The sequence below is a fragment of the Malania oleifera genome, chromosome 9 (genome assembly GCF_029873635.1).
Source record: "Malania oleifera isolate guangnan ecotype guangnan chromosome 9, ASM2987363v1, whole genome shotgun sequence".
Lineage (NCBI taxonomy): Eukaryota > Viridiplantae > Streptophyta > Magnoliopsida > Santalales > Ximeniaceae > Malania > Malania oleifera.
In genome coordinates this window covers 38,163,689-38,307,867 of record NC_080425.1, presented here as the reverse complement: position 1 = coordinate 38,307,867, position 144,179 = coordinate 38,163,689, and the positions used below count along the sequence as shown (strand labels likewise).

Here is a 144,179-nt window from a genome sequence, read left to right as displayed (position 1 = left end):
TACAAGAGTTTACACAATAGTAATAACACAAACGAATCACTAGTCAGCCCACATAGAGTGTCAAATCAGTACATAGGCTATGTTATGTGAAACTATGCACAAATAACTCACTACTTTGTTAGTGAGCATAATAAAATCATATTATTGATAAGCCTATGCATGTAACATCTAGGTAATATAAAAGTATGTAAAGGATATAATAGATGTTAACATGGTATAAAATACACAGTGTTCACTAAACGTGGCCCTAGCCCCATCCTACTCCTCATTGGTCGATCCACTCTCATCATTGTCTGAGTTGCCGCTTCCTAAGTCCCCTCATGCGTCAGATGGACTACCGGCCTCAGACTGGTGGGCCTCGTTAGAAAGCATACTCATAGCAGCCTCCTCCACAGTCGAAACATTACCAGACACAGTTGGTGAAGCTGATGAAGCTAGAGTAGGAGATGGCACCCGAGCAGGAGCTTGTAGGGCTGGTGTAGGTGCCACTAGAAAGGTATACGAAGTAGATGGCGGAGAAACGATCTTAATTCTACCATACTTCCAGACGATGGGAAGTGGTTGGATTTAAAGAGGCACTAAGAGTCGTGGTATATCGATCGAGAGAATTAGATCAGTAGTCAGAGTTGGAACTGGAAAAGTAGGAGCTGGAGGAAGTGGAGGTGCAGTTTCAGGCGTTGTGCTATCAGTATCCTTAGTAAATGGTACAAAGGATTGAGCCTCGCCCTTAGTGGTGGCTGGTGGTAAGGTTTCAGCATGAAAGGCCTCCTCCTCCCTTTCGCCAGAAGACTCAACCTTAATCATAATCACCAGGCTGGCCGGTGAAGTGGCCTAAGGAGTAAGAGATTGATGGTTTGGAAAGCGCCCTACTGGTGAGGTGGTAGGATATGGGAGATGTAGCAAAGAGATAGAGGGTACAAGAGAGGGAGTTAGGGCTACAGTCGGCTCTGAAGCAACAGCGAATCCTATAAGGATAACCGACTTGACGGCCTACGGGAAGTTGACGCGAAGAATCTCAAAGATAGCTCAAAAACCCTGGCGCATCTCTCCTCGCGTCCCCGCCATTTCATAATGAAGGAGCTCAACATTATGGTGCAAACAGCTCAGGTGATCCCCCGCTTAAGGCATAGAGGGGGTGCTAGTGGAGATGGTGCTACTGCGGGAGGAGTTGCCTTAGAGGTTGCGTTTGTCTCCCTCCTCTTCTTCTTCAGAGCACGGCAAGGAGGGAGTATAGGTAGTTGTGCAGCCTCGTCCTTGGGGTCATACCAGAAATTTGGCACAATGAGTTTGGTCCCTAGTGCACCCTCGAAAGGTGCCCACCGAACCGAGCTATGGCTACCAACTGCAAGTTTTGGCGCCATGTCCTCTTAGTAGTGACTTCGCCGATGGGAATATGTGCCTCCGAGTTGCCCAAATTAATCTTCAGCCTTATCAATATGGCTATGATTAGTTGTGCATATGTAATGAGGGGTTTCCTCGACTCCCTAGATGGTTAGCCATGGATGGGCTTTGGTGCTGGTCTCGCCACCTTTGGGTGCTTTACATTCCGCACATAGAATGTGATCATCTCATCCATAATAAACTTAGAGATATAATGTAAAGGGCCTAGAGGTGAATGCCACGCTGCTCTGAATGTTGCCCAGACGCGCAGATGTTGCACTGTAAAATCAAATCCTAAAGGAGTAGGTAGTCTGGCACTTGGCTTCGAGTTGTGCACATGTCACACACCATATTATCACCATCATAATACTGACCATAATATGGACATTGGATGAATCCAGGTCCACCCATGGTACAGTATCAGCCTCAGGATGGGACCATGCCCTATCAATCAAATTGGGAGTGAGCTCAAACACCATTCCCTGAACCTTAGTATACCAAATTCCTTTTTTCTGGTCATTTTGCATATTCTTGTAAAAGTCCTGAACCAGCTCAAAATGGTAGGAAGTTGTTGGTAGGGTCCTGTAGTGGTCAAATTTCATCATTTCAAGAATGTCAAAGCAGCATTTCTTTCTTTCGCGTTGACGCTGGGTGACGCCGATGCAGATGGAGACGTAGGTACCCTTACTGCTTTCTCATTTATAGCTATTGTTTTATTTGATACAAGTGTCACCCACTCTTTTCTTTTTTGCGGTATATGCTAAATTAACGGGGTATGAGGCACAGCTATTAGATATTGGGTTAGCTGTAGCCACACCAGCTGGGTCAGTGGTGAGATGTAAAAGGGTGCTCAAAGATTTTCCAATAACTATTCAGGGAAAGATTGCCAGCTGATTTGGTGATATTAGACATGTAGGGGTTTGACATCATTCTGGGTATGGATTGGTTAGCAGGTAAGCATGCAAGTTTTGACTGTCATTTAAAGGAAGTGATTTTCAGACCTCCAAGGGAGCCAGAATACAAATTTCTTGATTCGCGGGTACGTTCTTTGCCACAGCTTGTGTCGGCTATACAGGTGAGAAAATTGATTCAAGAAGGTTGTCAGGGATTTGTTGCGTATATTAAAGAATTGCCAAAGGAAGAAGTGAAACAAGTTGGTGTCCCTGTGGTTAGAGAATTCTCAGATGTATTCCCAGAGGAATTACCTAGTTTTCCACCGGACCGTGAAGTTGAGTTTACAGTGGATCTTCTACTGGGGTCAGTGCCAGTATCTAAAGCTCCTTATCAGATGGCCCCAGCTGAGTTAAAGGAACTGAAGGATCAATTGCAAAAATTACTGGATAAAGGATTCATCAGGCCTAGTGTGTCGTCGTGGGGAGCACCAGTCTTATTTGTGAAAAAGAAAGATGGGACCATGAGGATCTGCATAGATTAAGAAGGGACCAATCTTATATGTAAGAGAAGCTCGTCAACGAGGATAGGTTTCATCAACGAGAAGATACCAAGAGAGGATTTTGGGGAATCTAAAACTTGTCGACGAGGGTGCAGGTTTGTCGACGAATCCAGTCCTATAAATAGCTGAAACTCAGATTTTTAACCTAAATTTCAGTGCAGAACCCTTCTCTCTCTCTCTCTCTCTCTCTCTCTCTCTCTCTCTCTCTCTCTCTCTCTCTCTCTCCCTCTCTCTATCTCCTACGACCCCCTCCCCTTCTCTCTTCGATCCTGGCCCCATTTCTCACCGAATTGAAGATCTGAGGCCACCACGATGCTCTTGACGAAGTTCTCCACAAGTTTGTCGGAGTAGATCATAGGGAAAGTTGATTTGAAATTCATCCCAAATCCAGGGTAAGGTATTTTGTTCAAATTATGCATTCCTTGTAGTTATGAGAAATGTTGTAGGTAAGAAAATACTAATGTTTTGTTCTTGGGGATTTTATTTTCAGGATATTGAGCTAGGAACCCTGCGGGTATGGAGCCAAAATTTAATAGGGGCTTTTCAGATTTAAGGTAAGGGAAATATGTTATGTTAGCAATTTTTAATATGTATACAAATTATTATGAATGAGTGTTTCAAGCATGTGTAACAAATTATTTTCCAGAGAATTGTGAATATTATTTTTATAGCATAAATTACTAAAATTGAGCATGAGACTATATTTATTCAAATGTGTGGTGTGAGTTTGTTACAGTACCCTATTTATAGATTTTACAGTGTTACAGATATACAGATATTCAGACATTTCAGAATATTAGAAATGAATGAGACTTACAATATTTTCAGAGAAAAACATGATTTCTAGACCATAACACTCAAACAGATTATACAGTGATAGCATCAAGATGCTATAGCAGATATACAGAACCGCTGTTATATACAAAACATGCAAATGTTATATAAAAAGCATACAGATATTATATACAGTGCATACATATATTATATACAGAACATACAGATACTATATAAATAGATATTTTATACAGATATTACAGATAGTACTGACAGAAAGCACAGATGATACAGATAGATAATATATAAATCTCAGTCAGATATCTCTGATAATATAGCTCAGAAATATAGTGTTATGGTTGTTTTTGAAATCATGTTAAAAGCAGTAAGATGAGTATATATATTTATTTATGTATATAGTATTACACGATATCAGATCCCTATGGAAATTACAGACAGATATAATTACAGCAGAGCGCGGTACCATTGCTAGTTTCAAACATGTGCAACCATATGACTCAGATAGTATGTGGATTCCATCTAACCATGCTAGGAGAGATTGCAGTCTCCCCAGCACGCTAGGTTAAGGTAGCCGGTTAGATGATGACGGAGGTTTGATACAGCCCGGAGAGATTGCAGTGGGCTAGGATCTTCATAGATCATTACAGATTGGCGGATGTACAGATATAGATTGACTTGCCTGGTAGGCCAACTAGAGTAAGTCTAGCTTACGGGCTGCACAACCCTATCATGAGGGGATATATCATTATATACAGATTTCAGGGTATAGTAGAAGTTCATATGTACAGATATATCACACAGCAGCAATTTATATTATTATACTAGCAGTACTTTCAGATAGCAAACTCAGATATACAGTCATATTTTAAAGATTACATGATAGATAGATATATTATGTACAGTTTATCAGTTTTCTCATATTACAGTATTATTTCAATATTTTAACTATTTAACTCAACCGCCACACACTAGTAATAGCATATTTCCACTTACTGAGCGTTGTCTCATCCCAACGACTTATTATTTTTTTGGAGATCCAGCTAGGCGAGCAGATCAAGCTCACAGGTAGAGATTGACTTGAGCTGCCCTTGTAGGAAGGGTAGGTATTTTTTGAGATAACCGTGTCCTGGGATAGTTATCATATTGTAGTGACGTCATTGGGTATTTTGTATTGTAAATATATTTCAGAGCAATATAGTTTTCTGGTATGTTGTATTATATATAGAAGTTTCCAGTCTTGTTTACAGCTACCTAGTGTTGTATGATGTACAGAGTATTCCTCATTGCTCCTTTGGGCCTGGGATGTTATTAGTAGTATTTCAGACATATGTTATTATGATTTACAAATAAGAAAAAAAAATGTTGAATAAATAGCAGGTCGTCATAGTTTGGTATCTGAGCTTGGGTTGTTAGGTTTTGTAGACTCTAGAATGTAGTGAATACAATACCAGAAAATAGGGAAAGAATTTGAGGTTGTGTTCAGTGGTCTGAATACAGGATTTTCGTGATGGGTTCTATGTTTTTCCTGGGATGGCAATTTCAGGAAAACCATAGTAAACTATCAACGAGTCGTGTGTTTGGGTCGCAGGATTGGATTTGGGGGTAGGAACAAGGGGAATAGTTAACAGTGAATTTGAGGTTTTAGCTGGATGGAGTAAAGTAGATTTGTATAGGATTTTAAAATAGTGTTTTGTGTATTTTCAGGGATGGATCCGAGTAGCAGTGGTACAGATGCTGGAGGTGACAGACCAGGACCCTCCAGTATGAGAGGTGGAGATAGAGATGCCATACTGCGCAGCGTCACCCAGCAGGTGATAGCTGAGATGGCCAGGAGTGCGGGAGAGCGTGGCTGCACAATCGAGCAGTTTACACGGATGAAGCCTCCTTCTTTTGGAGGACCTGACCCGATTGTAGCTGAAAACTGGGTTCAAGATGTTGAGGAAATTCTAACAGTACTGGCCTGTACAAACTAGCAGAAAGTGGCATTTGCGTCATTTAAGTTGACAAGAGAGGCAAAGCGCTGGTGGAGGTCAGCGCGATTGATTGAGGAGCAGAGGTCAGATCTAGTGCTAGTATCTTCGATTCGGTTCAAGGAGGTATTCTTCAAGCGATATTTCCCCACTATCGTTCGGAGCGCGAAGGCAACCGAATTCCTGCATTTGGCTCAGAGGCAGATGACAGTATCCCAGTATGCTGCCAAATTTATTGAGTTATCACATTTTGCCCCACATTTAGCACCAGATGAAGAAAAGAAAGCCAAAAAGTTCGAAGAAGGCCTGAGACAGAATTTGTTTGAGCAAGTCATTGGCTTCCGAGCTCAAACGTTTGCTGAGGTGGTGGATAAAGCTGCTAACATTGAGAGTGGTATGCAGAGAGGTGTTGCAGCTCAAGGTCAGAGGAAGAGGTCTGCACCTTAGGATTTACAGGCGAGCTCTAGCCGAGGGCCATAGAGAGGAGATCGCTATGGAGGTGGTCAGGGACGGATGATGGGTTGTGGTGGTTTCCGGGGTGGACGGGCTGCCCCTACCTGTCCTAGATGTGGCCGCAGACATCCAGGTGAATGTAGGATGGGTGAGGATGTCTGCTGCAGATGCGGGAGACACGGGCACCAATCGTGGTTGTGTCAAGGATTGCCAGCTCAGGCACTAGCTCTCAAATCATATCGGGGTGGTTATCAGATGCCCTGTAGAGGACAATAGAGGAATACGGCACCAGCGAGAGTGTACGCATTGATGCCGGGTGACTTTGATGCAGCTGGAGACGTAATTACAGGTACCCTTACTACTTTCTCATTTATAGCTATTGTTTTATTTGATACAGGTTTCACCCATTCTTTTGTTTCTGCGGTATATGCTAAATTAACGGGGTATGAGGCATAGCTATTAGATATTGGCTTAGCTGTAGCCATGCCGACTGGGTCAGTGGTGAGATGTAAAAGGGTACTCAGAGATTTTCCAATAACTATTTAGGGAAACGTATTGCCAGCTGATTTGGTGATATTAGACATGTAGGGTTTTGACATCATTCTGGGTATGGATTGGTTAGCAGATAATCATGCTAGTATTAACTGTCATTTAAAGGAAGTGATTTTTAGACCTCCAGGCGAGCCAGAAAACAAATTTCTTGATTCGCGGGTACATTCTTTGCCACAGCTTGTGTCGGCTATACAGGTGAGAAAATTGATTCAAGAAGGTTGTCAGGGATTTGTTGCGTATATTAAAGAATTGCCAAAGGAAGAACTGAAACAAGTTGATATCCCTGTGGTTAGGGAATTCTTAGATGTATTCCCAAAGGAATTACCTAGTTTGCCACCGGACCGTGAAGTTGAGTTTACAGTGGATCTTCTATCGGATGGCCCTAGCTGAGTTAAATGAACTGAAGGATCAATTGCCAGAATTACTGGATAAAGGATTCATCAGGCCCAGTGTGTCGCGTGGGGAGCACCAATCTTATTTGTGAAAAAGAAAGATGGGACCATAAGGATGTGCATAGATTACAAGGTGAAATTACGATAGCTTCCCAAGAGGGGGGTGAATTGGGAATCTAAAAACTTTCTTTTTAATTCCTTTTAAGAATACTTAACTTCTTTTATTGTTTAACCAATTCTTGTACTTGTTTGTTTAATTTGTCAAACACACAATAACTTGGTTTCTTTTATACAATTAACAACACAAGCACTTAAACAACTAAATCACCAAACAACCTTTCAATCAACCAAACCATCCAAACTAATTAAACACAATTTGAAAGCAAACAACCAAACCAAAATTAAGATATACAATAGTAAGAAATTAGGACAGTTGTTTGTTTATATATGCCCTATAAATATGAATCAAGCCCTGTAGTTGAATCATATGCTTGTTAAAATAAATTTGCTTCTTTTATTGATTTATAACCACACATCCACTCTTCCCAAAATTCAGAATCCAAGTAAACTATTAGTTAATTTTCTTTGGGTGTTTTGTACTCCCGTATGGTTTTCGCAAAGTATGGTTTAACCAAAGTACTCTCTTTCAGTTTCCGCAACCCAAATCAAAATTAAACTTTAAGTTTGTTCGATTTCTAAATATACGTAGTGTATATGATTTCAAATTTAAACCATCCACGCAATATAAATATGCTGAAAATAAAGAGTAAGGGAAAGAGACACAAGATTTTACGAGGTCGGCTTCAACACAGCCTACGTCCTTGCCTTTGGAAAAACCACCAAAGGATTCACTAAACATGTTCCTTTACCAGGCGGAATAATACCTTTACACACTCCTTTAGAAGGCTAGAGCAGCACCTCTCTAAGTGATAATCCCTCGCCTAGCCAACGATCCAGAAAACCTGGAATCGTCACAATCTACAAGAATATAATTAAATTCTGCGTACAAAAAATACTCTCAAAATTTAAAGCAGGTTGTACAAATTGAGATGTAAATTGTACTTCAAAAAAATAAAGCAAATTAGAATATATGAAGCTATAAAATTTTTAGAAGTCACCAATGGTTCATTTAAAAAAGAAATGGAATTGCCAATCGAAACCGAGCTTTCAACCAAAATTGTAGAATTCCTCTCCAACAAAAGATGTGAGCAAAGAAGAACTTCAGGAGAATTTCAGCACAAGATGAATTTCAAATTTTATCTGATTTCTCTCTTTTCTTGTGTTTTCTCGATCATGTTTTTTTCATTACTCAAAGAGGTATTTATAGGCTTTTTCAAAGAATAATGTCCTCCTTAAATTAGGTAGCATTAAATTATTGAAATAATTTTGAAATTCAAAATTTTTTAGAAAACAATTTTCTCATTTAATTAGGTAGCAATAAATTATTGAATTAATTTTGAAATTTAAAATTTTTCAAAAGAATAATTTCCTCATTTAATTAAATGATTGAATTAATTTTGAAATTCAAAATTTTTCCAAGGAACAATTTACTCATTTAATTAGGTAGCATTAAATTATTGAATTAACTTTGCAATTCAAAATTTTTCCAAAGAACAATTTCCTCATTTAATTAAATTATTGAACTAATTTCAAAATTCAAAATTTTCCAAAAAACAATTTCCTCATTTAATTAAATTATTAAACTAATTTTGAAATTCAAAATTTTTCCAAAGAACAATTTCCTTATTTAATTAAATTGTTGAATTAAACTCTTCTTTGCTTAATTAATCTTGGAATATTAACTTGTTTAACCTTGGAAAATGTGTTCCAAGACTTAAACTAAAGTCTCTAAGTCTCTTTACCTAATGAGCTTCAAAATGAAAAAATAAAAAATAAAAAAACATATTTTAAGCTCTTTTAACAAGGTGTTTCTTAGTTTCTTTTGACTTATGAGAGCTTCACATATCTAACTAGTATTTGGCTTTGAAGTACTTACAACAGTTCTTTTAATTATGGTTTTCTTAAATTATTCAGCATCCTTCAGCCTTTTGAGGTTCACTTTTGACTCTGGGTTTGCTTGCCCTTAAACTTCTTCATTTGTCATTCATTGCCTTTAACATTCTGAGAAACCTTCACTAGATTAACATTGAACTTCAACCTATCAACCTTGAGAGTTCTTTTACCTAAAACACATCACTTAATATCATATGTTAAAGCATCCTTCATTTTGTTATCATCAAAATAGGATTGAAAAACCTAGTTAGGTTAACAATCTCCTCCTTTTTGATGATGACAAATGAGGAGCAAAAAATATGAATAAGCATAAAAAATCTCCCTCTTACAACTAGCATTATTTTACTCCCCCTTACAATAAGCATTATTTTAACAATTTGTAGTTTCAAGATCACACATGCTCATTGCCCAATTTTTCATTCTTATCGTACTCAACATGCTCAAATATGATTTTTCACTATCATGCTATCATGCTCAAATACTATCATGTTCAACATGCTCAACATTCAATATCATGCTCTTAATCAAGCCAAAATTTTTGCCTCCAAATACTACTCCCCCTTTTGACATCAATCAAAAAGAGTAAACATTTAAAAGAACATATGAGCACACACTTCTCAATCATGCCAAAATTCAATATCATATTTCATATTAGGCATTCTTATTCATATGTGTTGTGACATCTTGAAATTTTCAGTCATGCATATGGTGCTCAACATTCATATTAGTGAAAAAAACTCAAAAAAAATTTGTCATGCATAATGCTTCATTCAAATACCAAGATCATGACAATATTACCAATGCTCATAATCATGTTGTATTGCTTAAAGATCAAGTGATATATTCATGGATACCAATATACATCTTAGTTATTCATATTGAAATTTTATCATGCACTTCTCGTAGATTCTAATTTTTCATTCTTTCATATGATCATAAGCATACATGGTCAAGATATTTAAAAAATAACTTTATGCTTAGTTTTCAAAATACCAATTTCAAGATGCCAATTTTTCAAACATCCACATGTAGCATGCTGCATATCACATATCATGAGTCTATTTTACAAGCAACAAGGAAAGCAATTCAAACTCAGTGTTGAATTATACAACACATCAAAGTAATGCCAAAACAAATTTTGATCACTTAAAAGAGACAAACCCTAGGTGATCCTAGAGATTGTAGATATTTCTTTAAGTCTAGTTCCTTTTAGCTTACTTCTCTACTATGTAGTAGACCAAGTTCTCTTCTTATGGTTATAAATCTATATTCTGAGAGTGGTTTAGTAAAGATATCAGCCCATTGGTCATTTGTATTGATGAATTCCATATTTATGTCTTCTTTTTTAACATGATCTCTTAGGAAATGGTGTCTTATATCAATGTGCTTTGTTCTTGAGTGTGAAATAGGATTTTTAGATATGTTAATTACACTCGTGTTATCACACTTAATTGGTACAGTTGTGTAGTTTAAATTGAAATCTCTTAATTGTTGTTTCATATAAAGAGTTTGTGCACAACAACTACCAGCTGCTACATATTCAGTCTCAGCAGTTGACAAAGCCACAGAATTTTGTTTCTTAGAAAACCAAGAAACTAAAGATCTTCCTAAGAAATGGCATGTGCCACTTGTACTTTTTCTATCTATCGTACAACCAGCATAGTCCACATCTGAATAACTGATCATTTCAAAATCAGTGTCTTTAGGATACCATAGTCCTAAGTCCATTGTACCTATTAAGTATCTTAGGATTCTTCTAACGACAATTTGGTGTCATTCCTTAGGTGCTGATTGAAAACATGTACACATACACATACTAAACATTATATCGGGTCTACTGGCTGTTAGATGTAATAAACTTCCAATCATGCCTCTATAGTGCTTTGTGTCTATGGATTTTTCCTTTTCATCTTTGTCTAGGCTGATGGAGGTACTCATAGGTGTTCCTATGGGTTTACTATTATCCATACCAAATTTTTGTATCATCTCTTTTATATATTTTGTTTGACTTATAAAAGTCCTATTTTTTGCTTGTTTAATTTGCAGTCCAAGAAAATAGTTTAATTCCCCCATCAAGCTCATTTCAAATTCTTCTTGCATACATTTTGCAAATTCTTTACATAAATGTTCATTTGTAGCACCAAATATTATATCATCTACGTAGATTTGAACTAAAAGTATTATTTTCCTCATTTTTAATGAACAAAGTGCTATCAATTTTTCCTCTTAAAAATCTCTTCTCAATTAGAAATCCACTTAGTCTTTCATACCAAGCCCTAAGGGCCTGTTTAAGTTCATACAAAGCCTTAGTTAGTCTAAATACATGGTTAGGATTTTCAATATTCTCAAAACCAGGGGGTTGTTCAACATATACCTCTTCATTGATATATCCATTCAAGAATGCACTTTCGACATCCATTTGGTATAACTTAAACTCTTAGTAGGAAGCATAGGCTAACAACATTCTAATAGCTTCCATTCTAGTTACAGGGGCAAAGGTTTCATCATAGTCTATTCCTTCTTCTTGACTGTACCCCTTTGCTACAAGTCTAGCTTTGTTTCTAGTGATTATACCATTTTCATCCTTTTTATTTCTAAATACCCATTTAGTTCCTATGATCGAATGATTTTCCGGTTTGGGTACTAATTTCCATACTTGACTTCTTTCAAATTGGTTTAATTCTTCTTGCATTGCATCTATCCAGGATTCATCCTTAAGGGCTTCTTCAATATTTTTAGGTTCATTTTGGGATAGGAATGCATAATGATTGCAAAGGTTCTTTAGTGAAGATCTAGTAGTCACACCTCTAGATGGTTCACCTATAATTTGTTCTTGAGGGTGATCTTTCTTATATTTCCATTCTTTTGGAAATTCCATATTTTCTATGAGTTCATCTTTTGACTTTTCTTTGATTATTTCATTTTCCTCCTTGATTTCTACCTCATCCTCCTTTTTGAATACATCATCTTTTTCTTTATTTTAACCTCTCTTGAAAGAGGGCTAGATTCATCAAAGTCTACATGAATTGATTCAACTATGGTTAGAGTTCTTTTGTTGTAGACTCTATAGGCTTTGCTATTTGTGGAGTATCCTAGGAAAATGCCTTCATCCGATTTAGCATCAAATTTTCCTAAGTTGTCTTTGTTATTTAGGATGAAACACTTACATCCAAAAGCATGAAAGTACTTTATGTTAGGCCTTCTTCCTTTCCACAATTCATAGGGTGTTTTGTTTAGGTTTGATCTAATGGAGACCCTATTAATTATATAGCTAGTTGTATTTACAGCTTCAGTCCAAAAATATTTGGGTAGGTCATTTTCATTAAGCATGGTCCTTGTCATTTCTTGGAGGGTTCTATTTTTCCTTTCCACAATTCCATTTTGTTGTGGGATTCTAGGTGCCGAAAAGTTGTGATTTATACCATATTCATTACAAAAATTTTCAACATTTTGATTCTTAAATTCTCTTCCTTGGTCACTTCTAATATTTGAGACATAATACCCTTTCTCATTTTGAAGCTTCTTACATAAAGTGATGAATGAGTTGCAAGCTTCTTCTTTGTTAGCTAGGAACAACACCTATGTGTATCTTAAGTAGTCATCAACAATTACAAAGGCGTATTGTTTTCCTCCTAAACTTTGGGTTCTAATAGGACCAAACAAGTCTAAGTGTATGAGTTCTAGGGGTCTACTAGTTGATATATGTTTATTCTTTTTGAAACTTTTCTTAGTTTGTTTTCCTAATTGACAAGCATCACACACTTTATCTTTGACAAATTTTGTTTTAGGCAAACTTGTAACTAAATTCTTTTTGGAGAGTTTGGATATAAGATCATGCTAGCATGTCCTAACCTCCTATGCCAAAGCCAACTATTTTCACTCATGGCTGCTAGGCAAATTATGTCTTGAGAGATTAAACTATCAAAATTTATGCAATAAACATTGTTCATTCTAAGAGCAGTGAATAACATTTTTTGATTCTTGGAATCTCGTATTATGCATTTGTCTCTCTTAAACATTATTTCACATCCTTTGTCGCTAAGTTGACTAATACTTAGTAAATTATGCTTTAGACCATTTACTAACAAAACATCATCTATAGAAAATGAAGATTCTTTACCTATTTAAGCTATTCTGATGATCTTGCCTTTTGCATTGTCACCGAAGGTTACAAATCCTCCATCCTTTGGAGTGAGAGAGGTAAACTTAGATTTATCTCCCGTGATATGCCTTGAACATCCGCTATCCAAGTACCATTTATCCTTAGACGGAGTGGTCCTAAAGCAAACCTACAAGAAATTATTCAAGTTGTTACTTTTGGAACCCAAACTTTCTTAATTTTCTTTAAATTTTGTCTATTTTTAGTATTTATCTTCCACTCATCTTTTACTTTAGTATACTTTTTCTTAAGTGGACAATTAAACATTATGTGTCCTTTCTTTTTGCACATATGGCAAGTGGTGTGCTCATGAATATTTGTCGATGAAGTACTTGCAAAATATTTAGATTGATTTACAAAATATCCCATATACAAGTTTTTCTTTCTTTTGTTTGAGGCTCCATTATATCCAATTCCTTCTTTGTTGTTTGCCATCCTTTGTTGTCCTACCATCTTTTCAAAATTATCCTTTCCTCTGGTAAAGTTATAGATGACCTTTTCTTTCTCTAGAATTTGGTTTTTGAGATCATTCATTTCTTGCATTTTCTTGCTATCTTCATTCTCTTGAGACTTAACTAGTTTTTGAGATAAATTATCTATTTTCTTCTCAAGTTCTTCAATTTTTAAGTCTTTTTTTCTTTTTCAACATGTTTTGCAGATTCAAGTTGATTTTTAAGTGCCTCGTTTTTTTGTTTCAAACTAATGTTCCTTTTTGAGACTTTAATAAACTTGTTATGTAGAAAGAGTAATTCATTTTGAAGTTCTTTGTAAGAGGACATACTTTCACACGAATTACTACAAGATTCATTACACGAATCTTCAGAGAGGGAATAATAAGAGTTTACCTCTTCCTTATGTGCCATGAAGCACATGTTTGCTATTTCTCGATCACTTTGCTCACTTTCCAATTGACTCGAACTAGTGTCATCCCAAGTTGCCTTCATTGCAGTCTTCTTCTTCTTCTTCTTCTTCTTCTTCTTGTCCTTCTTGAGTTGTGGGCATTTCGGTTTGATATGTCCGACCTTTTTACGATGATAGCAAGTGGGAGGATCATTTTTATTTTTGTATTCCTTTTTATTGCTTTCTCCTTTTTCAGCTTTTGATCTATTAAATTTTCTAGTGAATTTTTTGTTTCTTGTTAAGAATTTTCCAAGCCTTTTAGTTATTAGAGCTAAGTCATTGTCTTCTAATTCACTAGATTCATTATCTTCCTCACTTGAAAATTCTTTCAAAGCTTTTAGAGTTATAGACTTCTTATTTTTGTTTTCTATGCTTCTTTCTTTCAACATCATTTCATAGGTTAGAAGAGATCCTATAAGTTCATCTAAAGAAGTTGTTTTAAGATTTCTTCCTTCTGTAATGGCTGTGGCTTTTGGTTCCCAAATAGATAGGAGGGCTCTTAGAATTTTACGGATCATCTCATGGGTGGAATAAGTTTTTCCTAAGGCACTAAGTGAATTTATGATATGAGTGAACCTAGTGTACATGCTTGTTATACTATCATCGGAATTCATTCTAAAGGCTTCATATTCACTGGTTAACATATCGATTCTACTTTCCCTAACATCTACTATGCCTTCATAGGTTACTTCTAATTTATCCCAAATCTCTTTGGCAGTTTTACATGTCATTACTCTATTGAACACATTTGCATCAAATGTACAGTATAAAGCGTTTATTGCACTTGAGTTAATTTGCAACATTTTATAATCTGAGTCATTTAGTTCTTTATCTTATTTAGGTACTTCTTTTCCATCAACTAGCTTAGTGGGGATTAAATTTCCATTTGTTACATCATTCCATGCCTTCTAGTCCATAGTTTGAAGGTAGATTCTCATTCGTTGCTTCCAGAAGGTATAATTTAATCCACAAAAAATAGGTGGCCTAGTTGAGGATTGACCCTCACCAAAGGAAGCTACTCCTATTTGTGCCATTTAGATCTTTATATAGCTACTTATTAGGTTTTGCTATAACTGGGCTCTAATACGAATTAAAATTAGGATAGCTTCCCAAGAGGGGGGTGAATTGGGAATCTAAAAACTTTCTTTTTAATTCCTTTTAAGAATACTTAACTTTTTTTATTGTTTAACCAATTCTTTTACTTGTTTGTTTAATTTTTCAAACACACAATAACTTGATTTCTTTTATACAATCAACAACACAAGCACTTAAACAACTAAATCACCAAACAACCTTTCAATCAACCACACTATCCAAACTAATTAAACACAATTTGAAAGCAAACGACCAAACCAAAATTAAGATATACAATAGTAAAAAATTAGGACGGTTGTTTGTTTATGTATGCCTTATAAATATGAATCAAGCCTTGTAGTTGAATCATATGCTTAATAAAATAAATTTGCTTCTTTTATATGATTTACAACTACACATCCACACTCTTCCCAAAATTCAGAATTCAAGTAAACTATTAGTTAATTTTCTTTGGGTCTTTTAACCAAGTAACGTACTCTTGTATGGTTTCCGCAAAGTATGGTTTAACAAAGTATGGTTTAACCAACGAACTCCCTTTCGGTTTCCACAACCCAAATCAAAATTAAACTTTAAGTTTGTTCGATTTCTAAATATACGTAGTGTATATGATTTCAAATTTAAACCATCCACGCAATATAAATATGCTGAAAATAAAGAGTAAGGGAAAGAGAGAGTGAGACACAGGATTTTATGAGGTTCGACTTCAACACAACCTACGTCCTCATCTTTGGAAAAACCACCAAAGGATTCACTAAACCTGTTCCTTTACCGGGCGGAACAATACATTTACACACTCTTTCAGAAGGCTAAAGCAGCACCTCTCTAAGCGATAATCCCTCGCCTAGCCAACAATCCAAAAAACCTGGAATCGTCATAATCTACAAGAATATAATATAAATTCTGCGTACAAAAAATACTCTCAAAATTTAGAGCACGTTGTACAAATTAAGATGTAAATTGTACTTCAAAAAAAACAAAGCAAATTAGAATATATGAAACTCTAAAGTTTTTAGAAGTCACCAATGGTTCGTTTAAAAGAGAAATGGATTTGCAAACTGGAACTGAACTTTGAACCAAAATTGTAGAATTCCTCTCCAGCAAAAGATGTGAGCAAAGAAGAATTTCAGGAGAATTTTAGCACAAGATGAATTTCAAATTTTATCTGATTTCTTACTTTTCTTGTGTTTTCTATATCATGTTTTTTTCATTACCCAAAGAGGTATTTATAGGCTTTTTCAAAGAATAATGTCCTCATTAAATTAGGTAGTATTAAATTATTGAAATAATTTTGAAATTCAAAATTTTTCAAAAAATAATTTTCTCATTTAATTAGGTAGCAATAAATTATTGAATTAATTTTGAAATTTAAAATTTTTCAAAAGAACAATTTCCTCATTTAATTAAATGATTGAATTAATTTTGAAATTCAAAATTTTTCCAAGGAACAATTTCCTCATTTAATTAGGTAGCATTAAATTATTGAATTAACTTTGCAATTCAAAATTTTTTCAAAGAACAATTTCCTCATTTAATTAAATTATTGAACTAATTTTGAAATTCAAAATTCCCAAAGAACAATTTCCTCATTTAATTAAATTATTGAACTAATTTTGAAATTCAAAATTTTTCCAAAGAACAATTTTCTCATTTACTTAAATTGTTGAATTAAACTCTTCTTTGCTTAATTAATCTTGGAATATTAACTTGTTTAACCTTGGAAAATGTGTTCCAAGACTTAAACTAAAGTCTCTAAGTATCTTTGCCTAATGAGTTTCAAAATGAAAAATAAAAATAAAAAAACATATTTTAAGCTCTTTTAACAAGGTGTTTCTTAGTTTCTTTTGACTTATGAGAGCTTCACATATCTAACTAGCATTTGTCTTTGAAGTACTTACAACAGTTCTTCTAATTATGGTCTTCTTAAATTCTTCAGCATCCTTCAGCCTTTTGAGGTTCACTTTTGACTCTGGGTTTTCTTGCCCTTAAACTTCTTCATTTGTCATTCATTGCCTTAACATTTTGAGGAGCTTTCACTAGATTAACATTGAACTTCAACCTATCAACCTTGAGAGTTCTTTTACCTAAAACACATCACTTAATATCATATGTTAAAGCATCCTTCATTTTGTTATCATCAAAACATGATTGAAAAGCCTAGTTAGGTCAACACAAGGAGATAAATAAACTGACAGTTAAGAATAAATATCCTCTTCCTAGGATCGACGATTTATTTTATCAGCTCTAGGGGACCCAGGTTTATTCTCAAATCGACCTGCGGTCGGGTTACCATCAGGAAAAAGTAAAGGCAGAGGATGTCTCGAAAACGGCGTTTCGTATGAGATATGGGCACTACGAGTTTTTGGTGATCCCATTTGAGTTGACTAATGCACCAGCAGTATTCATGGATTTGATGAATCGAGTGTTCCATCAGTATTTAGGCCAATTCATAGCTATATTTATTGATGATATACTGGTCTATTTGAGGAGTTTTGAGGAGCACGAGCATCATTTGAGGCTGGTATTGTAGACATTGAGAGAGAGAAGGTTATATGCGAAGTTCAAGAAATGTGAATTATGGTTGAAACAAGTTTCGTTTCTCGGCCGCGTGATCTCTGAAGTTGGTGTATCCGTCGATCCAAGTAAGATAGAGGCAATGGTAAATTGGATAAGACCAAGAAATGTTCAAGAAGTTCAGAGTTTTCTGGGATTAGTAGGCTATTACCGACACTTTGAAGAGGGATTTTCCAGTTTATCAGGTCCGTTGACCTGACTTACGAGGAAAAATGTAAGGTTTGAATGGACTGATGACTATAAGCGGAGCTTCTAGGAGTTGAAGTAGAGGTTGGTTACTACCCCAGTGTTGGCTATCCCATCAGGGGAGGACGGATTTGTGATATATAGTGATGCGTCCCTGAAAGGGCTTGGGTGTGTATTGATGCAGCATAGCAGGGTCATTGTATATGCTTCCAGACAACTTAAAGAATATGAGAAGAACTATCCTATGCATGATTTGGAGTTAGCTGCAGTGGTGTATGCTCTTAAAATCTGGAGGCATTATCTGTATGGTGGGAAATGCGAAATCTTCACAGATCACAAAAGTTTGAAATATTTCTTCACCCAGAGAGAATTGAACATGAGGCAAAGATGGTGGTTAGAACTTATCAAAGATTATGAATATACTATTAGTTACCACCCAGGAAAAGCAAATGTAGCGGCAGATGCTCTGAGCAGGAAGTCAGTAGAACATATACTAACAGCCATAGAGATTCAACACCCGATCCTGATGGATTTGGAGAGACTCAATATAGAGTTGGTAGAGGATAGTCCTCAGGTATTTGTTGCCAGCCTAGTTATACAGCCTACCCTATACGAGAAAATTAAAGCAGCTCAAGGTGATGATGTAGAGTTGGCAAAGGTTATGGCTAAAGTGCGGGATGGTCAGGGAGAAGAGTTCAGCATATCAGATGACAGAGCCCTACGATTTCATACCGGGCTTTGTGTTCCTATAGATACCAAGATCAGAAGAATTATATTGAAGGAATATCACAGATCACTATACACAGTCCATCCTGCCAGTACTAAAATGTATAGAGATCTACGAGAGTATTTTTGGTGGAGTGGAATAAAGAGAGAGTTAGCAGAGTTTGTTCAGCAGTGCTTCACGTGCCAGTAGGTTAAGGCTGAGCACCAGAGACCAACAGGACAATTGCAGCCGTTGTTTATTCCAGAGTGGAAGTAGGACCACGTTTCTATTGATTTTGTTACGAGGTTACCACCAGTGCGGTAGGGATTGAATGCAATTTGGGTAGTTATTGATTGTTGGACGAAGACTGCCCATTTTATCCCTATTAGAGTCGGCTATTCCATGGATAGACTGCAGAAATATATGTTCAGGAGATAGTTCGCGTCCATGGTGTACCAGTATCCATAGTTTCTGATCGGGATCCTTGGTTTACTTCGCGATTCTGGAAAAGTTTTCAGGAGGCTATAGGTACACAGTTAGCATTTAATACAGCTTTCCATCCCCTGACAGATGGTCAAACTGAGAGGACAATTCAGACCTTAGAAGATATGCTTCATGCGTGCGTGCTAGATTTTGGGAGTAGCTGGACTCAGTTTTTACCACTAGTTGAATTTGCCTATAGTAACAACTACCAATCTAGTATCATCATGGCTCCATACGAGGCACTGTTTGACAGGAGTTGTCGTCTCCTCTTTTCTAGGATGAGGTAGGCGAGAGGCGAGTTTTGGGTCCAGAGATTGTTCAACAAGCTTGTGACAAGGTCCAACTAATTAAAGAAAGAATCAGTACCGCATAGAGTCGGCAGAAAAGTTATACAGACACTCGCCACCAGGATCTAGAGTTTGAAATGGGAGATCGCGTATTCTTGAAAGTAGCTCCTATGAGAGAGATTATAGGATTTGGAAAGAAGGGAAAATTGGGTCCTAGGTATATTGGCTCTTTTGAGATACTAGAAAGAATAGGGGCAGTTGCCTACAGGCTAGCTTTGCCGCCAGCGTTATCCAGAATACACGACGTGTTTCATATTGCTATGCTAAGGAAATACGTCCCAGGCCCTTCCCACATTATTAGTTATGCATAGATAGAGATCAAGGATTCATTAGCTTATGAAGAAACACCGGTACAGATATTAGACAAAAAGACACAAGAATTATGCACAAAAGAAATTCAATTAGTGAAAGCTTTGTGGAAGAATCACACTATAGAGGAAGCTTCTTAGGAACTTAAGGAGTAGATCAAACAGAGATACCCATAGTTGTTCCAAGAGGTATAGAGGTAATGAGGTAAAGTATAATAGTTAGATAAGCTTCTTTTACATGTACATGTAGTTAGTAGATAGTTTTAGTTTTATATATGTAATCTCCCAGAACATAGTGTGTAACCACGGTATTCCTCCGCCATAAGTGAGGGTAAGTAATAAAATAAGTAGGCTATTTTCTTTTATGGGATGATTGAAGGTATTATAGATAGTAAATTCCGTGGACGAAATTTTATAAGGAGGGGAGAATGTAATAACCCGAATAATTTTCAGCATCTCGTCGACGAATATAAGAGGAGCTTGTCAATGAGGACAGGTTTCGTCGACGAGAAGATTCCGAGAGAGGATTTTGGGGAATCTGAAACTCGTCGATGAGGGTGTAGGTTCGTCAATAAAATTTCTGAAGGACTCATCAACGAAGTGATGTGTCTCGTTGATGAATCCAGTCCTATAAATAGCTGAAACTCGAATTTTTAACCAAAATTTCAGCACAGAAGTCTTCTCTCTCTCTCTCTCTCTCTCTCTCTCTCTCTCTCTCTCTCTCTCTCTCTCTCTCTCTCTCTCTCTCTCTCTCTCTCTCTCTCTCTCTCTCTCTCTCCTACGACCCCCTCCCCTTCTCTCTTCGATCCTAGCCCCATTTCTCGTCGGATTGAAGATCTAAAGCCACCACGACGCTTCTGGCGAAGTTCTCCGCAAGTCTGCTAGAGCAGATCATGGGGAAAGTTGATTTGAAATTCATCCCAAATTCAGGGTAAGGTATTTTGTTCAGATTATGCCTTCCTTGTAGTTATGAGAAATGTTGTAGGTAAGAAAATATTGATATTTTGTTATGGGGGATGTTGTTTTCAGGATGTTGAGTTAGGAATCCTGCAGGTATAGAGTTAGAATTTTATAGGGGATTTTCATATTTAAAGTAAGGGAAATATGTTATGCTAGTAATTTTTAATATGTATACAGAATATTATGAATGAGTGTTTCCAACATATATATCAGATTAGTTTCCAGAGAGTTACAGAAATTAAGCATAAGACTATGTTTATTCAAATGTATGGCATGAGTTTATTACAGTATCCTATATATAGATTTTATAGTGTTACAGATATACAAATATTCAGATATTTTGGAATATTAGAAATGAATGAGACTTACAGTATTTTCGGAGAAAAACATGATTTCTAGACAATAACACTCAGACAGATTATACAGTGATAGCGTCATGATGCTACAACAAATATATAAAGTATACTGATATTATATACAAAACATACAGATGTTATATACAGAGCACACAGATATTATATACAGAGCATACAGATATTATATACAGAATATACAGATATTATATATATAGATATTTTATACAGATATTACAGATAGTACTGGCAAAAAGCACAGATGATACAGATAGATAATATATAAATCTCAGTCAGATAGCTCAGATATTATAGCTCAGAAATATAGTGTTATGGTTGTTTTTGAAATCATGTTAAAAGCAGCAAGATGAGTACATATATTTATTTATGTATACAGTATTACACGATATCAGATCCCTGTGGAAATTATAGACAAATATAATTACAACAGAGCACGGTACCATTGCTAGTTTCAGACACGTGCAACCACATGACTCAGATAATATGTGGATTTCGTCTAACCGTGCTAGGAGAGATTGCAGTCTCCCTAGCACGCTGGGTTGAGGTAGCCGGTTAGACGATGACAGAGGTTTGATACAGCCCAGAGAGATTGCAGTGGGCTAGGATCTTCATAGATCATTACAGATTTGCGAATGTACCGATATAGATTGACTTGCCTGGTAGGCCGACCAGAGTAAGTCCAGCCTACAGGCGGCACAACCCTATCATGAGAGGATATACCATTATATACAGATCTTAGGGTATAGCAGAAGTTCCTATGTACAGAAGCAACAATTTATATTATTATACTAGCAGTACTTTCAGATAGCAAACTTAGATACACTGTCATATTTTAAAGATTACATGATAAATAGATATATTCTGTACATTTTATCAGTTTTCTCATATTACAGTATTATTTCAGTATTTTAACTATTTAACTCAGCAGCCACACACTAGTAATAGCATATTTCTACTTACTGAGTGTTGTCTCATCCTAGTAACTTATTATTTTTCAGGAAATCCAGTTACGCGAGTAGATCAAGCTCGCGGGTAGAGATTGACTTGAGCTGCCCTTGTAGGAAGGGTAGGTATTTTTTGAGATAACCGTGTTCTAGGATAGTTATCAGATTATAGTGACGTTACTGGATATTTTGTATTGTAAATATATTTCAGAGCAGTATAGTTTTCTGGTATGTTGTATTATATATAGCAGTTTCCAGTCTTGTTTACCGCTGCCTAGTGTTGTATGATGTACAGAGTATTCGCCAGTGCTCCTTTGGGCCTGGGATGTTATTAGTAGTATTTCAAACAGATGTTATTATAATTTACAGATAAGAAAAAAAAATGTTGAATAAATAGCACGTCGTCACAACTTATTATTTTTATCTTTAATATTTCAAGAAATGTGAGTTAAGACTATAAATAAGAAATGCCTATAATATGTAAATAAGCAAATATAACACTAAAATTGACATTCAATTTTTATTTTTTCAAGCACTAAAAAATACTAGAAAAGGTTTCACCATTCAAATTTAAGTATTAATTAAAATTAAAGCTTTAGTTCCAACCTAACCTCCTAATTCTAATTTGATTTTACAATAGTATTAGTGTATTATGAAGAAAAATTAGCAATTAATTCATTTTGCATACTTTGTTGCATGTGCAACTTTGGTGGTACCTAATTAGGTAAATTCAATATTGATTTGATTAAAAAAAATAAAGGCTAATCCCATTAAATTGTTCTTAGTGACTTTGGAAAAAATTCGAAAATGTATACCATTATAGAAAAGGTTCCATCATTCGACAAAAAATTATTGTCAAACATTACATTTTCCTAGAAAAATGTGGATTGCAACCTTATATAGGAAACGGGTTTTGCTTCTGTCTAAATACTCTACTCAACCATGCTTCTGTAATCATAAACATTTTACTATCAGAAGTTTAGGAAATAACCTCACAATTGTGATTTCCAAAAGTCGGATCTCATTTATCGTAATTGAACCAAGTACGCCCTTAATTTTATCTACACAAAACTACAAATCAAGACAAACATTTGAACATATTGTGTAGCAATGTTCATTTCATATATATGGGTTGGAGTTGGACTAAAATGGTGGTTTGATTTCTTTAATTGGTATGTTACGGTGGCTACAAGTATGCGCCTAGAAGTGGTTGTGGAAAGTGTCCACCATGATTTTACACTTATATTCATTACAAGAGTTTCTTAAATTTATTTTGCAATAATTAGTGAACATAAATTGTATTTTTGTGCAGTTAATAAAGAATAAGGACTTTCATATGTATGTTAGCAAATTGATAATTACCGTTTTCTTATTAAAATACTGCTAACAATTAGGAAATTGTGATTTAATCTATGATATAAATATTAATTAAAATCCTTTATTTCGAAAGACTTTTCCCCCAGCTAAGTCTTCCATAAATGTTTCTCTACGGTAGTCTTTAAATTAAAATTTGTAATTATATATTAATTTTCTTTCATATTTTATTTCTTTGATAATAATTTATTTTTTAACATCAATTCCAATAAAAAGTAATTTAGGTTTATACTCACGTATTTGTTCAATCATAATTTAGATTTGTATTTTTTTTTTCAATTCAATAAAATTGTGAATCAATTTATCCACATACACTCGACTAGTAAATACAAATTATATCAATCTATATCTACCTTCTATCAATTAAATGTATTCGAACTTTCATGTTGACTATTGTGACAAAGTCTAAATTGATAGCCTACAAATTTGACACTACGTGGCACCAAGTGACACACTTAGTTAAGCCAACATCACACACACAATCGTTTGTTAAATCCTAAAAGTATATTGTTAGCCCCATGATTTCATTAATCTATTTCAATGATAACAAACTATTGTAAACTAATAGATTTGGACTTGAGTTGGTTTTCTACAAGATTAAAGCTATTGAAGTTAAAGAATTGAAAGAAGAATTGAAGAGCTAAATTTTCAAATATTTGTATTGTTATTCTCTCAATTGTTATTCTCTCAATTGTAAAACTATAAGGAAAAATAAGGCACAACATAATTGGACCAAAATTGGAGATTTGGACCAGTCTAAGTAGAAGCTAGAGGCGGTCGACCAACCCTTGAAGGCAGTTGATTGGCCTAGAAAGTTTTGCTTGCAACGATCTTTTCCTTCTCTCTAACGACTAGTAAGCAGTCGATCAATCTAACTAGAAAAAAGGTTCCAATGGGCAGAAAATGACTAGTTTTTCACCAAACTCTATATGTATTCCCTCTAAAGCCTAAAGAACATTAGAGAACATACACACACTAAATATCCAAGTTCTCTAGACTTAAAAATCTTTCTTGTTCTCTTTGTCCTCTAAATTTCTTATTCTTAAGAGAAGCTCTAGAAAAATCATAAGCCTTAATTTTGATTCTTCTTTGAGATATAATTTCTACACTTCAACTTGTAATTAAATTTTCCTTGTGAGGAATTTGTTTTTTGTAAGCTTCATTGTATTTGGTTTCCTTGTCTCCAAAAAATAAGTGGTTGTATTTGGTTGTCTTGTCTTCGAAAATTAGAGGGTGTAATTGGTTCCTTGATCTCCATTAAAATAAGGGGAATAGTGAAACCTCAAAGTGGTTGACCTTAAGAGAGTGAACGTAGGTCAAGCTGTCAAACCACTATAAAAAGAGTTTGCATTTCTTTATCCCTTCACTCTTTAAATTGCTTTAATATTGTGTGAATAACTTGGTTTGGTTAAATTGCCTTAAATTTAAAATCAAGCTCTTAAATTTTATTTAAACACCCCCCCCCCCTCTTGGATTGTCTTTAGGCCAACAATTGGTATTAGAGTACGGGTGCTTCTTTTCGATTTTGACTTAATCATATTTGAGTGATCCATGGCAACCGCCAACGTTCGCATTAAGTATTCCCCACCATTCATCCTCCATTATTTAATGGACAAGATTTTGCATACTGGAAAAAAAAAAAAAAGGATAAATATTTTTCTAAATTCCTTCGACTTTGAAATTTGGGATATTATCTAAGATGGATACACTTCCCCAACCATTGTGGAGAATGGTGAGACCAAAACAAAACCTAGAAATTTTTGGAATGAAAATAAAAAATGCTTGCACCAAACAAATTCCAAAGCTATGAACATTTTGTGTTGTACACTAGATCGTGGAGAATTTAGTAGCATCATTGGATGTACCTCCATTGATCAACTTTATCACACACTTCATGTGACCTATAAGGAAATCTCTAGGGTAAAATTGTCTATAATAAATATGCTTGTCATAAAATATGAAATATTTGAAATGCATCAAAATTAGAAAATTACTAGTATGTTTATAAGGTTTACTAATATTATTAATGTTTTAAAATCTCTTGGCAAGAGTTATACTAATTTTGAACTTGTACAAAGAATACTTAAGTGCTTGCCAAAAGAGTGAGAGGCCAAAAAGAATGTAACTGTGGAGTCAAAGGACCTACAAGAACTTCCACTTGAGGAGTTTCTTAGGTCTCTATTTGTGCATGAAATGGAAGAAAAGAGGATGATGGATACAAGAGAAGAAGACATTAGCACTCGCCTTGACAAAAGAAAATGAGGAAGAAGAGGATAGTGAAAAAAAAGTGTACTCATCACCAAAAAGTTCAAAATATTTCCTTAAATAAAGAAGGATGAAAATAGTAAAGAAGCAAGCAAACAAGAAAAAGTCACTTGCAATAAATGCAAGAAGTTAGGGCACTTTCGAACCAAATGCCTATATCTCAAGAAGGACAAAAGGAGGTTCAAAAAGAAGGCTTCCAATTCCATTTGGGAAGATAGTGACCTCGACTCAAAATCCAACAAAGATATGAAAAATATTTGCCTCATGACCATTGAGGACAAAGATGAGGTAAGCTCTTTCTCCTTTGTTAGCCTTAGTGGCTACATAATCATAATTGATATATTTCAATGAAATCAACCATTTAGTAGTTCCAAGTTAACCTATCTTTGCATATCAAGTTAGTACAGGTACAAGTGGTAAAGACATGAAGGTACCGGATCAAATGCAAAGATCAAGTGGACAATCAAGTAGGAAAGATCAAAGTGGACAATCACTTGAAAGAACTCAAGTACATCCAATAAAGCAAATGCAAAGTCATAATGTGATAGGGAGTGTTTAAGGTAGGAAATGTTGTAGCTCTTCTAGTATTGTTTCACGCATGTTTATTGAGTAAGAGTTAGGAAAATTGCATGTGTGTACTAGTTCGTAAGAGTACATAGGATATCACTAAGTTATAAGTTCAGTACTTATGAGCTTTCAAAGACAAAACAAAGAATTTTATAAAAATACCCTTTACTTAAATGTATTTTAATATGGGACAAGTTTTAAATGACCTTTGTGTTGTAATCTTTTATAGACTTGGCTTCGCTTGGGTTAAAACCTCAGCTATGCACCTAAAAATCAAGTTAATGAAGAAACAAGGCAAATCGTCAATGGTTTGGCCTAGGTGCTTCGATGGTTTCAAGTAGAGAGTTAATTGGATTTTGTCCTAGAGGAAACCATCCATGGTTTAAGGAGAAACCGTCAATGGTTTGGGGAATCTGTCAAAGATTTGTGTCGGAATTCTACACCCAACGGCTATAATCGACTAATTTTCAAAGTATTTAATTATTTTATAAGCCCAATGACCATAAAATGGCTAGTAGTTCAATTTTCTTATAAATATAAGGTCAAAGACTTGTTTAGACATTGATCTTAGTGATTAACATCTTTTGAATATCATTTACAAGCACTTTGCATTTAGTTCATCATCTCAAGTGCTCCATATCTCTCTTTTTTTTCTTTTTTTCTTTTTTGGGTTACGCCGAGTGTCCTCAGCCGGCATCTACCAGATTACCCCAGGATGCATCACAGCTGTTGACCCTATGGGTCATACCCTGTTTTGATTATGACAAATACTCAAGTATTTAATGACTGTCGAGTTGATGTGCAGGTTTATCTTGGTAGTATCCTATGATGGCACTCGGAGACCCAGAGGAAAACGAAGACCCTGAAGACCCTAGATATATTTCATTTATTGTAATTTATATTCGGGTCTATAATATTTAAGTAGGAAAGGTTTGTAATAGTAAATAGGGCTTTGATTGTAATAATTGCATGCATCACCCACATGATAATACGTAAGCTCAAACAAATCGCAACCTAAAAGTGACCTTAGGGTTTACCCTTCGGTCGACCAACACCAGACTTTTTTGGTGTCTTAATTTTGGACATAAATGACCCTAGGACACATACATTTGCACATATGTTTGTTAGGCACTTGAATAGGGTTTGTTTATTTCAAGACGAGACCGAAATGCACACTTGGTGCACTTTCGGTCGACCAGCCAACTCAGTTCATTTTGGCCTGGTCGACCGAACCAGACCTGGGTCAACTATTGACCAAGGTCCTGGTCAACCGAACCAACTCAGTTCAAAACCCCCCGATTGACCGAAACCCCCTATGGTCAACATATTGACCATCTGGTCGACCGAACCAGTTTTGTTCTCCAACTACCTGGTCAACCGAGGGTCCTCGAGAGAAATCCCAGTGATCTGGTCGACCGAACTAGCCAGTTCAAAATGGCCTGGTTGACCGAACCTCGAAAAATTAAAAAATCACCCTCTCCTGGTCGACCGAGCCTTTAGTTCAAAATCCTTCTGGTTGACCGAACCCTATGTGACCTGGTCGACCGAAACATTTCTAGTCAACTGGACCTCTCGGGTTGCCCTAATTTTTACCACAGTTAAATATTTTTCAAATAGGGTTAAAATATTTAAAAGGTCATTAAACTTTCCTAATTATTCCCAATAGGTCCCTAACGATTATATTTCAAGGGGTGTCTATAAATACCCTCTCATTTGGGAAAATTAGTATGAGATTAAAAATATTGATTAAGAGAAATTCTCTAAAAATCCCAAAACCTATAATACTCATATCCATTCCCCGTTCACTCATGCTTACCTTCTTCGATCTCTTAAATCTTTTGTAAGTTGATTAAGTGTTTATATTTAATAGGTTTGCTCTCCCATTCATATTTGATTTATTTATTTTCATTGAGTGCTAAACCTAAGTATTCTTAGGAGACTTTGTTAATAAGTTTATCCTAAGAAGACTTTCATTTGATCTTCTAAGATTGCACCTTCATTGCAACATCTTGAGAAGATTGTATTTGTTCTTGGTTGCAAAATATTTTCAAAATGCTTTCAAATATCTAGTGTGTTTTATCTTGATAAATCTTTGAAGAGATATTTGTTTGTGTGAGAAAAATATTTGTTACAATATGTATCTTTAATTGGATACAAAGATTAAACTTTTTTTGCAAACCAAACTTATACATAGCTAGAGCTTCATATATATAAATAAATACATATATATTGTTTGGTTAATATCTTTGTTTGAGCACTTAGATTGAATACATCTTGTGATACAAAGATTGTAGTGTTCACACTCTCACGCACTCATTACACTGATAGTAAATTTATAAATTTCAGAGTTGAAGTATTGACCACATTGAGCTTACATATTAAATTATATTGTGGTGTATGTAATTGCGCGTAACTGGGTACACATCTGCTTTACACGAAAGCACTATCACTGTACCATTTCAATATATTTCAAATACTGTTGTATTTCTAGGCACGGGCCTGAAGAGGGAGACTAGTCCTTGAATAGTCCCGGATTGGCTTAGACCCGGTTAGGAAAGTTAGGTACATCATCATGTTAAGGCGTGTAGGTTGAGGTCAGCCCCGCTAATTGACCTAGTTAAGGTTGAGGTCAGCCCTGTGTTAATTTGACCTGGTTGTAATTGGTGTCGCTCCACCCTTAAGTGAGCTTTTAGTAGAATCCTCGGGCTTGCAAGCTAGAGGCAGAGACGTAGGCACAGTTGGCCAAACCTCGATAACATATCATGTGTTTATTTACATTTCCGAACTTTATATTTACCGCACGCATATGTTATTGTGTGAATGATGCGCTTGAAATAAATTTCTGCATATCTTATATATCCGCACATTTGGAATTATATAGACCGACCCTAGGTTGTTTTAAACAGGCATTTTATTTAACCTAGATGATAAAATTGAAAATTCCAATTCACCCCCCCCCCCCTCTTGGGAATACACCAAAGCTAACAACAAAAGAGACTAATCCCACGCCCTACAGTTCCCACCCCATGGCACTACAGGGAGGTAAATCGAGATTTTGCTCAGCAAGGCAGGAATCGAACCCGGGACGCCTACCTGGGTCACAGGCACGTCCAGGTCCACCCTTGCCACCTGAGCCAGTTCTCAAGGGTTGCTCCATATCTCTCTTACTCTCTAATCCTATGGTGATTCATTACTTAAGAGATTCGTGTGAGGTTTTCATTGTATCAAATATTAGCTCATTCAAAGAGCTTTGTTTGTAAATCGTTTTCATCTTGTAAAGGTTCTTTGTGAACCAAGGGTTAAGGGATTTGTTCTCTTGTAAAATCTCTATGTGAGCAATAGGGATTGGTTCCTATGGGAAGGCTTTGTGTGAGCAAAGGGGATTTTTTTCCCATATGAAGGCTCTGGGTGAGCATTAAGGAATTGGTTCCCTTTGGAAAGGCATTGTGTGAGCGTAAAGGGATTTGTTCCCTTGTGGTGTATGTTGGCTTTACCGTAATCCCAAGAAGGGTGATGAATTGGTATTTTCAAATTTTATCCCCTAGGTCAATCCCCTAACAACAGTATTACACAAGCCTAGGGGGTCAATCTAGTGCAGATAAGTAAATGAATATAAATATACAACATAAATTAAACTGCTCAAATAATTTAGCTAAGCATGCACAACAAAGCAGTAAATATAGATGACACCAAGAAATGTTATCGAGGTTCAGAAAACTTCCTATGTCCCTGCCTTGGCTAACAAGTACAAGTATTACCACTATAAGCTCACTTAACGGGTGGAGTGGCACCAAACAACCAGGTCAATTAGCACAGGGTTGACCTCAACATTTACATACAATCCTTACCGGGTTGGATTACTGCCCCCTCAGGCCACACCTGGAGTATAACAGTATTTTCACAATACAAATAGGGTACAGTGATTATACTTCTCAATCAAGTAGATATGTACCAAATGTAATCAATCAACCACACATCAACAGTATAGGTAATGTAAGTTCTGTGATGTGATTTTTGTGCAAGCAACACTCAACAAGATATAATCACACGTATGCTCAAGAGTGTATAAACAAGTTATTTCTTTGAAACAAGATATATCAAATATCAATGCTAGATTAGGTTTCAAAGATGTCAATCAAATATTCAAACCAACTCAAAAAATATTTTCCTCAATAAATAGGCACAAGAGTTGTTTGAAAAATTATATCTTGTAAAATCCTTTGCACACAAAAATTGATAGCTAGAGGAATCTTGCAATGACAATGCAAAGATCCTCAAGCTACTAGGTTTTTCCCAACACTAGATTTATCAAATAAAATATGTGGGATAAACCTTGCTTAACTCCCCAAAAAAAATCAATCAATCAAACAAGAGTAATGGGAGTATTAAGCAATCAATACTAAGCAATAACACAAACAAAAACTCTCGCAAAGCTAAGATTGATCAAAGGAATGAAGGTATGAGAGTATTTGGAAGTACTATAAGCAAAATAGGATTTTGAGTTTAAGAGGATTTTGCACTAATGATTTTCTTAATTTCTTACTAATCCACACAAATAAGGCTCTATATATAGAAGTTGGGAAAATTATGACCGTTTAGGACATGTAGGGTATTATTAGAATTATTTAAAAGCAATTTAGAAATTTTAACCATGTTTAAGCCTTTTAACCTTGGTAAAAAAAAAAAAAGCAACCTAAGAGTTTTCGGGTGGCTGAACCTTGGTTCCGTCGCCCGAATAGACTCAGTTAAAAAAACAACTTTTAAACGTTCGGGTGCCCGAGTCTGGGTTCGGTTGGCTGAATTGAGGCGATTCCATTCTGTCCACATTTTAGTCGCCTGGACTATACTTCGATTGACCTAACTCAAGTGTTCGATCGCCCGACCTCTCTCATTTTTTTCTTATTAAGTCCAATTTATTTCAAGTCAATCCCCTGATAGTGCAAGTGATTATGGAGACTATTTTGTGCACTTGTGTAGAGACCTAAGGTCTCTCTAAGGTCTATGAGCTTACAATTAGCCTATATGCATAATATGTAGAGATTTATTACAGACATTTTTCCCTAATTACTATTACAAACCCAAATTGAATAATAATGAATTACAACATAAAATGATCTTTAGGGTCTTCATGCTCTACTTCATGTGCCATCAAAGTATCTGTGAATATAAACCTACACATAAACTAGATGGTCATCAAATACTTGAGTATTTGTCATTATCAAAATCGGGTGTGACCTATGAGGTCAACATTCTCCCCCTTTTTGATGATGACAAATATACCATGCAAAAAGTGGGTATAGCCTTGAAAGGCTCCCCCTGACAATATGCATAATGAAAAAAATCTCTCAATGCAAATAATTTTTCAAGTACTAAGTACTACCCAATTTTTGTCTCTCATCTCTATCTCCCCCTTTTGGCAATAGCAAAAAGGGCTATAAAATAAATAGTCATAGGCATTGGGTATGATATATTTATACACAGGATAAGTTTGGGAAATTTTAAAAATTTTGGAAGCATGCCATTTGAAAATAGGATATTTTTCCAAAAATGCCTGTATTAAATAACTTATTTTGAGTTTTAAGATTAACAATTTATCCACAACTACTTAACCCAAATAGTTCCAGTATGATCAAGACATAAAACATAAATACAATCATCAACATGCAATAGATATGAGAATTATGCATTACAAAACACAAGTAAATTCTTAAAGTCTAAACCAATGAAAGATACCAATAGTTATATCAATTGTTAGACTTAAAATTTGTTAGAAAGCTCCCCCTAAGTTGATGCACTCTATCAAATGTCTAGGAAGCATCTCTACTATGCATAAGACCTAGTTCACGTATAATTTGTATGAACCTATCCTCTGGAAGTGGTTTAGTGAAAATGTCAGCCCATTGTTCATTTGTGCACACAAACTCAAGTGCCACATCACCTTTCTGCACATGATCATGAAGGAAATGATGTTTAATCTCAATGTGTTTAGTTCGTGAATGTGAGATAGGATTCTTTGAAATATTGATTGCACTAGTATTATTACATTTAATCGGTATTGTATCATAGTGCAACCCGAAGTCCATAAGTTATTGTTTCATATAAAGAGTTTGAGCACAACAACTTCCAGCTGCAATATAATATGCTTTGACCATGGATAAGGCAACTGAGTTTTGTTTCTTGGAGAACCAAGAAATGAGAGATTGTCCTAAATAATAACAAGTGTCACTAGTACTCTTCCTATCAACCTTACTACCGGCAAAGTCAGAATCAGTATAACTAACAATCACAAAGGTTGTATGCTTAGGATACCAAAATCCTAATTCTATGGTTCCAACTAGATACCTAAGGATTCATTTAACTGCTAATAAATGAGATTCCTTAGGAGCGGCCTGAAATCTAGCACACATGCACACACTAAATATAATATCAGGTCTACTGGCTGTAAGATATAGAAGACTCCCAATCATGCCACAATACAATTTCACATCAATAGGGATTCGTTGATCATCTTTATCAAGTTTGACGAAAGAACTCATAGGAGTACAAAGAATTTTACTATCTTCCATATTAAATTTATTTAGCAATTCCCTGACATATTTAGATTGGCATATGAAAGTTCCATATTTAGTTTGTTTAATTTGCAGCCCTAAAAAGAAACTAAGTTTACTCATCATGCTCATTTCGAATTCACTTCACATGCATTTGGCAAACTCATTACACAGCTCATCATTAGTGGCTCCAAAAAAGATATCATCAACATAAATTTGAACAATAAGCAAATCATCATTTTTGGATTTGATGAAAAGTGTAGTGTCAATTTTGCCACGGGAAAACTTATTTTTTAGTAGAAAACCACTAAGCCTCTCATACCAAGCTCTAGGAGCTTGCTTCAATCCATATAAGGCTTTGGACAACCGGTATACATGATCTGGATATTTATGATTTTCAAAACCGAGTGATTGTTCTATATACACTTCTTCATTAATATAGTCATTAATAAATGCACTTTTAACATCTATTTGATATAATTTAAAGTTTTTAAAAATGGCATAAGCAAGTAGCATACGAATGGCTTTCATCTTAGCAACAGGAGCATATGTTTCATCAAAATCTATTCCCTCTTCCTGATTATAACCCTGGGCAACTAGTCTAGCGTTATTCCTAGTTACTATCCCATTTTCATCTTTCTTATTTCTATATACCCATTTGGTTCCTATAATTGTATGATCATTAGGCCTTATAACTAAGGTCCACACTTTACTTCTTTCAAATTGATTAAGTTCTTCTTGCATGGACATTACCCAAGACTCATCCTCTATTGCTTCTTTAATATTTTTAGATTCTTCTTGGGACAAGAAAGCAGAATGACTCGCTAGGTTTTTCAAGGAAGATCTTGTGGCTACACCACGGGAAGATTCACCTATGATTTGATCTATAGGATGGTTTCTAATGAATTTCCAATCCCTAGACAACTCCTAAACTTTATTCTCATTGTTATTATCTTTATATGGTTTATCATTAATTTATGAATTCTCACTTGCATTGTTTTCAATAGATAACTTGTCTAAGCATTTTCTAATTTCAATGTCATCTTCATCATTTTTATTAGAAAACGGATTAGATTCATCAAATACAACACGAATAGATGCAATGACAGTTAAGGTTCTTTTATTGAAAACTTTATATACTTTACTATTAAGAGAATAACCTAGGAAAATGTCTTCATCAGATTTAGAATCAAATTTTCCTAGATGCTCATTATCCCTAAGCACAAAACATTTACAACCAAAAACATGAAAATAGGAAATATTAGGTCTATGGTTGTTCCACAATTCATAAGGAGTTTTATTTAGTGAAGGTCTAATCAACACCCTATTCATGACATAACATGCAGTATTTATGGCGTCAACCCAAAAATATTTAGGTAGCTTATGCTCATTCAACATAGTCCTACCCATTTCTTATAAAGACCTATTTTTTCTTTCTACCACACCATTTTTTTTAGGGATCCTAGGTGTAGAAAAGTTGTGTGATATACCCTCTAGGCCACAATAATCTTCTATGCCTTCATTTTTAAATTCAATGTCTCTATCACTTCTTATGTGAGTTATCTTATAGCCTTTTTCATTTTGAATTCTCCTACAAAGCTTAGTAAACTGTTCACATGATTCATTTTTATGTGAGAGAAATAGCACCTATGTGAACCTAGAATAGTCATCAACAATGACAAAAGTATATGATTTTCCACCAAGACTTTGCACAAAATTAGGACCAAACAAATTCAAGTGAAGCATTTCAAGTGGTCTAGTGGTAGATATAAATTGCTTTTTCTTAAAGCTAGATTTTGTTTGCTTACCCATTTGACATGCATCATAGATTTTATCTTTCACATATGATATTTTAGACAAGCCTTTCACTAAATCTTTTCTTACTAGTTTTGACAACAAGTCCATGCTAGCGTGTCCTAAGCACCTATGCCATAACCAACTAGTTTCATTAATTACAGAAAAACAAGTTACTTGTTGTGAAGCTAAATTATCAAAAGTAGTAGTATATACATTTTCATTGCAATATGCAATGAAAAGAATTTTATGATCTGATTTTCTTTCAACTATACATTTATCATTTTCAAATGAAACTTTATATCCTTTATCACACAATTGACTAATGCTCAAAAAATTATGCTTCAAGCCATCAACTAATAGAACATTATCAATAACCAGGGAAAGATCCTTACCAACCTTACCTACGCCGATGATGTGTCCCTTTGCATTGTCACCAAACTTCACATACCCTCCATCCTTGGGAGTGATTGAAGCAAATTTTTCCTTGTTGTCGGTCATGTACTCACCCACTGTCCGGGTACCACCTGTCCTTGGAGGAGGATGATCTCAAACACACCTCATCATCAGGTGCCATCAAGCACAGATTAGCAACCTCTGAGTCGCTGCAGTCTGAGTCTGAGTCACTGCTACTTAGTTTATCCCATGAAGGGCCCGCTTTCATGGCTTTCTTCTTTTTCCTAGCATCCTTTTTCAGTAGTGGGTAATACGGCTTGATATGCCTAACCTTGTTGCAGTTATATCATGTAGGAGCATTTTACTTTTCCTTTATTTTACTCGACTCTCCCTTATCAGATGCAGACTCCCTATATCTTTTGTATGGATTTCTATTCTTCCTGAAGAATTTGCTGAATTTTCTAGTTAGCATGGCCATAGCATCCTCAGAATCAGGTTCGCTGCATTCACTAGATGTATTAATGGAAGTTTTCAATGCAATCATCTTCTTCACCCTGTTATGTTCATTAAGTCTCTCATTTATAGCTAGTTCATAGGTGATCAATGAACCTATCAATTCATTTAATGTCATGGCCTTAAGATCTCTACCCTTAGAAATAGTCGTAGCCTTAACTTCCAAACAGGAGGCAAGCCTCTAAGGATCTTCCTAATCATCTCATATGTAGGCTAGGTCTTACCTAATGCATGCAGTGAGTTTATAATGTGTGTGAATGTAGTGTACACACTTTGAATGGACTCACCTACATTCATCCTAAAAGCCTCATATTCACTATTCAGCATATCTATCCTACTATCTTTTATATCCCTAGTGCATTCATATGTGGCTTCTAATTTATCCCAGATTTCTTCTGCAGTAGTACATCTCATTACTCTATTAAACCCATTCACATCAAGACCACAATACAAATTATTCATAACAGTGGCATTCAAACTAACAATTTTCATATCATTATCATTTTATTCTTCCTCAGTTTTAGGAACTCTAGTATCACCCTTTATTTTCATAGGAACATAATTTCCCATAAAGACAATTCTCCACACCTTCCAATCTATATTTTGAAGGTAGATATGCATCCTCTGTTTCCAGAAAGTGTAATTAACACCACTGAAAATTGGAGGTCATGTGGAAGAGGGTCCCTCAGGGAAAGGGATCACGGTGCTATAAGTCATCCTAGATCTTATGTGCAAAATAACTATTAAGTCTATGCTACATGGCTCTGATGCCAATTGTTAGCTTGACCGTAATCCCAAGAGGAGGGGTGAATTGGTATTTTCAAATTTTCTCCCCTAGGTCAATCCCCTAACAGAAGTATTACGCAAGCCTAGGGTCAATCTAGTACAGATAAGTAAATGAATATAAATATACAACGAAAATTAAATAGCTCAAATAATTTAGCTAAGCATGCACAACGAAGCAGTAAATAGAGATGACACCTAGAAATATTTTTGAGGTTCGACAAACTACCTACGTCCCCACCTTGGCTAACAAGTACAAGGATTACAATTATAAGCTCACTTAACGGGTGGAGCAGCACCAAAACAACCAGCTCAATTAGCATAAAGCTGACCTCAACCTCTACATACAATCCTTACCGGGCTGTGTAATAGCCCAGGAATTTTTCAGCGCCTCGTCGATGAACAAAGGGGTTTCATCAACGAGGGTTCTTGAGTGTCTCATCAACGAAGGCACATCTCGTCGATGAGAAGATACCAAGAGGGGGTTTTGGATGTCTGAAATTCATCGATAAGGAAAGAAGGTTCGTCGATGAACTTTATTTAGGACTCGTCGACGAGGTGACGTGTCTCATAGTGAAAACTCAGATTTTTTACAGAATTCTCGGTGCAATTACACTCTCTCTCTCTCTCTCTCTCTCTCTCTCTCTCTCTCTCTCTCTCTCTCTCTAAAACACACCTCTCTCCTTCTCTCTTCGATTCTGGGTCCATTTCTCGCCGGATTGAAGATCTGAGGCCACCACGACGCTCCTGATGAAGTTCTCTACAAGTCTACTGGAGCTGATCATTAATGGAGTTGGTTTGAAATTCATTCCAAATTCAAGGTAAGGTGTTTTATTCAGAATCTGATTTCCCTTTAGTTATAAGAAATGTTGTATGTAGGAAAATACTGATATTTTGTTCTAGGGGATGTCGTTTTTAGGGTATTAAGTGGAAAACCTTGCGGGTGTAGGGCCAGAGTATAATAGGGGCTTTTCAGAAACTAAGTAAGGGAAATATGCTATGCTAGGAGTTTTACAATATTAGCAGAAATTTTATATATAGCAGTTTATTATCCAACTTTTACAGAATAAGAATTTTCAACGTTTGTGTGACCTAAGTAAATATTTCTTTGATATAGAACTTATATAGCTTTTTACAACATATCATACTATACAGTATGTACACATAAAAATTTATGTATATCACAGTGTATTTTAGAACGGTTTGTTATAGATAGTTATCCAGATCAGTATACATATACAGAAGTTTATTCAGATTAGTATATTACAGTTTATTCAGAATTAGTACGCTACAGTTTTTATACATATCAGTTTATACAGTATTTACAGTATGTCATGTCATCCTAAATGCCATAAGACTCAGAGTATACAGACAGATTATACAGACAGAGTATACAGACAAATTATATAGACAGATTATATAGTATAGCATCAAGATGCTACAGTTATTCAGATAATACAGTATTTACAGTACAGAATGATAGTGTTATGGTTATTTTAGAAACATGATGAAAACAGTAAAAGAGTATATATGTATATAAATAATATCAAATCCCTGTGAAAAGATTACAGACAAATATAGATACATAATATAGAACACAATACCATTGCTAATATAGATATAGTGCAACCACATATCTTAGATAGTGTGTGGGTACCGTCAAACTGTGCTCGAAGAGGATGCAGCTCCCCAGTTCGCTAGGTTGAGAGGGCCAGTTTGACGAGGTAGCACTCAGTCCCGAGCCTAGGAGTGGATGCAGTTTGGCTAGGCTGAGGTAGAGTAGAGCATAGTGACTTACCTGGAGGGCCGACCAGGTTAAGTCCCCGCACAACCCTGTCATGAAGGGTCAAAAAATGACATATAGAGTTCCAGGGATAGAGCACAGTTATGTATATGTGTACAATTTTACAATATTTGAAAAATATAGTATGATATTAGTAGTATGAAAAGTAGAAAACTCAGATGATACAGTTATGTTTTAAACTGCAAAAAATGTAAGATATGCTTTACAGATTTATCCTTTATTATAGTTCAGATGTTATTTAAAGTATATGTAACTTAGTCATCACATACTAGCAATAGCACATTTCCACTTACTGAGCGTCGACTCACCCTATTATTCCATCATTTTTCAGGTGAGCTAGTTAGGCGAGCAGATCATGCTCACGGATAAAGATTTCTTGGTTACCCTAGTTACAGGGTAAGATGGTGTAAAGTTTTGTATTTTTGAGATAGATTTTACTAGGGATAGATGTATTTTATGACTATATGATGGAAATACTGAGTTTTGGTATTGTATGATATATGTGGTTGTATTATTTATGTTTCTACTACATAGGTATGATATTATATACAATAATACCCTAGCGCCCTTGAGGCCTAAGTTTCCATAGCAAGAGTATCAGAAAAATTTATATTTCAAAATATATATATATATATATATATATAAATTATGAGGTAGTTACATTGTGGTATCAGAGCCTATATTGGTAGGTTCTGCAGACTCTAGAGTGCAGCGGGGAAACAATACTAGAATATAGGAAAAAGGATTTAAGGTTTTGTTCTGTGATCTGGATACAGGATTTTGTGGTGGTTTCTGTGTTTTTCTTGGGGTGATGATTTCAGGAAAACCATAGTAAACTATCAACGAGTCGTGTGTTTGAGTTGCAGGATTAGATTTTGGAGTAAGGATCAAGAGGGATGGTTAATAGAGGATTTGAAGTTTTAATTAAATGGAGTAAGTTGGGTCGGTATGAGAAATAGGATATTGAAACAGAATTATATATATTTGCAGGATGAACCCAGGAGGCAGTAGCGCTCACGCCAATGGTGATGATGGAGCGGGTCCTTCTGGCGCAGGAGGTGGAGATTCAGATGTTGTGATACGTAGTATGGCTCAGCAAGTTATGGTTGAGATAGCGTGGAGCTCTAGAGAGTAGGGAGGTCCATCTCCAACTCAGAGATGTACCATAGAGAAATTAATGAAGATAAATGCGCCAGCCTTTTCTTGAGCGACTAACCCTGCAGTTGCTGAGAACTGGGTACAGGAGGTAGAGAAGATTCTGAGAGTACTTCACTGCACCAATGAGCAGAGAGTCTTATATGCTACATATAGACTGGCAGGGGAGGCTAAGAGATAGTGGGCAGCCACCAGATTATTGGAGGAGCAGAGGGCTATTGAAGGAGCAGAGGGCTATACTAGTGTTGATGACTTGGGCTCGATTCAGGGAGGTGTTCTTCGATAGGTACTATCCTGCCTCAATCAGAGAGGCTCAAGTATAGGAGTTTCTGAGTCTGTCCTAGGAATCATTGATTGTCTAGCAATACGCTGTGATATTTATCAAGCTCTCGTGTTTCTGTCCATATATTGTCCCCGATGAAGTGAAGAAGGCCAGAATGTTTGAGAGAAATCTAAGGCGAGATATTTTCAGACAAGTAGCAGTATTGAAGATCTAGGATTTTGCAGAATTGGTTGATAGGGCTATTATAGTATAGGAGAGTCTACTAAGGGAGACTGATATTCAGAGTCATAAGAAGAGGACTGCGCCCTCGAGTTTTCAGGCGAGTCACAGATGAGGCCCTTGGAGAGGAGGTAGATCTGGCGGAGGCCAGAGATAGATGGTAGAGTACAGTGGATTTCAGGGCAGACAGCTTCCTGCCATTTATCCTAGATGCGGAAGGAGACATCCTGGTGAGTGTCGGCTGGGGGAGAATGTCTCTTATCGTTGCGGGAGGCCTAGCCATATGGCTCGATCGTGTCAGATGTCGCTGAATTATGCACTGACTCCCAGACCATTTTGGGGTGGATACCAGGCACCTCGTGGTGGTCAGCAGAGGAATACTGCGCCGGCGAGGGTCTATGCGTTGATGCCAAGAGATGCTGAGACGGCTAGAGACGTGGTCACAAATACCCTTACTGCTTTACCATATAAAATTATTTTTTTTTTTTTATATAGGTGCCACCCATTCTTTTATATCGGTGGGGTATGTCAGAATAACTGGGATAGAGATCCAGCTATTAGATATAGAATTATCTGTGGGTACGCCAATGGGATCGGTGGTAAAATGCAGGAAGGTGCTTCAAAATTTCCCAATAAGTATTCAGGAGATAGTATTACCAACTGAACTCATGATCCTAGATATGCAGGGGTTTGATGTGATACTGGGCATGGACTGGCTAGCTACTCATCATGCTAGCATAGATTGCCATCAGAAAGAAGTGATTTTCAGACCCCCGAGTGAGCCAGAATTCATATTCATGGGATCACGCATATGTGCCTCGCCACAGTTGGTGTCGGCTATTTAGGTGAATAGACTGATATAGGGTGGTTGCCAGGGATATGTCGCATACATAAAATATTTACCAAAATAAGAATTAAAACAAGTTGACATACCAGTAGTTAGGTAATTTTCATACATATTTCCAGAAGAGTTGCCTGGTTTGCCTCCTAACCGTGAGATTGAGTTTAGTATAGATATGTTGCCGGGATCTGCACTGGTATCTAAAGCACCATATCGTATGACTTTGGTTGAACTGAGAGAATCGAAAGATCAGCTATAGAAATTGCTAGATAAAGGTTTTATCAGGCCCAATGTGTCGCCCTGGGGAGCACCAGTTCTATTTTTGAAAAAGAAGGACGGGACCATGAGGTTGTGTATCAATTACAGAGAGATAAATAAACTAATAGTCAAGAATAAATATCCTCTCCCTAGGATCGACGATTTATTTTATCAACTCCAGGGAACCCGGGTTTATTCTAAAATTGATCTGCGATCGGGTTACCATGTGGTGAAGATTATAGCAGAAGATATATCGAAGACCGCATTCCGTACCAGATATAGGCATTACAAGTTTTTAGTGATGTCATTTGGGTTGACTAATGCACCAACAATATTCATGGACTTAATGAATCAGGTGTCCCATCAATATTTAGATCATTTTATAGTTGTGTTCATCGATGATATACTGGTCTATTCGAGGAATTTTGAGGAGCATGAGCATCATTTCAGGCTAGTATTGCAGATATAAAGAGAAAAGAAATTGTATGCAAACTTGAAGAAATGTGAGTTCTGGCTAAGGCAAGTTACCTTTCTCGACCATGTGGTCTCTAAAATAGATGTATTAGTGGATCCAAGTAAAATAGAGGTAGTGATGATTTGGGAAAGGCCAGGCAGCATTCAGGAGGTCAGGAGTTTTCTGGGATTAGCAGGTTATTACCGGCGTTTCATAGATGGCTTCTCCAGATTATCAAGTCCATTAACATGACTTACGAGGAAAATGTGAAGTTTGATTGGACCAACGACTATGAGTAGAGTTTTCAGGACTTAAAGCAGCGGTTAGTTTCAGCTCCGGTACTAGCTATCCTATCAAGGGAGGATGAATTTGTGATATACAGTGATGCGTCCCTAAAGGGACATGGGTGCGTATCAATGCAGCACGGCAGGATTATTGCGTATGCATCTAGACAGCTTAAAGAATATGAGAAGAATTATCTTGTTCATGATTTAGAGTTAGTCGCGGTGGTGTATGCTCTCAAGATCTAGAGGCATTACTTATATGGTGGAAAGTGTGAGATTTTCAAGGATCATAAGAGCCTGAAATATTTCTTTACCTGAAAAGAACTAAATATGAGGCAAAGAAGGTGGCTAGAATTCATTAAAGACTATGACTGCACCATTAGTTACTACCCAGGGAAAGCGAATGTGGTAGTAGATGCTCTGAGCAGGAAATTAGTGAGACCCGTACTGACAGCTATGGAGATTTAGCATTCAATTTTGGTGGATTTGGAGAGGCTTAGCATAGAGTTAATTGAGGAGAGTCCTCAGGCAATCATTGCTAGTCTAGTAATTCAGCCTACGCTATATGAGAGGATTAAAACAGCTCAGGGTGATGATGTAGAGTTGGCAGAGGTAATGGCTAGGGTATGAGATGATTAGGGTGAGGAGTTCAGCATATCAGATGATGGAACCCTATGGTTCCATACTAGGCTTTGCGTTCCTGCAGATACCGAGATCAGGAGAACTATATTAGAGGAAGCTCACAGATCCTTATACACAGTTCATCTCGGCAGTACTAAAATGTATCGGGATCTGCAAAAGTATTTCTGCTGGAGTGGAATGAAAAGGGAGATAACCGAGTTTGTTCAGAAGTGCTTGACATGCCAGTAGGTTAAAGCTGAGCACTAGAAACTGGCAGGATAGTTGTAGCCATTATTCATTTCAGAGTGGAAATGGGATCACATTTCGATGGATTTCATTATGGGGTTACCACCAGTGCAATAGGGGTTGAATGCAATTTGGGTGGTTATTGATCGTTTGATGAAGACCACTCATTTCATCCCTATTAAAGTTGGTTATTCCATGGACAAGTTGGTGGAGATTTATGTTGAGAAGATAGTTCGTGTTCATGGGGTACCGGTATCCATAGTTTCAGACCGAGATCCTTGATTTACTTCAAGATTTTGGAAAATTTTTCAGGAAGCTAACATTCAGCATTGCTTTCCACCCTTTGGTAGATGGGCAAACTGAAAAGACAATCCATACACTAGAATATATGTTTCGTGTTTGTGTTCTTGACTTTGGAGGTAGTTGGACTCAGTTTATGTCGTTAGTCGAGTTTGCTTACAATAACATCTATCAGACTAGTATCGGCATGGCACATTATGAGGCATTATATGGTAGGGGATGTCGTTCTCCTCTCTTCTGGAATGAAGTAGGTGAGAGGTGAGTGTTAGGTCCAGAGATTGTGTAGTAGGCATACGACAAGGTCTGACTAATTAAAGAAAGAATCAGTACTGCGTAGAGTCGGCAGAAAAGCTATGCAGACACTCGCCGCTGAGAGTTAGAGTTCGATGTGGGAGATCAAGTATTTCTGAAGATAGCTCCTTTGAAAGGAGTTATGAGATTTGGGAAAAAGAGCAAGTTAAGCCCTAGGTATATTGGCCCTTTTGAGATACTAGAAAGAATAGGGTCAGTTGCCTATAGGCTAGCTTTGCCACCAACTCTAGCTAGAATTCATGACGTGTTTCATATTGCTATGTTAAGGAAATACGTCCCAGACCCGTCCCACATAATCAGCTATGCAGAGATAGAGCTTAAAGAATCATTAGCTTATGAAGAAGTACCGGTATAGGTCTTGGATAAAAAGACATAGACACTGCGCACAAAAGAAATTCTGTTAGTAAAGGTTTTGTGGAAAAATCTGGAGGAAGCTTCTTGGAAACTCGAGGAACAGATAAAACATAGATATCTGAAGTTGTTCCAAGAAGTCTAATGGTAATCAGGTAAAATGTAAATAGTTAGGTAATGTTTCTTTTGCAGGTACATGTGTTGATTTTAGTTAGTAGATAGTTTTTAGTTTTATATGTGTAATCTTCTAGAACTTAGATTGTAACCATAATATTCCTCCGCCATAAGTGAGGGTAAGTAATAAAATAAGTAGACCATTTGCCTTTACGGAATGACATATTGTGATACGGATAGTAAATTTCGCGGATGAAATTTTATAAGGGAAGAATGTAATAACCCAAGAATTTTTCAGCGCCTCGTCGACGGACACAGGGGTTTCATCGACGAGAGTTCTTAAGTGTTTTGTCGATGAAGGCACGTCTTGACGACGAGAAGATATCGAGAGGGGGTTTTGGATGTATGAAATTCGTCGACGAGGAGAGAAGGTTCATCAACGAACTTTCTTCAGGACTCGTCGACGAGGTGACGTGTCTCATTGACAAATCTGACTCTATAAATAGTGAAAATTTGAATTTTTGACAAAATTCTCAATGCAATTACCCCTTATCTCTCTCTCTAAAACGCACCTCTCTCCTTCTATCTTCGATTTCGGGTCCGTTTCTCATCGGATTGAAGATCTGAGGCCACCACGACGCTTTTGATGAAATTCTCTGCAAGTCTGCTAGAGCTGATCGTTGGTGGAGTTGGTTTGAAATTCATCCTAAATTCAGGGTAAGGTGTTTTATTCAAAATATGCTTTCCCTGCAGTTATAAAAAATGTTGTATGCAGGAAAATACTGATGTTTTGTTCTGGGGGATGTCATTTTCAGGGTGTTGAGTGGAGAAACTTGCGAGTGTAGGGCCATAGTACAGTAAGGGCTTTTCAGAAACTAGGTAAGAGAAATATGCTATGCTAGGAGTTTTACAATATTAGCAGAAATTTTATATATACCAGATTATTATCCATCTTTTACAGAATAAGAGTTTTCAACGTTTGTGTGGCCTGCATAAATATTTCTTCGATATAGAACTCATATAGCTTTTCACAGCATATCATACTATACAGTATTTACACATAAAAATTGATGTATATCACAGTATATTTTAGAACAGTTTATTATAGATATTTATCCAGATTAGTATACATATACATAAGTTTATTCAGATTAGTATATTACAGTTTATTCAGAATTAGTACGCTACAGTTTTTATACAGATCAGTTGATACAGTATGTCATGTCTTCCTAAATGCCATAATACTCGGAGTATACAGACAGATTATACAGACAGAGTATACAGACAGATTATATAGTATAGCATCAAGATGCTAGAGTTATTCAGATATTACAGTATTTACAGTACAGAATGATAGTGTTATGGTTATTTTGGAAACACGATAAAAACAGTAAAAGAGTATATATGTATATATATAATATCAGATCCCTATGAAAAGATTATAGACAGATATAGATACAGAATACAGAGCACGGTACTGTTGCTAATACAAATAGAGTGCAACCACATATCTCAGATAGTGTGTGGGTACTGTCAAACTGTGCTCGGAGAGGATGCAGCTCCCTAGTTCGTTGGGCTGAGAGGGCCAATTTGACAAGGTAGCAACCAGTCCCGAGCTTAAGAGTGGATGCAGTTTGGCCGATCTGAGGTAAATAGAGTATAATGACTTACCTGAAGGGCCGTCCAGGTTAAGTCTCGCCTATGAGCCGCACAACCATATCATGAGGGGTAAAATCATGACATACATAATTCCAATGATAGAGCATAGTTATGTATATGTATACAATTTTGCAATATTTGATAAATATAGTATGATATTAGCAGTATGAAAAGTAGAAAACTCAGATGATACAGTTATGTGTTAAATTGCGAAAAAATGTAAGATATGCTTTACAGATTTATCCTTTATTACAGCTCATATGTTATCTAAAGTATATGTAACTTAGTCGCCACACACTAGTAATAGCATATTTCCATTTACTAAGTGTCAACTCATCCTATTATTCCAACATTTTTTAGGTAAGCTAGTTAGGCGAGCAGATCAAGCTCACGGATAGAGATTTCTTGGTTACCCTAGTTACAAGGTAAGATGGTGTAGAGTTTTGTATTTTTGAGATAGATTTTACTAGGGAGAGATCTATTTTATGACTATATGATGGAAATACTGAGTTTTGGTATTGTATGGTATATATGGTTGTATGATTATGTTTCTGCTGCATAGGTATGATATTGTATACAGTAATACCCCAGCGCCCTTGAGGCTTGGGTTTCCATAGCAAGGGTATCAGAGAAATTTAGATTTTAAAATATATATAAATTATGAGGTCGTTACAGGCTGGATTACTGCCCCCTCAAGCAACGCCTGGAATACAATAGTATTTTCACAATACAAACAAGGTACAATGATTATACTTCTCAATCAAGCAGATATGTACCAAATGTAATCAATCAACCACACATCAACAGTATAGGTAATGTAAGCTCTATGATGTGATTTTTGTGCAAACAACACTCAACAAGATATAATCACACGTATGCTCAAGAGTTTATAAACAAGTTATTTCTTTGAAACAAGATATATCACATATCAATGCTAGATTAGGGTTTCAAAATTTTAAACCAACTCAAAAAAATATTTTCCTCAATAAATAGGCACAAGAGTTGTTTGAAAAATTATAGCTTGTAAAATCCTTTGCCCACAAAAATTGGTAACTATAGGAATCTTGCAATGACAATACAAAGATCCTCAAGCTACTAGGTTTTTCCCAACACTAGATTTATGAAATAAAATTTGTGGGATAAACCTTACTTAACTCCCCAATATAAATCAATCGATCACAAAAGTAATAGGAGTATTAAGCAATCTATACTAAGCAATAACACAAACAAGAACTCTCACAAAGCTAAGATTGATCAAAGGAATGAAGGTATGAGAGTATTTGGAAGTATTATAGGCAAAATAGGATTTTGAGTTTGAGAGGATTTTGCACTAATGATTTTCTTAATTACTTACTAATCCACACAAATAAGGCCCTATATATAGAATTTGGGTAAATTATGACCATTGAGGATATGTAGGGTATTATTAGAATTGTTTTAAAGCAATTTAGAAATTTTAACCCTGTTTAAGCCTTTTAACCTCGAAAAAAAAAATAAGCAACCTGAGAGTTTTTGGGTGCTTGAACCTTGGTTTGGTCGCCTGAATAGACTCAGTTAAAAAAGCAACTTTTAAAAGATCAGGTGCCTAAGTTTGGGCTCGATTGGCTGAATTGAGGCGATTCCATTCTATCCATGTTTTGGTCTGCTGGACTATACTTCGATTGACTGAACTCAAGTGTTCGGTCGCCCGAGGGTAAAATGAACGTGAGGTTCAGTTGGCTGAGTTGGTGAGAACAGTCACCTCAGCGGTTTGGTCGCCCGTGGACAGTGCGGTCAAATATGTTCGGCCGCCTGAATCCAAATCAACATGTTCACTTGTCCACAGTTCGGGCGCTCGATGTGTTTTGAGCACAAAGGGTTCGGTCACCCGACCTCTCTCATTTTTTTCTTATTAAGTCCAATTTATTTCAATTAAATCCCCTGATAGTGCAAGTGATTATAGGGACTATTTTGTACCCTTGTGTAGGGACCTAAGGTCTCTCTAAGGTCTATGAGCTTACAATTAGCTTATATGCATGATATGCAGAGATTTATTACACCTTTTTCCCTAATTACTATTACATACCCAAATTGAATAATAATGAATTACAACATAAAATGATCTTCAGGATCTTCATGCTCTACTACATGTGTCATTAAAGTATTTGTGAATATAAACCTACACATAAACTAGATGGTCATCAAATACTTAAGTATTTGTCATTATCAAAACCAGGTGTGACCTGTGAGGTCAACTATGTAAATGTTTCTCCGCCTATGAAGGAAATTATGATAATGGATTGAGAATCCTTGAGTGTGTCTCAAGGCATGGACGTAGGCAAGGGGCTAAACCACGTTAATATCGTTTGTCAAGTTTTTCTTTCCTATACTCTTTAATTTATATCTTGTGCATGGTTTATGTTCTTTATATTATGATATAATTATTTTTATCTTGCCAAGATTTTATATTTTGTAGAGAAAAGTAAAAATACACAAAAAAAAAAAAAGTGTCTATTCACTCCCACCCCTCTCGAGACTCGAATCTAAGGCCAACATCCTTGAATGAAAATTTTCAAGATGACTTGCTTAATACCCTCAAATTTAGAACTTAATTGAAAATATTTAAAAAAAAAAGAAACTTGGGCTTTTTTCAAAATTATTAGCGTTTTAAAAAATAAAAATTGTTTTCACCCAACATTTCATCTTAAATAGGGGATCAAAATTGTTTTTAAAATTGTGTTCTCATTTTTCACCTTAAAATTGTTTATATGATATTTTGTGCAAATATTTTGTCACTTTTTAAAATATGATATCGAGTTTTTATTTTTATTTTTTTGTTTTTGAGGACAAATGAATATTATGTTGAATGTTAAGAATGTTGAAAATCTTTTATGTTAAAATGATTTTTGTTAAACCTTGCTAGAATTATGAATGCATTGGCATAGGAGGAGCATGCTCAAATTGAATATCATGTCTTTGAACATTTTGATTTTGTAATTGTTAATGATTTTCGAAAATTGAACGTAATGAGTTAGGAATATTGAATATATTGATAATGTAAGGGTTGAGTTTAAATGAAAAGTCATGTCTTAATTAAGCATATTTTGTTGAAGAATAGTATATACCTTGACCATTTGGATATATAATGATGAATTGAGCTATTGAATGTTTTGAGCTTATTGGAAATTGAGCATCTTATTGATAAAATTGAGTTTGAAAATTTGAGCACATTGAATATTTTGTTGTCAATGGTCTTATAAATTCAATTCATGAGACATTTATGCCCTCTTCAAAACACCTTTTGATATTTACCAAGGGGGAGCAAGCATGTGTAAGAAAAAATCTTTTTTAGAAAATGAGCATGATTGTAAATATTTTTGAAAAAAGGCTAAAAGACACTAACTTCCTTTGAGGTTTTGTAAAAAGACAATTAGCTCCCCTAAGGTTTCAAAAATTCTTGAGACTTCCCCTAAGGTTTCAAAAATCCTAAAGACCTACCTTGAGGTTTGTTAAAAAGATACAAATGTACCCATGCATTTTGCAAAAAAATAAGTTTTTTTAGGAGAGATCTATGGCTTTCTGACAAACCTCAAGGAAGGTTTGTAACATTTTTGAAATTTTGGGAGAGGTCTCTATCTTTTTGTCAAACCTCAGGCTGGTAAGTATCTTTTGCCCTTTGAAAAATGATTGCAATCCTTGAATGTATAACCATTGTGAAAATTGCAACATTTTGAAAATCATAGCCTTTTGAAAATTATGAAAGTATGAACTTTTTGGAAAATAAAATATGTTAGTTCAAGCTTGATTTGCAAAATTCATACCCTCATCCTTTCATTTTGATATTGACAAAGGGGGAGAAATTTTTCAAGTATTTGAAAGTTTTAATTTATTTGATATCAATTCTCTTTGAAATGACTTACAATCGACAATAATTGGTATTATTATTTTTTTTTAAATATTTATGACTATGCATTGATTTGATATTTTCAATTCATGCTAAAATTATTATATTTGTGGAGCATAGTGGCATAATTTTTTTTTATGAATAACATGTGGATAAAATTAAAACTTTTTACTTAAAATTTAAAATTTTTAGCCTCACTCCTTATCTTTTGGTTTTGATGATGTCAAAGGGGGAGATAATGAAAAATAGAAACTTGTGTATGATTTAAATGTTTTATTTTTGTTCCTACTTTTTGTGACTAGTTTTTCCTCTTAAAAAAAAAAAAAAAAGGATATTGTTAGCCCCAAGATTTTATTAACTTGATTTTGATGATAACAAATAATTGTGGACTAATGATTTTATGCTTTAGTTGGTTTTCTATTGAATTAAATTCATTGAAGTTGAAGAATTAAGAGAAGAATTGAAGAGTTGAATTCTCATATGTTTGTATTGTTATTCTCTCAAGTGTACTGGACTTTAAGTTCTAAAACTATACGGAAAAATAAGGCATACCATATGATTGAACTTAATTTTGAAGCCAAGGACAGTCAACCGACTACAAGGGTGGTTGGTCGACCTAGGCATAAGATGGAGGCAATCAATCAGCTCTTGAAGCGACCTAACAAGTTTTTCTTATAACGGTCTTTTCCTTCTCTCTAATGGCTAGTAAGTTATCAACTAGCCCAAGCAAGCAATCAACTGATTTTACCACTAAAAACAATCCAAAGAATAGGAAAAAAAAAAAACTAGTTTTTTTTTTTTTCAAACTCTATATATATGTCCTACAAAGCCTTAAGAACGTGAGAATATACACACTGAATATCCAAGTGTTCTAGCCTTAAAATCTCTTTTATTCTCTTTATGCTTTAAATTTCTTATTCTTGAGAGAAACCCCAAAAATCTCTTGAACCCTAATTTTGATTCTTCTTTGGGAGTTTCTTTTCAATTTCAAATTGTAAATATTCCTTATGAGGGATTTGTTTTTGTAAGCTTTGTTATATTTGGTTTCCTTGGTCTCTAAAAAATAAGTTGTATTTGGTTGTCTTTGCTCTCAGAAATAAGGGGTGTATTGGTTTCTTAAAAAAAGTTTGCATTTCTTTATCCCTTCTCTTTTTACCTTCTCTTTTTGAATTGCTTTAATATTGTGTGAAACACTTGGTTTGGTTGAATTGCGTAAAATTTAAAATCAAGCTCCTAAATTTCATTAAACCCAATTCACCCCCCTTGGGTTGCCTTTGGACCAATAGTGACAAAAAAAAAAAAAATACAAACAAACAAACGAAACAAAAAACAAAAACAAAACAAAACACAAAAAACAAATTCATAAATGCAACAAGCATTACCAAAGCAACACCTCCCCCCTTTCTCTTAGTTAAAAATAAGGGAAAAACACTCCAACATGTGCCCCCGACAACCACATCTTAAATTGATACAGTTGAAAACTCCAATTGCCTAGGATTTCCTATTGCAACCCCAAGTGCCAAGGTTGTGTTAGATGTGACCAACAAGGCTAACACAAGTTATGCTTACAAGTATATGGCTAAAAATACGTCCACATGTCCACCCACGAATTTACCCACTAACCAAGTATGCCTGCCGGCCATATAAAGGCAAACTGCGAAGTAACCATCCTACATGGTCAATATATCAACACTAAAAGCAATTGACATTGACACTATGCTCCCACGAGTTAACACTTGGCTAACATGATTTTCCCTTAACCATGACTTGTCTACATCCAACAAATGATCCTATCCATGTCCATCCCTGACCATGTTAAATAGGCAACTTTGCTTTTATGTGCTCTCCAACATCATAATTTAACCAACCAAAAAGTATCAAAACAACCCACGAAATGTCATTTCAAGTGACTGCCTTGGCATATGGTTTACCCGCGCAGCGTCTAAACAATATCAAGCTACTCAAAAGTCTGACTACCATGCTGTCCTTGAAAATTATAATTTCAACTTCAACTTTCTTGGATTGAGCTGAGGCAAATTGTAATAGAAATCATACTTGTCCTGAGAATAAGGCATTTAAGATGATTTTCAAGTGTTCGTAAAAGCTATAAATCATATAAGTAATTTTCACATCTCTATTAACTAATTCCCGACCTTGAAAGCTTAAAATTCAAACCCTAAATTTGAATAAGTAAATTTGTATAAGATGAAAAGTAAAATTAAGTTCCATCTAAGTGCACAAAAACCTAAATTCAAACTTTCTCAAACATAACCCAAGTATTCTTTTCTCAACTTTGAAATTTAAGGTATTTGACAAGAATACCACCTGATGAACCCCAAAAACTAATATTATATAGGCATTTGAGAAGAATGCCACCTGATGAACCCCAAAAACAAATATATATATATATATATATATATATATTATATATATATATACACACATACATATAACCTTTAGATGAGGGGTTCATTCCAAATTGAAAAACAATGAAAATCACAGGCCCATGTTGGCCCACACAGCCAGAAGAGAAAGCAAGAGGGGCCTACGGATCCATGTGCCGGTGCCCTGTTCTCTTATTGCCACACTAGCCCATGATCCTAAAAAATAAAAAAAGAAATCTCGAATTTGTAATAGCTGCCTCAATGCCGATGCTGTACTGAATTATTCCTCTCCCAAGACGACCATTATCAAAGCTGCGTTTAATGCTTCCAAAACCTAACCCTGATTTTCTTCCAAAAATTTACAAGGAAAGAAAAGCCCAATTTTCCAGTTACAAAGTTTCCAAAATAGGAAACTATTGACAAGACAAACACAGCTCTCTTGTATTCCAATGGAATGCGAGTCAGTTTGTCCTAGAACTACAAATACTGAACTTTGCTTTCCATTTCACCCTTAAACGAAAAGATGTGATGGGAAATTATAGATATCATAAATGTATCTAAATCTTCCTTTTGTAGGTATATTCTTGGAACATATTGTTATCGTTACATTGGCCGTTGTTCCGTGACCAAAAAGGCAGCACTCTTCCTGAACCATTCTGATTAGCCTTTGTCTCTAAATCCTTAATTTGGATATCACAAATGGTATCATCAAAATCTAGATCATCCGTGCAGTGGTTAAAAGAGTTTGGCTCCATAGAATTAACCTCAACGCTGCTGTTCTGCCTCTTTATTGCCCTTTTCCTTGACCTGCCAGTGCTTTCAATGAAATCATCCTCTTCCAAATCCATGTTTGGGACCCTAGCAGATTGTCGTCTCCTCTTAATTGACTCATTACTATCATTGCTGCTGTTACTGTTTTTGTCCTTGTAGTACTCGTTAATAGTAGATTCAATTGTTTCAAGTACCCGATCTCCATACTTATTTACCTTTGCCCTGCATTCATCCAAGAAGTTCATTAAAACATTTGCCTGGCAATCATGATTTAAACGGACCTAGAAACTTACTTGCCAATGCCACTGATCTCTAGAAGTTCTTCTTTTGTTCTGGGAACTCTCTTACTAATTTGCTGTAATGTAGCATTTCTACAACCCAAAAAAAAAAAACAGAAGAGAGGTGGAGAAACAATTTATTAGGATAAGATTCATAAAAAAAAAAATTCATATGGTCCTGATTCCAGAAATAGACAGAAGGAACATACTTCTCTGTTTCTTCCATCTTATCAACGCATTCGAAATCAAATGGGTGGCAAAGAAAATATGTTATAAAAAGAATTAGGGAAATGGGGGAAAAAGAAAGTGAAAGGTTCGCTCACCCAAATATGTGATATGCCATGACTCCTTCCCCAGCTTCTTTAACTAGAACAGTTCGAAGAATTCGAAGAGCAGAATATAGTTTTGCAGAGAGATTCTGCATTAAAATTTGCAAAATTAGAACAATAAAGCAGTTCAGTTGAACTGTCGAGTAAATATAATCTAAAAAATATCAATGAGTCGCAAGAATTACCGTACCAGATCTACTTCCGATTGAGGTTGAGCAGGAGTTTCTATTCGTTGAGGGCTTAGCTTTCCTGATATTAGTGAACCTTTTGCAGGAGTCACTCCAGATTTGCTCAGTTTAGATGCTTTTTCTGAGGAATGGAATCTGAAACATAAATTGGGTGTCAGCCACACAAATCTCTAGACCAAAATACACAATTCAACCAACGGCGCTTATTATATGGTCATGACAGAAGGTCCAAACAACGAGCTAGAATAAGTTTATTACTTTGGACCAAAATAACAGTTCAGCCAATGCTGCTTATAATATGGTGAATGATAGAAGGTTTAAACAGGGGAGCAAAAATTAGCTGATTTCTTCAACTCTTAGGCCCCATTTAGAATTTGAAAAACATTAGGGAAAGGAAAGGAAAATTTGAAGGAATTCAATTTCTCATCTGTTGGTTATATCAAGTAAAAGGAATTAAAATATATAGCAAATTAATGAACAAAATTTTGATTTTACATATTACTATTTGATAAATTTTTAAAATTTTTAATGATATTAAAATAATTTTTTATTTGTAATAGTGTTTAATATAGAGAGAGAATATAATAGGAATGAAATTCCATCTCATATTTCTTTCCTTTATTTTCCCCAAACAAAACCCTTGATCCAAATGGACCCTATAGCTATGAAGATTCTTGTCAAAAGAAACCTTTTTTTTTTTTTCAAAAATAGCATAATAAGATGGACACATGTCAATGTAACAGAAATTCCACATATAGGATAGTGAATGAAAAAGATTAATACAGTTAGCTTCACCAAATTATTTGGCACCACTCTGACACAACTCAGACACACCCTAAGCAAGTCTGTCAAAAACAATTCAACATTCATCAACTGAGAGCACCAGCATCCTCCACTGGAAAGAGCACTGAATCCTCTCAATTGGCAGTTTTCTGATAACAATCTGCAGAACATTTAATCAACCTTCATTTTTGTGGTTGCTACCTTCAATTCTGTAGTATCAATGCTAAAAGCATGGGGCCAAGTGCAATCCACTCAAATAAAATGTGAAAATGAATCAACATGATCCAAAAAAAAAACAGTTGAGAGGATCCAAGTTCATGGAGCTGAATTGGTCCGGACTAGAAAAAAAAAAAAAATACTGAAAAATGGTAAATTACATTAGGCTTCAGAAAGAGCATTCTGGGTTGTACTACACTCAGGAAAGTTTTGAGATTCCATTCCTCAAAAACGATAAATATGAATGGAAGAGTGACAAGATAGCATGTGAGAAATGAAGTACGTTACATGCCACATGCTGGGGATGACTGATGCATACCAGCTAGTGTCATGCATGTACATGTTTATCAGCAAGTGTTTGACATACTCATCATGTGTTGCAAATCACAGTTTATGTTAAATCAGCAGCATAACTGAAAAGGCTGAGAGAAAAGAAATCATCATGTGTTGCAAATCACAGTTTATGTTAAATCAGCAGCATAACTGAAAAAGCTGAGAGAAAAGAAACATGCATGCGAACAGCAGAAATAAGCTTTTAAGGTTTTAGAGAAGGACAAACCGCAATATAATTTTCTGCCCACCAAAGAAGAGATTGTAAACCTTCGATTCATTCACCTGAAGATGAATGAAAGCAGCTACAATTTAAATAAATATGTATTAACAAAACATAGAATATAAAAGTACATTTTTTGTCTCTTCAAGGGCAACCAAATATGACAAACCATGCATAACTACCTTTAATACTGATGATACAGATCCATAAATACCACTTTTCTTAACATCTTCCACAAGAAAATCCTCAACAACCAGATGACGCAATATTCGAGAAGCCTCATCTTTAGCTAAATGTTTTCCAGCTCCATGAAGGCTCAAGGTGTCATGCCTATATTTCTTGACCTACGGTTTCCATTAGAAGGGCATAAATGAAAGTGGTGACACAGCAATAATGATGAAAAATAAGTATAGGGCATACAAATTGACTTAAGGAACCCCTGTAAACTTCCAAGATATGAGATGATGAGAACTGTTGCCCTGCTAACTTTATCACCTCAACCTACACAATATGCAGTTCAAAAAACAATTCAAGGGTTGATATAAGTGCAAGGAGTAGCTAGTAAGGACTCAAACAATATAAGAAACAACTACAATTTTATGGACATTGACGCCAGCAACATATTTAAAAAATAAGAACTAAAAGTTATGAGAACGGTTATGCACCAATTGCTTTGCAATCTCAGTGACATCCTTCTCAACAAAACTTTTGATCTTGGAACAATTGTCACAAGTTTTCCTGCAGGTGGTTGAATCAAACTTTTCTCCAAAATGAACAAGCTGTAGGAAACGTCGACAATCAACATTGTTTTCACAATAACTAACCTGAAAATAATTTGATCAGCAATTAAGCACATATTTGAAAAGAAGTGTAAATGCAGCAACAAAAGTAGTGACATGAACCAGAAGCTTATATCAAGTACCATACGCAGAAGATTCTCAGTATTTGTTTCCAGTATCCTCCCTGAACTTGCCATATTAGAACGGTTATAACCAGACATCATGGGACTTTGCTCAGTCACTCCTTGGCTAATCATATGTTTGACCCGAATCTGCAGAAGAACAATCAAAGAGGAGCATCAGTGCAGATATTTCCATGAAAACTACCATCAACGCCTAAAGTCCTTATGAGAATCAACAAAATGGATGGATAAACTTACATAATCGCTGTAACTGTAATATAAAACACAAGATGAACGTTGACCATCTCTACCAGCACGACCACATTCCTACAGGGCATTAAGAAACCACAATAAGCTTAAAATTGGGTAGTCAACATTATCTTATCTCAACTATTAGCACATGTACATGAATCTACAAACATAAATTTTAACGAACTACCTGATGATAACCTTCAATAGATTTTGGAAGAGAGTGATGAATGACAAAGCGGACATCCGGTTTGTTAATACCTGAAACACCATTTATCAGTACATTGCTGTCATCAGAAGAAAGGGCGAAAATCAATAGCATTGATCAAGGATACCCATCCCAAATGCCACCGTTGCACATATTATATTAGTCTCATCTTTGCTCCATTGCTTCTGAACAAATGCTCGCTGAGCAGGATCCATGCTGCCATGGTAAAATGCTGCTTTGTGTCCACATTCCTTAACAAAAAAAATGCTTTCTTAATTCTTAACATTGAAAATTATATAACTTAGGTGGCATTGGGTTTGTGACTAGAATGAAACTCAAAGTTGGAATGTCATTGCATTGGAAGCAAAAAAAATATGGCAAAATCTCCCCTCATACTTGTTTTGACTAAGAATTGGAATCACTTGTTTCGTTAGTATCTGGTATATACAAACTTAAGAATCGAAATTAATCTAATTTGTCAATTATGCCCATATATGAATAGTATAAAATTATTTAATTTAATACAAAAAATAACATATAAATATGAATATATTTTATGATTATTATATTTGATTCATGTGATCATATCATAATTAATTCTCATCAATATCAATATTATCATCACCTTGTACTTGATTATGTTATGCTTATTAAATTTATTATTATCATTATTTTATAATATAATATGTATTACTACATTATATTAAAACTATAATAACATTATATGCCATTAACTTATTAGTACATTTTTTTTAATATAACATATATTATTACATTATAACATTGTAACAACATATATGATATTGACTTTAACATATAATAGTATTCTCTTATATTTGTTTTTATTATTATGTATACAAAAAGAACAACAATAAGTCTGAAATCCCACTAGGTGGGTCGGTTACATGAATCCTTTTCTGCAAATTCACTCGATTAAGAGCATTTTCCTCTATTAGATTAAGGGCAGTTAAATCCCTCCTCACTACCTCATTCTAAGCTATTTTAAGTCAACCCCCACCCCTTTTCATCCAGAAACAATAACTAACTCACTCCTTCTCACAGGTGCTCTACCATACCAGCGTTTAAAATGCCCAAACCATCTAAACCACCCTTCCCATAACTTGTTTTCAACCAAGGCTATGCCTAAATTATTACATATATGTTCATTTCTTTCTTTACCTTTAAATGTTAAGCCACTTATCCACCTTAACCTTCGCATCTCAACAACTTTTATTTTTCATACATTTTTCTTAGTTATCTAACATTCTGAACCATATAAGCATATCTGGTCTTATAGATGTCTTATAAAATTTTATTTTTTTAATTTTCAAGGTATTCTACGATCACACAACAGACCTGACACTCCTCCATTTTACCCAACCTATTTTAATTCTATGTACTACTTCCGCTTGCATAATAGATCCAAGATATCTAAATCTATCAATGCTATTAATCTCCTGATTATCAAGTTTAATCTTCTCTCTGTTGCTACTCCTTACATTGCTGCTGATTATCAAGTTTAATTTTCTCTCTGTTGCTACTCCTTACATTGCTGAAATTATATTTCATATGTTTTATCTTATTCTTACTCATCCTAAACCCTTTAGACTAAAATGTGGCTCTCCAAAGTTCTAGCTTAGATTTCACTTTGCTCCGGCTATCATAAATCAGCATGATATCATCTGCAAACAACATACACCAAGGGATATCATTTTGAATATTCCCAGTTAGTTCATCAATTACTAAAGTAAAAAGAAAAGAACTCAAAGTAGAACCTTGATCTACACCTATTGTAACTAGAAAATCTCTAGATTCTCCCCCTACAGCCCTAACGCTAGTTACTACTCTATCATACATATCCTTAATACCTCCAGTATATCTACTGCAAATTTCCTTCTTTTCTAAGACCTACCAAAGAACTTCCCTAGGCACTCTATCATAAGCTTTCTCTTAGTCAATAAAAACCATATGCAAGTCCCTTTTCTTTTTCCTAAACTTTTCCATTAAACTTCTTAAAAGATAAATAGCTTTTGTTGTTGATCTCCGAGACCTAAAATTTTCATTTCTAATCTTATTCTATGTTCAATTACCCTCTCCCATATATTCATTGTATGACTCATAATTTAATTCCACGATAGTTATTATAGTTTTGAATATCACCTTTGTTTTTGTAGAAAGGTACTGATGTACCTTTCCTCTATTCTTCTGTCATTTTATTGGTTTTCATAATTGTGTTGAATTGATTAGTTAACCAAATAATTCCTTTATCCCCTAAACATTTCCAAACTTCAATTGGTATTTTATCTAGTCCTATAGATTTCCTACTTTTCATCTTTTTTAATGTCATATTAACTTCAAGGACTCTAATTTTGCGAATAAATCTCCTATTTTTGGTCTTCTCCTCATTTGTCACTTCCAAGTTCAATCTTTCATTTTGATTTTCATTAAACAGCTTATCAAAGTATCTCTTCCACCTATCTTTTATGTCTTCTTCTCTAATTAAGACATTATCATTATCTTCCTTTATACATTTTACATTACCTAAATTTTTGCATTTTCTTTCTCCAGCTCTAGCAAGTTTATAAATGTATTTTTCTCCTTTTGTATTTAGATTAGTATATAAAGTATCATAAGCTCTATGTTTAGCTTCACTAATAGTCCTTTTTGCATTTTTTCTCATTTCTTTATATTTTTCAAGATCTTCAATATTTTTACAGTTTTTCCATATTTTATACCAATTTCTTTTTGTCTCAACGGCTTGATCTCACCACCAACTTTCTTTACTACCTAAATATCTTCCTTTGGACTCAACTCTTTTCAATCCTTATGATAGAATTTGTAAATTTATTTCAAACAATATTTGCATCAACCTTATCCCCTACTGCCCAATCACACACTCTGTATTTTATCTTTGAATTTTACTATATTATCTCCCTTCAAGTTCCACCATCCAGTCTTCTTGCTACTCTTTCTCTTCCATTTTTTAGTATGTATATCTAATACTAAGACTATGTTGTGCAGTCAAACTTTCACCTAAAATAACTTTACAATCCTTACAAAATTGACAATCCCCGTCCTTAGTTAAGAAGAAATTTATTTCCCTTTTATTATACTCACTCTTGAAAATTATCAAGTGTTCTTCTCTTTTTATAAATCAAGTATTCAATTTAAACAAATCTGTTGGCCTTACAAGGCTTAAAATCTTGTTTCGATGATAACAAATCAGAGGAACTTAACATATTTGGTTAAGTGATGATATTTCAGGACTCAAGTATGTGAATACAAGGTCAAGTGCTCAAAAGAATTATTTAAAGATTATACTCCAAAGAAAGATGATCAAATGAAGCTTTAGAGTATTAAAGCATAGATTCAAAGATTATCTAATAAAGCTTGAAGTATATTGAAGCATGAAGTCATAGATGAAACTTAAAACCAAATTCAAAATTGAGAATGGAAGCTACACATGAAGACTTACTAGTTGAAGCTGTCAGCATCCCAGGCAACTAACATAATATGTCAGTGTTTCCAGTCGACTGACTCCTTGCTAACTTTGAATTCTCTATGTTTTTAACTATCCAGGCGACTAACTCTCTGTTTCCAGTCGACTGACTCTTCGAGATTTCAAATTTTAAAAATAACAAGAAGTTTCCAAATTTGATATTTTGAATACTAAACGTTATGAAAACTTAGGAAACACTCCAAGCCACTTGGGGAACACAAAATACACTTTATAAACTCTATAAATACCCCTTAAACCCAAGGATTTCAAAACACCAAGGAATACAAACAAGCATCAAGCAATATTGCAAATACTTCTCAAAAGCACTCTCTTGCTCAAACTCTTGCTGAAGTTTCTACTGAGAATTTGCTGATTTAAAGCCATGGTTCTCTGAGTTTCTACTGAGATTTTCCAAATCTAAAGAACCTCGGTGATATTATCTTGAGCTTCATTCTTTCTATATTGATTTCCATTGAAGTATATTGTGCTAATCAATTGTACTAATCAGCTCTTGTAGAGAGTGTCATTGTACACCATTTGTTTTTTTTGTTTTTGTGACGATTCAGGATTGTTGGATCGTTGGATTTGCAAGAATCAGAATTCTTATGTAACCGAGCATAGGGTATCACTTGGAGAGGAGGGCTCTATCTTATTGAAAGAGTATTGTAAAAGGTTTGCTCCGCCCGTAAAGGAGTGGTATAGTGGAATCCTTAGGTGTGTTGCCTAAGGCGAGGACATAGGCAGATATAGCCAAACCTCGTAAAAACTCCGTCTCACTCTCTTCCCTACTCTCTTTAAGTTTCCGTTCATATTAACTGCATGGTTGATTGTTTATTTTTCAGTTCATATACACTACGTGGTTTGGAAATAAACAAAGCTGAAAATTAATTTGATATTGAGATTGCGGAGCCCGAAAGGGAGTACATTGGTTGATCAAATCTTATTGTGGAAACCATAAGGAAGTACGTTGATTGATTAATACCCAAGACTCAAAAATCATTGAAAGAAAATCAACAGCGATCTTTAATCTTGAAAGTGATTGGTTTGAAATATGAGTTTTGGAAGAGTGGTTGGAAATTTATGTTGTGTTTCATATTGAAAAATCAAGTGTATCATGTGTATTAATAATAGGGCTTTTGTCAGCTACATACATAAAAGCTAAATCTTGGAAGCATTGCTGAGATTGTGTTATTATTTTATATTGTGAATCTTATCTTGGTTGGATTGATTTAATGGATAATTGCTGACAGATTTCTTGACTAATCCCATAAAGCATTCAAAGTAAGCATACTCATTCATTAAGGTTGATGACTAATTTAATCTTCCGATGTACTGATAATTGTAAAACAACTTTGCTTGTGAGGTTGCTAAACTTAAAAAAAAATTGAAAAAGAATTAATCAAAGAAATTATGAAGAAAATTTTAAAATCCCAATTCACCCCCCCCCCTCTTGGGAATACACCTTCCTTTTTCAAATGGTATCAGAGCGAGGTTGTAGCGAATCCTAACTAGAAGCTACATAAAGATCTATATGGCACACCTAGGTGTATCTCCCTTTGCCGAGGGCCAATCCTCTTATAGACCACCCCTCTTTTGTGGTGTCAACTATACTTTTTGGAAACAACGAATGAGGATATACCTGCAAACCATGATTGGAAGGCATGGAAAGTTGTCACAAATGGTGACCACATCCCCACTAAATTAGTTGATGGCAAAGAAGTACCCAAAGAGGAAAAAGGCATGACCGATAATGATTTTAAGATGCTACAAGTTAATTCAAGTTTCATGAATGCACTATATTGTGCCTTGGATGTAAATGAGTTTAATAAGGTCATGGCATGTAAGTCGGCCAAAGAAATTTGAGATAAGTTAGAGGTAACCTATGAAGGAACGGTTGATGTTAGAGATGGTAGAATCGACATGCTCACGAGCGAGGATGAGACCTTTAGGATGAACCCGGATGAAACTATCACTAGCATGTATACTAGGTTTACTCATACAATAAACTCCTTAAATGCTTTAGGGAAAAATTACTCAACATATGAAATGATTCGGAAAATTCTTAAAGGACTTCCACCAATTTGGGAACCTAAGGCCACTGCAATTACTGAAGAAAGAAATTTGAAAAAGACCTCCCTAGATGAATTAATAGGTTCTCTACTCACTTATGAGATGGCAATAAACAAAAGAAGTGGAAAATCTAAAAACAAGGAATCCATTGCATTTAAAGCCTCAAGTGAAAGCTCTAGTGATGAAGATGAAGAAGTGATGGATGTAAATGATATAGCCTTGATAACCAAGAAATTTGCAAAAAATCCTTAGTAAGAAGAAAACAAAGGCTGAACTTCCAACATGTTATAATTGTAAGAAAGTTGGATATATTAAACTAGATTGTCCACAGTTTAAGAAGGAGACTAAGAAGAAAAATAAAAGGGCAATGAAGGCAACTATGGGACAATATAAGCTCCAACAGTTCGGAGAGTGAATCAAGCGATCAAGAGATGTCAAATGGTTGTCTTATGGCATGGGACGTTGATGAAGTACAAAGCTCTTCATCCAAATCATTTAATGATTCTTGTGATGATTCATCTGATGAATCCAATGATGAGAGTAGCCCATCTTATGAAGAATTACAAATGAAATTATCCAAAGCTCATAAAATTCGAGTTAAAGTAACTAAACGATACACTTCAATGAAAAATAAGAATGAAGTTGTTATGAAAGAATTAGAATCTAAAAATCTTGCTGAAAGATAAAAGGATTTAAAAATCAAGAGATTAGAAAGTAAGAATGAAAAGGTGATGAAAGAATTGGAAGATCTAAGATCCCAAACTTCCATTGATAATGAGAAAGATCTATATATTTCTGAACTAAAAAACAAAATCAGCAAAATTTCTCAAAATCAAGAAAAGGGTAAAAATACACAAAACCTGAAAATTTGCGATCTTGAAAAGAAAATTGAGGATCAAAATAAAATAATTTACAATTTCACTAGAGGAAAAGAAAATCTTGATAAAATGATTGGTGCACAAAGAATGTCCTTGAATAAAGAAGGCATAGAATTCAATGGAGTCAAGAATACAAAGAAAAAGAACCTCTACATGGGGTACTTTGCAAAAGTCTCCAAAGATTATGCTAGCACCTCCTCAAATGCTTACACACATACCGCATGTTTTCTATGTAAGGAGAAAGGACACATTAAGTTTGAATGTCTATTAAAAAGAAAGGGTGCAAAAATCAGACAAGTTTGAAGAATAATAGAATTAACTCTTGTTAAACCATACGGACCCAAAAAAGTATGGTTACCTATATAAAAAGCCTAGTTCACAAACTAAGGACTCCAAAGATATTAGGATTAGTCATTCCCTTTTTAGAAATTAAGAAAGTTAAATATATACTAAAATGAAAAGGGATGCCTCCATAGCCTACAAGATTCAAGATAGCCAATTCAGATATAAGAAGAAAATTTCTCCTTGTTCAATATATAGAAAGCTACTTAATCCAATTTAATACAAGGATATTGAACTAGTTGAAATGGAAAATCTCAAAGAAGAGTTTATAAGCTTATTGACGACTATAACATTGAAACAAATGAATATAAAAATGGTATTGTTAGCCACAAATCAAGAAAGCTTGGATTGTACAAGGCTTATCTTCGAAATCAAGGAAGTCATTTGCTTCAAAAAGCCAATTTAGAAAGTCATTTGAAGCTTGATAAAAGGATAAATCAAAAGAGAGATTGAGTTGCAAAATTGAAATAGCTTGCTAAACATGAGCATGTTATGATATTAATGATATTGATATGATATTGGTATTATTCTTAATATTGATACCCATGAGCACTTACATGAAATTAATAGATATTTGAGCATGGCATGATAAATTTAAAAGCATGATTGGTAATCTTGACACCTTCATAAACACATAATTTGTCCTTCAAGAATGAAATTATAAATTTATTGAACATGAAATACATTTCATTCAGGGGGAGTTAGATATGTTAAGCAATGAAATCATGATTTATGGAGATTATCGAAAATTCTGATATATAATCGTTTGTATTTTTTCATGCTATTTAGGGACTTATTATCTATCTTTTTATGCATGATAAATGCAAAGTTTCTGTTTTGAGCCTTCACTAGATCTATACTTTTGCTTATGGTTGCTCATTGTCTTGGTATTTATATATTTTTCTTGATATCTTACTAAGGGAGAATTTTTCAACAAAAATTGAGCATGACACTACATACCTAAGCATGAATATTGGCTCAACTATGAAATGAAATATACGAGCATGATAATTGATCTTGAATTATGACATGATGTGATATTAAGCTAATCTTGATATATGAGAATGATATTCAAATTAATATTGAAATTGATCTTGACATTGCAAATATTGTTAAGTTGATGCTTATTGTAAGGGGGCATTTTTAAGGCTTACTCATTTTTTACTTCTTATTTGTCATCATAAAAAAGGGGGAGATTGTTGGTCTTACAAGGCTTAAAATCTTGTTTTGATGATAACAAATCAGAGGAACTAAACATATTTGGTTAAGTAATGATATTTCAGGACTCAAGTATGTGAATACAAGGTTAAGTGCTCACAAGAATTATTGAAAGCTTATATTCCAAAGAAATATGATCAAATGAAGCTTAAAGAGTATTAAAGCATGGATTCAAAGATGATCTAATAAAACTTAAAGTACATTGAAGCATGAAGTTATAGATGAAACTATTCAAAATTGAGAATGGAAGCTACACATGAAGACTTACTGCTTAGAGTGCGTAAGTTTAAGAAGTCTCATGTAAGTACTTCATTCGATTTCAATATGGATACATGAAGCTCTTAAGTTAATTACTTGGACCTAGATACCTTTTAAAACACTTAGAAAATATTTTTATAAGGTCAAAAGTTATTTCAAAAAGGTTTAAAATATTTTTTGAATGAAAAGCACCAAAACAAGGTTCTTCAAATTACCTTCTTTTTTCAACATCTGTATTGATGAGCATTTTTCTCTATCAAACACTCCTTATTTTAAAACGTGTTCAAAATGAAAGTTGTGGGATTTTCTCTTAACTTTTTGTTGATACCAAGAACGTTAAAATCGGAGTTGTATAGTGAAAGTTATTCCCAAAATACTGAAGGCTGGTCGAGGCTGTCAGCATCTCAGGCAACTGACATAATCTGTCCAGGCGACTGAACAACATCCCAAGAGGATCAAGGCGACTGACTCAGTGTTTCCAGTCGACTAGCTCCTTGCTGACTTTGAATTTTCTGTGTTTTTAACTATCCAGGTGACAAACTCTCTGTTTCCAATCGACTGACTCTTCGAGATTTCAAATTTTAAAAATAACGACAAATTTCCAAATTTGATTTTTTGAATACTAAATGTTATGAAAACTTGGGAAACACTCCAAGTCACTTGGGGAACACAAAATACACTTTATAAACTCTATAAATACCCCTTAAACCCAAGGATTTCAAAACACCAAGGAATACAAACAGCAATCAAGCTATATTGCAAATACTTCTCAAAAGCTCTCTCTTGCTCAAACTCTTACTGAAGTTTCTACTGAGAATTTGCTGATTTAAAGCCACGGTACTTTGAGTTTCTACTGAGATTTTCCAAATCTAAAGAACCCCGGTGATTTTATCTTAAGCTTCATTCTTTCTCAATTGTACTAATCAGCTCTTTTAAAGAGTGTCATTGCACACCATTTTTTTTTTTTTTTTTGTGACGATTCAGGATCGTTGGATTTGCAAGAAGAGAAATTCTTGTGTAACCGAGCGTGGGGTATTGCTTGGAGAGGAGGACTCTATCATATTGAAGGAGTGTTGTAAAAGGTTTGCTCCACCCGTAAAGGAGTGGTATAGTGGAATCCTTAGGTGTGTTGCCTAAGGCGAGGACGTAGGCGGGTATAGTCGAACCACGTAAAAATTTCGTCTCAATCTCTTCCCTACTCTCTTTAATTTTCCATTCATATTAACTGCGTGGTTGATTGTTTATTTTTCAATTCATATACACTGCGTGGTTTGGAAATAAACAAAGCAAAAAATTAATTCGATATTGGGATTGCGGAAACCGAAAGGGAGTACATTGGTTGATCAAATCTTATTTCAGAAACCATAAGGGAGTATGTTGATTGATTAACACCCAAGACTGAAAAATCATTAAAATAAAATCAACAAAGATCTTTAATCTTAAAAGTGATTGGTTTGAAATCTGAGTTTTGGAAGAGTGGTTGGAAATTTCTATTGTGTTTCATATTGAAAAATTAAGTATACCTTGTGTACTAATAACAAGGTTGTCAGCTACATACATAAAAGTTGAATCTTGGAAGCATTGCTGAGATTGTGTTATTATTTCATATTGTGAATCTTATCTTGGTTACCTTGGTTGGATTGATTTGATGGATAATTGCTGAAAGATTTCTTAACTAATCCATAAAGAATTCAAAGTAAGCATACTCATTCATTAAGGTTGATAACTAATTTAATCTTCCGCTGTACTTATTATTGATAATCAATCTTACATGTGTCATTGTTAAAACTAAAGAGGATTGAGAAAGAGTTTATTAAAAAGGATTTAAAGAAAATTTTAAAATCCCAATTCATCCCCTCCCCCCCCCCCACCTCTTGGGAGTACACCTTCCTTTTTCAAAATCGTAAGACATGGCAAAATCTATTGTATCACTAGCCTTATTTTTATCTTCATATCCATGGCCTCCATGTATCCTTTCATATCCTATATTATCCTTTCCAATGTTACCATTCAAATCAACTCCTATGAATGTTTTTTCAAATATTGGTATCCCTTGTAAAATACTATCCATATCTTACCAAAATTGTCTTCTAAAGATTTTTTGCTAAGCCTATTTGGGGAGCGTACGCACTAATGATGTTCACTATCTTTAGACCTAAAGGTATCCTAACTTTAATGATCATATCCCTTATTATCCCCTATTCTTCCAACATCTACTACATTAAGACTTCGTCTACAATTATACCCACCTCATTTTTATCTTTCTCTTTATCAGCGTACCAAAGTTTAAATCCTGATTTTTTAATTTCTCTAGCTCTCTTTCCTAACCATTTTGTCTCTTTAAGCCAAATTAAGTTAATTTTCCTTCTAAGCATTATTTCCACTATTTTTATATTTTTCCCATAAGAGTCCCTATATTCCAAGTTGTCAATCTAATCCTAGTTTCTTGTGCCAACTTTTTAACCCTCTCCCTTTTATACTAACTAGATCTATTCACTTGACCTAGGTAAATTTGATAAGAATTCATGATAATAAGATCTAACAAAGTTTTATACTGGCTTTCAATTACCTAATACAACCCTACTCCTTTAACCGGGCATGTGACCGGTTGTGTGCACAAAGAATTTGTGTTACACAGGCCAATTACACATTTGTCTTTTTTTTTTTTTTTTTTTTTTGCAAACTTATTTCACATAGACAATTTTCTAAATCACACCCTACAACTAGCAAAAGCCACACACAAAATACAATGCATTAAAAAAAATTGAAAAATTTTGTAGATTCCAAAACTTGAAAAAGCAAAACACAAAAATGCATATACCAAGGCTACAAATCACAAACACAAAATCTCTATTACTAACTATTGGAAGAATTATTAATATTAGTAATAAGAAAAGAAATAACAAAGAGGACAATATCTCACTGGTGACAAAACTAAAAAAGTAATGACAACAGCTTGAAAAATACTACAATAAGTACCCTCTAACACAGGAAATTTGATGCTTTTTCAAATCCAAGAATATTGAAAAAACAAGATTCCTCAACCCATAAAATCTTTATTGCTTCTTCATGATTTTATGACTGCAAAACCAAGAATCCTTCGATTTGTTTGGGTTTTTGGGAGAAAAGAAAGGAAAAGACAGGAAAGAAAGGGAATTCAGAGAGGGGACATGTTTGGTTGGTGAGAAAATAAAAGCAAAAGAGAGAGAAAAAAAATAAAGGAAAATGAAAGAAAATAAACCTTAGAAGTAGATGTAAAAGAAAGGAAGAAGAGGAATTTGAGACAAAGTAGATGAAAGAGAAAAGGAATGTTAGGGGAAAGGACTCTTTCCTATATAATGCAAAGAGAATGCAGTAACTCTTAATACTTATTTTACTATACAATCTGAGCAGATAAAAATAATGGGACAACAAACCAGAAAAGAACCTGCAAGGCTGCAACAATTGAGGAAGACCAAAGATGAGGAAGATGGTCTACAAGTTACAATAGGCCGTCACAGCAAGGCCAGAAGGCCGAGGCACCAAGTAGCGAAGATGAGGAAGAAGGCCTGCAAGTTGTGATGGGCTGTCCGCTGTCACGGAAAGGTTGGAAGGTTGAGTGGCGAAGATGAGGAAGACCAAAAACGGAAGGCCAAAGGTCAAAAATGAGGAATTGCTGAACTGTGGCTGGTGGATTTCGTTTGAAGACTCACAAATCACAGATTTCCAAGACAATGAAATTACAGGTTTCCAAATCACAAATTTCCAACAATGAAAAATTGCATTCTTTTGCCAGTAAAGGGTCCATATGCTCGCAAGCCTGCTTTCAACTCTAGGTCAGCCGTTTTTATAATTTCTCAAAAATCTGATCAATTTCTTGTTGCAAGCAGTCTATTTCTTGCAGAAATACAAACTGATTAGCATTATCTAATTCTTGTCGGTATTTTGAAAATCTTGCAACCAGATTCAATTTCTCTTCATCATTCCTAAAAATCTCAATGGGAAAGCCTCAAGCTCTTTCAACCAGATTTTGTTTATCTCCAGTATTCCTTGTCGTGGAGTCAAGAGCGTCGAAACGAGAGAGAGAGAGAATGATCAGAGAGAGACGACCACATAGTGGTTTTGAGTAGCTTGATAGAGAAGATCTAGAGAGGCCCATTATTACTATGTATAATAATATTTATAAATATATATATATAAATAAATAAAAGGGGGGAGGGCATCCCCCGGCCACAAGGCTCCCAACTTTGTGAGGGTAGGGGGAGGGGTTGTCACATTGTACGCAACCTTATCCCATACACACAAGACAATCAAAAGCAAGCATAATGCCCTGAACAAGCTTGGCTCGTGACACTAAGGAACACACCCAAACATATGGTATTAATTATTTTGAGATATTTTCTTCTGCGGCTCAACTAAATTTTGTTCATAAACTAATTCCATTAGTAGTTAACTTTGATTCGCCCTTATACTAGTTGGTTGAGAAGAATGTTTTTTTTTCTTCTTTCTACAAGGATTTACAAGAAGAGGTAATACATGGAGCAACCTCCTAATGTGTAGCTTGAGGAGGATGGTAAAGTATGCAGGTTGCATAAGGCCACTTATGGTCTTAAGTAGTCTCCTCAAGCCTCATTTGACAAAGTTAGTTTTGTGGTCTCTACATATGGTTGTATCCAATGCTACTCTAATCATTCTGTTTTTTGTACACAAAAAGGAGACATGTGCGGTACTTATAGTAGTTTATGTTGACAATATCATCATCACTGGCAATGACCAAAGCAAAATTGTAAATGTTAAGCAATGGGTTCTTAAAATCAAGGATTTAGGTATGTTATGTTACTTTCTTGGCACTAAGATTGTACTAGGGGTGAGTCGAGCTTGCTTACAAGCTACTCGAACTCAACTCATCCCCTAACTCGACTCGATTTTACTCGAGTTTGAGCTACGCCAATATTAAAATGAGTCAATTTCAAACCATGTAATACTACTCAAGTCAATTTTGAGCCTAATCAAACTTTTTAAAATATTAATTTTATATTATATAAGTCATATAATATATTACATATCATATTAATTTATAATCGAGTTAAGCTCGAATTTTAACTTTTAAGAACTTGTAGCCAAGTCGAGTTCAATTTAAAAATTTTGAAATCGATCAAATTCAAGTCAAGTTTCGAGTTTAACATTTTCAAGTTCAATCAAGTCAAGTCTATGTATCTGTGTCGACACGAATTGAATGCACCCCTTTTAATGTATAGGAAGGGTTCAATCTATCTTCATGAAAATAGACGTTGTACTTGCTAAGTGAGACTGGTTTGTTGGGAGCTAAACTAGCTAATACTCCTATAGATCCCAATGTGAAGCTATCCAAGGATGTTGGACCAAACTCTGAAGATAAACATCAATATAAGAAGTTGGTTGGTAAATTGATCTACTTAATTATCACTACACTTGACATATATTTTCCAATGGGGGTGGAAAATCAGTTTATGGAAAATCCTAAACAACAACATTAGGATCCTATTTGTAGAATTTTGCTCTATCTGAAAGGCTCTCCTAACAAAGGTTTGATATATAAATGTAATAAAAACTATGAGATCATGTGATATTCTAACGAAGATTGGGCTAGCTTTATTGAATCGGTTAATGATTGATCTACTACCACATATTGTACATTTGTGGGAGGTAATATTGTTATTTAGCATAGCAAGAAACAAAATACTATACCAAGATCTAGTGCTGAAGTAGAATACCAAGCTATGTCTCATGCTTTGAGTGAGCTTCTGTGGCTGAAGTCTCTAATGTCAAAGATGGGACTCTTGATAACAAAACCAATAGATACAATTTGTGATAATCAAGCTGCCATTTATATTGCTAGCAATCCAATGTTCCATGAGATGACAAAACACATAGAAGTTGATTGTCATTTCTTGAGGGATGTTGTGTCAAAGAATATCGTGAGGACTCCCTTTTGTGAAATCTATGGATCAATTAGGCAATGTTTTTACGAAGCCTTTGTTTAAGCTCGCCTTGTCTAGTGGTTGTTACAAGCTGGGTTAGGTGATATTTATACACCTCCAGCTTGAGGGGGAGTGTTACAGGAAAATATGTTATTTTAGTAATTAGGTTGTGTTAATGGGGGTATTTTGTCCTTAAGCCTTTATTATTATTAATAATATATAAGGGGGCAGACCTGGAGCTGTACGGAGACTCCAAGATACTGCTGCCCAATTTTTTACTCGTCTTTCACTTCTTCTTCTCTTATTTGGTTCCCTACATGTATTGTTGATAGAATTTATGTCAAGGGTCTGTTTCTGTTTAATACACTTGCCATGTTTCATTTTTACTTTTACAATGAATTGCAAAAATGTCACCTTGTTTTCCAGTTCTCCAACATTAGTGTAGCAAACTTGGAAGGGAGAGAGAGAGAGAGAGATGTAACAAGGTAAAATTTTGTAATTGTTTGAAAAACTAAAAATGGAAAACTAAAACTATTTTACCCAACAAAACAGGCCCTAAGCAGAAGTTATCAGAATCATAATTATCTATAACTTGTTACTTATAATAGCATGCATATTATTGATCAAATATGCATGTGCACTGATAAACAACAAAGGCTTGTTTAAGAATGTTATCATCTATTCCAAAAATTATAAACAATAATAATCACTTACAGTAATCACAGTAAAAAACCCTTGATAAAAGCAAGGAGCTACAGCAAAAGTTTCAAAGAGAATGCCAACACAATATCACATGGAGAGCAATTAACTATGTCTCTATTTTCTAATTGTCCTACTTAGCATTTCAAATTACAATTACCTATACTATTTTAAAAAGGATGAAGAATCGATGCGTGTTTTTACATGATTGTTAGGATGTCTATTGGGTAGGAAGTGATACCTCCTTTGGTGACATTTTAGGATTCCCAAATTAAATGGGGAATCTATTTAATGTTAGAATTCGCAAATCTACTTGGATTTCTATATCATGTTATGATTTCCAAATCAATTGAGATTTCTAATTAATGTGTTATGGTTCCCACATCAATTGGGATTTTATTTAATGTTAAGATTCTATTTAATGTTGGGATTTTTATTTTAATGTGTATGGATTCTCAAATCAATTGAGATTGAGTCCATTAAGGACTCGGATTGGGATATTTTACATTCCTAATAGGAGTAGGGTTCCCTACCCTATTATATGTAGTGTGGCTTTTTGATGGCAAGCAATAACTTAATTCATAGCCTTCGGCTAGTTTGGAGGCAAATCCCCTCAAAGTGATCAACCTTATTTTCTCTTTCTATCGTCCTTTCTTTCAATTCCCTCACTTTCTCTACAATAAAACTCTCTTATCATTTGGTATCAGAGTTGGCGTTCTTGTGTATGTTAACTCGCCAACAAAAGCAAGATCTTGGAATTCTTGATCTTCTCATACGCAATCATCTCAGAAAATTACGCAGAGTCCCAGAAGGAAGCTAGCCCAAAAGCTAAACTTAGCAATATGTTTAAGCCTCAACTTGAAGAGATCCAAGCATTGCTCTCTAAACTACTTATTACATCTTCCCATAAAGAGAGAGAAGATGACGTCTCTACTAGCTAATCATAGGAAGCAACCATACATGCACAAAGGAGGTTACAAAGGAGAGTGTGAGCATGGTCCTCCTCATATGAAGGATTTCCTCCGTGGGACAATGATCACCCTGCCGATTGGGTTTCTAGAGCTGAAAAAGACTTCCCTTTCACTGCACTCTAGATATATTTAAAGTTGAGATTGCTGCTATTAATCTAGATAATGATTCTATTCAATGGTTTGAAACATGGTTTTAAAACCTAGACAAATGACTGAGCCAGTGAAGCAACTAGGTCAATCTGACCAGTTAAACCTGTGGTCGAACCGGTGATGTCAACAGTTATGCATTAATATTTTCTTACAAAAATAATATTACACCATTTACATATATAAATATTATAAAGATTTTAATTGGAATCACACAAATTAGCTCACTGAAAGCCAAAAATAATGACTAATAGCCACCTTAACTAATATTCTTATAATTTATTATTTTATTTTTGCCCAAAAAAATATTAGCTGAAGTTGATGCATTCGTTGACCTAGTATGTGTTTTTTTTTTTTTTTTTTTTTTTTTTTTTTTTTTAAACGAATAAGATAGGGTGAATTTATTAAATTGGGCAAAGTGAGTTAAAGCATAATATATAGAATGTGCTCCATTAATTAATGCAGCTAGCAAATTGGCACAATGGTAAGCCATATGTTCTCGCCCCCATGTGTCCTAGGTTCAAGTTACGCCCCCTACACTTTTTTTAACAATTTTTTTCTTTTAAAAGCGAAGGACCAAGTTGACCCACCTTCAACCACGCTTCAGACCGATTCTAACCAATTTGGACCCATTTGATCGGGTCAATCTAGGTTCAAGGTATTTCCGTTTATGGTAAGTTGATCGGATAAGCTTAGTGACTAGTTTTAGTTGAACCGGATCAAACCGGACAGTCTAGTCTAGGTTTTCAAACCATGGTTTGAAGCTTGTTATGGAATGCCTTCATGGGCAAAATTTGTTTCTGGATTACTTGTCGAATTGGGCCAACTGGATACGAGAATATTGATGGAGAGCTTGTCAAAATATGCCAAACTAGCACTATCTTGGAGTACCAAACACAATTTAAGTGACTATCAAACAGGACTAAATATTGGAATGAAAGCCAACTCGTCAATACTTTTATTCAAGGTCTCCTACCTAACATTTGGGATGAGGTCAAAGTGCGTCCACCAAGGACTATGACCGCTGCAATTTCCTTTGCACAATTACAAGAAGAGAAGTTAAGAGAAAAACGGCGTCACACCAACAAGACCATTAGCAAGCAACATGTCAATAGCACTATCACACCACTTACTTCTTGCAATCCCCCTGCCAAACGATTGACTCAAGAAGAACTTAAAGAGCGAACGACAAAGGGTTTGTGCTGACATTGTGATGAAAAGTGGCATAGAGGACATCATTGCAAAAAGGGACAACTCTTGTTGATTAAACCAGTGGAGGAGCCAAAAGAGGTTGACGATGACTCCCTCTATTCATATTAGGAAGTTATGGAATCTGATGAAAATGATGAATCCATCACCTCTTTAGTTCATGCTTTAACTAGCTAAGCTAATCATTAAACCATGAAAATTAGTGTCTTCTTAAAAAGCCAATCTATTACTATCTTAATTGGTATAGGTAGCAATTTAATTTCATGGAGACTAAAATTGCTATACGATCAATCGATCTTGTGGAGCAATGTGAAATGTTTGATGCAAAAGTTGCACATGGAAGGATCTTGACATGCTAGAGCAAGTATCCAAAGATTAAACTTACTATGCAAAATCATAGTAAGTATGTTGATTTCTTTTAACTGCCACTAGAAGACTATGAAGTGATTTTGGGTATTGAATAGTTAAGGAATTTAGGTGATATATCTTGGAATTTTTCTAAACTAGTTATGAAGTTTGCCATGAACGACCAAAGGGTGACTCTTAAAGGCAAGTGTTGTGCTAATGTCATTATAGTTTCAAGCCATAATATCGAGAAGCTCCTTAAAAAGGAGTAACATGGCTGCCCAGTACATCACTACCTAGTACAACTTCAAGCACCAAAGTAGTTACAACATCAATCTAGCTAGGATTAAGGGCTAGAATCTATTATTTCATAATTTTCTAACCGATTTGTGGAGCAATAGTAATTGCCACCTCAGCAAATACATGATCATTGCATTCCTCTATTGCCAAGTAGTGTCCCTACTGGCTCCCATCCGTATCGCTATCTTTATTTTCAAAAAGCAAAAATAGAAAAGATAGTGACAGAAATGTTATATGATGGCATAATTCAACCAAGTATTGATCCATATTCTTCTCCTATCTTATTGGTGAAGAAGAAGGATGACTCTTGGTGCATGTGTATTGATTGTCAAGCACTAAACAAGAACGTTGTGAAGGATAAATATCCTATTCCTATTGTGGATGAATTGTCAAATGAGTTAGGAGGTGCCCAAGAGTTCACCAAACTCGACTTGTGATCAGGCTATCACCAGATTCGAGTACATGAGGATGACATTCAAAAGACTGTGTTTAGAACTCATGATGGCCATTACAAGTTCTTGGTCTTCGTTTGGATTAACAAATGCGCTTTCAACCTTCCAAAGTCTCATGAATGACATTTTCCAACCTTAAGTGCTTGTTCTCATATTTTTTGCTGATATCCTAATATATAGCTCATCTCTTGAAGATCATTTATGTCATTTGCGAATTGTACTCACCACTCTTTTTGAGCACATCTATTTGCCAAGAAATCTAAATGCAACTTTCCTCAACCGCATGTGGAATACCTTGGGCATATTGTTTCCTAAGAAGGTGTTTCAATAGACCCTTATAAAATACAAGTGATGATAAACTGGCCTATTCCACAAACAATCAAAATGCTTCAAGGATTTTTGGGGTTGAATGGTTACTACCACAAGTTTGTCAAGGAAGATGGAAAGATTAGTGCTCCACAAACTGCTCTACGAAAAAAGGATGCATTCAAATGGAGTGAGGAAGTTGAACAAGCCTTTGTCAAGCTTAAGCACATAATCTCCACACCAATTCTTGCCTTGCTAGATTTCAACAAGGTGTTCATCATTGAGTCTAATGCATCAGGAGTTGACATTGGTACAATTCTAATGTAAGAGAGACGTCTCATTGCTTTTACCAAGGCTCTTTCTCAAACCCACATCAACATGTCTATTTATGACAAAGAGATGCTAGCCATTGTCCATGTAGTTACGAAGTGGAGGCCATATTTAATTGGCCGAAATTTCCTAATATGAATTCACCACAAGAGCCTAAAGTGTTCTTGGAGCAATGAATCTCTTCCATGGAACAACAAAAGTGTATCACTAAGTTGTTAGGCTATGACTACGAGATTATTTACAAGAACAGAGCTGAGAATGTGGTGGCAAATGCACTCTCAAAACTTCCTGAATGAGTTGAACTTGTAGCTATTTCAGTACTTGCATGTACTACACTTCAACAAATCAAGAAGGAATGTTGGTGAAATCTAAAAACTAGAAGTATTATCGAAAAGCTACAATAAGAGCCAATTTCAATCCTTCCTTACTGTTGGGACTCTTTAAACTTACTATACAAGGGAAGAATTTTATTTAGTGCTTAATTTAGTTGACAACCAAACCATACTGCAAGAATTACACACATCACTAGCCACAAATCACCTAGGTTTTCTTGGAACCTACAAACTCATCTAAGGAATTATACTAGTAGGGAATGAAGGGTGAAATCAAAATATTTTGTGGAAAAATGTGATGTTTGCCAACGATAGAAAGGGGAAATCGTGGTAAATGGGCCTTCTACAACCTCTTCTTATTCCAGAAGAATCTTGGACGGACATCTCCATGAATTTCATTGAGGGAGTACCATCTTCTCATGGTACATCTACTATTTTTGTTGTTTTGGACTATCTCACAAAATATGATCATTTTTGTACTGTAACTCACCCTTATACTGCTACAAGAGCTGCTCATACTTTCATTTCATTGAGAATATTGTCAAGTTACATGGAATTCCTCAGTCTATTGTCACTAATCATGACAAAGTTGTTTCCAGAAACTTTTAGAAGGAGCTTTTCCATTTGCGAGGAACACGATTCAATATGAGCATTACATACCATCCACAATCAAATGGGCAAACTGAAGTTGTTAACAGGTGCTTGGAGACTTATCTTGCTTTGCTAGCAACAAACTGAAGGATTGGGTGCAATGGTTTCCATAGGCTGAATGGTGGTGGTACGATACAATTTATCATTCCTCCATCAAGTTGACTCCATTCGAGGTTGTTTATGATCGAGCTCCTCCTGTTCTTGCTAGATATTCAGTTAGATGGTAAGAACTAACATAATTCATAGCCTTTGGCTAATTTGGAAGCAATTCCCCTTTAAGTGATCAACCCTATTTTCTCTTTCTATTTTCCTTTCTTTCAATTTCACCAATTTCTCTATGATAAAACCCTATGCTCTTGTCATGTGTGCAACTCATAAATCTCAGCCTCCCCCATTAGGTTTCACTGTTTTTTTCTTGAATCTCGTGTAACAAAAACAAAGGGGTGAGTGACTCATCTGATGATTTATCCATTTTTAGTATGTTGGGGAAGCAAGAAAATTGAGGCTACTAAAAGTAGTAGTTCATTTCTTTTCATACCTAAGAAATTCACCACGAGGGAATATTTCATCATGTATCAATGCAGAGGGTGTCATATGTGCCCTAAGAACAATTGAACTAGGTCTATTATTTTGTCATTCTTTTGGTCTAAAACTGAAACTTGTTTCTTATTTATCTTCCCTATTTGTTTTTTCATTTCTATAAAAAAAAGGATGTTGAAGAAGATGAGGAATAAGACAACGAAAAAGTACCCTATCTCAATCTCACCATATCCATTTTCTCCACTCCTAATCATCCCAAACACTATCATATATATATATATAAAAAATTATATATGGAACTCCACAACAACATAGAAATTAAACGCATTACATCATAAAATCATTCGTGTACACTAGAAAATACATTTAAAAATTAAAAATAAATTAAAAAACGATAAAAAAAATTGTGAAATTTTAGCATGGGATTAACAGGAAAAATGCATATGCATGTATGTAACCCAACTATCCAAGTATGGACATGTATGTGTATGCAATATTTTATTAATGTATGAATTGGTCTACCATATCTTGTTAAATGTTCATTTGGCAGTTTCAGATTTCAGAAACAGTGACCAGGGCCAAGGATCAAGCACAAGAGCCCATTCTTGTATTAAAAACTAACGCTTTTTTTATTGTCAGTTTATCTATTATTTTTATATTAGAAAATATAAATGAATGATTTCCTGATGCAATAATTTGAATTTCTATTAGTTTCTTTAGGGTTCCTTATCTGATTTTTTACATTTCTGATCTATTTGAATGACCTTTGACTATAGAGTGGGAGAGACTCAAAGCATTTTTAAGGAACATATATGGAATGGAAAGAGGAGGTGGTTACCCTCCTCCAATCTACATGAAGGTTTTATTAGTTAAAGTAAGGAAATAAGATGTAGTCCTAAAACATACTCTCGTGCTCCCCTCCCAAAATTAGCACTAAATTTACTCTTGTGATCTCTTCAAAAATCCCCCATTTCAAGAGTTTGTATTTTGACGATTTCAAATAGACTAGGAGGGAAGAGAAACTTTTCAATCCTCTTCCATCCCAATGTAGAACTCTCAGACAAAAGTATTATTAAAACCTTCTCTCCATTTTCTTCTCTTTTCCTTCCTCTCAAACATAGAATTATGTGTCTGACTATTTTAATTTATAGAAAATTGAAGGTTTTAGAAACCAACCTAGATCAAACACATATTTTTAGGTGAAAAAATCAAAAGCATTTTTGTCAAGTAGATAAAAAAGCGAGATCCGAAGTAAAACATGAAATTACTAAGATTTACATGGTTGGACTTAGAAGCTTGCATTCACACAAGGAAAAAGAAATTTTTTTACCATGAATCAAATCTGATGAGGTACGAGTAAAAATTTATTTCACTCAAAACTTTCAAACCTTAACCTCAATACACCTCATTTAAAGATGGTCCGTCAGAAAACCCTAAATATAAAACATATTGTATGAATAACAAGGCCACAAATATAAATTGGGCTGGTATTAGAAAAAACCTTCTCCCCTGCCACAAACTTAATACGTATGCAATTTCAGTATGCTAGACACATGTATGGTTACTAGACTATCCTAAATGAAGGAAAATTAAAGAAATTTCGCCATTGTTGACAAATTGGATCAGTCTTAAATAGCCACTCAGATATTAACACCAATGACGATCAAAGCAAAACTTGCGAAACAAATAATTAAGGTGCCTTTTGGTAATAATTGTCAAAAATTATGGAAAAATGAAAATAGGAAACAGAAACTAAAAAATAGAAACTAAAAATGAGAAATTTTCTTAGTCAATATTTCCAAAACTAAAACAAATTAAAAACGTACATAAACTTATATCAATTTTTGACCTTGAATCAAATAATAATTAAAAATATTGATTGAAATAATAAAAATGCATGAGAATACAAGTTAGAAAATATTATAATGAAAATCAAAATTAATTATAATTATATTATTTTATTATTATATCATTAAACTCAATTTTTAGTGCTACAAGAGCAATCCTACTGCACATGACAGTCGAAAAATGGTCAAAATAATTTTTTGAATGACTACTTATTTTTCCAAATTTTAGAAATTTTTTATGGATATTTTTTTATTTTAACTATATTTTAGACTCACGTGGTCATTTAATTTTAATTTTTGCAATTTTTTTATATAGAGTGAATGATTTAATCCCCAAAAGTCAATTTTGTTACGGAGATAATTTAGGATAATTAGGCTGTAAATAATTTAGTTGAAATATTTTAGTGTATATTTAGATTGTATATAGCAGAAAATTAGGCAGTAAATAATGCCGAAAATCTGGCAGCATTTAGGCGCTGAAAATGTGTGCTGAAAGCAGAAAAATAGGCTGTAAATAATGCCGAAAATCTAGCAGCATTTAAGCACTGAAAATCGGGCAACAACTATGTAAATCTCTTCTATATATGATGAAAGCAAACCCAATGGAAAGGGCATTCAGACCAAAATTAACATGGTATCAAAGCCCCTCTTCTGATTCTGTCGTTTTGGTCTTAATCACTGGGTGTGATTCCCATCGCTGTTCTAAAATATACATACATACATACATATATATATATATATATATATATATTTCTCTCGGTTTCAGCAAGTTCTTTCTTGCTTTTCATGGGCGTCAGCCTTCTCTATGGTGTCCACTTTTGTGGTTTTGAATTTTTTTGGGGACTGCCGGAATTCTTTTTTAGTTGCACACGCTGTCCTTGGTTGCGGGCTACTCATCTCGGTGTTTTTCTTGTGGTGGCTGGGCATCTTTGTGGCTGTCGACAGTTTCTGTGGTGGTCAGCACCTTCGACTCCTCCTGGTGTGATCGACGAAGGTGCTCTGTTTCTTCCTCTGCGGTGTCATTTTTCACACAGGGCAGGTATTTCGAGTTAGGCTTCCGTGTTGGATCTGGCCTTTTTATTTCTGCTGGGCTTTTGTAATCTGGTTGTCTGTGGACCTCTTATTATTTGGATTTGGACCTGATTTGAGTTTGGCTTGCTGTTTATTTAGTTAACTGCTTCAGATTATTTTTTTTAGTTTCTTTCATCATGTCTATTGAAAAGACTATAGTTTGATTTTCTAGAAAAAATTTCCCTACGTGGGAATTCCAATTTAAAATGTTCTTGAAAGGGAATGAATTATCAAATCATATTGATAGTTCTACTCAAGTTCCCACTGATGAAAAGGAATTTACACAAAGGGAGGCCAAGATGATAAGGTAATCTCTTGGCTGTTGGGGATGATTGAGTCTCACCTTGTGACCAATCTTCGATGTTTTACTACAGCTCAAGCTATGTAGGATTATCTCCACCATATTTACCACCAAGATCACAGTGCTTGGAAGTTCCTATTGTTTTGGAAATTAGTAATTACAATCAAGGTAATTTACCTATTGAAAAATTTTATTCAGGTTTTATTAATCTTTGGAGCTAGTATTCTGCTATTGTTCATGCTAAAGTTCCACCTACGGCACTCGCGGCTCTTCAAGCGATTCATGCTGAGAGTCAACGTGATCAGTTTTTTATGAAACTTCGACCTGAATTTGAGCTTGTTCTATCCAGTTTATCGAACCATAATCTGGTTCCCTCTTTGGATATTCGTTCGAGAGATTTATTGCAGGAAGAATAGCGATTATCTACTCATATGGGTATGACTTCTAAGAAGGTATTTTCTAAGGCTGTGAATGTAGCATATGCAGCACAATGGAGAGGGAGGAACAAGTTGCAGTGTTTTAGTTGCAAGGAATTTGGTCATATTGCTCGCAATTGTCCTAAGAAATTTTTTAACTATTGCAAGAAAGAAACCCATATCATCAAAGACTGTCAAGCGTGACCTCAAAATCATCAATCCCAAGCTTTTCAGGCTGTTGTTCAGTCCTCTTCTTCTTCTTCTTCTGTGCCACCCACTGTAAGCTCTGATTCGTCTGTTCAAACACCAACAATGGTCCAACAGATGATTGTGTCTGCTTTTACAGCCTTAGTCCTGCAAGGTACAGCTACCAATTCAACTTCTTCGATTGTGGATTCAGGCGCTTCTATTCATATGACTGGTAATATAACGGGTCTCCATGATGTTCGTAAGTATAGAGGCATGCAAAATATTCAGATTGCTGAAGGCAGTACTCTTCCAATTACTGTTGTTGGTAGTTTGGGCTCTTCATTTTGTGATGTTTTTGCCTCTCTTGGATTGTCTACCAATTTGATTTCTGTTGGACAATTGAAAGATAACAATAGTGATGTTCATTTTTCTCGTGGTGGTTGTCTTGTGCAGGATCAGGTGTTGGGGACGATCATCGCGAAGGGGCCTAAAGTGGGACATTTATTTCCTTTACAGTTTTCTATTCCTAATTTTGTTTCTCTTGCTTGTATGGCTACTGCCAATAATAATGAAGTCTAGAATAAGAAATTGGGTCATCCTAATTCTATTGTCTTGGCTCATCTTAAGAAACAAGGCTTTTTGGGCAATAAATATTCCTTTTCTTCTTCTCCTGTATCTTTTGATTGCGCTACTGGTCGTCTTGGTAAAAGTAAAACTTTACCTTTTAAACCTGCCGTGTTTTTAGTCTTTCAAAAATTTGTTGCGTTTGTCGAGACACAGTTCAGTACTTGTATCAAAACTTTACCCTTCGACTCGCAGGGGGGGAGTACATGTCTCATTCTTTTCAGAATTTTCTTCAGCAAAAGGGAATCATTTCCCAGTGTTCTTGTCCTTGTAACAAAATGGAGTCGCTGAGCATAAGAATCGTCATCTCTTAGATGTCGTTTATACTTTGTTGATTGTTTCTTCTATACCTTCTAAGTTCTAGGTAGAAGCTTTATCTAATGTTGTCTATTTGATCAATTGTTTGCCTACTGCCACTTTAAATTATGATTTTTTTTATTTTCAATTATTTGGCATATCTACTAAGTACCAATCCTTTCATACTTTTGGTTGTGTTTGTTTTGTTCATCTATCGCCTGTTAAGTGTCACAAGCTTGTTGCCCATAAGGTCACATTTGCCTTTATGGGATATAGTCCTACTCATAAATAATTTGTTTGTTATGATGCTCATGCAAACAAAATTTGGATCTCCCGAAATGTGACTTTCTTCGAAAATCAATATTTCTTTTAGTCTCGAGTTATTTCTGATACTTGTATTACTTTTCTTCCCGCTTTTGATGATGTGTCTTCTTCTATTGAGCGATTTAAACTAGGTGTGGTGTATCATCGACGTCCTCCTCCTTTCCCCTTCCAGAAACTGATTCGTCATCTGATTCTCTGGTTCCTCGGCACTCCACCCGGGTTACACTTCCACCAAATAGGTATGGTTTTCCTCATACCTCGCTTACTACCACTCTCGACATTGTTTCTGTTCCTCACTCATATACCCAAGCAGCCACCCAAGCATGTTGGCAGCAGGCCATGCAAGAAGAAATCCAAGCTCTTCAAGACAATCACACTAAGGATCTTGTGACTTGTCCCACTGGTGTCAAACCTATTTGTAAATGGTTGTACTCCATCAAGTTTCGGTTTGATGGGCCACTGGACAGATAAAAGGCCCATCTCATGGCTCTTGGGAACCGGCAAAAGTATGGTATTGATTATGAAGAGACCTTTGCACCTGTTGCCAAAATGTCTACTGTGCGGATTATCTTGGCACTTGCTGCATCGCAAGGGTGGTCTCTCTGGCAGTTGGATGCGAAGAATGCTTTCCTACATAGGGATTTGAAGGAAGAAATCTATGTCTCCACCTCCCGGCATGTTTGCTACACCTTCCTCAAAGGTTTGTCGACTACGCTGATCCTCGCATGGACTAAAACAGGCTCCGCATGCATGGTTTCATAAATTTCGCTCTACCCTGCTTGCCTTTTATTTTACTCGGAGTCAATTAGATTCCTCTCTTTTTCTTCTGAATACTTCTGGAGGAATTGTATTGCTTCTGATATATGTTGATGGCATTGTGATTACTGGCTATCATATTGAGTCAATTAAGCAATTACAATAGCATCTCAAGGCCTCTTTTCACATGAAAGATCTTCGTCCCCTACAGTACTTTCTTGGCCTTGAAGTGCAGCTTACTCCGACAGGTGTGTTGTTACACCAGCACAAATACAAGCAAGAAGTGATTTCATTGGCTGCTCTCTAATCGGGTAACTCTGTTCTTTCTCCCTTGGAGGTAAATTTTAAGCTTCGTTAGGAGGTAGGCGAGCGTCCATCAGATCCATCCTTGTATCGGCAGCTTGTTGGGAGTTTGAACTACTTAACGATTACTCATCCTGATATTTCTTTTTTTGTGCAGCAAGTGAGTCAATTTATGCAGGCTCCCCAACATCTTCATTTGGCCGTTGTCCCCCGCATTATCCGATATCTGAAGGGCACCTCTACACGCGGGTTGTTCTTTCCTAAGGAATCTTCCTTACAGTTGGTGGGGCATAGTGATGCTGATTGGGCCGAATGTGCGGATATTCGTCGCTATGTTACTGGCTGGTACATGTTCTTAGGCAATGCACTCATTTCTTGGAATAGTAAGAAGCAAGACAGAGTTTCCAAGTCCTCCACTGAGTTTGAGTATCGTGTTATGTCTTCCGCATGCTCTGAGATCACATGGCTTCATGAATTATTGGGTGAACTTCGTTTTTCTCGGCTTCATTCCATTCCTCTTCATGCTGATAATACCGGTGCTATTCAGATCGCCGCTAATCCTGTCTTCCATGAGCGTACAAAACATATCGAAGTCGATTGTCATTCCATACGTGAATCCTTTGACAAACAAGTGATTACTCTTCCTCACATTTCCACCGAACATCAAACTACAAACATATTCACTAAAGCTCTTTCTCGGCACCGGCATCAGTTCTTGGTTGACAAATTGATGCTTCTTGATCTACCAGCATCAATTTGAGGGGGGATGTTACGGAGATAATTTAGGATAATTAGGCTGTAAATAATTTAGTTGAAATATTTTAGTTTATATTTAGATTGTATATAGCAGAAAATTAGGCTGTAAATAATGCTGAAAATCTGGCAGCATTTAAGCGCTGAAAATGTGCTGAATGCAGAAAATTAGGCTGTAAATAATGCTGAGAATCTGGCAGCATTTAAGCGCTGAAAATCGGGCAACAACTATGTAAATCTCTTTTATATATAATGAAAGAAAACCCGATGGAAAGGGCATTCAGACCAAAATTAACAAATTTTAGATATTAAAATACTATTAACAATGACCGCAACAATTGAAAAAGATAGAATCTGGTTTTAAATTTTGTTGAAACCAACAATAGATAAAGAGAATGAGTAAAATAAACAAGGTTGCAATAGCATGTTTCTTCACCATAAAGCAAACAAACAAAAAACATAAATTATAACAACCACTAAACATTTCTAACAATGATGCAATCACATCTCAGGTAAGTCCAATAACAACAAAATGATAATAACAGAAATAAACCTGTAATCTTTCAGCAACTTTTTCACAGTCCATTCTTGAGAGGCAATAAATAATTCCACATTCATCAAAATGATTTTCTTTAATGAACTTGTCAATGTCATCAAGACATTTCTTTGTCTTAGGGACAACAGAATACCTGCAATTAACAATGAATGATCAATTCAAATTCAAAAATAAGATATTGTGAACATTCATTCAGCACTTACAATAAATTCGGGCGATTGAAACTTTGCCGAAAAACAATGCAATTTACAAGACCAAGGGCTTGGACAACATCTTCTTTTACACTGGCTGTTGCAGTAGCAGTTAAGGCTAAGACAGGAGTATTTGAGAACTTTTGCTTTAAAATACCAAGACCCTGGGCATGAAGCACCACAAAGTTTAAAAATAAATTGAAGAAATATTATCTACAATGCAAAATTAGAGGCAGTTACAACCTAAAAGCAAATACCTGATAATCTGGTCTGAAATCGTGTCCCCATTGACTTACACAATGAGCTTCATCAATAACAATCCTGGAAAGCAATTCCCGAGCATATAAGCTCTCCAAGTGACGCAATAGAACATCGCTTCTGCACTCAAGTGAAATTGTCTCAATGTTGCACGAGGACGTTACATCATTATCTTATACTTTTTTTTTTGTGATAAGCAAAGAATTTTATTAGAAGACAAAAGAAAATACAACAAAAATGGAAAATAAGACGAGGAGAATAAGAAGCATTCCCTTTACAAAAGAAAAAGTGCTCAAGATCACAGGAAAAAAAAAAAAACCAAAGACAACTCAATGCAGCAAAGCCAACCAATCCTGCTGTAAGACTTCCAAAGAAACATGACACCCAGAGCAACGCAAGATAAACCACTCTACTCCAAAACAAGTTGTTAGGAGTAGCCACACCTTTGAAAACTATGACATTGCTCTCTAACCAACACACCATATAATTGCCATAACAGTGCACCACCACAAAGCTTTCCTATTATTTCCCTTCCCAAACCCCTCAAACATGATAGTACAAAAAGCCTTCAAAATGAAGGTGTGGGGCAGACCCAGTTTTCACAAAAAATACCAAATAACTACAAATGGCCAAAGCAAAAGGCAGCAAAGAAACAAGGTGACCAAGTCTCCCGACCCCTCAAACAAAGGACACTAACATCAGGCAACAGGACCTTGGCTATTGCTCGTTCAATTTTTTCCCGGAAAAATTTATGGATTAAATAATAGCTCATCTTCACAACCACAAGGTAGGCACTAATTGAGCCATGGTTTATCTTTACAAACACATTCAAAACTGAACTGCTGAACATCCATTTTGCCTATAAGACTAAGGAAAGAACAATGTCATCAAAAATTAAATTTGAAAAGCCTTATCACATGCATGATTTAACCATCTGAAAAATATTGTTTTGCAGTGCAAGCCAAAGAAAAAACGAACTTGCAAAAAGGAAAAAGGAAAAACTGCTCCAAAATTTTAGTATGTGGTGATGCTTCATAGATGAGTGGATTATTAGCAATATTACCAGGTCTTTATTATCACATCCAGATTTGTTTTCTTTAGCATAGAAAGTTTCTGGTTTTATTTTATTTTTCTCAAGTTTTAGGCATCTCAGATATTCTTCTAATTTCCTGATTTCCTATAGACATGGAGACATTGAAACATTTTAAAGGTGAGCTGCTTTTACTTTTTAAATTTCTAATAAGTGCTAAAGAGTTCCATTCATGCATAGATGTGTATTTATGTATACTATGGTACATGATCATTCAATTTTCATCAATATATTTTATTTTTAATGCATTATATTTTTTTAAACTATATATATCATACAACACATTTTAGAATTTATGTCAAATCTTATGATTCAGTTTGATTTCATGATTCTTGATTCACAAAATGAAGATTTTGATTCACCATTCAAATGAGATTTAACAACCATGTACCTTCTCCATCCAGAAGGAAAGATATAAGTTGATGTCATCTCAACCTCTTCCATAACCCAAATTGAAGCACGGTTCGTTGGTCATTTCTTATTAAACGCAATGATTCCTTTAAACAACTCAACAAAGTCGAGTTTTTTTTCAAAAGGATGGAAAATTGACATAGAATGGGAAGTTGGCACAAGCAATTGGATGGATCATTTTGACCCAATTTGGAGACTTATTTCAATTTAAAGAATAGGATCAAGATATTATTGGGCTCCACGCCCAAATGTGCTTAGTTTCTTAGTAGTCATAATTAGTGCTTAGTTTTTCTATTTATTTTTTTTAGAGCAAACGAGAGATTTCATTAGAAAGAGAAGAATTTACAAAGAGGAGAATAAGCCATCTCCCAACAAAATTCTGGTAAAGACCATTAAATAAAAACCTACTGCAAAATATACAACAACAAACCAAGCCTTAAGTCCCACTAAGAGGGGTCGGCTGCATGAATCCTTTTCCGCCAATTTATGCAAACATGGACAATTAACTTCAATAAATTCAAAGCTATTAAATTCTTACTATCTCATTCCAAGTTACTTTAGGTTTACCCCTACTCCTTCAAATGCCCTCTACAATAACTAAATCACTCTTCCTCATTGACGCACTATGTGGCCTACGTTGCAAGTGTCCAAACCATTTGAGTCGTCCCTCCCTTATCTTATCTTCTACAGTAGCTACACCTAACTTACCGCGAATATGTTCATTTCTTAATTTATCTTTTAGTGTTATACCACTCATCCATTTGAACATTCTCATCTCGTCAGCAACAAACTTTTAGGATATGCTATTTCTTAGTCACCCAACATTTTGATCCATATAGCATAGTTGGTCTTACAATCGTTCTATAAAACTTCCCTTTTTAATTTTAAGGGTATTCTTCGATCACAAAGCACACTCGAAACACTTTTCCATTTCACCCAACTTGCTTTAACTCAATGCATTACATCTTCAATTTCTCCATCAACTTGCATAATACATCCAAGGTATCAAATCTACTAGTGTTATTGATTCCTTCATCATCAAGTTTAACTTTGTCTCCAATATTCATCCTACTATTACTGAAACCACATTTCATATATTCTATCTTATTTCTACTTATCCTAAAGCCTCTAGAATCTAAAGCTTCTCTCCATATTTCTAACTTAAAGGATACTTCACCCTTAATTTCATCAATCAAGACAATATCAACTACAAACAACATATACCATTGAACCTCATTTTGGATACTCTCTAATCAATTCATCCATCACTAAAGCGAAAAGATAACAGCTCAAAGCAAATCCTTGATGTACGCCTATTGTAATTGGAAATTCTCTAGTCTCTCTACCTATAGTCCTAACACTAGTCATTACTCCATCATATATATTCTTAATGACATCAGTATACCTACTACATACACCCTTTCTTTATAAAACCATCGCAAAACTTCCCTACATACCCTATCATACGCTTTCTCTAAGTCAATAAATACCGCATGCAAGTCCCTCTTCTTTTGCCTACACTTTTCCATTAATCTTCTTAAAAGATATATAGCTTCTGTAGTAGATTTCCCAGGCATAAAACCAAATCAATTTTCTGAGATCTTCATTTCTAACCTTAATCTTTATCCAAAGTTTCATGTGTGACTCATAAGTTTAATTCCATAATAATTATTACAATTTGAGTATCTCCTTTATTTTTGTATTTAGGTATTAAAGTGTTTTTCCTCCATTCATCTAGCATTTATTAGTTGTTATAATTGTGTTAAATAAATTAGTTAACCATGTAATTCCGTTATCACCTAAGCATTTCCAAACTTCAAATGGGATGTTTTTCGATAGCTTTTCCATTTTTCAACTTTTTTAGTGCAAACTTAACTTCGTTAACTCTAATCTTGCGAATAAATCTCATATTTTTAGTCTTTTCCTCATTTGGCAATTCTAAGTTTCAATTTTTTACTTAGTTTTCATTAAATAGCTTACTAAAGTAACTTCTCCATCTTTCTTTTATGTTTTCGCCAATATCATCCTCGCTTTTTATACATTTTACATTACCTAAGTTCTTACTCTTTCTTTCTCTAGCTCTAGCAAGTTTAAATATGTCTCTCTCGCCTTCTTTTGTATCTAATCTGGCATACAAATTATTAAATGATCTATGTTTAGCTCCACTAATGGTCTGTTTTGCATTTTTCTCGCTCCTTTATACTTTTCAAAGTTTTCCATGTTTCTACATTTTTGCCATGTTTTATACCAAATTCTTTTTATCTTTACAGCTTTTTGGACATCCTGATCCAACCACCAACTTTCTTTGCTATTCGAGAATCATCCTCTTAATTCACCTAAAATCTCTTTTGTTATCTTTTTAATAGAGCTACTTATCCTACTCCAAAAAGTATTTGTGTCTACACCATCCTCTATAGCCCAATTGCCATCTTTGATCATTTTATACCATCCTCTATAATCCAATTGCCATCTTTGATCATTTTATCTTTAAATTTTATTATATTTTCTCCCTTTAGGTTCTACCACCTAATTCTCTTACACTAGCTTATTTTATTCTTTCTTTTTCATTTTTTAATGCATATATCTAACACTAAAACTCTATGTTGTGTGGTTAAGCTTTAACTTGGGATAACTTTACAATCCTTACACAATAAACTACCCTCTTAGTTAAGAAAAAATCTATTTGACTATTATTTTGTACACTTTTGAAGGTTATTAAGTGTTATTCTCTCTTCTTAAAGCAAGTATTCATTGTAATAAAATCATATGACATAACAAAGTCTAAGATCATCCCCCCAAGCTCATTTTTGTCTTCATATCCATATCCTTCATATGTCCTCTCATAACCTTTATTATCCCTTCCAACGTGTCCATTCTAATCAACTCGTATGAATATTTTCATAGTCCTTGATATGCACTAATGACATTTATAATATCTTCCCAAATTTTTCTATTAAGTTTTTTTTTGCTAAGCCTACTTGAGGAGCATAAGCACTAATGACATTTATAATCCCTAAGCCTAAGACCATCTTGATTTTTAAAATTTTATTCCCTATTCTTTTGACATCTACAACGCTATATTTTAAGTTTTTGTCTACAATAATTCCTACCTCATCATTATGGTTTTTATTTTCCGTTGTACCAAAGTTTAAACCCTGATCTTTCAATTTCTCTAATTTTCTCCCACGCCTAGTTAGTTTCTTGGAAGCAAATTAGATTAATTTTTCTTCTAAACATTGTGTCTACAATTCCCATGCTTTTACCCATAAGTGTCCGTCCCTATATTCCAAGTTGCTAATCTAATACTAGTCTCCTGAACTAACTTCTTTACCCGCCCAATTCCAAAACAATGCGGGAACCTTTGCATATTTGACACCATACCTAGGTGCCAACACAGCGCATTGCTTCGAGGCGACGACCTAGCCCACCCTCGCCCAATTTCTCCTACACACGAATGGTATAAGTGCAACACGTTGCTCGTAGGGGACGCCCCAGTGAATGATCAGTAAGGATTCATATCATAGTGATCTGACAAGTTTTACACTAGCTATCAGCTACCTAACGCAAGCCTCCTCCTTTACCCAAGCTTGGGACCGGCTGTGTGAAAAGATTAGTACATTAAGGGCATCACAAGCGAAGTTACTGCTTTGAAATATCAAGTGAAAAATTTCTCCAATCTCACTAAATTTCCTAAAAGCTCCCTCCCTTACAGCAACTAGAGCCAACACACTACAAAGAAACCAAATAATGAATCTTCTCCCACACCAGCTTCCTGCTCAATTTTATCCCTGAAAAAATCTGTGCATTGCGCTCCAACCATAAACCCCACAGCACAGCAAATATTCCACATGTCCATAGAGCAAACCTATCCTTTCTTCTTTTGAAGCCTTCAAAAGAGATACCCAACATTCCATCCACCACTAGAAAAACCCAAGCTTCTTCCAACATGCCAAATATATTATTCCAAATGCTCCAAGAAAAATCACAATGTAAGAACAAATAAGGATTCATATAGCCAACCCCACCTAGTGGGACTTGAGGCTTGGTTTTGTTGTTGAAAAAACAAATAAGGATCCGACCCATAATTCAAATAACAAAGCACACAAATATCTGGAGATAAGGGCTTCATAGGTCACCTAATTTGCAATAGACTATTAGTGTTGATTCTATTAAGCACAATCGGCCAAATGAAAGCCTTAATCTTTAGGGGAGCTTCGGCCTTCCAAATACAAGGAAATAAGAGGAAAACAAGAGTTGGAATGGGTCAAATACTTGAAGAAAAATTTATAAGAATAAACTCCCGAGCTGGTCCAAAGCCCAAGACCAAGTATCCCTATCTGAAAAAAGATATCAATTATTCAATAACAATAAGGAGAAAAGTTCCGTCATCTCTCTATCATTTAGAGATATTCTAAAATGAAAGTTCAAAGAAACTAGAGGGCTACCCAAATCGACCACAAGAAAAGAAATCATACTATCATGCCCTGAGCTCAATCAAAAAAGGAGAGGAAAAGATGTGGATAAAACATCATTCCCCAACCACGGATATTTCCAAAAATGAATCCGAGAACCCCTCCCCACAAAAAAAATTAATGTGAGTGAAATCGGTGAAGAAGGGATAAATATGAGAAATAGATTTCCATGGACTCTCCGAAGAACATCGCAAACTAATAGTGGTATCCCACCCATTCACATCCAACCCATACTTAATTTTAATTATTTTACGCCAAAGGGAATGATCTTCTAACAAAAAAAGCCATAACTATTTAGCTAGGCGAGCGATGTTTTTAGACACCAAATTTTCAATACTTTTAATTGCTTTTTACCAAAGGGAATGATCTTCTAACAGAAAAAAAAAAAAAGACATAACTATTTAGCTAGGAAAGCGATGGTTTTAGACAGCAAATTTTCAAGACCCAACTCTCCCTCATTTTTAGACCTAAAGACCTCCTCCCACCAAACTAAATGATCCGTAAAACTCGGACTCCCGACCATAATAAATATCTCTTTTATTTTCTCAATCTTATTAGCAATCCTCGCTAGAATTTTAAAAATTGACAACTAGTATAAGGGAATGCTAGATGAAAAAGCCCGAATGAATATAATTTGTCCCCAAGGAAAAAAGTGCCCCCTTCCATCCATCAAACCTCTTTGCAACTATTTCCACCACCAAATTCCAAAAATCCATGGATATAGGATTGCCCCCACTAAAGGGACTTCTAAATATGTCGAAGGCCACTCTAAACGACCACACCCTACCTCTAGAGTCCACTCCCTAACACTCTCAAGAGGCATATTAATATTGGTTAGACCACTTTCCAAATTAATTTTCAGCCCAAACACCCTCTCAAAAACATAGAAGATACCCTAAATACATATGAAAGAAGGTTTATGATCCTCTAGAAACAAAAAAGTATCATCTGCAAATTTGAAGATGAGAAACCACCACACCCTCTCTCCCCATTTTCAAACCTTTCGCCAACCCCCGATTCGCAGCCCTGTCCACCATTCTACTCAACATATCAACTACTAGGACAAACGAAAAAAGGGAGAGTGGGTCCCCTCTAATGCCTCTAGAAGCCCTAAACCTCACAACAGTGGAGAACCATACATTGGATAAACAACCCCTTAAACAAAAAAGTGGAGAGTGGGTCCCCTTGTCTAATGCCTCTAGAAGGTTCCCGACTGCTCACCAAGACACTTTCTCGCAAAAAAATTTTCCAAACAACTCCAACTAACTCTGTCAAAAGCCTTCTCAAAATCCAATCTGAATATGAATCCCCTTTTCTTCATCCTTCAAATATCCTCCACCATCTCATTGGCCACCAAAATGGCATCCACTATCTACCTACCCACCATGAAAGCACTCTGAGCTGTTGACATGGTCTTATCAAGCACCACACTCAGCCTATTAGCTAGAACTTTGGTGATAATCTTATAAACAGTTAAAGACTAAAGACAAGGCTAATAGGTCTAAAGTCCTCTTATCTTAATAGACCCTGATTTCTTAGGCATAGGGTAATGAAAGTAGAGCTAATGCTCTAACTCTAAACCTCATTCCCATAAAACTCATGAAAAACTTTAAGCAAATCGTCCTTAACAATACCCCAGCAATCTTGGAGAAAAAGCTAAATTAAAACCGTCTAGACCTGGAGCCTTATCCCTATCCATCTCAAAAACTACCCCCCTCACCTCCTCATCAAAGGTTTCTCTAACCGAAGCACTGATCTATGGAGATGGGATCCTACTCTAAACCATCAACCATCAGCTTACAACCCTCTTCTTCCAAATAAAGATTATCGAAGAAATTAGATTTTGTTTCATTTTAATGTGCATGTGCCATGTGGGCTTTGCTTCTAATAGATGTGTCTTTTAGGGGCTAATTTATTATTTCTTATATTTTAGTCATTCATATTAAATTAGGGTATGCACTGTGGAGAAATTGTAAAAAAGTTTTGTGCATTTGAAATTAGAAGTTGATGTGTTACCCCACGCCCTTGTATCTTCTTGTTCCTCCTTGTTTGTCTCAATTTTCACAAAAAACACATGTGAATACCTCAGGGTCAACCAACTTACTACAAAACACAGAACATGTTCATTCACAAATTTACTCCTAGTTTTTATCCTCATGATGAAAAATAAATTTTCTCTTCACCTGCTCAGAATACCCAGCAGAGTGATTAAGCATTAAAGATTGAGTAATGAGTATAAATTTTCAGGTTTATGAAACACTACTTCACCCTAGTTTCATCCAGAATTTTTTTCAGACAAAATTTTGTTTGTACACACTCAAAAGCACCAACATTTCAAAACAGAGGAAGTGTTGGTGTCCAACGCATGTCGGCATGTTGGACACTTCTTAGGCATGTCTGGCTTTTTAATTTCTGGATACCCATCAGATATGGAAAATTTGAAGTGCCCAATGCTTACAAGACACAACAAGAGTTACAAAAAATAAAATAAAATAAAATAAAAAACTAGGGCAGGAAGTAATATTATTAAAATTCTGGAAGAGTCTTTATATTTTAAGAGTATTTTTTCTTAAATTAAAAGAACTTGTAACACACAGCGATCACATTACCTGAAAAAAATTGCACCAAATAATGGAGCAGTTCGACCATACTGAAGAAATGTTAAGAATACCAAGTAACGATGATGGGTGATTCATTGCATTTTTATGGTCATGCTGTAGCTTTTATGGTTTATTGTTAATTTTATTCGGATTATGGATATGAACTTTTAATGTTTAAAGGATGTAGCTCTTTAAATTAGAATTTATGAATATATGATACAGATTCAATTATGCTTCAATCCGTTATTTTTAACGGACCACATTTGGATAAAAAAAATTGTTATCAACGTAATTATAGATAAAATTATGTTTTTAATCCTTGTATCCTTGTTGTGTCCTGTCCTTAAATTTTTTAAGATTTGGCAAGTCAAGGTATCGTGCTTGTATTGTGTCAGAAACCCATGTCCATGTCTGTTCTTTTTTTTGGGGGTAGAAAGAGCAAACTTTATTTATAAAACAAAGAATATACGAGGACAAACGAGGGCAGCTGCAACAAGGGCTGGAGGGGACACCCCCCCCCTCAAAAAAAAGCTCTCAGTAAACATATTTTTCCCTTTACACCTTTCATTTTGCCACCTATCACCCCCCCTCTATTTCTGTTTTTCCACCTAAAACCTACTTTTTGTTTTGTTGGGTTTGGGTTAGTAATTTATGAATTTTTTGGTTTGAACTTTCAAACTCAAGGCAGGAACACCTTTTCCCCTTGAATTTTCACAGTGAGGCCTAGCCTTACATAGTTATACTCATCCTCACGATCTCATTGGCAATCACCTCTCAACCCTCATTCTCAGGCCTCATCGCTTATCCGGAAAGCTCTAGTGTTTGTTTATTTTGAATATCTAAGGCCATTAATTATATACAAGGAATTGAACAGAGGGAACGTGGGGATAGGTTTCCTTTAAAGATTTATTTAGAAGAGGGGTGTGAGTGAGAATGACTTGTTTTTGAAGAACTGGTCGAAGATGAGTGTAAATTGAGGCCAGGAAATGCATTAATTGTTGAGAAGGATGAAGAGATGTATGCAAAAGTAGAAACTTGGTGCAAAAAAGCTTCACTCATGAAGAAGTTGGGGAGCAAAGTGGGTGTCTGTGTGAGAACAACACAGCACAGGAAATTTTATTTTAAATAGGCTAATATTTGAACCCAAAAATATCCATTTAATTATATAAATAATTATAACAATATTATAAATATTAAATAAAACGTATATTACAAAATAAAATAGGTAAATTCATCTGTCATCTCGTAAAATTATTATGAAGTGGCTAGCATCATTTAGATAAATAATAATATAACTTCTGAAAAAAAAAATTTTAGAAATAAAATTATAGACCTAGAAGTACCCCGAGACAATAAATTTTGAATTTATTTGAAGTAAAAACTCATTAATTGATCATTAAGTAAACAAAACTCAATAATCATAAAGATTTTAGGTAGCAAAACACAACTTAGAAATTGAAATAAATATATGAATATTTTCTTTTGAATAAGTCATATATTGAGATTTTTTACAAAATAAAATATATATATGTATTTATTAAAAGTTTTTCTACAATGTTATACAAATATTATAAGTTAATATTCTAAATTTTACATAGTTTTAATTAAAACACTCTCATAAGATTTTTTTGTCCATGACCATGTATCTATGTGGTGTCATAATTGTATCACATGTCTATGTATATGTTTTATAACTTTAAACAAATATAAATTTGTATAAATAACTTTGAATATTCATAATTTAATATTTGCAAACTCAATTATGACAATATATTTTTAATCTGTTTAAAATATACCTAAAATTTATTTAAATATTTTACATAATATTATTAACATGTAATCATGGGCAACGCATGTGGCACATTTACTAATTATTTTAAAGGGAAAAAGGGATAAAAATGCACATAAATACTAACTAAAACCAAATAATTAATAACCAATTTACCTGGTGATTTAGCCTTCCTTTCACTCACAGTCATATCAACTCCAAAGAGATCTTGAGCAGTCATATAAGTTGTTAACTCATCTAAAATTTATATAGAAATCCAATGGATGACACTAACCTTGCAATGCGTTTGTACAAAACTATACATGCATTCTTTACAATATTAGAAGCATACATAGATTTGATAAACAACAACCCTTTGGAGAGTTCAGTAAGCAACATTACTTAAGGCACTAACACTACATGACTTACATTTGGTTCCCCAATTTGCTCCACCATCTTATCAAGTAATATACAAAATTATATATGCATTCTTTACAATATTAGAAGCATATAGATATGATAAACAACAACCCTTTGGAGAGTTCAATAAGAAGTTTAAATGTCCCTATTGGCAACCAAGTCCTTCCTACCATCAAATGTAATTGAGCATCCATATTTTTTCCATTCCTACTCATAGATCATCAAATTTTTCGTTTGATTACCTTCCCCTTTCAAGAAAGGAACTCTCACTTTGTCATAGCAAGTGGCATTATTTTAGGACCATATTGCCGAACCAGTTCAACTGCCGCTACAAAACTCTCCAAATCTACAACACTAAATAGCAGTCCAGCATCATACATCCACCTAATCATATCTCTATAAGCCCTCTCTCTTAATTATTTCTTTCTTACATGCCTCATTAATGGGTGTTTGCTTCACGTTCCCTTCTTTCCTCTTTTAAAAATTTTCTTTAGACTGGGAGTAAAATACAAATCCATATGCCACTTTTGTTTTAGCTTCTTCAAGGTGGGGTCAGGAGACTTACTACTGGATTGGTGGAACTTCAACTTTCACTACTACGCACTCTATTACCACGAGAGTCAACTTCTTGAACTCCATCCTCTTCATCTTCATCATAATGATTTAGATCATCAAAATCAGGCATGGGCAATAAATTATTTTCCTCCTTCGCTTCTTTCTTCAACATATATTCCCTGATCTCCTGGCAAACATGATATGAACACCTAGAGCATTCCTTTACATTTCAAAACCCTCCAACAATATGTAGCTTTGCCCGGAATATTCCTTCATTATTTTTCCACAAAAATTGCAAGTAACATTGTTTCTATTATTCTATATCATCAAAATATGCATCCTCCATGTATGATCCTTCTTCGCAGAGCCCTAAGAATCCATTTAAATCCCTAAACATCAGGAATATATGACAATGAATAATAGCAGTCATAAGTTCCAGAAATAAGTCATGCTGCAGCCAGAAGGAAACCAGGAAAAAACAAAACAAAACAAAAGCATCCTAGCAAAACAAATGCATTAAACAGGAGATTTTGAAAAGAAAAAAAAAAAAGTCTGAGACTCAGAGGCAAACTGGAAAAGGTGCATAAATGCTCTAAGCAAGCATAGAAGACCAAGTCATCACCCAATCATTCACCAGTCAGAAGAAAAAGGAAAAAAAAAAAAAGAAGAGAAGAAGATGACAAGAAGAAAGAAGAATAAAAAAGCTGGTGTGATTTGGTCGAGAACAACTGAAAAATAAGTAGCAAAGTCCAGAAGAACTACAGGTATGAACTGTCAGAGCAGATCAAGATCAAGATTCAATGATTCAAAGAAGAAGTAGCAAAGTTGAGAAGAATTGTAGCAACTCCAACCATTCAACCTGGTCAAGATTGAGATTCTTAAGTTCGAAGAAGATGAAGATGATGACTTACCTGCTGTCTTCAAAGAAAAGACTTCAGTCCATGCTACATAATGCTCCAAGTAAAAGAGATTTTATTTTTTTATATAATTTTTATTAAAAAAAAATACTTGTCAACATTCAAGAGGCTCAGCTCAAAGGCCTCTCACCTAGCTGTGCCTCTCAGCGGCTCGCTGCACATCACACAGATTGCCCAGCCTCAGACCTTTTGAGGCATTGATCTTGTCTCTTCTCTGTGCCTTGCACCCTCAACAACTATGCAATACAGAGAAATCACTCATAGCCCAATATTACAAAATAACCTCAAAGCATCTATAAAGTATTCAAAATAACCCTGACTTAACTAAAACTCCTAATATATCTAGATTTGCTGCTTTAACCTAATTTAAATCACTAAAGAGAATATGATTAACAAGAATGATCTGCAAGCGGTCCTCCATCACAAACTCATTTTCAACATGAAATTCGATCAAGTAACATCAAGTGAATCCAAAACGTTGTAATCTGAACCATCAAGTCTTTACATAGGGGTTATATTTATATTTCAAAGTGCTACTGATAAAATGAAGCTGCCACTGCATGATGGAAAGACATCTTAATGACTATCGTGTTCAAAAATAATATAGATCAGATGGTGAAAACTCACTTAGCAACCTTCTCAGGTGTGACATATAACAGCTTGAATTTACAATTATCTGAAGTAAGGTCTCTAAAAATGTCCTGCTGCTCAGTCCACTCCACATTAGCACTTAAGTAAGCCGCAGGTATGTTTGCCTATTGTGAAACTCAAAAGATGGAAAGATACATCATTTGAAAAGCACATGCTAAGAAATTCAGATAAATATAAAAGCTACATTATATTTGTTAGATTACCACTTTACCTAAAAGCTTAAGCTGTATGGTTGTGGACCAACAATGTATATCAAGCTTTAACACTCACCCGCACGTGGAGGGATAAACACACGATAAATAGCACCCATGATAGGGAACACAATAATTTTTTTTTTAAATATCACACAGTAAATGTGGGCAACAAGACTAGAACCCAAGACCTCCTGGTAACCAGCTCTGATACCATGTTAAAATACCACTTCACCTAAAAGCTTAAGCTAACGGTAGTGGGCCAATAATATATATCAAGCTTTAACAATATTAACAAGACGGTGAACATTACCTGCAACAGATGCATAATTTGATCTTGAATTAGTGAAACAAGAGGAGAAATAACCAATGTTATGCCTGGACAAATAAGGGCAGGAAGCTGCAAAACAACAAAATTCAAAGATGTGTTATTGACAAAGAATTGTTTGTGGATAATTCTAGCTAAAAATATTTCTTTTGAAGATTTAAAATTAGGGAGTTATTTTTCATTTTATTTTTTTAGATAACAAAAACTTCATTAATGCAAGAAAAGGAAAAAAAAATTACACGAAAAAGAGGGCAAGCCATCCTCCTTCAACACAAAATCAGAAGGAAAAAAGAAACAAAGTATTTACATCAATGTTTCCATCTAATCCCTTTGGACATTGGGCAGCGAGATACCCTTAAAAACCCCAAAAGAATAAGCCCAAAATGCAGCCCAAAATGAAGCTTTCTCCCAAATAAATTGTGTTGGAGTCTTCTGATCTTTGAATATCCTAGTATTCCTTTCAAGCCAAAGAGTCCACAATATAGCAAAAAACAACACAAAACCAAAACCTTTTCTTCTTTCTCTTCCTTTAGCTCCTTTTGAAGCCCAAAAAGTGTACCAATATGAAACCATAAGTAGTCTTCAGATCCACCCAATCCTCACCACTGCAGGAAAACAAATTATTCCATGGCGCCCTTGCCACCTCATAATGTAGGAAAAAATGACATTAGCCTCACCTTCCTTGTCATGCATTAAGCAGACACCAGGACTGAGAGCCTTTTAAGGCCTCCTAATCTGAAGCAAGTCATTTTTATTAAGGCCTGTTGAGAGCCAATGTCCATATGAAAACACAACTCTTTAAAAGAAAAAAAAAAAAAACCACACACCAGCCTTCCACACTTTTATCAAAGATGAAAAGGACTCGGAAAAATAGGTTTGGTCAGATGAACAAATAAAGATTTTGAAGAGAATGAAACCGAAGAGTCCCCAATCCAAAGCCTACTATTTCCCCTGGTTTTCAGAATGAATGAATTCAGACTGCTAAACAGGCAAGTAAGCTCTTCTATCCCTCTCTCATTGAGACTCCTAAGGAAATGGAAGTATAGAATTCAGACATAGGAGCATCATGCATAGCTGAAATTTTATACAATCAAGGCACAAAGTATTCCAATGACGTTTCACCCACCCAAATATCTTCCCAAAAGCGAACCCTATCCCCAATGCCAACAGAAAAACAAATGAGTGGAAAGAAAAAACCAGAAACCTGAGAGATAAATTTCCAAGGGCATGCATTAGATCCAATTCCACTCCCCTGTATCCCACCATTCCGATGAATACCATACTTATTTTTTATTACTTTATGCAATAAGGAACTAGACTCTTAAGGAAAAATCTCCATAACCATTTGCCTATTAAAAGAACGTTTTTAGAAACCAAACCGATGCCCAAGCCTCTCAAATTTTGGTCTCTTGACCACCACCCAACTAACAACATGATCCCTTTTATCCTCCTTAATACCAGACCATAAAAAATCTCTCATAAGCTTCACTAAACTCCCAAATACTTTCATAAGAAATTTAAAAATAGATAGGTAGTAAATACAAATATTGGAGAGACACGCACTAATGAGAGTAATCCTACCACCCAAGGAAATATAAGCCTTCTTCTGCCCTTCTAGTTTCTTCCTTACCCTCTCATGCACCGGATCCCAAAAAGCAGAAGACAAATGATTACTCCCAAGAGGAAGGCCAAGATATGAATGGGCCAAGACAACAAATTGCACCCTGCAAGACATTTAAAATCCTCCAACTCCCTACTGCTCAAATTAATACCAACCTAACACTTTTATCCAAATTAACAAAGTGAGAACCTTGCAAATTCCTCAATACTATTAGTTAAAATAGTATCATCAGCAAATTGTAAGTGAGACTTTCACCTTATCCCTACTTACCTCCAAAGCCCTAATCACGCCACAATCCTAAACACGCAATACTAGCCTACTCGAACCATCCGCAACCAACATAAACAAGAATGAAGATAATTGATCCCCTTGTCTTAACCACCAGTACACCTCAAACCAGACCCTAGACTTACCATTAATAATCACAGACAAATTGGTAGAACTAAGGTAATTTTTGATCCATTTATGCCATAAGAACCCAAAGCCCTTCTTAACCATTACCTTATCTAGGAATCTCCAATTAACCACATCGTAAGATTTCTCAAAATCTAATTCAAAAATAATTCCCTGATTACTTCTCCTATTAACATCCTTTACCTTTTCATTAGCTAACAGAGCCGCATCCAAAATTTATATCTCTCTACCAAAAGCGGATTGGGCTAGTGAAATAGTATACTCCATCACCTCCCTATGTCTCCTCAACAAGACATTGCTAAGAATATTATAAATGCTAGCAACTAAACTAATAGGTCGGGAATCCCTAACCGTTTTTGACCTCTCCTTTTGGGAATAAGCACAATAAAGACGAACTAATATTCTAACACACTGCCATTTCTATGAAATTCCCCAAAAAAACCCTTCAAAATATCCCAACTATCTTGGAAAAAAAACCAAAGTAAAACATCTAGACCTGAAGCTTCATCCCTATCCATCTCCATCACTGCCTCTTTTATCTCTTCCATTTCAAAAGGCCTCTCAAGCCAATTAGCAAACGCTTCCCCAACGGGTTCCAATCAAACCCCTCCACCACCAATGTATACCCACAATCCTCATAATAAAAGAATTTTAAAAAATTTGTAATCCCTTCCTTGATCTGTGGATGATCCCTCACCATCAATACCCGAATCCAATTCCAATTCTTTAATCAAGTACTTCCTTCTCCTCCTATTAGTAACTCTATGGAACAATCTAGTATTACAATCCCCATCCTTAGCCCAATGAACCCCAGATTTTTTACACAAATTTTTTCTTCTTTAAACAAAAGCAATTCCAACTCATTACATAGATGAGCTCTGCTTACACTCTCTTCCTCTCCTAATAAACCATGCTCCTCTAATTTGTCTAAACCCTTTGAAGTATTCAAGACATTATCCTTTTGATCCCCAACATTTCTGAACACCTCTTTGCTCCACACCTTAAGCCTATATTTCACAAAACTCAGCTTCTTCATCACCTTAAAACCAGCCATAACCAATGTGAGAGCAAGCTCTATCCCCCAAGTCCACCCAAGTAAAAATGCCATTTTTGAAGGGAACATCTCTGAGGCCACAATCTCATATAAATTATCGAATCTTCACATCCCACTATTCACCCAACAAACCCCCAACCTCTCCCTCATAATATGAACATTAAAATCACCACCTACCATGGGTTACAAAGACCAAAAAAACTAGCCAACTCTTCAAAGAAACTATTCTGCTGAGAAAAAATAGTAGGGCCGTACGCAGAAGTAAACCACCACTCTCCAATCAATAAATCTAGATACTTTAGGAGTTCTAGTTACTTTAGATTCTTTAGAATGTTTTAGATACTTTGGGATTATTTTGTAATTATTTTTTTTGTTTTTAATGTTAGGTTTGTAAGTTTGTTACTGTAGCATGATGGTAAGAACTGCTATTCCCTTCCCCCTCCCTCAATGGCTCTATGTGGAGTATTCTTCTTTCTTCATCTTCCTTCTTTCTTCTTCTTTTTCCCTTCTATTCTCTACTTTCTCCCTCTCCCTTATTTTTGTCTCATTCCCTGTAATTCCTACTGTACTAAATCTGTTTGGTATCAGTACAAATCACATCATCCATGCCATAACCATCTCCATCGAAGAATCATCCAAAAGCAAACCAAAATCACAATATCTTATTACCAACATCAAATCCATACTCCAGAAATCCACTGATCAACATCAAAACACCATAGCACCATTCGCTCAGAGCACCACATAACAAAATTCACAGAAACCTGAGATTGTTCGCTGTCTGAAAGTTCCACTACAAAATTACAGCCGCTGCCCCTTATTTTTTAACACCATATTTGCTGACATCATATTGCTATGGTTTTCCAAGACAAAATCTTCTGACTGGCCGAAACCTAAATTTTTTCACCACCCAATCACCCAAAAGCCCTCACACACCTGCTGAAAGTTCTAACTGTTCCACCCCTTCGAAATGTCAGCCTTGCCAGAAGTTTCTCAACACACCACCACCATTATGTGATTCAGTGATCCCTGATCTGCTTTCATCCAGAAGACCATCCCCAAAGATCCATCAACCACAGCTCATGCACCAGTGTGCATGCAAAAAATCTCCAACATCCTTCTGATACTTAAAAAATTGAGGGAAATTACGTCCAAAGATGAGAAATTGGAATTTTTTTTACAACAATTTGACTATGCCTTGTGATATTGACCTACAAAGCAGGACCTTAGACTGCCAATGCAAATTGCAGTGTTTTGGAGGATGAATTAATTGTGCCAGCAGTCAATTGAGGCTCAGCTGTAATGATTTGAGATTTACTGCAATAAATTGGTTTTCCTCCACAAGATTTTTTCGCTGATATGATGAAAGTCAACTGCCATTGTGAGATAAATATTTTTGGTGGAAAATTTGGTCCTGTCAGCATCCAAAGTCCAGTTAGATTCTGAAATTTTATGGAGTTCAGTGTGAAATTCAGAAACACTACCGAGAAATTGAAGAAATTTGAAGGGGAAAGCCAGCTTTTTTCTACGCCTGTTAAGATATGAACTTGGGAAATGTTACATGGGTTTCCATGCCTGGTCTTCAGATTTCAGAATACTCCTGTTCCAACGGTACTTTTTCAAGAGAAAATTCATAGATTGGCTGTTTTATCTTTATCTCTATTTTGAATGAAATGGGATACCAGAAATAGGGACAAGATTTGCATCTTATAAGCTTGTGTACCATGCGGGCTGAGTGGTGGGATGGAATACCATACTGCTAATGACAGCAAGGTAAAACTCAAACCAGCTTTTGGTTTAGAATAAATTTGTTAATATCAAAGTTTTCCCTGATTTTTATGATGAGATCATCCATCTCCAGAGCTGAAAGAGTCTTTATTTTGGGCAACATGCTTCAAATCTGACAACGGCCTGTCAAATATGTAACAGAAATTATTGTTTACAGTACACATGTAATTACATAAAAGAAGAAATTTCCAGTGAACTTGAAACTATTGTTGTCATGGACTATCAGTGTGGAAATGAAAGCTCCACTGTCTGTGTGAATGTCACATGATAATGTTTCATCTTATGTTTCCTTTTTGCTTGCTTCGAGAAATATTTCGATCAATCCTGATTCTTTCTTTATAGATTCCCCCGATATGTATGAAACCATGAATCTATTTGTCTATATAGACCTTGTTCATGAATCAACAAAAATGTGCAAAACCTCTATTTGCCTCTGCCATTCTATGAGCCTATTCCTTTTTGCATATAGCATTGCCACTCCCTTTGGCAGCATCCACTAATTTGAAACTTAATTTGAAAGCCATATTTCTATTTGGACGTTTTTTAGATGCCCCTAATAGCCAATTAATGACAAGTGCTTTTCCTTGTGTGGATTCTATTCCAACGGAAACTTGATGAGTCGATCCACCTGCACATCTTGCTTTTACAGCTATATCAGGAGTTACTCCACGTATTGCTTGAAATAAAACAGAGAAGGAACAGGCAGCAGAGATCAAAGTAAAAATCCAAATCAAAGAGCTTTTTGAGGATGACTTGAATCTTGTGCTGAATGTGTGACATATATAGACCCCAAGCCTTGATTCACCTTCCAAAGCTTGATAGTTCTCCACTTGTCGAGTTCATTAGGATTAAGAATTTTGACAAGAATTCAGTAAATTTGTTGGTGATAGTAGCTGCAGTAGCATGTTAGTTGAAAACGGACACTATGAAATTGCAAGTTCAATGGCTCGTGAATTATATATTTGTCTCTCTCGCTGTATCATCATAAAAATCGAGGCTGAATTTTCTCTAACAAGGAAATTTGATGGAGGATCACTCGTCGATATGATTCTAGGAGGGATTTTGTTTTGAATCAGTAAACCTAGAGATTTTAGAAGTTTTAGTTAATTTAGGGTTATTTAGAATATTTTGGACACTTTGGGTTTGTTTTGTAACTATTAATTTTATTTTTAATGTTGGGCGTATAAGTACTTTGTGATCTGTCCAAGCATGTCCACATAGCTTTCAGCCCAAGTAACAACTAATTCAGATAGCAATACAATAGTGTAGAAAGCAGGTATGTCACAGTACATTGTAATGTAGGACAGAGGAATTGATGCATGACAGAAATAGGAAGTGAATTGCATTTATTTTAGGACAGAAATTGGAATGAATGTCATAGTACATTGTGCTATTTTTAATGTTGGGCGTATAAGTACTTTGTGTACTGTCCTACCATGTCCACATAGTTTTCAGCCCAAGTAACAACTAATTTAGATGGCAATACAACAGTGTAGAAAGCGCGCCCCCAGAAGGGGGGGGGGGGGGGAGGGTGTGGGGGAAAATAGAGCATGTCACAGTACATTTTGATGTAGGGCAGAGGAATTGATGCATGACAGAAATAGGAAGGGAATTGCAGTTATTTTAGGACAGAAATTGGAATGAATGTCATAGTACATTGTGCTTCTTCTTCGAAATTGGAATGAATGTCAGAGTATATTGTGCTTCTTCTTCACATTTCAATTGACAAATTCAACCTGATCTTGGATTGCCAATGCAAATTTCTGGGTTTTGAAGACCTGCCAGCATTCGGATGGAGGCCCAGCTGCTGTATTTTCAATTTTACTGCAATAAAAGCTTTCTTTCACAAGATTTTAGTGTTTGTCCAGACTCCAAAGAAATTGTTAATTGCATAGTGTTGCAAGAAAAAATTCAGTGTGACAGCAACATTCTACAAGTTTATTAGAGGAGCATCTATGAGCATCTAAGCACCTTTGGTAAGGTTGCAAAACCTTACACTACCTAGACTCCATAGAAATTGATTTGATATTATTTACCTGATTCATACTTGTTTGAATTTGCATCGGTCCATATTTACTTTTTGGTTTAAAGAAAGAAAACGACAAGTCGATTCCACATATCTAGTTCGCAGCTAGTTGGCAGTTCTCAGCAATTAATGAAACCAAGGTGACCTTACTTTTGATAGTTGTTCAGGGTTTCAAGTTTTCTTAGGTTGGCATGGAGAATTATTTTATTTGGTACTGACCATCTGACAACGAGAATATCTACTTCGCTAAATCAAAACTTCTTGGTTTAGCAAAGCAGTATTGGCAAAAAGTTTGAAGGAACAAATACAATCATGGAGAACCTCCTATTACCACACGGTCTGAAATGAGATATATTTTAAGAGAAAATGTGTCCCATATTCTTATAGGGAGCAATTAGTGGACCAACTGTGTAGTCATTGGCAACTTTCTTCTAGTGTCACTAATTATTAACTTAAATTTAGAGACCTCATTTACTGGTGTGCTCTTAGTGAGGACTAAGGAACCTAGAATGGTAATTTTGTTCAAGAAAGAGTTGAGGGATAAATCAGAAGGTATATAATTTTGCAAATTTGAGAACATCTCACTACTCTATTTGAGGCTAACCACATGGCTTTGGAAAATGAGAGATCTTTTCAACTACCAACCAATAACACCACTTCCTATCTTGAAGAATTTCATCAGTCTAGATCAAGATGAGTTGCCAACCACTAGGACAGATATGTTTGTCAATGACCTTGCTCTTGAACCTTAATTTTCCATTTCTAACCCAAAGAATGAGGAACGATAGGTTGCTGTAGAGTTTGTTGAAAACTATCTAATCATGGAACTTATTGTTGAAAATCCCCTTGAGATTATTTCTCCTCAACCCAGTGCCAACATCCCTCTCATCTTCTCCCTTTACATTCTCCTTAACCAAATCTAGTGAAACATTGTCCATCATTCTAGAATATAGAGTAAATGCATATTTGCTTGAGCTAACAATAGATTTGGATATTAAACTGATTTCTTGATCTGGGGACTTGTTATTTTATCAGGGGAAATTGCAGCCTTCTATGCCACTCGCGGTTGGAGGATCTTCCAAAAACTTGCAGTTGGAGGATCTTCCAAATACTCTCCAAAGGTGATTGATAAAGAAATGCAGATCATGTCTCCTTTTGATTCACCTACATGCTCAACTTTGTTCCCACTCATTAAGTTAAAGCTACTACACCATTTCAGAACTCGACAGTTTTCTCTAACAAGAGGAGTTTAATGGAGAACCACCAATGGAACTATAAATATTTATGTTATAGCTAAGTTTTTATCCTTTAGTTTGGGAAAACTCAAGTTCTTTTAGAATTTTAGTTAATTTAGGTTTATTTTAGTCGACCCCACCTAGTGAGACTTAAGGCTTGGCTTGTTGCTATTTGTTGTTAATTTAGGTTTATTTTGTGCATTTCAGTATTTTAGGGTTATTTTGTAATCTCTTGTTTTTCCAAACTAAAATAAAAATCCAAGCCACAATATAAACATCTAAAGTTCTCCATTGATGGTTCTCCATCACATTGTGATGGCATCAGGCTGTCAGCTAGCTTTGTTTAAGGAAAAGTTACCTAAAATAATCAGCAAAGCAAAGCACCACAAAAGTATTTTACCTGGTATGTCAGGCTCTTTCCTCCACCTGTAGGCATTAAAACAAAAACATCATATCCACTCATTGTTGCATTGATGACTTCTCTTTGATTGGGACGAAATGAGTGGTTTCCAAACACCTTCTTATTGTTGGCCTGAAAGTGGATCCAGTGCACACAAATCAGAATAACATGTAATGCACACAGAAATTTCAGATTAAAGTAGGTGAGCACCTCCAGCTTCTTTGTCCATGGGAAATTCCCACTGCTCCATTTCTTTTCACTTGAACCTTCAATGTAATTGACGCCGACATACTTTGGGATGTATGGTTCCCTCTCCACAGGACCATGTGAAAAACTAGAAGTATCGACAGAAGAGAATGAAACGGATGACGAATTCCACTTTTCATAATTGCCCAGTTCATTACGATCATGAATCAGGGCATCAAACCGCATAGGATCAGTTCTGAAGGCAGATGCTGTAGGGGTTCCATATTGGAATGCCCTGGGAGTGGCTGTGGATGCAGAAAAATGCGATTCCTGTCTTTCCTCATCAGCTGAAACAGGATGAAGACGCTTCTCAAGCTGCTGAATTTGCTTATTAAGCTGCAACCTAACAGTCAAGATGCAAAGATACATAAAAGCATTAATCTTTTTGAGAAATGATAACAGAGCTTAACAGAATGCAAACTGTGGGATCATGAAAATCTTGTAGTGAGCAATATCATCCATTCTAGGTGGTTGTAGAGTCATAGAACAACTTCCTATCATCCTTTCTTTCCCTTTTTCCTGTTTACTTGTATATTCAGCTCTAAGCCCTCGCCAGTAGGTAAACTGATTTTTATTTGTTACATAGAAGAACAAGAACGAAACAAGATAGGGCTGAACAAACCTATCTTGGCGCAGTTTATCTATCAGCGCTGGACCAAGGTCCGTAACATTGTCGAGAAGTTCGTTTGATATGGCTATTAGAGTGTCCTTCATTTCCTGTAAATGGTCTGCAGCTTCTGGGCAAAGTCCAAGCTGTATCAATTTCAGTTACAGATCCATCAAGCTCATAGACTTATATCTTAAGAACGTACCAGTGGAACAGAACACCAGAGAGAGAATATATATATATATATATATATACCTTACAACCATGACTACAGGTTAAGCATAATTCAGGTGGCAAACATAACTCCTCCTGTCTTGCAGTATTGTAGTTACTTGCAGGAGTAGTAGGTCGAAGCTTAGAGATTGATGGTTGAGGTTGAGGTGTGCAAGTTGATTGGTAGTGTTCCATGACTATTTGGTCAACGTCTATATTCTGAAATCCGTAGTTAATGTATAAGATGCATGAATTAGCTGCAAAATCAAGTAAGCATCTACATGGTGATACACTTCACAAAGAATGACATTAAATAACTGAAACATAGTCCTTGGTTAAACACCTGATCCTTCTTTGGAAAGCAGGTTGCAAAATTTATACTTTAGATACAAGTACTACTAGTGTAGATCATTTTGTGGACAAAAATATCTTATCTTTTAAAAGTAAGATAAAACTTTTCCAAAAAGAAATAAATTCAACCAAAGATAGACAAAATTGCATTTAAAAGTTTACTTTAAAGACCTCTCTGACACCATTTAAAACTATCCTAAAATATAATACATTAAATGAACAATAATTTGACTTCTAGATCATTATACTTAGAAGAGAATTAGAATTAACAATTTTCTTCTAAATTTAGGTAAACAGGCATTTAATCCTTTTAAGTTTCTAATTTTAAAAATGTAATTTTAGAATTATATAGTATAAGTATCATATTAATATCAAAAGCTCACACTTATAAAAGTGTTGTGTTTATGTCAAATCCCTAACATGACACTCTTTGGGCGCTTTTTTGATAGGCATCTCGCACTTCACAAATGTGTCAGTAATTTATGTTTAATGCATGACACTTCTCCAATACTTCTCTAGCACTATTTGGAACTCCAACAATTCTTAAAAACATGTTTATGACATAATAATGCATTGTGATGCAATTTTATTTTATTCACAAAACAAATAATCATCAAAGAATAGCAGCACAACCTTCAGTTCTTCAAAAGTTGCAATAAACTTACTAACCTTGAGTTTCTCGATAAGTTACAATAAACTAACATTTTTCAAAAGAGGAAGTCTGAAAAGTTACAATAAATTAACATTTTTCAAAAGAGGAAGTCATGTATTTTTTTTACAAAAAAAAAGATGCATATTTATTTATTAGATTTTTTTACATGTTATTGTGTAAATATTAAAAGTTAATACTTTAATACATAGCATTTAAATATAATAAAAAATTTATGGATATTATTATTTTAATTATGTTTAAAATTCAAAGTCATTTTATTTTATTTTTAATTAAAAATTATGTACAAAATGAAAGATTTAATTTACAAAAGCTAATTATGAATATCAAAATATTAGACGTTGCCAAACCTACTAAAACAAACATCAGTTCTTTTAAAAAAGCTAAATATCAACAAATAGAAAATTGGCAACATATACAAACTAGTCATCAGAATATATAAAACTTCTACCCTACCATATCATGTATATTTTGGATTTATTGTATCTTTACATCTTGTGTTCTTGTGTCAATGGGCCCATGTCTATGTCTAAATTTTATAGTTTCAAAGAAATATAATTTTTTACAAATAACTCTGAACTGTTATTAAGCTGATTAGGCTGTAAATAATGCTGAAAATCTGGCAGCATTTAAGTGCTGAAAATCAGGCAATTAGGCTGTAAATAATGCTGAAAATCGGGCAATTAGGCTGTAAATAATGCTGAAAATCTGGCAGCATTTAGGTGCTGAAAATCAGGCAACAACTATGTCAATCTCTTCTATATAATGAAAGCAAACCTGATGGAAAGGGCATTCAGACAAAAATTAACATGGTATCAGAGCCCCTCTTCTGACTCCGTCATTTTGGTCTTAATCACTGGGTGCGATTTTCATCGCTGTTTTTATCAAAAAAAAAAAAAAATTAAAAATCTCTCTGTTTCAGCGAGTTCTTTCTTGCTTTTTGTGGGTGTCAGCCTTCTCTGTGGTGTCCACTTTGATGGTTTTGAATTTTGTTTGGGGCTGCCGGAATTTCTTTTAGTTGCACACGCTGTCCTTCGTTGTGAGCTACTCATCTGAGTGTTTTTCTCGTGGTGACTGCGCATCTTTGTGGCTGTCGGCAGTTTCTGTGGTGGTTAGCAGCTTCAACTCCTCCTAGTGTGATCAACGCAGGTGCTATGTTTTTTCCTCTGCTGTGTCATTTCTCACACAAGGCAGGTATTTCGAGTTAGGCTTCTGTGTTTGATCTGGGCCTTCCGTGTTTGATCTGGGCTTTTTTATTTCTGTTGGGCTTTTGTAATCTGGTTGTGTCTGTGGACCTCTTATTATTTGGATTCGGACCTGATTTGAGTTAGGCTTGCTGTTTATTTGGTTGACTACTTGGGCTTCTATTTTTTTTTAGTGCCTTTCATCATGTCAATTGAAAAGACTATTGTTCGATTTACTGGAAAGAATTTCTCTAAATGGGAATTCCAATTTAAAATGTTCTTGAAAGGGAATGAATTATCAAATCATATTGATAGTTCTGCTCAAGTTCCCACTGATGAAAAGGAGTTTGCACAATGGGAGGTTAAGGATGCTAAGGTGATCTCTTGGCTTTTGGGGACGATTCAGTCTCACCTTGTGACCAATCTTTGTTGTTTTACTACGACTCAAGCTATGTGGGATTATCTCCACCGCATTTACCACCAAGATCACAGTGCTCACAAGTTCGAATTGGAGTTGGAAATTAGTAATTATAGTCAAGGTAATTTACCTATTGAACAGTTTTATTCTAGTTTTATTAATCTTTGGAGCTAGTATTCTGCTATTGTTCATGCTAAGGTTTCCCCTACGGCACTCGCGGCTCTTCAAGCTGTTCATGCTGAGAGTCAACGCAATCAGTTTTTTATGAAACTTTGACCTGAATTTGAGCCTCTTCGAGCCAATTTATTGAACTATAATCCGATACCTTCTTTGAAAATTTGTTTGGGAGATTTATTGGTGAAGAATAGCAGTTATCCACTCAGATGGGTATGACTTCTGAGAAGGTATTTTCTGAGGCTATGAATGTAGCATATGCAGCACAAAGGAGAGGAAGAAACAAGTTGCAATGTTTCAGTTGCAAGGAGTTTGGTCATTTTGTTTGTGACTCTCCTAAGAAAGTTTGTGACTACTGCAAGAAAGGTGGTCATATCATCAAAGACTATCAAGTGTGGCCTCAAAATCGCCAATCCCAAGCTTTTCAGGCTACTGTTCAATCCTCTTCTTCTTCTTCTTCTATGCCACCCACTGTAAATTCTGACTCATTTGTTCTCACACCAGCAATGGTCCAACAAATAATTGTGTCTGCTTTTACGGCCTTAGGCCTACAAGGTACGGCTACTAACTCAACTTCTTGGATTGTTGATTTGGGCGCTTCTAATCATATGATTGGTAATATGACAAGTCTCCATGGTGTTCGTAAGTATAGAGGCAAAACATTCAAATTGCTAATGGCAATACTCTTCCAATTATTGCTATTGGTAATTTGGGCTCTTCATTTTGCGATGTTTTTGTCTTTCCTGGAATGTCTACCGATTTGATTTCTATTGGACAATTGGTAGATAATAACTGTGATGTTCATTTTTCTCGTGGTGGTTGTCTTGTGCAAGATCAAGTGTCGGGGACGGTGATCACGAAGGGGCTTAAAGTGGGACGTTTATTCCCTTTACTATTTTCTATTCGTGGTGTTGTTTCTCTTGCTTTTATGGCTACTACCAATAATAATGAAGTCTAGCATAAAAAAATTGGGTCATCCTAATTCAGTTGTCTTGGCTCATCGTATGAAACATGATTTTTTGGGCAATAAAGATTCTTTTTCTTCTTCTCCTATATCATTTGATTGTGCTACTTGTCGTCTTGGTAAAAGTAAAACTTTACCTTTTCCTGTGCATGATAGTCGTGCTTCTAATTGCTTTGAGATTGTGCATACTGATGTTTAGGGTGTGAGTCCTATTATTTCTCATGGTCAATATCATTATTTTGTGACGTTTATTGATTATTAGTCGATTCACTTGGATATATTTTCTCAACTATAAAGCTAACGTGTTTTCTGCCTTTTAAAAATTTGTTGCGTTTGTCGAGACACAGTTCAGTACTTGTATCAAAACTTTACGCTTCGACTCACGGGGGGAGTACATGTCTCATTCCTTTCAGACTTTTCTTCAACAAATGGGGATCATTTCCCAGCATTCTTGTCCTTATACCCCTTAACAAAATGCAAATCGTGAGCGTAAGAATCGTCATCTCTTAGATGTCGTTAGTACTTTGTTGATTGATTCTTCTATGCCTTCTAGGTTTTGGGTAGAAGTTTTATCTACTGCTGTCTATTTGATCAATCGTTTGCTTACTGCCACTCTAAATTATGATTCTCCCTATTTTCGATTATTTGGCATATCTCCTAAGTGTCAATCCTTTCATACTTTTGGGTATGTTTGTTTTGTTCATCTATCGCTTGTTGAGCGTCACAAGCTTGCTGCCCAATCTGTCACATGTGCCTTTATGGGATATAACCCTACTCAGAAAGGATTTGTTTGTTATGATGCTCATGCAAACAAATTTCGGATCTCCCGTAATGTGATTTTATTCGAAAATCAATATTTCTTTCAGTCTCAGGTTATTTTTGATACTCTTATTACTCTTCTTCCCGCTTTTTATGACGAGTCTTCTTCTATTGAGCAATTTAAACTAGGTGTGGTGTATCATCGATGTCCCCCTCCTTTAACGCCCCTTCCAGACATTGATCCGTCATTTGATTCTGCTGTTCCTCGACGCTCCACCTGAGTTACACATCCACCAAATAGGTATGGTTTTCCTCATACCTCACTTACTGGCACTCTCGACACTGTTTTTGTTCCCCACTCATATACCCAGGCAGCCACCCAAGCATGTTGGCAGCAAGCCATGCAAGAAGAAATTCAAGCTCTTCAAGATAATCACACTTGGGATCTTGTGATTTGTCCCTCTGGTGTCAAACCTATTGATTGTAAATGCGTGTACTTAGTCAAGTTTCAGTCTAATGGGTCACTAGACAGATATAAGGCCCGTCTCGTGGCTCTTGGGAACTGGTAAAAATATGGTATTGATTATGAAGAGACCTTTGCACCTATTGCCAAAATGACTACTGTGCGGATTATCTTGGCACTTTGCTGCATCGCAAGGGTGGTCTCTCCGACGGATGGATGTGAAGAATGCTTTTCTACATGGGGATTTGAAGGAAGAAATTTATATGACTCCAACTCCCGGCATGTTTGCTACACCTTCCTCAGAGGTTTGTCGGCTACACCGATCTTTGTACGGACTAAAACAAGCTCCGCGTGCATGGTTTGATAAATTTCGTTGTACCCTGCTTGCTTTTCATTTTACTTAAAGTCAGCTTGATTCCTCTCTTTTTCTTCCCAAGACTTCTAGAGGATTTGTATTGCTTTTGGTATATGTTGATGACATTGTAAATACTGGCTCTAATACTGAGTTAATTAAGCAATTAAACAGCATCTTAAGACCTTTTTTCACATGAAAGATCTTGGTCTCCTGCAGTACTTTCTTGGCCTTGAGGTGCAGCTTACTCCGACTGGTGTGTTGTTACACCAACACAAATACATGTAGAAAGTGATTTCATAGGCTGGTCTCCAATCGGATAATTCTGGTCTCCATTGGAGGTAAATCTTAAGCTTTGTCAAGAGGAAGGCAAATTTCTATCAGATCCATCCTTGTATCGGCAGCTTGTTGGGAGTTTGAACTACTTAATGATTACTCGTCCTGATATTTCTTTTGCTGTGCAGCAAGTCAGTCAATCTATGTAGGCTCCCCGTCATCTTTATTTAGCCGTTGTCTTCCGCATTATCCGATATCTGAAGGGCACCTCTACACGCGGATTGTTCTTTCCTAAGGAATCTTCCTTACAGTTAGTGGGGTATAGTGATGTTGATTGGGTTGGATGTGCAGATACTCGTTGCTCTGTTATTAGCTAGTGCATGTTCTTAGGCAATGCACTTATTTCTTGGAAGAGTAAGAAGCAAAACAAAGTTTTCAATTCCTCCACTGAGTCTAAGTATCGTGCTATGTCTTCCACATGCTCTAAGATCACATGGCTTCATGGGTAATTGGGTGAAGTTGGTTTTTCTTGGCTTCATTCCACTCCTCTTCATGCTGATAATACCGGCGCAATTCAAATCGCCACTAATCCTGTCTTCCATGAGCATACGAAACATATCGAAGTCGATTGTCATTCCATACATGAATCCTTTGACAAACAAGTGATTACTCTTCCTCACATTTCCACCGAACGTCAAACTGAGAACATAATCACTAAAGCTCTCTCTCTACACCGGCATCAATTCTTGGTTGACAAATTGATGCTTCTTGATTTACCAGCATCAATTTGAGGGAGGAAGCTAACGAATATAATTCAAGCAATTAGGCTGTAAATAATGCTGAAACTCTGGCAGCTTTTAAGTGCTGAAAATCAGGCAACAACTATGTAAATCTCTTCTATATAATAAAAGCAAACCTGATGGAAAGGGCATTCAAACCAAAACTAACAATTATGACCAATGTCATATCACTTTGTTTAAAAAATAAATAAATAAACTATGTTGAGAATTATCAAAATGCATGAGTTAAGATTATTCATTTGCATCCACGTGCAACGCATGTGACATATTAACTAATAAATTATAAATTGATCAACTAGAAACAACTTAAATATTTCAAAACATTACAAGGTTCAATAACAAAACAGCAAAATTAGACATATCAGTCAAAATTTAAACAGACAATGTGTTATAAATACATTGACAAAATCGTCAAATTCAATGCACTTAAAAAATTGTCAAATTCAATGCACTTAGCATCTCCTTACTCCTTAGAAGAAGAATACAAAAAAATAATAAGAAGTTCATTTGAACCTCAATAAAGCAGTTACATAATTTCTAACCCAGATTAACTGAACTTTGCTAATTAAAGTGAACAAAGCCCCAAGTTTATCTACATGGCATAAAGTGATATAAATTACCTCAAGTATGTCATCGTCATCAATGTCATTAGCAAAAGCTTCTGCAGACTCCTTCACTTGAATAGTATGTGAGGTATGATAGCCAAATGATCCATCTATGATTTGTGCATCGAAATTTTGGAGCTTTGTTGCTTCATACTCATTTTGTCCCCCTAAATCTTTACCAGCTGCAGCACATATATCACCTTCCTGAAAGGAATTGCCCATGTACCTTGCAGAATTACTAATCTTGGCATTGTTTTTGTTGAAGTTTTGATCTGTATGCATACTTTCTGGAAATCTGTTAGTTCTGTCAGATGAGCTCTGTACAGTAGTTTTCCCTCTGACATCTTGAGGAAAGTCCACAAAATTATCCTTAACTGGTAGTACAGTTTTTCCTGGTCTTATATAGTGCCTGCAAGATATCTTAAGAGCAGAAAGAGCCTGCCAAGCCTACCAAAAAATTTTCGTTTATAAGAAAATGCCACATTAACAACAATTAAAATAATTACTTGTATTTGAATGTGCAGGATATGCCATCAAAAAGGAAATAAATTTAAATAAATCAAAAGTGATTTATTTAACTATAACTAAGCAATATTGGGCAGTTGCACCATAAACCAACATTTTCATCCTCTAAATAGCAAGTTTGTCTAAAGGGACAAAAGACAAACAAACAAAGTGGTTACTGAGATTCAGAGCACCCCAATTACCAAATAGAAAATTCCCTAAAATTTTAAAAATTGACATGGTAAGAATGAATCAAATGACAAAAACAAATCACTCAAAAGAAATAAAACTGCTCATCTGAAACGCTAGACAATGATCTTACCTTTCCGACTTGTGGACTCTGCAGTCTTTGAATATTCTGAATATGGCAAGCCATTGATCTGAAAAAATGAAGATCATGTCAAAAAATTTCATATAGCAAAGTTTGGGAGCTGATCATTTGGAATTATGAGTGTATGATTAACATGAAGAATTCTAAATTTAATAAAAATAAGTAGATGAGTTTTATTTATTTTTTTATATTGATGTCCAGATAAGGGAATAAGGGTAATGTTTGTATGAATCAACAATTGAGCGGTTAATTCAAGAAAACATGCAGAACATGGGCATTTCTTAAAAGTCTTGAATTATTCAACTGCATGCTTAGAACATTGGTTTATTAGGATATGCCGTTAATTAAATTATACGAAAGAAGAGACTGGTGTAAAATTAAGAAATGGATTTGTTATCATTTCTTGACACTCTGCTCATTTTTAAGAGCATATAGTTTGTCTTTTAAAAAAAAAAAAAATTGCAGAAGCCGTGTTTAGTGGGGCATTTTTAAAGCCTTTCTATTAAATTATTCCAGAAAGCAAATCATTTTTTAAAAATGAGGGTTTAGAAAAATGAAGCTACTTCACAGCTAAAAATGAACCAAAAACAATTAAGCCTTCAAAAAATTTTCATCATTTTCAATTTTATAAAATGAAAACAGTTCTCAAAAAGAAAACAAAATCATTTTTTTATGAACTGTCATTCGTCAAGATAAATCTCTTGATGAGTGGGACGATGACTGTCTATCCAATAGAGGGCAACATTTCTCTGTGTGAAAATCTGAAAGACATCAGACGTAAACTCAACCCAGGGTCGATCCCAAAAGCTAGGGGTCGTCTATATGAATCCTGGTTCGAGGTTCTGCTCTGTCGGATGCCCGTTAAATGGAAATATAGCATTGCTCACTGCAGAGAACAAACACAGAACCGAAGTTTATTTTATTTGAAATATACCTTGCCGGTCCTTCAGCACGGGGCTTTTGGGTCGGCAACGAAAACAGGAAATTTGAACTCAAGAACTTGTTTTGGTCTGCGAAGTTGCCGTGTGCATTGGCATGCTGCAACCAGTTAACTTTTGGCAACTTGTCATTGCGATTTGCGGAACCTTCACGGCTGCTCCCACTGCAGATTAAACACAAAGAATAAACACCTACAAAATTAGAACTAGAAAGGAAAATAGAAAAGAATATTAGAATAAATAGGCAGAGATTTTCAAGTGTTGCCTCATATGATTATCCTCAGTCATCAATGAACATCTTTAGTCACTTCCAGTAATGATCTTCCCGGTCCATAACCAGATCCAGGCGAACCTTAATACCACTACTTCCATCTTTTATCCATTGTAATAACAAAGGGGCGCGAACGAAGCCCTAAAAATGAATGTGCAATGTATGGAGAAATCATGAGGAACGCATACGAATATCACATTATCAGAAGGAGCAGCAGAAAACAAACCCTAGAAGAATGATTCAAATGCCGATTAGAGCTTCTGGTTCTAAGAATACATACAAGGCGGTCACAGACGAGAGGCAGCGAAACAGGCCGAGAGAGTGCGTGTTAGAGAGAGAGAGAGAGAGAGAGAGAGAGAGAGCTTCAAAATGTGCAGCGCGGTCAGAATGGCGGGATATTTCGGCTTATATCATTTGGGACATTACTAATTAGGTCCCGGGGGATAACTGAACACTGTGGTTTGCCTTGCCACGTTGCGACAATTTTTAAATTTCAATGTTTTTATTTTTTAAAATTTAAATAAAATGTAATATAAAATTATATTAATTAAAATTCATACTCATAAATACAACTAAAAAATAATTTTGAAAATTATATTTAAAAACCCCTGAAAAAATATAAGTTTAAAAAAATAATTTGAAGGTCTTGGTAAGTTTTTAGATAGATAAAAAATATGGGTGCAAGATATAAGTTTTTTTTTAATAACAATAGTGATGATAATTTATTACTTTTATATTAAATCTTATTCAAACGTTGTTTAATTATTTTTATTTTCAGAAATAACCAAATGCATTTTTTAGTAAAAAACAAAATTACACAATCCCTTGTTTTTATTTTCAAAAATTTGTTTTATTAGCTCTTAATTTTTTAAGTAAGTGCAAGGTACATATTTTATGATTTTATCAATAAAATATGAAATATTGCTGTAAAAAATATTCCTTATTTAGAAGCTTGGATGTCAAATATTATATTTAGATTTACATTGATTTCGATAAAATATAAAATTATAATGAGATTTATCCAAATTCATACAAATTCAAATTTAAGGTCTCGTTTTTAGACACAACCTTTTACATAACAAAAAATAAATGATAGAAGTATCTCCAATTTTATCTTAAAAGCTAATTACTCAATTCAAATATCCCTCTCGTATTTCAAATAAATTATATATATATATATATATATATATGTTTTTATTGGACCATTGGCTAATAGCATGAATCTTGAGACTGAATGAAAAATAAAAAATTAATTTGACTAACTTATGATTAGGACCGAGCATAATTTGGTTAAAATTGAATTAACCGACAGAACCGAGTAAGTTATGTTAATTCAGTTTGATTAATATAAGTAATTTTGTTGATTTGGTTAGTATAAGTAATTATGTCGATTCAGTTTACGTCATCATAAAAAACTAGTTTTTGGTTATCAGTTCGATACATTGGACTGATTAAATCAGTTAATTGAACTAAACAATTATATATATATATATATATATATATTAATAATTTATACATACAATATTTATATGTTAATAATTTAACATATATATTTTTATGTAATTTTATTAATAATTTATATATAATATGTATTAATTATTTAATGAATATATAAATAATTTATATAAATGTATATTAATAACACATGAAAGTCGGTTAAAATCAATTAACCAATTTAATCGAAATATTAATTCGTTAGTTGTTGGTTCAGTTAAGAAACTAATTCGTTTCGGTCAACTTATCCATTTTTTTAACTAAATTTTTTTAGTTGATTAACTAAATTAACCATACTTGTCAAATGCTTACCCATACTTATGATAGTATCCAAAGAGAATATGTAGTTAATTTAATAATCAATCTACATATTTAATGGATGCATTTGTTTTTCAGAAGAGCATGTCAAATATATTTTTTAAATTGTATAGACGTTATAATAAGTATATTGTTAGCCTTGCTGAACTTTGAACAAGAAGAGCACTGCCATAGTTTCCTAATTGCTTTTCAAGCTAATTGGACTACAAACCTTATCGGGCCATTTTATCTCCTAATGTCGAGCTTGAATGACATACAAAAAACAAAATTGATTCGTCCTCATAGCTTTATTTTATTTTTTATTTCAAAATCACCAAAAAATAGAATTGAGATCGAAGTACGAGCAAAAACTCCATGCTATGCAAAGTTATGATTTCACAAGATATTATTTTTAAAATAAAAAATTAATATGACAAACAAAAATTGCATTTAAAACAATGTATGATTAGATATATGCTGCCTAATTTTGACAATATACTTCAAGCTTATAACATAATTCACATTATAACTTCTATTTTATCTATTCTCGAATAGCCCTTGCCATTTTATTCTTATTATATATATCATGAACACTACATATGATCAAAATTTTTGTCCATTGTCTTAACATGCTAACATAAAATTGGAAATGGGTTTTACATGTAAAAATGGTAGAGTAAGAATGAGAAATAATACATGTATTATAGAAATAATGAGTAAAACAAGAGATAGGATTTGAGGTATGATGAGGGAACTCAACCAAAAATATGAAGCAAAATTAATACAAGCAATATTCATGAACTAAAAATCAAAGATGAGATTTCAAAAAGTATCAAAGCAGTTTTCAATCAAGGTTAGATAACTTGGTGAACTAAAATTAGTTTAGCTCAACTCAAGAAGAAAAATGGCTAACCTAGAATTGGGAAAATAAGTTTTACATGTAAATGGTTAACATGGAATTAAAAAAAAATGAGTTTTACATGTCAATGAAGTAAATGATGATTACGATAGTGGTAGTAGTAATAGTAGTACCATCCCTCATTTTGTCTTCAACATTGCACCTACACTACAGGGTTCTTGAGAACCCTAGTAGCAAGCTTTCTTTAGCAGCTCCTTGTCATCATGCCACCACAATCTATCACCTCCCACAAGTCGCTAAGCCCTTCCAACCTTTGTCAAACATCATCAATGGTGGCGCTAGTGACAAGATCTAGTTCAAATCAATTTTACCTGTGAATGGTTAACATGGAATTAGAAAAATGAGTTTTATATGTAAATAAGGTAAATGATGATAATGACAATAGTAGTAATAGTAGTAACATCCCCCCTTTTGTCTTCAACTTTACACATATACCATAGGGTTCCTGCAAACCCTAGCAGAAAGCTTTCTTTAATAGCTCCTTGTCATCATGCCACCATAATATGTCATCTCCCACAAGTTGCTAAGCCCTTCCAACCTTTGTCAGACATCATTTATTGTCTAAATTGTATTTGTACAGCGGAAATCAAATGCAACAATCAATGAAACAACAAATATAGAACATAACCACGCAATACATCTGAAAGCAATAGAGACAATACAAGGAATTATGTGGTTTGACAATGCCTACATCCATGAGAGCAATCGACAAAGAATTTTACTATCTGGTGTCAAAAGACACTTACAACACTTGCAATATTCAAAATACATTAAGAACAATGTATATATAAAGTTTCCTGAGGGCTTTCCCTCCAAACCCCGAGCAACTTAATGTCCCTCTTTCAAAATTCAAAATTTTTTGTTGGGTTCCCAAGCCAAATTGTCAACGATTTCAGATAGAATGTAAATTGTCTAAATTATAGTACCAACCCATCGACGGTCATAGCCAAACCGTTGACAGTTTCCCTGCTGCTCCTTAACACTTTGATTTTCCAACATGTATTCTCCTTGTACATGCATCTCATTTAGTATATGAGCCACATGTCACAATAACTTCCACCTTGGTGAGTATACACCCCTTAAGAGAAACCGAAAAGATAGCCCACTGCTCCTCCTTGACCTTAGGACGTTAGATTGGGTTTGTCTCTCTTCTAGCACTTGGAGACATGAAGCAAGTCCAAGCAGTGCTTGAACTTTTCTATGGTAACCGACTGCTTTGTCAAGATATCCGCTACGTTCTCAAATGTGTGAACTTTCTCACGTCCAAATTCACCTTAAGAAATCAACTCTCGGATCCTATGGAACCTTACATCAGTATGGTTGATTCTAGCATGATACACTTGATTCGTCGACAAATAGATGACACTCTGACTGTTACAATACAACACAACTCCACCTTGTTGTATACCTAGCTCCTTGACTAAACCAGTAAGCCATAATGCTTCCTTTGCAGTTTCGGCGACTGTCATATATTCAAACTCAATTGTAGACAATGCCACCAATAATTAAACCATGAACCTCTAACAAATAGGTCCTCCCACAAGGGTGAATATAAACCCATTGTAGACCTTCTGTCATTTATATCGCCTGCATAATTAGCATCAACAAACCCCACAATCGATGCACTTTCCTATTGCTTGCCAAACATGATACTACAGTTAGAAGTACCCCGTAAGTATCTGAAATCCACTTGACAGCTTCCTAATGCCGTCTACCTAGATTAGAGAGAAATTTACTCACCACACTTACTACATGTTCCAATTCTAGTCTTGTACACACCATGACATACATTAAACTCCCCACAGTACTAGCATAGGGGACCTTTGACTTGTCCTAGAGATCATCATCCATACTTGGGCATTCAACGGTAGACAATTTAAAGTGATTTGCTAGAGGTGAACGTACTGGTTTAGCATCAGCCATGGTGAATCTTTCCAACACCTTCTCCACATAACCGCCTTGAGATAACCACAACCTCCTTGCAATTCTGTCTCGACGAATCTCCATCCCAAGTATTTTCTTAGCTGCACCAAGATCCTTCATGTCAAACTCTTTATGCAACAGAATCTTCAACTAATTAGCCTCTGTTATGTCATTCATAGCAATTAACATGTCATCAACATACAACAATAAGAAAATGAAAGAACCATCATCAAGATCTTTCACATACACATAACAATCATACTCACATCTCCTGTAGCCTATATGGATCATATAAGAATCAAATCATTTGTATCATTGCCTCAAAGACTATTTCAGCCCGTAAAGAGACTTCTTCAGTTTGCAAACTAAGTGCTTTTGCCCGAGTTGAATGAATCCTTGTAGTTGTACCATATAGATCTGCTCCTCAAAGTCACCATGGAGAAATGTCGTCTTCACATCCATTTATTCCAAATGTTGATCATAGTGAGCTACTAATCCCAACACCACCCTGATAGAAATGTGTCAAACCATATGTGAGAAGATTTCATCATAATCTACTCCCTTCTTTTGTAAGTACCCCTTTGCCACTAATCGTGCCTTGATATTCTCTTCTTCCTTTTATGAAATTGCTTCATTCTTCCTATATACCCATTTGCAACATATGGCCCTATTCCCATATGGAAGTTCCACCAAATCCCAAGTCTGGTTCTTATGCAACGACTCCATTTCCTCCACCATAGCACTCATCAACCTACTTTCCTCTTATTCATGCACTACCTCTTAAAAAGTAGTTGAATCCTTGCAACTTCTAATAAAAGCATAAGATACTAAATCATTAAATCCATACCTGGGTGGCAGTCTAATAGTGCTTCCAAATCTTCGTATAGGAATACTATCAACTTATTGGTTTCTCGAGCTAGAACTCCCTCCAACTGGGGGACCAAGATCATTGTCCTGAGTCTCTAACTCCACCTAAACAACTTGCTCATCTCTGCTTCAGTTTTTTGGCTCCTGTTTCTCTTCATCTGATTATTGAGTACGCTTCACCATAGCTTTCTCATCGAAAACCACATCTTTATTGATCACTACCTTGTTTGCCATTAGATCCCATTGCTTAAACCCCTTCACACTCTTTTGATACCCTAAAAAGATGTAGCATCTAGACTTTGTGTCAAGCTTCGATCTCTCCTCACTAGACACGTGAACATAGGTTGGACAACCAAATACGTTCAATCCGGAATAGTATACCGCATTTCCCGTTCATATCTAATATGCCACTTTCCCCTCTGTTGATGTCCTTGGTGATCGGTTTACCAAGAAATAGGTCATACTAACTGCCTCTGCCCATAAGTTCTTTTCCAACTTTGCATCAAGCTTGAGACACCGAACTCTCTCACCTAGAGTTCGGTTCATCCTTTCAGCCACAACATTTTGCTAAGGTGTCCAATGAACAGTGAAATGTTTCCTAATGCGCCCTGTTGTGCACAAAACTTCATGAACTTGAATTAGCATACTCAGTCCCATTGTCTGACCTGATGTATTTAATTCTCCTCTCGGTCTAGTGTTCCACTTCAACTTTCCATAACTTAAACCTAGCAAACGTATTTGACTTGTACCGGATGAAGTACACCTAGACCTTCTGTGAGTAGTCATCGATAAAACTCATAAAATATATATGTCCTCAAGTGATGTAACTATTACCGACCCCCAAACATCAGAATGTATGTAAACAAGAATACGTTCCATCTTGTGAATAGATGTTTTTGAATTGTACCCTGTTTTGCTTCCCAAGAAGACAAAACTTACAAAAGTTCAACTTACATGTTTTCATGCCCTTCAAGAGTTTCCTCTTGTGAAGTTCTTTCATACCATGTTCACCTATATGCTAAAGTCGCATATGCCACAAGACGGTATCATCAAATTCAGAATCTACAACTGCAACTCCAAATACAACCATAGTGCCCAGTAATGTATAGATATTTCCTTCTAACTTCAACCCTTTCATCACCGTTAGAGTGCCTTCACATACTTTCATAACTCCACTTTCAGACTTGTAACTAAATCCATTACAGCCCAAAGTGCCTAATGAAATTAGACTCTTTCGTAGGTCTGGAATGTGTCTTACATCATATAGGTTTCTTACAGCACAATCAAACATTTTAATTCATACATTTCTTATTCCAACGATTTTACATGAAATATCATTGCCCATAAGAACTAAACCTGTATTAATCAACTGGTAAGTGTTGAACCAATCCTTATTTGGAGTCATGTGGTAAGAACATGCCGAGTCCAGGATCTAAGAGTCCATAAGGCGATCTGACCCTGACAAAACTAAAAGTATGTCACCATCATTGCATTCTGAATTTCCTTCTTCAACTTTGCTGATTTTGAAGTACCTTCTTGCTTTTCAGTATTCCCTTTCTTCCATTCTAAACACTCAAGTTTTATATGCCCCTTTTTACTGCACTTAAAATATTGGATATCCTTTTTCTTCTTGGACTGAGATCGAGACTTATTTTGACTCAATCCATTTTTGAATTTTCCTCTCCCACATTTATGGTTACCCTTCACCACAAGCCCTTCACCGTGTGAAATTTCATCGCAGGCTTTCTTTCTTTGATGAAAGCCTAGCCCCGCACTTGTTACCTTTTCCAAATTTAGGGTCTTTTTACCCCATGTAAGAGTTGTAACTAAGTTCTCATATGCATGAGACGCTAGCAAGGAATTTAGTAGCATCAACGCCTTGGCATCTTCCTTGTTTCACATCAACCCACATTAAATCACTTATGATTTGATGGAATGTGTTGATGTGTTAGTTCAAATCTGAACCTTCCACCATCTTAAGTCAATATAACCTTTGCTTAAGAAAGAGTTTATTTATAAGAGACTTAGACATGTACTAGCTTTCAAGCTTTTGCCAAGCAACCACAAGAGAATCTTCTTCCATGACGTGATACAACACGCCATCAGCTAGACACAATCTGATAGTAGCAACTGTATTTGTCATGCCCCGAACCCTAAAATGGGACCCAGGGGTGAAAATGTAACCTAACCTGTCCCTGTATCATACAAATCATCCACAGATACAGTACCAAGGATGAGGGTCTGACTCTGGGGGGTTCCCAGGCACCTTAAACACATTCAAACACAATCATATACGCAGCGAAAAAAAGTCATTCTTTATATATATATATGCAGTACCATATCAGAGTCTATACAAAAGCAGAACACGGGCTCTATCAAAATGTACAAACGGGTGCCCAAATACATCTCAAAATGGCAACCCACCAAAATACAGTATTAGCACTTACCCAAGCGTTAACTGCAGTACACCAGCCACTACACTCCCTACACCAGGACGCTAGTTCTGATTACTCGAAGGACCTATAAAAATGTACGTACAGCAGGGGTGAGACACCTCTCAGTAAGGAAGAACACAGGTTATATCGGTGTGTGGCATTTGAGTGTTATCATGATGCAACATACACGCAGTTAAATGCAGTCTAGTACTAGTTTACATAGTGCATACACACACACATACACACGATCAGCAATCCGGGTGTCGTCACACCCTTCGGCCCGAAGCCGGCTGTCACGGGCTAAGCTTGTTCAGGGCATTATGCTTGCCTATGACCGCTTATCTCGTGTGTTTGGGATGGGTTTCCATCATGTAAATACTAGTGTAGGGTTATTTTCTAGTATTTCTTTCATTGTAAGCCAAATATGGCAGTATGACTCCTCGGTCACTTTGATGTTTTCTAGTGCTAGAGTGAGAATGGCCTAGAAAGCTCTTTAGGGGAGGGTGAGTGTTCATCAATCATTGTAAAACTCACTAGAAATTGTCAACGTGCTTAGCCTACTTGCCTCCCTCGCTAAGTACAACATGTCAACGGAGGATTTGTTAATGAATTACGTTTGCTTCAATATTTACTGCTTGGTTGCCACGGCTTTCATGAATTGATTATTATTTCCGCTGCTATCTGATTGAATGTTAATGAAAGTGCTTCGTGGATGAATGTTGGTAAACAAAAGGCTGGCTAGTTAAGCAAGGGTGCTTTAGCTAGCGCCGCCCGGCCCTTCACAACAGTGTGAAAAAGGCGGACCGTGACACCGGCCCACGACATATGGCGTTGGCCCATAGCCAACCGCCACCGGCACATGGCTAGTCCTCGACTCCCATGGCATCATACCAGCGCTAACTGGTGGATCCACACCCTTCGGCCTTATTTGCCAGTATAGGCTCACGCCCTCGGATATAGAGCCGGACACTCTCAATACATGGAACAATTCGGAACCCCGTTCCTACTAGCATTTCAACAGTCACACACATATGCAGGCTCATGTAACCAAATAAAACACACTCATTTGGTAATCTAAATCATGGTTTTTCAAACAAATACAGTTTAAACAAGTCAAGGCACGGCCATCCCAATAACACAGTATAAATCAACATATATGTTCGGTTTTCAATAAAACCAGGAATGCAACCCATCACCCCCTTTTTCCCAAAAATGTAATAATGAAAAACCCATAGTTTTCCCCGTTAGACCCCCCCAAATGAGTAGTCAAAACACACAGAGAATCGTGAACCACAGTTCCATTGAGTTCAATTTCAAAAATAACCAATATAAACACAGTTCCCTTTACCTTTTTCCCGAATAGCAAATCCCGAACTCCAAGGTCCCTAAACAGCGAACCAAGTTCCAAAACATACAAACCACAGTACAGAATATACTCATAATACAGTTTCCTATAAAATTACAGGATCTGAATTGAAAACTAAGTCTTACCTTGATTTTACGCCGAAACCCAAAAATCTCTGAAACGGGATTCCGATTCGTAGAACTTGTAGAGAATCCTTCCACGACCCTCGTGGTAACTTCAGATTCATGATTCTAGCAACGATCGACGAAGAAATCCAGAGAGAGAGAGAGTGAATCCCGAGTTCCTGGAGAGAGAGAGAGAAACCATTACTTCACTACTAAGCAACTCAAAATATCCTTTTAAAAAGCATTTGATCCGGTGGATTCATCGATGAATTATCGTCGTCGTCGACGAGTCCACCATTGGCTTCATCGATGAGATGGTGGCCTCGTCGACGAGCCGGATATTTCTAATTTCCCCGAACCTCTCGGCATTCCCTCGTTGACGAGCCTTTGAATTTCATCAAAGAGAAGGACGAAGACTTCATCGACGAGGCCTGCTCTTTTACCAAAATGCCCCTCTCTTTAATTATTTAAAAACCACTTATCACGGTTTGGGTTCTTACAGTATTTGCCTCCAATTCATTCCAATTTGCCTCATCCATGCCTTTTGGTTGAACACCATACAAGACTTTCACCATCCTTTGTTGCACAAGCAAATCCTTCACCCTTCTCCACCATAGACCGAAGTTCCCGGTTCCATCAAACTTGGCAATGTCAAATTTCGCACATGAAGTACCCGAAGCCATTACAACAATGCTCTGATACTAATTTGTTGTATAAATTGTATTGCATAGTGGAAATCAAATACAGTAATCAATGAAAGAACAAATACATAACACAGCCACAAAGTATATCTGAAAGTAGTAGAAACAACACAAGGATCGACGTAGTTCAGCAATGCCTACATCCATGGGAGCAATCGACAAATAATTTTACTATTTGGTGTCAAAAGACACTTACAACACTTGTAATATTCCAAATACATCAAGAACAATGTACATATAAAGTTTCCCGGAGGCTTTCCCTCCAAATCCCAATGAACTTAACGTCCCTCTTTCAAAATTAAAAAATCTGCGCTGGGATCTTGAGCCCAATTTTCGACAGATTGGGCCAAAACGTTGATGGTTACAGACAAAATGTAAATTGTCTAAATTTTGGTGCCAAACCTTCGACGGTCATAGCCAAACTGTTGACGGTTTCCCTACTATTCCTCAACACTTTGATTTTCCACTATGTATTCTCCTTATATATGCATCCCATTCAATATATAAGCCACATATCACAACATTATCAATGGTGGCGCTAGCGACAAGATCTAGTTCAAAGAGCCATTATTGCTACATTATCTCCTCTCATCCATGAACGACTGCCTATTGCAACTATGCTTTCTATTTAAATATTCATGCACCCCACTTTGCACAGCCTATGCCACCATTGACATTGATGACCACTAGGAAAGGCTATCGAAGCTCCTAGTCACGTTCTTCCCTCCTCTTCTTCTTCTTCTTCTTCTTCAACTTGACAATTTTCAATGTTCAAAACATAAAAACTAACATCGAAAATTTAAATAATGAAGTTCAAGTATGAACAAGATCAAAGATCATTTGTCAAAACAAATACATGTTCATAAAATACAATGAATTAGTTTGTACCTTGCAATTTTCTTCTCCCAAGCCTTCTAAGAATACCCCAAGAATAATGAGAAGTACCAAGAAGATCAAGAACTTTCCTTGGCTCCTTCTCCTTTCTTGTCAACGTATAATTCCCCTCTAAACTCCAAGATGTGTGTTAAGGAGCCACAAGTCTCCTATTTATAGACCTCTTGAATCTAGAGTTTTACCCTAATACCCACTTTTCCAAGAGTGTCCCTTAAAATAAAAGAAGTTTTCTCCCTTATCTAAAAAGGGTTTTTGGACACAAGAAATATGAGAATTTAGGTATACTCCCAAGAGGGGGGTGAATTGGGTTTTTAAAATTTCTTTGTAACTTTATTTTACAAAATTCTTAGTTAAGTATTAACCCAACAAATTGATTTTCTAACAATCACACAATTAGAAATAATATTGAAATCAACAATCCTTTGTTTAATCCAAAATCAATCTCTTATAAATGAATGATATTAAAGATTAGCCTGACTAAAATCTCATAACTTTTTATATTCAAAATCAGAATTTATTCTTCAACAATGAATAGTGATAATATCAAAGATATTTTCAAAAAGATTAGTTTCATAAAGCTCTGCAACTTTCCTTCAATAGAATAATAAATTTAGCAAAATTAACTTGAGCTTGTGATGTTCAAAATGGTATTCAATTTTGAACTTGTTAAACCAGCCAACAACCAACAAGATAGTGTGCTGATTTAAAATATGAAACAAAACCAATAATTCAACAACTTCCAATATGCAACAAGTGTTTAATAAACATACACACAGGTTATGTGCTTGCAACAAAATAAAGAGATTAGGGAGGAAGAACTTTAGATCAGTTTTTTTACAAGGTTTGGCCAGCAGTCTACGTCCTTGCTCCAGGCAAACGCTGTGAGGATTTTCCTTTCCAACTTTTTACCAGGAAAAGTTACAACCTCTCTTCGTATGAGGTGGAAATCCCTCTTTAACAAAAATACTCCTTATTGGTAGGCAACGATCCAATATCCCTGAATCGTCAAACAACAAGAAAACAAGAAACTTTCTTTGTTCGTACAAGAACACTCTCAGTTAGAGCAGATTTGTACAAGTAAAAATCAATATACTTAAGCAATAATCAATACAAAAGAGTGAAGCTCAAATGAATATGTCAAGGGTTTGGATTTGACTTGAAAATATCAATAGAAAATGATCAGAAACTGTGAGTCATATCAACACAAGAACACAGCAAAAACTTAGAGAAAATTTCAAGAAAGCTTTGAACTTGTAATCAGTATGTGCTTGATTGTTGTATTTGATTTGTGAAAAACAACATGTATTTATAGAATAATAAAACTTATATTCGAATTTCCCAAGTTACTCGCAGTGTTTCTTAAGTTTTCTCCAAGTTTGGGAGTCCAGAAATTAGTTTTGGATACTTTCCCTCGCTTTTTAAAATGTAAAACACGAACAACAGTCGACTGTAACATAAGGGCCAGTTGCCTAAGCCTTTTAAATTCAGCGTATTTTGAAAACACAGTGTTGAGTTAGTCGATTATGACCTAAGGGTCAGTCGCCTGACTGTGTTAAGTTTACTTAACTTATGTCAGCATAAAATGTTAATTGCCTGCTACAATTCCATCAGTCGCCTGTCCTTGCAGTTTATATGTTTCTCAAAACTTTGATTCCAAAAACTTTAACCTTTGATCTTGGAAAACTTAAAAAGACTTTTAAAATTATTTTCCATGGTTTTCAAAAATAGGTCTCTAAGTCAATCATTGTTTCTAAGAGCTTCAAACATCTATATTGAAAACTTATGAAGTACTTATATGAGACTTCTTATAAACTATAACTTTCTAAGTACTAAGTTTTCATGCATTTGCTTCCATTCTTTGTCTATCTTGAGCTACTTTTTTCAATAATCTTTAGCTTCATCAAATATTCAAGCTTTAAGTACAAGCTTTTAATAAAACTTTTTAAGCACTTGATCTTGATCTTTTATCTTAGTATTTGAGTCCTGAAATTTCACTTAACCAAATATATTAAATACCCTTGATTTGTTATCATCAAAATAAGATTCTAAACCTTATTAGGCCAACAAAGTATCTTATTCTAAACAATGAAGGCCTCTAGTTAAGAATACCCTCATATTCCAATAAAAGGTGGAGCAAGTCCTAAAATGCACAATTAAGCTCAAACTTAGCTTGAATGCAATATATGCTTGCAAGGGTTTATGAGGAGATAGGGAGCCCTCAATTAATTAATTTGAACTCATCTTTTGTCCAATATTTACCCAACTAATTGAGAAACTCACAAATTTCCATCAGATAGACCTTGGATGAAATTATGTAGTGCATTTATGGACCAACTAATCAAAAGTAATTAGAAAATCTAAACACACCTAGGCAAATAAAAAGGTTAGTGGTGACTCCATGAACTTATATTGACCCATTTCTCACCCTATTCCCATTGTTTATCATCCTAAGTTTTCCCTTTGAGTTGAGGCGATCAAAACTTTCCTTACAGTTCAGACATGATGACAATATTTTAATGATGATGACACAAAATACAAAAAAGAGGTATGCATCGATTGCTAGTTGCCTTATGTATGCTCAAGTATGCACTTGCCCTGATATTGCCTATGCAATTGGTGTGCTTAGAGGATAATTGAGTGATAATAGAGTGATTCATTAGGAAGCTACAAAGAAAGTAATATGATATTTGCAAGATACTAAAGTTTATATACTTATAAGCGATCAAATCACCTTATGCTAATGGTCTAGGTTGTGTAAATGACAGCAAATCCAACTATGGTCATATTTTCATGATTGCGAGAGGAGTTATGTCCTGGACAAGTGTTAAACAAACTCGTACAACTACTTTAACCATCACTACAAAGTTTATAGCCTTCTACGAGGATACATATCAGGCTTTGTGATTAAAAAATATCATCATTAGAACTTTCGGGTTATTGTTGATTCCATTGTGAGACCATTATATATATAATGATAATTTAACTACTAATAAGTTTTATAAAAACAACAAGATCTCTTCATGCTCAAAGCAATCCATTAACTTTGACGACTTCATTTGCAAAAATTAAAGTGCAATCACCCAATTGGATTTAAGTGACTAGTTCGGTGACCACACACACACATACACACGCACACACATACACACACATACATAAATATTATCTTAAAATGTTTAGTGGAATGACATAACTTTGGAAAAGGGCCCAAGTTTGTCATTGTTTTTTTTTGTTTTTTTTAAACATTTACCCTAAATGCTGTCATTTTGGGATGTCCACACGTGCGTGCATGTGGGCAACCATGTGCCAATTAATTATTTATTTATTTGAATTTTTCAAAAATATAATAATAAATAAATAAAAAAATAGATCCCTAGAAAAATACCCAAAAAAATATATAAAAATATAGAGAGGCTAAAATTAGCAAAAAAAAAAAAAAAAAAGGAGAAAATTTTAAAAGATAAGGTTTTCTCAATTTTTGCGAATAATTATGAAATCTTCCTAATATTTTTGTCATTTTGGACCACTCTAGATGGCTTGAGATTGAAGAAAAAAAAAAGGAAAAAGCTAGAAAGGCTGGAAATGCCTCAAAATGGAAAAATGGGCCAAGAGAGGGAGATCAAGGTTTGTGATGTCATGGTTTTCAGTGTAGTGTCCCAAGTTAGCTCAGACATAATTTAGTGTTGACACCTATGACTCTCGATTGAAAGGATCTAGTGATCTATGTGGGTTTCTACTAGAAACACAATGGGCAATCCAAAGGTGCTTTCTAGGATATGTAAGTCACTTTCTAGCTAGGAGGGTTGTGTACACCTAAGTGAAGGACCAATTGTCCAATGTGGTTTTTAGCACAAAGAAATTGTACTCTTGATCAATGATGGAATCTTAGTAAATGATGTTGACTTTTTGAGTCCAATCCCTGTTTTGATTATGACAAACCACAACATCTCATCTGTGTGCCGAGCGAATGAATATGTTTACCTTTCTAGAAGTATAAACGATGCTGCAATATGGAAGCCTTGAAAAACATCTAAAAGATCATATTCCAAGGCGTATTCCATGAACATTAGTGGAGTAGAGCCTTAAGACTTTGGTTTTTTGAGTTGTAATAGTAATTAGGGTTTATTTGTTAATGCATGCTTGTATGATTTATATTGAAGCTCAAAACTAACCTAGATTGACCTTTAGAACCCTAAAGATAAGAAAACCTTTTTATACTTAAAATTAACTTCTACCAAAGGTTTAAAATGATTTTGAAATCAAACAAAAGGCCAAAAATCAATTTTTGTGTAGTAAGACATAATATAGCTTTCTAACAGTTCAGTTTTCTAAAAATACTAATGTAAACAAATCTCCTTACCTTAATCTCGAAAATATGAAACACAAACAGATCGATCCAAAACAACGACGCGGGATCCCCGAAACCTAAAAAACGAAGAACATTACTTAACTATAATCATGACTACTACATATATACCGAATCAGAAACGGAGTCAGATGCTTACCTTAATTTTAGGGAAAAACCCGAAAATTCTCAGATCGAAAATATGATCCGCTATAACTATAGAGATTCTCCTCCTAATCTACGTAGCGATGTCGAATTGTTGATTTCGGCAATAGACGACACAGAATCCTAGAGAGAGAGGGGGTTGGTTCGAGTTATAGAGAGAGAGGGAGAGAAAATAGGATAATTTGGCAAAGAAGAAAAGGATATTCTATTTATAACTAGGTTAACTCGGCCAACCTCATCGACGAGTCGGAGTTCTCGTCAACGAGCCAAAGAAGGTCGCTCTTGGACAAGAAGGAAACCTCGTCGACGAGCCTGAGATTTCAGAATCCCTGAATATCCCTCGATATCTCCTCGTCGACAAGCCCCAGCGTCTTGTCGTCGAGCCACAAAAGGGACTTCGTCGACAAGAAATTGAGCCTCGTCGACGACCTCTATTGTTTTATCTTTTTTAATTTCCTTTCTTTTTTCTTTATTTTTTTTTCGGATTTGGGTCCCTACAGATTTGGTGGTCGACTACCCAATGAAAAATTCCAAGGGCTGATCCACTGCTTGTAGCCACAAGGGCTACTTTTTTGAAATTGTGTAGATCGGTTGATCACCTACATGAGCTAGTCGAACACTTGCACTGTAATGTGCAATTTCATGCCAATTTTGGTACTTTTCTCATGCATGATCACACACATCTTAAAGATAAATGAAAATACTACAAAATGACATACAAAACATCACCAAAAAAAAAAAAAAAACAAAGCAGATCGCATGCAAATTCTAAAACATTCTTATAAAGAACAAAGCATATGATAGATGAAAAACCGAATGAAATTACATGGGAGGAGATTGTACTTCCACTTTATATGGCAAGTAAGAGTCTTATTATAAAAGATCTCTTCCTAAATATCCTTTGAACAACTTGAAAGATTGGAGTTTCCTTATATCTTCTTTCAAACAAAATCCCTTCTTTTGAATCCCTTTCTTCATGTAATTTTTCACTTTGACCTCACTTGGACATACTTTAATCTCTCCCCCAAGAGGGTCCTTTTATAGACCTTTCGTGGAATGGAGGGAAGCTCCTTTTGAATTTGAATTTTCAAAATTCAAATTCAAAATATAACCACCAATCACTACCATCCATCAATTGTTATGGTTGACAATTGACATGTGGCATTAAAGGGGCTTACGACATGCCTAAAACCTCCAACCAAGTGCATTGAAATAACTCAAAATTTTGAAGTTGAGGTAGATTGGTCGACCACCTTGAAGGGCTGGTTGACCATCTGTAGGATGATACCAACGACTAGTTGGAGGAAAGGTTAATTGATCGCTCAGAGGGACCGATCAATTGTCTCGACTCTTTCTCTTTCTTCTTTTATTTGCTTCTACTTTGACTTTTGTTTTAGAAGGTAAAAAATGATTATCGACACTACCTATCCTTGCCACAATCAAGGTATAACCCAGAAAACCCTAGCACAAATATGGTGCTTTGATGCCAATTGTTGTGAAACATGTCCTAATGTAAAAACAAAAAGAAATAAGAACACAACTATTTATATACCCTCATAAAATTAAAATACATTTTAATGTGATTAAAATCTGATAAAAATTTATTACTCCAAGCCTTGACTCAGAAATACCATGCTAGGGGCTTTATGCACCTGCAATATGCTCTCAATGCAGCTTTACTTAGCATTTCCTATCAAGGAGGTTTTATATAAAAGGTGAAGGGGCTTGATCCATACATGAAACTTCTCGCTTGTGACAAATCTCAAGTCGATAATCCTTGTAAATATGAGCACCAACTTAAAATTGCCATTTTTTTCTTTAAATTATTAATACTGACATAGAGAATTAGATAGCATGAGTGTGACAACTCAAAGAAATTTGACTCTACATGATTTCAATTTCTCAATCCAATCCATTTCCATCTAAATCAAGCGTGATTTGGATTAAAAATTTTATTTAAGAAAAAAGAAAAAAGAAAGAAAAATAAAAGAAGATTTATTTTTTATGATATTTTGTCACTAAAAATAAAATTTTATTCTAATGTGATTAATATCTAAACATTAATAATGTTTATTCATTATTTTTGTATATATTTCTAGCTTTCTTTGACAATGAGACTTTTTTTTTTTTAAAAAATTTCATGTTTACCTTATGATTTTGCATTTAGAAGAGAGAGAGAGAGAGAGAGAGAGAGAGAGAGAGAGAGATAAAAGGAGAAAAGAAAAGAAGTTCATCAACAAGACAATCAAGGTGCAAAGTTCATTCCCATCTAAATTAAGTTTGATTTGGATTAAGAATTTTATTTGAGAAAGAGGAAAAGAAAGTGAAATAAAAAAAATTATTTTTGAGATATTTTATCACTATATAAAAAATAATTAAAATAAAATGTATTCTAACTTTATTAAAATTTAAACATTAATAACGAGTGAAATCAAAATTTTATTTATTAATTTTATAACCTTTTTCAATAATCAATTCTTTTTTCAAAAAAAAAAAAAAAAGTTTTAGGTTTACCTTCTAATTTTACATTAAAAAAATTTTAAAAAAAGAAAAGAAAAGAAAATAAGTTCAGGCAACAAGACAATCAAGGGGCGAATATACATGAAAATCAATATCGTAATCCAATTCATTCCCATCTAAATTAAAATTTGATTTGGGTTAAGAATTTTGTTTGAGAAAAAGAAAGTAAAATAAAAAGAATACTTTTATGATATTTTGTCACTATATAAACAAATTATTTTTTATAATATTTTGCTTGAGAAGAAGGAAAGAAAGTAAAATAAAAAATATTATTTTTTATGAAATTTTGTCACTGTACAAAAATAATTACAAATAAATTTTTTTTCCTAACGTAAACTGAATCTAAACATTAATGAAATCAAAATTTTGTTTATTATTTTTTATATATCTTATTTTTATCTAACTGTTTTTGATAATAAAATATTTTTTTAGAAAACAAGTTTTAGGTCTACCTTCTGATTTTGCATTAAAAAAAGAAGAAGAAATGAAAATCAATATCTCAATTCAATTCATTTCCATTTAAATTAAATTTGATTTGGACTAAGATTTTATCCAAGGAAAAAGAAAAATGTAAAATAAAAAAGATTTATTTTTGATGATATTTTGTCACTACTTAAAACATAATTAAAAATAAAAGTTTATTCTAATGTGATTAAAATTTAAGGGTCAATAATGTTTGAAATTAAATTTTATTTATTATTTTTATGGTTATTTGGCTTTCTGTAACAATGGTATATTTTTTTCAAAAAAAAAGTTCCAAGTTTACCTTTTAATTTTGCATAAAATAGAGAAAGAGAAAGAAAAAAAAACTGAAGCGCAAATAAAAAGACAATGGAGCTTAATATCTCAATCCAATTTATTATTGGATAAATTATGTTTGATTTGGATTAAGAATTTTTATTTGAGAAAAAAAGGAAAAAGAAATAAAATAAAAATATTATTTTTGATGATTTTTTTGTTACTATATAAAATATAATTAAAAATAAAAATTTATTCTAATGTGATTAAACTTTAAATATTAATAATGTGTGAAATCAAAATTATTTTATTTTTTATTTTTTTTATATTTTATTTTTCTACCTATCTTTGACAATGAAATAATTTTTTTAAAGAAAATTTCAAGTTTACCTTTTGATTTTGCGTTAAAAAATAAAAGAAGAAGAAATGAAAAGAAGTTCAAACAAAATAAAAAAAAAAATATTTTCGATGATATTTTGACACCGTGTAAAACATAATAAAAAATAAAATTTTATTTTAATATGACTAAAATTTAAACATTAATACTGCGTGAAATCAAAATTTTATTTCAAGTCAGACAACAAAACAAACAGAAGAATTTGGGATGACCACAGTGGGAGTCGAACCCACGACCTTCTGATCCGAAGTCAGACGCGCTAATCCACTGCGCTATGCGGTCCAGAGGGTATTAATCTCCCATACTTTTCTTTATAAAAAAATTTGCGTCATCTCTCTTCGTGCACCATCTTTGAAAGCCGGCAGAATAAAAATGGGAATTTTTTAAGCGGGCATCCCATTTGAAACCAAAATTTGAGACAAAAAAAATTAAGATAAAAATTAAATTTTATATTCTATTTTAACTCAATCCTCAAATATGATAAAAAATGAACATATATATAATATATACTATACATTAAAATTGAATCTTAATGGGACATGCTTCGCTACCAAGTTATTTTCACTATTTTTGTTTTCTCTTTTCCTTTTCCCCCTTTCTCTTTTCTCTCTTGATTTTTGAATCCAAAAATTCAATTCATCCCTAACATGTGCAACTAGTTTTTTTTTTTTTTTTTTTTTTTATATTTTATAGTAGAGGGGGTTCATGTGGATCCCACTATTTTAAAAAATCATTTTTTCTAGACCCAGTGTCAACATGTGGCTGGGTTTTATTTTTTTGCTTGTCTAAAGGGGCCCCATGTGGACCCCACATTTAAAAAAAAAAAAAAAAATTTTGACAAATGCTCACACGGGCCCCATAATTTTTTTAACCATTCTTATTTCTTTTCCCCTCATTTCTCTCATATTATGAGCTTATTATGGCTCCATTAATTTTTTAATAGTTTTTAAATTTATTTTTAAAAATTTTCCCTTTTCCTTTGATCCTACATGGGCCCCACTCAATTTCTCTCCCTATATTGATTCCGTTATTTTTTTAAAAAATTATTTTCAAAAATATTTTCTCTTTTTGTAAGCAAAATTTAAAAATTCTAACATTAATAAATTTCACTAAATAAATTTTTAAATGATATATTGTTACAATTTTGTATTATTCAAGTTCTCTATGACTGAGGAAGTTAAGTTGATCTGTTTTTGTTATGGTTTGACAGACAATTAATCTCACTAAAAACATACAAAAAAAAATTATACTTAAATATATTTTATGCTATATGTGTTTTAAAGGTACTATTTAATGAAATTGTTTATTTCAGATATGTTTTTTCTATATAATTTTACTAATTACTAAGATTGTATTTACATTCAAGCTCCAAGCTACAATTGTATATAGTTGCAATTTTGTATTGTTAATATTGATTTTAGTATTTAGATTGATTTTTAAACTTATTTCATATGTATTTTTTTTCTTTTATATTATCCCACCGCGAAGAATTTTGTATTGTTAGCAGTGATTTAATATTTAAATTTATTTTTTAAACTTATTTCATATGTTTTTTTTTTTATTATCTCGCTGTGAAGCTCGGGTTGTCTTTCTAGTATATATGATTTCTGAACCATTGGATTCAACCTAGAACTGACTCGTAGTGTTGAGTTTTTTAATTTTTGCATTCATCTTTTACATCAAAGGAGGGTCCAGGCAAGCTCCACTATTTTTTAAAAAAATCATCCTTTTTTTTTGGCAAAATGTGATGCCCATGTTGGCCTTACAATTTTTTTAAAACCTTTTTTTATTTCCCCCCCCCCCTCCTTATAGATTAAATGGCATTGGGTTTTTTCCATTCATTTTTTTATTTGTCTTTTACATCAAAGAGAGTTCCATGCAGATCCCATTATTTTTTTAAAAAGCATTTTATCTAGCAGATATGTAGCCCACAAGGGCCCCACAATTTTTTTAACCTTCTTATTTATTTTTCCCTCATTTCTCTCTCAACAAGGGTTGTGACGGTTTGCTGAGGGGAGAATGTAGAGATCCGGAAAATTTAAATAATAAGAAAAATAAGGAAAATGAGGAAATTCAGTTTGGTGAAGATCAAACCGTTAACGGTTTGGTGAGGGGAGAATGTAGAGACTCGGGAAATTTAAACAATAAGAAAAATAAGGAAAATCAGGAAATTTGGTTTGGTGAAGACCAAACCGTTGATGGTTTGGTGAGGGGCGCAGAAAACTGTCGACGATTTTGTATTTACCGTGGGCCGATTACAGGTAAAACGGTAAAAAAGGTAGGTTAAAAACCCAAACCGTCGATGGTTTTGTGAGGGGTGTAGAAAACTGTTGACGGTTTCGTCTGCAGTGTTGATTTTAAAGGAGTCATGCGAGCTTCATTTTGGGAAAACAAACAAAATCTCTCTCTCTCTCTCTCTCTCTCTCTCTCTCTCTCTCGATCCTACGAAGCTCTTTTCCTTCTCTCTTCATTTTCACTCTGATTATAGCTTAGATTGAAGATCAGAAGCTACCACGAGAATCTAGAGATGATTCTCTACAAGTTAATCGGAGCATATTGTTGATTTGGGATTCTTGGACACCACCCCAAAATCAGGATAAGTATGATATTTTAGGGTTTAATTGATTATTTGGAGTATGTGGGCCTAGGGAACATATTAAATGATAAATATTCTGGAGTTGAGTTAATTGAACTGGGCATAATGCGATTTCAGGGTTTGGAGTTTTGAACTCTGTGGTGTGGATTTATGGTTTTTATCAGGCCTCTTAGTAAGCAGATAAGGGGAATAAATTATAACAGCTATTTTGGAAAATTAACTAGTTGATTTAAAGTATGTGAAAATGAAATATGATATTTTGCAAGTGATTATTATGATAAGAATATCAGATAAAAACTGTGTGGCATGAGTAATATTATATGATTGATTTATACTGGGAATGTAATTGAAACTGGGATATGTGTTTTGCACTGAGTAATGAGACTATGATATGTATATTGAAATGTTTTATACAAAAATGAAATTATGGTAAACCCAGTTATGTTTTATATGCATATTTGTGAATGATATGAGATTTTTATATGGAAACGATGAAAAGTGGAATATAAAATTGTTTTATAGAGAAATGATGAAATGTGATATATAGATGTGCATTTTATTGGGAAATGATGGAATATGACATATAAAAATGTTTCCTATGATAAAAGAGGAAAAATGAAATATCGATATGTTTTTATTGAGAAATGATGACGTACGTGAAATGCACAGATGTGCTTTTATACTGAAATGCTGAATTGAGATATATACAAACATGAAATGGAATATATACAGAAATGACGAGAATTATACAAAAATGATAGAATGATATAGAAATGCTGTGAATTATACTGATATGTTGAGATATATAGATGAAATGAAATGTGAATATAGAAATGTGAAAATGAGAACCCTGATGGACCATAGTTGTACAGAGAGCACGGTACCGTTGCTAGCATGGTGATAGTGCAACCACACGTCTGGTGCAGAGTGTGGCGAGACAGTCAAATGGGCCTACGAAGGATTGTGTTGCCCCCTTGGGCCCCGGACAAGGGTTGGGTAGGTCATTCATACTATAGACATGTTCCCCCCCTGATCTAACAAGGTAGGCTAACTGCGGCTAGGTCCAACCTTTGGGCCGCATAACCCAGTTATGGGGGGAAGCATGACGATGAGGTGGGAATATCCTCAGGATGGTTACTCATTACAGACACGATAATGAACAACCATGAGTTACAAACATGTAGTGGATTCTGTACTGGCAGAAACTCATGAGCTAGAATGTGAAAGTGAGAAATGAGCAGCCATGAGTTACAGACACGTGAAATATACTAAAGGAAACTTATGAGCTAGAATGTGAACATGAATATGAGAATGAAAAAGTGTGAATTTAAAGATGAGATAAGAAAGTATATGAATATGATTTGAGAAAGATGAGATATGGAAATATATGAATATGATTTGAGAAATGAAAGTATATGTATATGATTATAAGAAATGATAGCTTATGATTAAGAGTATAAGAAATGATATCAAAGCTTATGAAACTATGTTTTATATCTATATGATTATGAGTACATATCTGTATATTTTTCTTAGATGACATAATCCTTTAAATGAGTGTATCATGATATAACTAAACTCATTCTGCCACACACTAAAAATAATTTATTCCATCTTATCGAGAGGTCTCTCACCCAAAAATTTAAACTTTTAAGGGAATCAGAATCGATGAGTAGATAGAGCTCTGAGATAAAACGGAGCTAGTACCCTAGTAGTTAGAGTAAGTGTTTTGGGCTAGGGATGTATGATTCCCTAGAGTGTGTTATGGATTTTTTTTTTGTTTTTTGGGATGTGAATGGATGCATAGAACTCTAGTTATTTGTATTCAGGATAGTATGTAAATATTGACTTCCACTATTAGGTATATTTGTGTATGATGGATTGATTACCTAGTACGCCGCTTCAGGTCGGGTTGTTTTGATATATGGTATTAGAGTTTTGTTATTTGATTGAGGTTTGATTATTATTGTGTATTATTGAAAAAAAATGGTAGAAAAATCGGGTCGTCACAGTTTGGTATCAGAGCCTAGGTTGATAAGTTCTGCAGACTTTAGTAAACAACGGAATACAATACTAGAGTATAGTAATGGATTTTGATGAGAGTAGAGGATGGGTAGACTGGTATATGAGTTAGTCATTGTGAAGGATAAGATTGAAATCTAGGGTTCTATCTTGCAGCCTGGAGGCAGGAGTTCCATGGTTGTTTCCTTGATTTTCCTAGGGTGACGACTTTAGGAAAACCATAGTAAACTATCGCTGGTTCTTGTTTTTGAGTGCTAAGATTGAATTTTAAATTGGGATTGAGGGTGTTAAGATGAGTGGTGCTCACGGCACATGACCGGCGACAAGGAAAAATTCACTTTAATTGTTCCTAAGGATGGAGGCTATGTGATATTCGGCGATGATGCAAAAGGACGTATCATTGGAGTAGGTAAGGTTGGTAAGAATTCCTCTCTTACTATTGATAATGTTTTATTGGTTGATGGGTTGAAACATAATTTACTTAGCATAAGTCAGTTGTGTGACATAGGATATAAAGTATCTTTTGAAAATGACAAATGCATAGTAAAGAATAAATCAGATCACAAAGTACTTTTTACTGCTGATCGTCATGAAAATGTGTATACCACTTCTCTTGATAACTTAGCTTCACAACAAGTCACCTATTTTTCTGTTGTAAATGAAGCTAGTTGGTTATGGTATAGGCGCTTAGGACATGTTAGCATGGACTTGTTGTCTAAATTTATTAGAAAAGAACTAGTAAAAGGCTTGCCTAAAATGTCATTTGCAAAAGAGAAAATTTGTGATGCATGTCAAATGGGTAAGCAAACAAAATCTAGTTTTAAAAAAAAGAAATTCATATCCACTACTAGACCACTTGAGATGTTTCATTTAGATTTGTTTGGTCCTTACTCTGTGCAAAGTCGTGGTGGTAAATTATATGCTTTTGTAATTGTGGATGACTTTTCTAGATTCACATGAGTGTTATTTCTTGCACATAAAAATGAATCATGTGAACAGTTCACCAAACTTTGTAGGAGAATTCATAATGAAAAAGGAAATGAGATAACTCATATAAGAAGTGATAGAGGCACGAAATTAAAAAATGAGAGCATAGAAAAATATTGTGACTACAATATTTTCTGCACCCAGGACACCTCAACAAAACGGTGTGGTAAAAAGAAAGAATAGGTCACTACAAGAAATGGGTAGAACTATGCTAATGAACATAACTTACCTAAATATTTTTGGGCCGAGTCCATTAATACTGCATGTTATGTTATGTATAGGGTGTTGATCAGACCGTCAATTAATAAAACCCCTTATGAATTGTGGAACAAACATAAGCCTAATATTTCCTATTTTCATGTGTTTGGTTGTAAATGTTTTGTGCTTAGGGATAATGAACACTTAGGAAAATTTGACTCTAAATCTAATGAAGGTATTTTCCTAGTTATGCACTTAATAGTAAAGTATATAGGGTTTTCAATAAAAGAACATTAACTGCCATTTAATCTATTCATGTTGTATTTGATGAATCTAATCCATTTTCTAAGAAAGATGATGAAGATGATATTGATATTAGAAAATGCTTAGATAAACTATCTATTGAAAACAATGCAAGTGAAAACCTTGAAGTAAATGAAAAATCATCTAAAGAAAATGAAAATCAGGAGTTGTCTAGAGATTGGAAATACATTAGAAGTCATCCTATAGATCAAATCATAGGTGAACCATCCCGTGGTGTAGCCACAAGATCCTCTTTGAGAAATTTAGTGAATCATTATGCTTTCTTATCCCAAGAAGAACCTAAAAATATTAAAAAAGTCATCGAGGATGAGCCTTGGGTGATGTCCATGCAAGAAGAACTTAATCAATTTGAAAGAAACAAAGTGTGGACTCTAGTTACTAGGCCTAATGATCACACAATTATTGGAACTAAATGGGTGTATAGAAATAAAAAAGATGAGAATAGGGTAGTAACTAGAAATAAGGCTAGACTAGTTGCCCAAGGGTATAACTAGCAGGAAGGGATTGATTTTGATGAAACATATGCTCCCGTTGCTAGGTTAGAATCCATTCGTATGCTACTTGTTTTTGCCATTTTTAAAAATTTTAAATTATTTTAAATGGATGTTAAAAGCGCTTTTCTAAATGGTTATATTAATGAAGAAGTATATGTAGAACAACCACCCAGTTTTGAAAATCATAAATATTCAAATCATGTTTACCGGTTGTCTGAGGCCTTGTATGGATTGAAACAAGCTCCTAAAGCTTGGTATGAGAGGCTTAGTGGTTTTCTACAAGAAAATGGGTTTACCCATGGCAAAATTGACACTACACTTTTCATCAAATCCAAAAATGATGATATGCTCCTTGTTCAAATTTATGTGGATTATATCATTTTTGGAGCAACTAGTGATGAGTTGTGTAATGTGTTTGCTAAATGCATGCAAAGTGAATTTAAAATGAGCATGATGGGTGAACTTAGTTTCTTCTTAGGGCTACAAATTAAACAAGCTGATCATGGAACTTTCATATGCCAATCTAAACATATCAGCGACTTGTTAAAGAAATTTAATATGGAAAATTGTAAAATTCTTGGTACACTTGTGAACTCTTCCATTAAGCTTGATAAAGATGAGCAAGGAATTCTTGTTGACGTAAAATTGTATCGTGGTATGATTGAGACTCTCCTATATCTCACTGCTAGTAGGCCTGACATTATGTGTAGTGTGTGTTTGTGTGCTGGGTTTCAAGCTGCCCATAAGGAATCCCATTTAAAAGTTGTTAAATGAATCCTTAGGTATATAGTTGGAACTATAGAGTTAGACTTGTGGTACCTTAAGCATACTACTTTTGAGATTGTTAGTTACACTAATGCTGACTTTGCTAGTAGTAAGATTGATAGAAAAAGTACCAGCGGCACTTGTTACTATTTAGGACAATCTCTTGTTTCTTGGTTCTCCAAGAAATAAAACTTAGTTGCCTTATCCACAGCCGAAGCAGAATATATTGCGACTGGAAGTTGTTGTGCTCAAACTCTTTATATGAAACAACAACTTATGGATTTTGGGTTGCATTATAATACAATACTGATTAAATGTGATAATACTAGTGCAATCAACATCTCTAAAAATCCTATCTCACATTCATGAACTAAACACATTGAGATTAGACATCATTTTCTTCGTGATCATGTGCAAAAAGGAGATGTGGCTCTTGAGTTTGTATGCACTAATGAACAATGGGCGAACATTTTCACTAAACCACTTCCCGAAGATAGGTTCATACAGATAAGACGTGAGTTAGGTCTAATGCACAGTAGAGAGGTTTCTTAGATATATCATAGTTTGTAAAAATTTAGGGGGAGCTCTCTAATAAAATTTACAAGTCTTAGCAACTAATATTATTGTTGACATGCCTTATTGCCTTAGACTTTGTAAATAGTGCTTATGCCTATGTGTATGATTCTTATCTACAACATGATAATATTGAGCTTTATGTTTTACTGATTGATCATACTGAAACTATTTGAGTAGTTGTGGATAAACTGCTAGGATTTATAAACTCAAATAGGATAGTATTTATAGAGGATATGTTTTTAGAAAGTCCCATTTTCAAACGATACTCTGCCAAAATTTTTCGAATTCTTTCCAAAACGTGTAATGTATAAGTATTATACTTACCCATTGCCTATAATTCTTAACTCTAGTGGCCCTTTTTGCTGTTGCCAAATGGAGGAGATGTAGGGGCAAAAATTGGGTTAAATTGTGGATTGAATTGAATTGAAAATATTATTTAGAACTTTACATGATGCACATACACATTGTTAGGGGGAGCCTCTTAAGGTTATACCCATTTTTGCATGATGTATTTGTCATCATCAAAAAGGGGAAGAATGTTTACCTTATATGTTGCACCCGATTTTTGATAATGACAAATACTGGTATTTGATGATTGTCAAGTGTTTGTGCAGGTTTAAATGAATATCCCAAGGAAGGACACTTGAAGCAATGAGAAGACCCTGAATACATTTAAAATTTGTAATTGTAA

The 144,179-nt window shown here is 35.0% G+C and overlaps 1 protein-coding gene and 1 non-coding gene across 5 annotated transcripts; both read right to left on the bottom strand.

Annotated features, from left to right (window-relative positions):
- Positions 1-51,766: 51,766 nt before the first annotated feature.
- Positions 51,767-116,749, bottom strand: LOC131164806 (ATP-dependent DNA helicase Q-like 4A). Of its 4 annotated transcripts, none has more exons than XM_058122275.1 (26): positions 116,645-116,749; positions 116,359-116,505; positions 116,090-116,257; positions 115,147-115,204; positions 114,336-114,767; positions 107,347-107,523; positions 107,107-107,237; positions 106,449-106,827; positions 106,239-106,370; positions 97,686-97,772; positions 97,158-97,285; positions 84,297-84,417; positions 84,052-84,203; positions 83,846-83,981; positions 56,053-56,176; positions 55,908-55,978; positions 55,727-55,795; positions 55,490-55,618; positions 55,233-55,391; positions 54,988-55,068; positions 54,750-54,911; positions 54,574-54,629; positions 53,018-53,150; positions 52,822-52,916; positions 52,514-52,591; positions 51,767-52,442 (listed from the first exon to the last, which is right to left on the bottom strand). In XM_058122275.1, exons 2-26 carry the CDS (start codon positions 116,379-116,381, stop codon positions 52,007-52,009), a joined length of 3,717 nt encoding a protein of 1,238 aa, XP_057978258.1. In that variant the 5' UTR covers positions 116,382-116,505; positions 116,645-116,749; the 3' UTR covers positions 51,767-52,006. The 4 variants fall into 4 exon arrangements, with proteins under 4 accessions (XP_057978258.1, XP_057978259.1, XP_057978260.1 ...); XM_058122276.1 differs by having other exon boundaries at positions 116,591-116,744; XM_058122277.1 differs by having other exon boundaries at positions 116,359-116,744.
- Positions 116,750-135,734: 18,985 nt separating this feature from the next.
- On the bottom strand, positions 135,735-135,808 carry TRNAR-UCG (transfer RNA arginine (anticodon UCG)). The gene has a single exon. It is a non-coding gene; the product is annotated as a tRNA-Arg (tRNA).
- Between the last annotated feature and the right edge of the window lie 8,371 nt (positions 135,809-144,179).

Bases quoted from the DNA above. Each gene is read 5' to 3' on its own strand.
- LOC131164806 (XM_058122275.1), bottom strand. From the start codon at position 116,381: ATGACTGAGGATAATCATATGAG. The intron at 54,630-54,749 runs GTAGTTATGCAT...ATTCATCTTCAG, and splicing joins CTGTATCATCAGTATTAAAG to GTGAATGAATCGAAGGTTTA. The intron at 52,592-52,821 runs GTGAGCGAACCT...TTTGGGTTGTAG, and splicing joins ATGGCATATCACATATTTGG to AAATGCTACATTACAGCAAA.